The 121,048-nt window shown below is 45.2% G+C and overlaps 3 protein-coding genes across 8 annotated transcripts; 1 reads left to right on the forward strand and 2 right to left on the reverse strand.

Annotated features, from left to right (window-relative positions):
* The first annotated feature begins 6,632 nt into the window (after positions 1 to 6,632).
* Positions 6,633 to 30,608, forward strand: LOC119376163 (ABC transporter G family member 20). Its single transcript, XM_037646083.2, has 7 exons — positions 6,633 to 7,877; positions 8,571 to 8,789; positions 19,471 to 19,541; positions 21,676 to 21,764; positions 22,882 to 23,058; positions 30,161 to 30,247; positions 30,403 to 30,608. The coding sequence occupies exons 1-7, from the start codon at positions 6,633 to 6,635 to the stop codon at positions 30,606 to 30,608; spliced, it is 2,094 nt and encodes a 697-aa protein (XP_037502011.2).
* Positions 30,609 to 37,877: 7,269 nt separating this feature from the next.
* Positions 37,878 to 96,605, reverse strand: LOC119376164 (putative Polycomb group protein ASXL2). Of its 6 annotated transcripts, none has more exons than XM_037646085.2 (15): positions 96,398 to 96,605; positions 95,782 to 95,864; positions 91,430 to 91,535; positions 83,175 to 83,283; positions 77,958 to 78,094; positions 75,657 to 75,747; positions 70,699 to 70,805; positions 70,485 to 70,518; positions 67,823 to 67,902; positions 66,495 to 66,778; positions 62,063 to 62,192; positions 60,358 to 60,478; positions 56,044 to 56,270; positions 49,045 to 49,647; positions 37,878 to 39,561 (listed from the first exon to the last, which is right to left on the reverse strand). In XM_037646085.2, exons 1-15 carry the CDS (start codon positions 96,470 to 96,472, stop codon positions 38,998 to 39,000), a joined length of 2,751 nt encoding a protein of 916 aa, XP_037502013.1. In that variant the 5' UTR covers positions 96,473 to 96,605; the 3' UTR covers positions 37,878 to 38,997. The 6 variants fall into 6 exon arrangements, with proteins under 6 accessions (XP_037502013.1, XP_037502012.1, XP_049267329.1 ...); XM_037646084.2 differs by having other exon boundaries at positions 91,430 to 91,538; XM_049411372.1 differs by lacking the exon at positions 96,398 to 96,605 and adding an exon at positions 78,709 to 78,775 and having other exon boundaries at positions 83,175 to 83,367.
* A 5,135-nt stretch (positions 96,606 to 101,740) lies between these two features.
* On the reverse strand, positions 101,741 to 119,575 carry LOC119376175 (digestive cysteine proteinase 2). Its single transcript, XM_037646103.2, has 10 exons — positions 119,433 to 119,575; positions 118,527 to 118,673; positions 113,377 to 113,573; positions 110,903 to 111,188; positions 109,236 to 109,428; positions 107,944 to 108,137; positions 106,736 to 106,827; positions 105,003 to 105,161; positions 102,921 to 103,107; positions 101,741 to 101,976 (listed from the first exon to the last, which is right to left on the reverse strand). Exons 1-10 carry the CDS (start codon positions 119,470 to 119,472, stop codon positions 101,792 to 101,794), a joined length of 1,680 nt encoding a protein of 559 aa, XP_037502031.1. The 5' UTR covers positions 119,473 to 119,575; the 3' UTR covers positions 101,741 to 101,791.
* Between the last annotated feature and the right edge of the window lie 1,473 nt (positions 119,576 to 121,048).

Here is a 121,048-nt window from a genome sequence, read left to right on the forward strand (position 1 = left end):
GGCTGTAGACTCTTAATGATGCCCCATACCGCACAAGACTGCCACTCTGCGCTGTGAAGTTATGTGTGTGCGTGTGTGTTGCCCTCTCTTTCTCTCTTTCTTTACTCTTATTTCAATCTCCCCCATCACTTCCCCCTGTGCAGGGTAGCATACCGGTTATGCCATACTCTCTCTCTCTCGTTTTTCTTCTTTGATTGTCTTCATTTACGGTCTATTATTTTGGTGACGAAGTTGCTGTCACAAAAATTCGTCTGGTCAAATAACATGATGACGATGTCGTGGTCAGGGACCGCCACTTCCTCATCGTTACCTGACCAGACGAACTTTCGTCGAACTCTTGACTACAAATTCTATTGTGTAATTGTCGTGTTATATATATATATATATATATATATATATATATATAATATATATATATATCTATATATAATATATAATATATATAACACGACAAAATGTGAAATCTACAGGGAAAATGCACCGGCCTCTTCTCCACGCCGATTGTCTTGAAACTCTAGCCAAGATCGTCCTCGAATTAAACAGCTTCGAATTTGACAACCAATATTTTCTTCAAATAAATGGAACGGCGATGGGAACAGAATGGCGCCGACTATGCCAATATTATTTATGCACGAGATCGAATCCAGTTTTCTGTCAACATATCCCACGAGCCCGCCTCTATAAGCGGTACCTCGATGACATCTTTCTTATTTGGACGGGCACTGAAGAACAACTAATTAAATTTATTGATGCATTTAACAACGTTCATAAAAACATTCTTTCACGCATACTTATTCCGAACTGAAATTAACTTCTTGATGTTACGTAAGGGTGGAAGGGGGTAAAACTGATAACTAGTCGTTACAGGAAGCTACAGACGCGCAACAATACCTCCACTTCAAGAGCTGTCATCCGCGGCATTGCAAAACCAGCATCCCATACTCCCAGGCACACCGATTTAGGAGAATGCTCTAAAACAAAGGACTTCAAAGAGAACACGGACCGTCTACGTAACGTCCTTATAAAGCAGCATTATCCACCTCCAATCATCGACGACGCATACAAAAAGCAGCGAATCTGAACCGCCACCAAATCCTACACAAATCAGAACAAAGAAAGTAAAGAGGAACGAAGCAACTAATTCTTACATTCACTAGTAATGCGCCGAATGTTAACAAAATTCTCAAAAGCATTTCAATATCATTGAACAGCGACCGCCTCAAAAAGATCTTCACTGTCCCGCCGCGGGTGGTATACAGACGCCCGAAAAATGTGGAGGACTACGTAGTACACTCTAAAACAAAAAGAACAGGACAAGTTGGCTGTCATCCCTGCGGGAAAAGTAGATGTCAGGTGTGCAAGCACATGCAAACAACGACGATCGCTGAAAGTACGCATGGTAATTTACACACACCATACATGGTGACCTTAACTGCGACTCCCCAAACGTTGTCTACCTGTTGGAGTGTGGAATCTGCGCTAAACAATTTGGACAAACTGATACACCTTTTCGAATCAGATTCAACAACCCCGCTCTCTGTGAACAACTACCGAACCTTCCCCTTTCCAAACATATTAAGTCAGAGGTCACAGTTTCGATTCCATTAAAGTAACACTACTCCAAGGAACTTTCCGCTCTCAGAGAGAACGTGAACAGCGTGAAGCATACTTAATACACAAATTCAACACCGTTGAACTGGAATAAATGAACATCCGGTGCTCTTCCTGTTTTACGTGCCTTAAAGCACAAATAGTTACTTTAAATGAAACTAACATCACCCAACAAATACGCAGCAAAGATGCATGTGTAAGCCAATGCCTTCGGTGATCGTACCTGCAGTGTTTTTCACCCTTTCATGTGTGCCGTCTTTTACCTTCCCCTGCTTTGTATTGTACAGCGCTTGGAAAGAGCAGCAATCGATCATCTAAGTGGAAGCCCCCTCCCTCTTCCTTCTGCCCCTACCTCTTTTTTTTTTTTTCCCTCTTAGATCCTTGACCGGAAGTCCCTAATGTCACTCAACGTGTTCGTTCTCGCTTTGGAAGCGGGCGTCGTTTACAGACAAACGAGCAGCTCGGCAACAGTCAGATGGTATACAAGACTCTTTCGGCATGCCCAAAAGTACAATACGCCGCGTCAACAGTGCTCACCGACACCCACTTAACCCCCCCCCCTTTTTTTTTTTTTCTCTCTGGTCAGCCTGTTTGAACCGCACACCGGCTGTTTTTAACTCGAGCCGGCTCTTCGTCCAGCCCTACGGGACAGAATAGAGCGACGATTTTAACGATGAGTAATAGCCGACGCATAAGTATAAACTCTGTCGCGAAGCACTCCGCTGTCGGCGGTGGCGTGTTACTCCTCGCCCTGATGGGCCCTAAGCAAACTTTTTTCCCTCCCGCTCCTTCTCTTTCTCTGTCACCTCCTTCCCTCTCATTTGATGTCCATATAAACACGGAAATATGCACGAAGATTTCGTCTTGAGAAGGTCAGGCTCTGACCGGAAACGTCGACGTAATAAATGAAGTTTTCTTGAAGTGCCACCTCTCATTACTTATACTTATACGGCAACCAAAGGCAACCACTCCTTAATATATATTTATATATATATATATATATATTATAATATAATATATATATATATATAATATATATATATATATATATATATATATATAGATATATATATATACTAGTAGACCTATGTAGACCTAGTCCACAGTACACCTAGTTCATATGAATATATATATATATAATATATATATATATATATATAATATATAATATATATATATAATATATATAATATATATTATATATATATGTATATGTATATATATACCTAGTAGACCTATGCAGACCTAGTCACAGTACACCTAGTCATATTATATATATATATATATATATATATATATATATAATATATATAATATTATATATATGTTAGTATATTATACCTAGTAGACCTATGCAGACCTAGTCCACGGACAATCCGTGGACTAGGTCTAAATAGGAAAGTCGTGTCTACAGGGATCATAACAGATTCTCTTTCGGCGTGTACAGCACTTACAGCTTCAGAACATTCACGAGCCCTATAATGACTTTGCGCACATTAGTGCCGCCACAGCTGAAACTCCTGAAATTATTGTGGGTATACCACGTCACTGCGGGATACAATTAAATGAATTGGTCGATTCTTCAATCCGGGCTTCCCTTGATGGACCAATAATTTCGGTACTCCCAGAAGTAGCATTTGTACAGATATGATGGAAACTATAACTAAATGGACAGAATATCAACACGTTAAATTTCCATGGAAACCTAAGTGGAGTCAATCTAGAAAGTTTGAAGTTATTATTTTCACATTTCGATGCCGTGTCCCCCCATTAAACTTATATTTACACAGAGCTGGTCTGGCGATATCACCCCTTTGCCCATTTTGCGAAGAAACAGAATCTATTGAACATTATTTTATATCATGTCGCAACTATTCAATAATCAGGAAAAGACTTCTGCTTATTCCGTTTTCGACGATTGGTTTAAGTTTAACTGCAGAAAATGTTCTAAATTTCGGTGCCTCTGTTTTGGGACATTGTCATAGAGAACTTTTAACACGAAAGTGTTTTATTGCCGGGGTCCACCAAGTGCATCCGTCACGGATATGACGTTAAAATGGACCAACGGGTGAGAAAGAAAAAAAAGAAAAAGATACCCCACTGGAAATCGAACCCACGACGTAGCGGCCGAGACGGCATGCGCGACGCCCTACCACTAAGCCATCTCGGGAGATGCCAGGCACGGCGCGAACGCGCCTTATCTTTCACACATTCTCTTTCGCGGCGGGCGGGCGGGGCGGTGCCGCGTCTGTGAGAGTGAAAAGAAGTAAATCTTCACGATCGACACTTACTAGCGCTTACTCCGAGATTGCACGCGATATCTGAGGTCATGGTTAAAGCGCCTCGATACCAGAGGTAGAGTGGCCGCGCGGACGTCGCCGAGGCACCCTTGACGCTGTTACGTTCTTTGCCTTTGGCTTCGTGTTAACGTGCGTCGGCTCATCGTAGTAGTGTAGCTTCCACGTGCACCAACGGGATCTCCGCCGCCGACTGCTCAATTGCGAGAGCACCGACTAACAAAACTGATGCAATATGCGTGCAGAAAGGACGCGATTCGACGGGCGAATGTCGTGCCCTGGGTGGAGCGAGAGCAGCACCTGCGAGACGAGGGCCAGCGGGACGCACGCATTGCGGCTCAGCTATGAACCTCTAACTCCCGTGTTGCTGAGCGAAGTGTGTGTTATGTATGCATGAGCACGGGCGTCGGATACCCATTACTAGAAAGCGCACCGTGCCGTTCTCTTAATTGACGACGCTTTGAGAAGTGCATACGGGTACCAGTGTTGATATGAACTTGTGATATCATCCTTACGCGGGATTCACGATTCGCTGTGTCCAAATATATGTTCACAGTCAGTACCACAACTGTTTAATCATGATCATGGGCGTTGTCGTCGCGATAGAGACATGCTGTCAACATGGGGGCATCCACGTCAAACGGTGCTATAGCGCCAAACACGAATAGACATTGTACAAGCTCATATATCATACACAATAAGCGCTACTTGTGAAGACACGTTTCACTTTCGTGTTATACCGATTCCTATGACGGAGGGATCAGCCAGGTTTTTATTCTAGCCACTAAACGATCCAAACATAATGTCTACTTTAAGAAATACTGGAAAAATACTCACGGCATAATTATAAAACGTCACAGTTTCACCGCAACGGCGAAGCAATGAATGCGATAGCAACAAATTGGAATGTAACGCGAAGAACGGAAACCAGCTCGAAATTTCCAGCGCGTCGCTCAAGCGCAAAGGACGCACGAAAAGAACGCGCACAGGACGAGCGCGAACTATCATGCGTCACAGCTCGACACTTGAAGCGCACTGCTCAAACATAAAGCAGGACGCACGAAACGAACAGGTACACTCAGGACGAGCGCGAGCTATCACAGTTGTTACGTATTTCTGTTTGAACAGCGCGCTCCTTTCGCAAACGCGGCCGCTGCAGCGAGCAACTGTGACTACAGCGCGGACATCGCGGGGAAAGCACAAGACATACAACCACGATCTCACCTAGAGTCATGTATATGATATAAAAGGTAGCATATACAGTAACTTTGCTCCATCCCCCCCCCCCCCCCCCCGCCCGCTCCTTCTTTCCTCGGATAAGCGCACGAATGCGACCACGCCCTGTAGGGCGAAGAGAAACGGCGTTCGCAGGAGCGGGGCGAGCTGGCCGACGCCTTTAAGTACGCCCGTTGCGCTCCTAGCGCCATCTCGCTGGTAATGAAGAAACGCTTATAAGCGCCTGCCGTCTCTGAGTACTGCGGGAGAGGGTGTGTATATAACGCTCGCCGTTAGCCACCTGGACGATCTGCGCTTCGTGGCATAGTGGTTAGAGCCACGCGCTGCGGATCGAAAAGTCGCTGTATGGTTCGATTCCACGCTTCGGAAGGTTTTTTCGGAATTATTTTTCTTTGGGACTTTTATATATATAACATATACATATACGCAGCATGACGACGGCGACGGCAAAAACCAGCCGAGACTGTCCACATAATTGAATAAAATGTGATTAAAGGTGAGATATAGAGTCGAATTTGGTCGGGTCAGGTAAACTCAGCTGTCTGGTCGGCTGAAAATTTCAAACTTCCGTTATTATAATAGCACTTATTTCCTTTTTTTGTAATTAATGTAATTATCATTCATGGGATATAATACCCTTTGTAATTTGATTGCTCTTTGTCTTCGTAATTTTTTTCTACTTTAGTGATAGGAAGGTAAACATTAATGTAATCATCATCCATAGGCTGCGTACGTACTGGCGTGTGGTATAGTGGTTATCGTACTCGACGGCTGATTCAATGGTCACGAGTTCGAATCCTGTGTGTTTGTTGTGAATTTTCTGTAGTTTACTTCTGAATTCATTTCTGTGTATTAATTGTATATGTCGTAAAATGCGTGTATCAACCTCCAAATTCTCGGTAATTCAACCAGAAACTGTAATACATAGATTTTTTATCGAGAAGGAGCAACTGTTAGTCCCATCAGGGGTAACAGTTCGTCCCTACGCAGCAACCATGCAAAAAGAGGTAACTTTTAGGGAGTTACCCCTTTTAGGGGTAACTCCCTAAAAGGGGTAACTTTTACACCCCCGACATTTCGTCCCTCAAAAAAACTGAGGACTAACAGTTCGTCCCCTGACAGTTACTCCCTAAAGGACGAATCGTTCATTCTTTATGGAGTAATGGTTGTGGCGGTGCAGTTACCCCCCAAAATGACGAACCACGGACCCATTTTCGTCCTTTGCGGCTTAAAGTGTACAATATTTCTTCTTGACCAATCCCCCAGAGTGGGTATGTGCCAAAATTGGTAGGCTACAAACAAACAAAGCGAGCGTTAAATCGAAATGCCACCATCGTAACACGGCAACGAGACATTTCGAATGTCTGCTGCAAGTGAGCCTACTGCGAAGACTGGCCCTTGATACTCGTCTGGTTTGAAACGACGCCGACCTAGCTTGCGCTACTCCTGGTACGCATAAGAGACCAACCTTAGTGAGCGAAAGCAACAATGAACGCGGACGCCCTCCCGCCTGCGGAAGATCCCAACGCCCCGACGGATGGCGCACCGCCAGGTTTAGGAGACGCGCCGCAGATGCCGTCTGATGCCGTGCCACCGACCACGAAAGCCAGCGGACGAACGCCGGCAGTGCGGATCGTTGACCTCGAACTGTGGTACGGCAGCGGCGACAAACGGGTCGACATCTTCGAGGGGGTCAACATGACGGTGCCCCGCGGCGACATCTACGCGCTCCTAGGTTCCTCCGGCTGCGGCAAGACGACGCTCCTGCGCTGCATCATGGGCCGTAAGCACTTCCAGAAGGGCGACATCCGGGTCTTCGGCATGGCGGCCGGCACCCCGGGCTCCAAGATACCTGGCTCGAACGTGGGTTACATGCCGCAGGAGCTGGCCTTGTACAACGCGTTCACCATTGAAGAGACGCTGCAGTTCTTCGCCCGTCTCTACCTCATGGACCCGCAGCAGTGCAAGGAGAGGGCCGACTTCCTCGTCGGCCTGCTCGACCTTCCCGACCCGAAGCGGCTCGTGTCGTACTTGAGCGGAGGTCAGAAGCGGCGCGTATCGCTCGCCGTGTCGCTGATACACAGCCCTCCGTTCCTCATCCTGGACGAGCCGACTGTGGGCATCGACCCCGTGCTGCGCAAGTCCATCTGGAGCCACCTGAAGACACTGTCCGAGCGCGACAACATGACCATTATGATCACCACGCACTACATTGACGAAGCTCGTCTGGCCGGAACTGTGGCCTTCCTGCGCGAGGGCACCATACTGGCCGAGGAGTCACCCGAAAAGCTCATGGAGCAGCACAACACGCGCAACCTGGAGGAGATCTTCCTGCGACTCGCCAAGCAGGACAAGTCGTCCCTACCGCCGGCGCCCGAAATGGTCACTGTCGAGGACTCGCATACTGACCGACCGGCAACGCCGTTGTCGTTCATGTCGTCCGCCCTAGAGCAGCGACCGAGGATGAACATGAAGGACTTCGGCCGGTCCATGAAGAGGGTGGGCGCCATGTTCAGTAAGAACGTGATTAAGTTCCGGCGCAGCTTCGGCCTACTCGTGTATAGCATGTTGCTCCCTGCCATCGAAGTGAGCATGTTCTGTGCTGTGCTGGGCAAGGTGCCCACCGGACTGAGGATAGCCGTCGTCAACGAGGAGGCTGCGTCGTCAGCTGACACCACTCCGCTCCTCGGCACTGCTTTCTTCGACGCCATGGACAGCACAATATTACCGCAAGTGAGCTGTCGGCAGCGGGGTCGCTCATATCGCTCTCCTGGCAATATTGGCAATGAGTGTATACATGCTAGCCTGCTGTCATGTGAATGAGAACTCGTCTAACGTCGTGCTAATAACAAACTAAGCTCTTGGTATGACCTTCCGTGAAACCACTGCGCGCTCTGCTTATCCGTTCAACAACTATCATCCGAAGCTAGAAAGAACGCCTAAATTTTATTTTTAAAAATCGAAATATAAAACGAGATAAGCACCATATGACCAACTCCGCAAGGAAAAAAAAGCCTCAGTTCGGCTCACTGCATTCCTCAGAGCATCTCACACACACAAAAAAACGTAGTTGATAGCCTCCATGAAATCGTTGAATTATTTGCTTCAGTTTTACAAGATGTCAAATTTACAAGTTAGTCGTATATATTTAGAGCAATGTGCATGTCAAGCATGTCCACTTCGGGCCTACTTCCAACAGGTCAGACTTTGTCCAACTTCCAATACAGGTCAGAGTATCGTAATACGTTTTCAAGGCGGGTTTACAGATTTATAGCTTCATTACTCTTTTTCTTTACGTTTCTACTTTTGTTACAAAACAGACGCGCGCACAGCATTTAAATAACACTTTAGTGCTGCTAACAATCGCTATCTTGTAACTCCATCCTTTAAACGCCACCTCATTAATATCTGTTCATTCTCCTGCAGATAAACTACGACACCCTGAGCAGTGGCATCGAATCTGTGAAATCGGGCATGACGTACGGAGTGGTGCACGCCAAGGTCAACTTTACGACCAGCCTCAAGGCGCGCTTCAGCCCCACTGCGCAGCTGAGCGCAGCATTTCTGGATTTCGCCTCTTTGCACGCCCACCTAGACATGTCCAGTGAGCACATTTGCGAGCTTATGAACTTGGTGGGCGAGCTGGTACCGCGACCTATGGACAACTTATTCTTTTTTAGAATAACAGAGAGCTGAGCTAGTTGGTCAGTATTCATTCCAAAGAGACAGGGGGTTTCACAGTTATTTTTCACGTAGACCCCCACGCGTGCCGGATTGATAGGTTTGCCTGTTGCACGAGCATGCGCAGATCACTTTCCTTGCCTTCTTTCTTTTCCGACGTTGTGCGTCTCTTCAGTTGTTAGTCGGTGTTTGTGGTGCCGTGACTTCTTTCTTGTGTCTGTGTTTGCACGCCCTGTCTTTTTAGAATTAATCTTTTTCTTTCTCCATTGACGTGTGCACAGAGAAAGGGGTGGGTGGGGCTTGGGCTGTGCTCCCTGAAATATTTTGTGCTTCTAGAATCTCGGATACCCCCACTATAAGCCATCTTCGAAGTGGATGCACATATTGATCATTATAGTCAAGCATCGACTTGGAGCAGCGTTATATGCTTAATGGGATGTAAAGTAAAGTAGACCGAACTATTTGGCTCGTTGTTCTTCACCTAAGAGCAGCGTGGTGCCCGTCTCGTGTTCTTTTACTAAGTTTTTTTCCTACGTATAAAGCAGTACGTCTGGCCAACTGGTTCAAGAAGTACAACTATACAGCATGAATCTGGACGTGCACCTTCCCAGGTAGCACACATGGTCTAGAAAACGTTTTTTTTTAGGGATAAATGGGATAAAACGGATTCTAAACCAATTTCGACGTTTTAAAAACGTCACAGAAAATCCGTATTATATCCGTTTTTGATAACGTCTTGAAAACGCATTTTTTAAGACCATTTTGGTCTGCAATGTATATTTCAAGACGTTTGTTCGATTCTAAACCAATTTCGACGTTTTAAAAACGTCACAGAAAATCTGTATTATATCCGTTTTTGATAACGTCTAGAAAAGGCATTTTTCGAGACCATTTTGGTATGGAACGTATATTTCAAGACGTTTGTTCGATTCCAAGCCAATTTCGACGTTTTAAAAACGTCTTGTTCGTGACGTCTAGAAGACGCACTTTATAAGACGTTTTGTCGCCCAGCAGCGGACTGCGCGCCACTTGGCCCATGCATGCATGGGCATGCATGAACCACCGCGAATTGAAATTTGAACTCGAGCCTGCGCACGCCATCTCTCATTGCGATAAAGAAAGTAACGCACAAAAGGATGAAGGCGTATGGTGTCTACATTGCATCAGCAATAATGAAGACTTCAAAGTTCGTTAACCAGTAAACTTTACGTAATTTACTGTAATTTACTCGCAGCGATAACCGTCTAACTTCCGCACGAAGGCCTTAGCGCTGACTGTATCCATCCGCGCGGCCGTTGCTTCTGCAATGTCAGTTAAACTCGCCGATTTTGCTATATTTCGTGCTTGTGTCGTGGTTCGTGGAGGCTGTAAACGCAGCTGTGAAGAAACATACTTCGCTGCGTGTTAAACTTGCGGACCCGAATGCAAGTATGTCTGTGTGGAGCGACTGTTACGCTGACTGACGGTTAGAGTTCCGTAACATTCTCTGCGGAAAACTTCACTCATCAGCTTGCGCGCGGGACGCTCTCGCAACTTCCTTCTCTTCTATGCTCGAGGGACGGGCGTGGTTACTTTGATGTGCGATTAGTTTTCTGTGGATTTGCGGATACTCTAAACCACGGGCTTCTGTCATTTTTGAAGGTAAGTTCATTTTTACTGCATATGTGCTCAGTATTTGAGAACTATGGCAAATGAAAAGCGTGTTCCATTGCATCACGGGCTGCATATGCGACATGTTTCAGCAGTACGTTACTGCGGAATTTATTCAGCATACATGATAAAGCTGTCTAAACGTAAATGCACGTCATGGTTTCCGTTCATGCTCGAACGAACATGAGCAAAAACCATATTTATATTTGTTAACCTAATTTCAGTAATATGACCGTCTTTTCTTGGCCGCTTGATGAGGTTGTTTCAAGATACACATTAGCTTAAGCTGCGTGTGCCACGTAAGAAGCAGTTTTAGAATAGGGTACGCAAAGATAGCGTTCGTTGGGCGCATATGCTATTTCCACCACTTAACGTGAGTACGCAAGAGGATGGCGTACGACGCATGCGGAGTAGCCAGTTTTACAATGGGATACGCAGATAGCGTTTGTTGCGTACGTAGCGTATAATGCACGCGCAATGGCGGTGAACGAACGCAAAGCTTCGCGCACCCAATTTTAAAACTGCATTGTTGGAAGTTACGGCATGTGTCATCTGTTTTATTGTGTCACTGAAGTTTGTGGATGAGAGAATCTTTGCAGCGATAGCGTACTGGTTCGTGGTTTCTTCCACAGTACTAGCTGCATGTAACGAGAGGCTGGTCACGCTTTTCCGTTAGTTGCGAATTTCTGAGGGCATGAGAGTCAGACGCGTTTCACGAGGAGGAGTTCGGCATTCCGCATTTTTTCTCAGTGCTGCCTTGACTATCTCGATGCGCTTTCGGACTTGTGATTTATGTTTCCCCTACTCTGTTAACCTCCTCCTTTCTCGGTAAAGTCTGCAGCTCTTAGCAGAACCAAGAGGTTCTCTAATTGCGCGTCTTTTGTGCCTGGTTAAATATAGCAGGCTCGCTTCTGTCGCCGTGCGGTGTTATCGAGTTTTCATCTTTTCACACCGCCCTATTTTAGGTATAATAGCAAATAATGAAATGATCTTTTCTCCTATTTATTGCACGTGGTACTTGCCCTAGATGTTTAGAAACAAAGGCTACACCAACTAAATTATTACTTTCTTCTTTTTGATGGGTGGCTGACAGGTTTTAGTATGAAAAAAGATGGATGTCAAGATATTGACGTTTTGCTCTTTTCCTTGGAAACTTTCAAAAACAAAAGGTCACACTTTGTAAAGCAGTTAACTTTTTTGAGCGTCTTTGTTTGTCGGCATCTTCAAGAAACCGCACTAGGGCTATTATGCTAAAATATATTTGACGTGGAACGCTGCCCCATGCTGCTAATGGCACAACAACTTTCGTGTGTATGCTATTTGTAGTGTTCTTTGCAGACTTCCGGATGTGCCTAGTGATTTCCATCAAGTACCTGTCATGAAGCCATGTGTTCAGACTGACTTGCCACACATTGTGATATTTTGACACTGAGCAATGTGATGTACTAAGTGCAATACCCTGATCTGCCTCTGACAATCCTGAGTTTACAGCTGTGTGCTTATTGAGTAAAAAATGGGGAAGAGTCCAAATTTCTTCAGCTGAACTCTCTTATAATAATATTAATTTGTTCTTTTAGCCTGACGTTTTCTAATACTGGGCATCATAAAAGAAATATGTTTTATTTTATCAGGCTGGTATTTTCATATTCCTAATTTTTATTTATTCATTTTAGTAAGTGGCTCATTCATTGTAATTTTTGTGGTCGTTTCGATTAGTTTTCTGTTCATACATTTTGTTTTCGCGCTACAGTTGGTTTAGTTGTACTTGTTGTTATATGTCACTGTAACTTACAGTGTTCATATCTTCTGCTAGCCATGGCACATTTAAGCTTAACTGTGTGCTCTCTAGGGATGTCAGACCATAATTTCTGTGATAAGTTTTGTACGCTGCATTTCGAAGCCTCAAACCGTTACTTCTTTAGTGGGTGCCGTTTGAAACACATATGCTGCATCCACAAATGTTTTTAGCCAACGTCTAAAATGGCGCCTTTTGTTTCCAACGTCTATCTTACTTCTGTAATGATGCCAGAGCTTTTCCAACATTTTTTTCAACGAGAATTGTTCCAACAGAGGCATGTTGTAAGAACGTTCCTAAAAGTTTCATTTTGTGAGCAATACACTTCAGCAACAGTGATTTTGCAAGCAATTTACGTTCTTTTTTCATTACGTATTCTTGGCTGGGTGGGCCAAATATTATTTTGTAGTTTTGTTTTGTTATTAGTGATTTCAACACATTGGAGTCGATTTCCACTAACTGTGGTCTTATGTAGCGCTACTGAACGATTGTTTTGAAACGAAGGGAGACAAACACCAGGTGCTTGGTGTATGCCTCCTTTCCTGCTTAGAATGCTGTGTTGGAGCAAGATGGCGAGTTGGGCCTGTTGGTTTACGTTCATGTTTGGAAAATTAGGTTGAAGCACACTGAAAAAAAAGCGTGGACAGTAGAAGTGGACAGGAGTAAGCGCTGTCCTGTCCACTTCTACTGTCCACGTCTTTTTGTTGTGATGCTGTGTTGGCTGTGGCTCGGTGTAGCGTCTTCTAACTCATTCACCTATCGGATTGGTAGGACACATTCATCAATGTGCGATAACTGCAACTGCATACAGACTATCGATCATCATTTGTGCCGCTGTATGCTATTTTAAACACATCGCCGGACACTCAGTGTGCCAGTGTGCCTTCAGGAGCCTTGACGGTCGGCCTTTTCCCGAAGGAAATATCTTGGGAGTCTGTCTTCATGCACATCAGCCCAGAAAACCACACGAGCCCTCCTGCAGTACTTCAAGGCAACAAAATTGAGTGACCACCTGTGATACACTCCTCTGTGTGTGTGTTGTGAAATGCGTCTCTTTCTCTCTATTTTTACTCCCTCATTCTCCTCCCATGAGTAGGGTAGCAAACTGGACGCTAGTTAACCTCCCTGCCTATCCTCTGTTCCTTCTCTCTCTCTCTCTCTCCTTACTACAAGAAAAAAGTTCAGCGGAAGATGAAGAGTTGAGGAAATGTTTCATCGTGAATGCTTGTCTTCGTCAGGGCCCTGACGGCAGGGGCGTAGCCTCCCAGGGGGGGGGGGGGGGGTTCAACCGCCCCCCCCAAAATTTTCAATTTTGCTCGCGTTTATATACACGCACACATACAAACGCACGCACGAACATACATAAAGTATGGTCGAACCCCCTCCCCCCCCCCCGAAAAAATTTCTGGCTACGCCCCTGCCTGACGGAAACTAGTCCCCTTGTCGAGTCGTTGGCTTCAGCGACATTCCCTTTTCGACAATTTCTCTTCTCTTCATCCTTGCGTTTGATTAAGTAAAGCTAATGAGTCGACGCTTACATATTGCAGAATGGCTGTGCCAGATCCTAAATTTTGTCATATTGCATTGTTAGTTGTTTGACAACAATTTTGCTAATGATGAATCGTGCAACAAGAAGTGTTCTTGAAGGTTGGGTACTATATAGCTGCATTTTAATTACAGCGATATTTTGCGCTCTTTTGACGCTTCTGAATAATTATATCTGGTCGCATGCTAAATCGCATTTCGTGGTTTTCGCGTTTCTATGCTGTACGGGAATCATTGCTGTTTCACATAATAAATTATGACATGACCACTTTTGTCTGTGAATCTACTGAGCTCTCACTCTGTAATAGTAATTACAGAATAAAGCAACTGTAATTACTATAACAGAGGGGGCTTCCTAAAAACGTGCACCATTATAACTGCATGCGCAAAAACAAAACAGCTAAAAGAAAAGAGATCCTGCATGACGTCTCAAAGACGTTTAGAAAACGTCTTTTCAAAGACGATGCAATGGGATATTTTTATTTTTAAAATGGGATTTTTTGCGACGTTTTTAAAACGTTTTCTAGATCGTCTTAAAAACGTTTACAAAACGTCTTTTCAAAGACGATGGAATGGGATATTTTTATTTGTTTTACAAATGGAATTTTTGCGACGTTTTAAAAACGTTTTTAAAACGTTTTCTAGAACGTCTTAAAAACGTTTTTTAGATCGTCTTAAAAACGTTTTCTAGATGGTCTTAAAAACGGATTCTAGCCGGACATTAGACGAGATATAAAACGTTTTCTAGACCTTTACCTTCTATTCCGTGACGTTTTCTAAACGTTTTTATCGTCTCGGATAAACGTTTATAAAACGTCAATTATCCGTTTTGTGCTACCTGGGTTGTGATGCTAAGTAACTTAACTTTGACTTAGTGTGTCTGTTTTGTTTGTTTGTTTTTTTCTTTGGGTGTATATATGATTTTACGTAAGACATTTGGGCGCCACCACCTTGGGCTGTTAAACGGATGTTTTCTTTTTATTTCACGACGTGAATTGATAAGGTCAGGAAACGTCGAATGCATCAATCGAACCATTATCAGGGGTATACGTCAACCGTAGCACTAAAGATACTAAACGGCAAGGTTAACAGCCCAATATAGCAGCACCTAAACCCATCCGTAAAACAGTCTATACCTTAACCAAAATTTCGCGCCGTCTCTCGTAGAAACCATCGTGATGACTTTGAGAAGTCGCGTCGTCACCACGTCATCACAGTTGTCCTCCTCTTGTGTATGCTTCTATCAGCCATCCGTACACATTTTATTAGGTTTATAAATGTCCAGCGACAGTCCATGTCATACGTCGGCAAAAATAAAAACGGAGCTCACTCAGACTCACCCAATAAACATATTTTGAGCATAGGGCTCACTCGGGCTCAACCAAAATATTACTTATCCGGACTCACACAGACTCACGGCTTGACCTGAGTTTGAGTGAGTCTGAGCGAGTCGACTCACGAGTTAGTTTGCTGACCTATGGTCCATGTACTGATGTGTGTGTGTCCGGTATAACGAAAGAGCACTAGCGACAAGACAATTACGTCCAGCACCACAGCGGAAATTTCATGTCTCTTCATGCCGTAGACCAGCAAGTGTCCATGACCATGGAGAAATACATGGTAAAAGCACTGGAAACGGCGTTGCCATCAGCGCAGATCGACATGCTCTACTTTCAAAGCGTTCTTGTGGTGAGTACCGAGAAGCTTTATTTTGCATTTACCTTAGCACAAGTGCGATAGTCATAAATTTTTTTGAAGGGACCCTGCAACACTTTTTCAGCGTGGTCAAAAAACGCTGCCTATCGGTATAATCGAGGGTCCCGAGAACACGCGAGCCAAACATTATAGCGCAGTACGCGGCCTGGAATTTACAATTTTCAAAGTCAGCTAGAAACCGTTCCCTCTTTTCTCTACAAATAATGTCATATACCCTAATCGCTGCGTCATATACCCAGTCCACGGCCGTTGGCTGGTTTCAGCATGGCGAGCTGCTTAGTTACCGTGGCCGCCGCGAGATGCCGCCACGTGCCCGCGCGCTCGCTCGCGATCGCACTGAAAGTAATCCGCGCCTTCGAAGAAAAAAATGAAAAGAAAGTGTTCAAGGCCATTACGCGCGCTGATGCAGGGACGCACCTTCTTGCCCCCTTGTCATCCCCCTCCCTGCGTAGCTTTTAGCGCGCTCGCTGACACGAAAGGAGGGAGAGAGAGAACGCTTTAACCGTGCTGCAAATCCCTGTAACCCCGCTCCTACTTGACGGATTCTAAAAATTTTTGCGGCAGTCGATTCGTCAGGCAATGAGATATTTTAATGAAGCCATTAGACGATTACTTGGAAAAGTGTTACAGAGTCTTTTAACGTAATTTTCATGTGTGATGCATGCGAGACAACGTACAGTGACCGCAAATATGCAAATGTACGCCACCTTTGTAGCAGATTAGTTGGGGTCGCTGCGGTGGCTTGGTGGTTACGGTGCTCGGCTGCTGGCCCGAAAGACGCGCGTTCGATCCCGGGGTGCTATGCAAGATGGCCCGAGCTTCTCGGGAACACGAGCTTGCTCCGAGTTCGCAGTACGGCGGTCATGATAGGAAGACAGTGCGTAGCGCGCGATAGCAGCGTCGATAAAAACGGCTACAAGAACGAGCACGGCGTCACAAACGCATGCGCGGCATTTGCGGCGATTTTCAAGGGAACACCGCGAGCGCACGCGTCAGCGCCACCGCTCGGTCAACATTTCAACAGCGCAGCGACGTCAGCGTGATTGTCACGCTATCTTTTTGCCCACTGAACATCGCGCCTCCCACAGGCGTGTTCGTGGGCGTTTTTCCTCTTTCAGGCAAGTTCTTTCGTTCCACCGGCAGCATGGAAATCTCCACTCTTGAAAGGCAACAAGGGCGCACACGCAGCACTCTCGTGCAGCTCGTTTCGCTTCTCTCGAACATTACAGATAAATAAATGGACAGGTTACTGCTACTTACATTACACGTCCGAAGATTTTCCTGCAGTAACGGATCGGTAGAAACGATGTCTCCACAGACAAGTAAATAGTAAGATTTCTTGCCGCACACGCCACCAGGGGCGCTTGCTTCACGATCGTAAAATAACAGCGCAAAAGACGACGTCCGAACACACAGAGACAAACGAGCGCTAGCCCGATTTAACGCCATTGATTCGCGGCTGTGAATGGTATACGTCGTGAGCGTGGTGAAATTGAATGCGAGACATTGTAGCCACGTGATGATATAACCCTCAGTTCTTCGTGCGTGTGTGCATAGTCCGTGCGATTACGCTCATAGATGAATCGTGCCGCTCGCTGGCGTTGCGGCGTGAGCAATGCTCCTCGGCAAGAGCAAACGCGGTGGGCGGACCCGATCTTCGCCGCGGTCGTCTGTCAAACAAACTGAGTGACGCGCGAGCTCGGGTACAAACTCGTTGATTCTGAAAAGGCCCCACTTCAACTCGTGACTGTCATAGTGCCGGTGTGACTTTCAAGCGTTTCATGCGGTGGACGCTAAGCAGCAGCTTCTTTGCATATAAAATAATTTGGTCAGCTTGCACTACTTGTGCAAGGCTGGAGCCATCGGAGGAGCTTGTGATCACCTAGCTTCTTCCAGCTTTTTACGTGGCTTGTCTACTCAGTCTGATCCATCTGCTTCGGAGTGAACACCACATCACTTCGGCCTCAATATTGATGGTGTTAATTACGTAGGTCTTAATTAACATGATATTGAATAGTCCTGTCTTAATTGGTAATGAATGAATCAACACGACATTAATTACTCAATCTAATTACCAAGGTGTTATTTAGCACGGAGCTAATTAGCATAACCCTAGTTATCAAGATCCAGATTAGCATGGCCTTAGTGAGTAGGCTCCTAATTAAATTCGTTTTAATTAGCACAACTAATTAGCGTCGTGTAAATTGGAATGATCTTAATTTGCTCAGTCTTATCTTTACACGGCTTCTTTGGCATGATCATCGTAAGATGTTGCTTAATTACCTTGGTCATAGGATGTCCTGGCTTAATTAGCTAGGTATACCAACCAAACAATTATCTAATCAGCGGGGCGCACGTGCTCGGGAGCGAGCAGACGATTAATAAGAGGACGAAGAGGGCGCGCGCCGGCCGAGGAACGCACTAGAATGTACTACAGGCCGTCCATGATGATTACACATGTGGCCTCGGCGATTAGCTCGGGCCGCAGTGTTGTAAGGCGCTCGACCGGAGCTAATCTCAGAGGCCGCGGTGCTTATTATTCTAAAGGATACTTAGTGCAGGCATTAAACACTTGAAAATGAATTTAAACAACCCGTACCTCTAAAAAATATCGTTAGTAAAAGTTTCTGAGACTTTTCTTGCATGGGTGCACTTCTGCACTATGTGGAACGACAAGCAAATGAAAGAAGATGCCTCTGGTTTCAAGACACCACCCAACTTTGTCGACCGCCCTTCACGTGACGCCGCGTTCCAACGTAACCGATGGAACGCAGCGCGCGCTGAGGGATGGATTTCACCTTTTCGTACTGTTAGCTCGTTCAAAAGGGGGTGTCACCAGAGCTCGGAAAGATTCCGAGTTTCGCCAAACTCGGGCCATCCTGCATAGCACCCCCGGTCGCATTTCGATGGGCTAAATACTAAATGTCCGTGTACTATCTAATGTCAAAGCACGTTAAAGAATCCCAGGTGACCGTAATTATCCGAAGCCCTTCACTATGTCTCATAGCCTGAGTCGCTTTGGGACGTTAAACGCCTTAAACCAACCAATCATCAAATGACTTCTTAAAGGGACACTAAAGACAAACAATGAATTGGTTTATATTGATATAGTGTGCTCGGAGAACTCTTGTGTAGTTTATTTCACCGCCATAGGTTTATTATTAGAGGAGAAAACCAAGTTCAAAGTTTCATTTTTAAATTTCGCGCCGAACTTTGTAATTCGTGACGTAAGAGATTTCAAAGAGCATTTAACGTATTTTGGCGCCACTGACTCGACCAAATTTCCGCAAACTCGTTATGTCAAGTCTCTGGCCTCCTCAGAGGACAATGTACTTCGATTTAACCGATTAGGAACTACGTAGGCCCAAGCAGGCGCCGTCAAAAATATGTGACGTCATGGCAAATGGTGCGGGAATTCCAAGGTGGCGTCGCCACCTGTATTTTCTTTTTGCGCGTTTTCTCGCTTATTAAGCGTCTTCCCGCAGCAAGCGTGGTGTTTTTGGTATCGTGGAAGACCACTTTACTAATGCGAGAAAAATCGTTTTGCTCTTTAGTGTCCCTTTAACCACATGCGAAACAATAAAAACACTTAACTTTTTCTTCATGCCGAGGGAAATGCTTTTCCAGAGTGAATATTAAAAATTTTGTTCGCTGTATATCATGCGCTGCGAAAATAGTATTTCGCTTATGTCAACTGCAAATGTCTTCAATCGCAAACGTATTTTCCGTATTTCGTGCACTCATCGATTCCAGCACATCCAAGGCTACCATAACGAGTCGTTTAAATTTTATGCCATAAATTTAGGCTGTTTAGTATTACATGCTCATTTACTGCCTACACTCCCAGTATTATAGTACACGAAACTTGGAAAGTAAACAAGTACGCATCCGCGACCGAACATGTTTAACACGTGACCTTTTGCGTTGTAATGGCGACAGAGAGAAGAGCCCGTCATCGGCAGCAGGGAACCAACCTTCACCGAATTTGTCGCTCCCGGACTTATCATCACGCAAGTAGCAATACTGATTTATTAAAGCGAAAGCCTTAGATGCTTCATCAAACGCGAAAATTGGCCGTCGGCGTCGGACACAGCACGAGTGTACTAGAATATTCTAGTACACTCTAGCACGAGTGATTCAAAAAACAGTCATGTAATGACGTCACCATAGGACGGCGTCATGACGTCAAAAATCGCCAAAATTTATGATGTTACAAATTTTGGTGCGACGTCACATGATGCTGTCATCATATAACATCGTAGCTTGGTAAAAGGTGGACCGATCACGGAAGCAGTACAAATCCAGGTGGCCTCGAGAGCCACCACAGGAGAGACTGGCGCTGCTATCGCTATGACGTGTTAAACGACATCACGTGACTCGCCTTTGCCGCCGAAAGCCACGCCAACGCTGCATTTCATCCCCGAGGTTGAAATTCTGTTTTTTTTTTTTTTTTTTTTTGCTTCAATGAGTGCCGAAGTGCCGAACTTATTCGACCTAGCCATGGTGTGAGTTTCCGGGCCCCAAAACCAAGAAGCAGCGAGATGCATGGTTGATAAAGCTGGGAATGGGGAAGCAACCCACCATTCATTATCGCGTATGTAGCAAGCGCTTTCGCGAAAATTTTGTGTGCTGCGTTGGAGATAAAATGTTCGTTGAGTAGGAATTAGTGGAACTTTACGGGACTGCACACATAGGAATTTAAGACGTTTATTAACGCCAGGTTGGAAGGCTTATTCCAGCTGTTTGAAGCACAAGGGCGGTCAGAGTGATTTTGTCCTGAAGCTATTCTTTTGCTAAGGCAGGTAGCGCAAAGAAACACGGACACAAGCGAAGAATAAGTACACGGGACAAGAGTCAACTTCAAACTTAATGAGTTCTTAACATGAGTTCCCACAAACTAGCCCAGTTATCCGTTCTCGTAAATGTTCTTTTGCGTTGAATATTCGAACGTGGTCGGCCTCATACAATGCCTCTCCTGTTAGCAGCCGTGATGTGCTGAGCTGCTGGTCCACGAATTAGTTGAGGCCAGAGACCGGCATATTCACTGAAAACGAGATACGGCAACTGTAATTAATAGTCGAACAAGCGATGCACACATATTAAAACGTGCTCGTGTGATATCGCATCAGTCAATACACCTCGCACAGAGAAGCACAGCGTAGCGTGGATTAAGGAGACAAAAATATACGCGGTTGAAGTTCCACTTAATTAAATATATCTGCTGTAAATCGTCGTCCGGCAATGGTGAAAGTGGCAAGCCGCACAACCCACGGTTGTTTTGAACCGTGAGTACTGTCATTGCGGCAAAGGAGCTCATGGCTAGCTTAATGAAAGATCACGCGAACTTAACCAATGTCAAAGCATCGTTTGCACTCGGCTATTTACGCGCTGAAAACTAGGGCGATGTGTTGCCGTCAACCGCACGCGGCAGTCCACGTAAAGTACACGTAAAGGGGCTTTAAGTACACGCGGATCGAAACGTTACCTCGCGCACCTTCCGCGCAAAAGCAAGAGACAGGTGCGCGCAGTCGCGCTTGCCTCTAAACATAAATGTACGCGAGATGCGGGAATACTTCGAGTTACAGATTACTATACTCGCCGACAACTTTTCTTGGCATTGAAGCGAAGGCTACAGAGCCACAATGCACGTATCCTACCGCTAATGAATGTAGTCCCACAATTGCGTGCGTATTTTCTGCGTGAGATATATAAAATGCTCCTTCATTTTCTACATGTAGCTTTTTGTGACGGAACGCAGCGCACACAAGCGAGGCGAGGTCACGTGATCCAACCCTGCACGTCACAGCGATTGCAGCGCCCGCGTCTCCAGTGGTGGGCCTCGCGGCCGTGACTCTGCCATCATATAACTAGAGCCTGCGCCTTCATGCACCGTAACAGGAGCTCACCAGCCGTATATACACTCAGCTTCTTGAATAGGCAATGCGTGGCTTACTTACGGTGAGACACTACGTGCCTGACGTCATACGCGAGGCATCTGTACGTGGTCGACAGAACAGCAGCACAAAAAAAAAAAGTTCGTTTTAATGTTTTCGCGGTACAAAACGTTTGACAAGCTGGATGAAGATCGCGATATATGCGTGCAAGTTTACTCCTCCTTTTGTTGTTGTTGTTTTTGTTTTGCAGGTTTATCTATTTCATATCGGCAACGCTGTGCATAAACACGCTGCTCGGCGAAAAAGGTGACGGTCTGCTCGAAAGGTGCATCGTCGCCGGTGAGTGGGCCATGCATGTACTCACCGGCGCTAGCTTTAGACAATAGACGGTGTTCAGAATGATTTCGCGCTCCGCTTGTGAACTCCACTCGCGATCGACTTATTTGACTGATATTGCGCGCCCCCCATAATTGCCTAAGGGAAGCGCGCCAAGTCAGCCCCGTCATTGTTTAAAGAGCAGTGTTATGGCCACGCACGATAATGGCGACCGAAGGCCCCTGATGTTTCATTACAAGAACTGTTTAATTCCCATCTTTACTCCTGGAAAGCCAGGAGGCGATTATGAGAAGCACATCACTGCTTTCTTTTTATTTTAGGGGCGAAGCTCCTTATAGCATCACCTGGTCGGTAGTCGCTCCGTCCGGCGTTCCCCCGCCGTCGCGTCTCCCGTATCATTCAATAGATGGCGCTGTCCCATAGAGATGCATGCAAACTGCAGTTGGGTGACGATATACTAGATGGCGCTGTCCCATAGAGATGTGTGCAGTATGGCGGTTGGGTGAATGCACGCTAGATGGCGTTATAGGTGCCGCTGCTCTCAGATCGGCTGCTGCGCCCGTTATCTCTCATTCTCCTTGATCGTCGCCGTACGTGGAGGAGTGCGCTTGCCGGATCGTGCTGCTTGGCGGACCATGGACGACGAGGAGCGCCGGGCGCGGCAGGCCGCTGCGTCTCGTGCTCGTCGGCAGGATCCTGAGGTGCGAGCTCGAGAGGCTGCCGCCAAGCGAGCGCAGCAGTAATCAAAGCGGCGTATCGCTTTGATTACTGCTGGGCGAAACCACTGAACATTTCCCGGTGTAACCATGATTGCTTCAGGAGCTTCGCCCAAGCTCTTCATCATTCACCCGTGGATATGCTGTAATTTTTTTTATTTCATCCATTGTGAAGCATGTCTTTTGGACTCGACCAACCGGGGGGGGGGGGGGTCGATGCTATGAAAATGTGCCTCCCTATAATGGGGAACCCTATGGTTGTAGTATAATGAGGCGGCGTATGACTTTCACGGCATTACGGGGAAAGCAGCGCAAGCGCTTCGCGAAGGTGCCGGACTGCTGCACGATGAATCGTAGGCACCGAACCATGCATCCAACGGTACCTGCTCATTCAAACTACGCAGGTGTGCGTCCTTACGAGATCGTGCTGGCGCACGTGTGCTCCCTATCTTTCGTGGTGGTCGCCCAGGACTTGCTCTTGCTCTTCGTCGGTTTCGTGGTGTTCGAGCTGCCCTCGAGGGGCCCGCTCTTTGGCGTAATCATCATAGCCATCATGCAGGGCATGTGCGGCATGGCGCTCGGTACGAGGTGCTCCTCTTATAGAGGCCAAATACGGACGATCATCTACAGATCAGGGGTCTCAAACAAGCAGCCCGAACCTCACATGACTGTCTTCGTCCCATATACATGTTTGTTTTTTTTTAATTTTCTCAACAAGTACGTTCATGAGCTCCACAGACATGACTGGTCTGAAGCACTTTTTCATGAGGCACCCCACGCGGTAACCATGAGCTGAAATATAACCGTGAGACAAAAACTATATATTTCAGAATCTGCGGCCAAATTTTAGTAATTCTGGAGATCGGTATCGATATGTTATTAGAATCCTAGCGCCAAATCCTCTTCAGACATGACACGTGTGAGACATGGGTAAGGCGCCTTCTTTCAAACGGCGCCGTTACTGACAATTCACCCCCCTCTCCGCCTGCTCCAACCTTCTACACTGTCCAAGCCTCTTGCCGGACTAAATTGCGTTTCCGCGGCCCGCTAGCTGAGGTGGGTTTGAGACCCCTGTTCTTCATTGTCTACGGACACCAAGTCTACCGTTTATATGCAGTCGTCAGTCGTGCTATCACGCAGGAAACATACGCGGCATGGCGGTCGACTGGAAGCCCACTTTGTGCTCTGAAACTATATAGACGGTTTCACTTGATCAGCATCGTGCACATAGGCGTATCTACCAGGGGGGCAAGGGGGGCGCTAGCCCCCCCACTGAGGTATGTTGGGGGGGGGGGGGGGGGGCGGAGCCCCCCCACTTTTGACAGTGGTTATTTTCGGCTGCAGACTGGGAAACTAACAAGTCAGGCAAAGTTTTACTTGAACGCAGCAATAATGTAATTCTGTAATAAAAATTGTCCTACGATTCTGCGGTGACGACTATCCTCCGTGTGTCATGACCACGCACTTTGGCTACCTGCCAGGGGCGTAGCCAAGGGGGGGGGGGGGGGGGGTTGGAGGGGGTTCAAACCCTCCCCGAAATTTTTCAGTTTTGCTTGCGTATATATACACGCACACATACAAACGCACGCACGAACATACATAAAGTATGGTTGAACCCCACCCCGAAAAAAATTTCTGGCTACGCCCCTGCTACCTGCGGTGCCGGCTGCCTATTCCACGTGTGTGCATCTTGCGCTCGAGCATTGCAGAGGACGCTATCGCTCAGCAGGGGCTCTATAACATTACTGCAATCTGTCATGATTTCAGTTTTCCTGCCTGGTCTGAAATTTATGTAATCCGCGATGCAAATATAAGCGGGAACCAGTAAACGTTTTATAGCCTGATCAAATGCTCTCCTTTTTCAGGAAATTCAGTTTCTTTGAAAACGAAAAGCATCGCGACTGCTCCATATTCAAGCTGCTGTGAGTTGATGAGTATGCAGAAGTGTCCAGTATTTTAGTTGTGCCTAGCCAGGACAGCTAAAATAGATTCCCACTTTAGTCTCCGATTAGCCAGCTTCACTCGGCTTATCATATGGTAGCCTGCAGCGATCGTGGCGGGTTGTAACAATTAAGGCAGTGGACTCGAGTACATTGAGAAGCCAAGCTTTCAAGTTTGAACCGTTACTTGATCTACCTCACCAGGGAGGTGATCAGCGCCCACGGTTTTCTGGACAAAGAAGGCTGCTTACCTGCAAAGGATTGTGTCTGTTCCTAATAACGTTTATTTCTCTCTCTACCTCTTTGACAGCAACGATGAGTTCACAGAGAGTCGTACACGCGCAAAAACAGCGCAACATCATTATACTAGTACTGAAAGTATCTCTAGTACACATATAAATCCATGTCGCCCGCTGCTATAAGTAGCCGCTGCAAATGTGATTGGCGGGCAGCCTTCTTAAATTACGTTCAGAAAGAGACACTGTCTGGCTATTCCGAAAAAAAAAATCAGTTATTGTTCAGCACAGTAATTGTGCTTATTGTGCACACTTCATTTTACCGCGAGTTTTCGCAGACTTGTGACGTCACGTAACGATTGCAGGCGATTTTATGGCACATTGAAAATGTTTGACGAATAGCGAAGAACCAATCACAAACAATGCGCCGCATTGAAAATAGTTCATTATTATTATTTTTTACGCAGTCATGCGTACGTGGTAATTACACGGTGGATCACTTACGCGTCATTTGTTGCGTCGTTTTACGAGCAGGCGCTGTGAGCATGACCAAGAAAATTTCAACCAATCATTAACAGCTAACGACCTATAAGGAAGGAAATAATGCGGGGTAGTTTAAGGTAGGTCACCATCTTCGAGAAAAAATTTTACAGTTGCAGTCGAAAAGTTATATTTATAATTTTGGCTTGTAGGGCTGATGTAAATTTAAACTTTAGAGTGATGAAACTGCAAAAATGTAAAAAACAAAATTTATAAAAATCAAAATGTGCCAAAATATGTATGTTGCGCCAACAGTCATAACTACAAAATGGTTGGTGCGATTAAAACGCAACCTGGCAGGTACGTAGTGAGGACACTATCCTGTGCATCTAACCTCCACGATCAACCCATCTCTAAGATAATGTTCGTTATCGTAAAAAGACTGAAAAAGTTTATATTTGACAGCTTTGTTTTGCGCAAAAGTGGCCATAGTACAAAAAGTTACTGCTCATTTTCAATAATTCTGCTTGAATGCACAGCTCAACCTATAAAGAAATAGTACGCAAAATTATATATGTAAAAATCTTTATCAGAAAGAAAGTTATCACTGTTTGCGTAAGTGTAGGATGCAAAATATTATGTTTTGAGAAAAATGGCTTTAAAGATTTGAATTTAATGTCCATATAATGAAGAAACATTCCATACGTCTGAAATTCTCTAGGTCAGGGACCTCTTCTGAAGCGGCGCATTCTCTTTTTGAGCGAGCTGATGCACATATACTTTTTCTAGCTCGTTTTGAGTCTCCAGCTGACTCTCATCTACGTTCGCCACAGCAGCTCCACGCTTGGTTTATGGACTTCATAACTTGCGTTGATGCTTCTTTTTCGTCCTATACTTTGACATATTTCATGGAGCACAATAACTTATTCCATGAAAGGCCAGAACTAAGTCCAAGAGCTCGAAGTGGTGTACGAAAAAGCACTGACAACCGTACGAAAATGCGCGCAACAACAGAGTGCCGAAGCCGTGTAGTGGAAATTTTCAGATAAATCTTAAACATCATGCCCCACAAGCTTTAGAATGTACTTAGACAACTTAGCATTACATAATATGTATAAGGAAAAACATTTATGACGACATTACAGGTGTTGCGGAATCAAAAACCTTCAGTTTCGGTTTCGAATGTGTGGTTGGAAAAATGGTCATAACTTTCGAACGGCTCAAGATAACTACATAAATCTCCTTGCTAAATATTCTTGCATAGACAAGGAGCTTGAATATGTCAAATCCAAAAAAAAATCATTTAAGAAATGCGTTTTTGAAGGTGGTGACCTACCTTAACGTTATAATCGCCCAATTTTTTTCAAAGAAAGTTTGAGCTTACACAGTTTTTGTAGGCTATTTAATTGGAGGAACCGGAGGGGAGGAGTAAAGGGCCACTTCGCCGCTTTTCCGTCCACCCCCGCCCAAGTTGGGAAAAGTAGGAGGGCAAGGAACGACACCAGTATATAAATTCGTAGTCATTTATAATGTTATAATTATACACAGCCAGCTCAATGTGGTTTGCTTAAGTATTAATCGACTGAACTTGGTCTTCTTCTTCAGAAAGACTTTATATTAGAGGGCTCTAACAGTAAAGAAATTGGCACTCGGCTTATCCTGAAGACTTCTGCGAAGTACCTTGCTTTATCAGCCACATGTTCTGTTTAATAAGTGAGAATTTAAAGTACTAGGGTCATAGCAGGTTCTTCATACTCATCGTATCTACAACGCCAAACTACACACACACACACACACACACACACACACACACACACACACACACACACACACACACACACACACACACACACACACACACACACACACACACACACACCACGCGCGCACGCACGCACACACACACACACACACACACACACACGCGCGCGCGCGCGCACACACACACCACCCACCACCACACACACACACACACACACCACACACACACACACACACACACACACACACACACACACACGGCGGACATAGTGAGCGACGCCAGCCCCCCCCCTCGCGAACGAGTTGGTACGCCACTGATCGTGCGTATATATGTGCGGCCTGTATGGTATGCAAACTTCAGGACAAATTCACACATTTTACGATGCATATGTTTTGTGTTTGCATTCAATACTTTCACGATATACGAGTGAATCAACTCACTCGACTGAACTGCACTACTACAAAAGTCTTCGGCTTTTAAAGCCCCGTGTCTGTCAACACTGAGGACCCAGGAACCGGTGCCCGCACCTCCCGCCAATCCTGCGACTTGCCGTCCCGGCGTCCGGCCTTCAGAAAGGAGGCAAAAAGGGCGAGAAGACCAATTGGGGAACACCAGTGCAACACAAAATTATGATCACGCATCACGCCCCGACGACTCCACAGCCGAAATGTCGGCGAGGAGGTTGAGTCCGAAGAAGGGATGAAAGGTCGACCGTACCTCTTATGCCGCTGCCGGGAACACTCGTAAGATGCGTTGATGGCTGCCTTCGGGTGGAAGGCCCCAAATGGTTCGATGAGAGCGGCTACAGCGGCGCAGTCTCACGCTAACAAATACCACACAAGAAAGGAGAGGTGTCGAATTCGGAGGACAGGGAGACAGTCCACTCCAGCATGTGCAAACTAGAGTTACTGTATATGCTACCTTTAGGTAGTAACTCTAGTGCAAACCTTTATGTCTGCGCTCGGGTAAAAGAATGCAACGGTTTGGTGAGAACCCCTCCAAAGGTGCCATCTCACGATGAAAACACCGAGCCAAAAAGGGGTCTCCGAATTCCAGCGTCGTTTTGCTGGGAATCCATCCACGCGACATGCCCGGCTCGCGAAGACGCGGCGTTCCGTGCCTCCGTCTAAGCGTCGATACAGGGGGGGAGACAGCATTCCGGCAGACAGGTGCACGCAAAATGGCGTCTGCCACGAAGACTTCCAGGGCCAAACGCAGGGCTTAAAGTCAGGGGGGGCCCGGCCCTCCCCCTCGGCATTTCATACGGCGGCACTGCGGCACCCATTTCACAAGTGCTGGAGTTGAATTTTTTGGCAGTATACCCACGAAACACGAAACCTCTATAAAACGTTTTTTGGAGGTTTATAGAGGTTTATAGAGGCCTTGTGTTTCGGGGAAATTATACTCTGCAATTTTCCGAACAATGATTTAATCGCGAACGTTTGGTTGACGGGGTGTCAGCACAACAGAAGAAAACAGGTATCGTCGTCTGCTGAATGCAGTTCACTGAGACACTGAACACACCGGGCAACGCCTCCTGAAACTACGGGTCACCACCCTATTCGACATAGCGTCTGCGTACTGATTCACGAAGCACCCGAGTGTGAAGCTACCTGCTCGTGAATCAGTAATGGTTCACCTTTGTCTGTTTAGTTTGCCACTCAATTTTCATTCTTCTAGTTGTGCATCACAAGTCTGCTGTAATTGCAAAGGCGCATGTATTTTGCCTACTTTATTAGGCAAGTGGTAGTGAAAATAAAATATAGCATTGCCGTGCCTGGGGTTCTGAATCCAGTGAGTCAACTAATATGTTACTTACTTTGAGCTCGCATATCTTTAAGCCTTTACATCCCGAGTTATTTTTGAAAAATCGTTCCCAAAATAATTTCATTTAATGCTTGATTGGATTGACACGTCGAATAAGTGCCCGAAATGCATTTGGAATAATATATGTATTTGTATAGCATTCATAAGCATTTGTTCAGTTCTAGAGACAGTTGGCTTCACTGCACTGTTATCATCGCAAACACCTCTCTTAACACTTAATCTATAGCATATATATATTGCCGCTTTATGAGGGCCCCCCTCCATTGAAGGGAGACTAAGCCCTGGCCAAACGTAACACCATGTGGGCTTGACAATATTATATTTTTCAGCGTCTCTCCAGAAGTTCACAGAAAATTCGCGCCTTACCTTCAAGGACCCCTGACACCGAATTTGGAAACTCGAGATGCTTGTGTTGTTTGATAGTCCTGCATGCGGGGGCACTTCTGACCGATTATGAGTGACGAGCGTTGCCTTTAAGATATTTTAATTTGGTTTTAAAGTAAGCCTGAGTGCTCATCTGAATTTTGAACTCTATCAACATAACCACTAGTATGACGTAGACGTAGGCCCCTTGTGACGTTGCGAGGTAAAGCAAGTGTTGTCGACGTCACAGACAGAAATATGCGCGGTGCATGCACTGTGGTATATTGCGAAGCGTGTTTGCTCTCCCACCTTCTCCTTCTTCGGTACGTGTCGGCAGGCAGCGTGAGCTCTCCGTGTGTGTGTTCTCCAACTGGCAGTTCAACAAGCGCGTGGCTGACGTCCCAATACTGAGCGCACATCATCACGCGTGCCCCGAGGCGCGACCGCCGCGGCGCGGCGCTAGTTTCTTATCCTCTTTCGGCGCGCGTTTTGAACCTACACTAAAAATGACCACAATTAACGCTGCTAGGATTATTTAGTTTCGATGGAGGCGAAAATGTCTGAGGCCCGTGTACTTAGATTTAGGTGCACGTTAAAGAACCCCAGGTGGTCGAAATTTCCGGAGCCCTCCACTACGGCGTCTCTCATAATCATATCGTGGTTTTGGGACGTTAAACCCCAGATATTATTATTATTAGGATTATTTAGACATCACGTTGGAGGATTTACGGTGTCATTCCGTGATTACAAGACATAGACATACTTATTACAACATAAATGTCACAAACAAGAAATCGGCTGTCAGGGGCCCTTTCAGCTTTTTTTAGCACACCCAGTGCTTAATGTCGGGGCATCCAGACACGGAAATATCCCCTGGATCCGCGCATGGTTTCGCCTGTTCCCTCTCTTCGGATATAGGACACAGCTGGTGCTTTGCAGTTGTTGCTTTTTTTTTTATTCTAGCTACTGGAGGCAGAGCGAATAATTTGCGGTATAATTGTGGGGTGATGTCTGGCTAGACGGATATACTTCAGGCTGAGCCCCCTCGGACCGTTCACGTCCCTTTTATCCACAGGTCTGATGTGCTCTGCAGTTCTGGAAACGGCTACAACAGCCGCCATGGTAGTGGACGGCATTAACTACCCAATCATGATGATCAGCGGTAAGCGACCTAAATTCAACCTCATAGTGGCACTTTAGCCTTGCAGCTGAATAGCTGCAAACTACGCCGGCATTTGCGGTGTGAACCTTTAGCAACGCTTTGCCTCTCCGTCGACTGTGTGTAACAGCGGGCTTTATTTTCTCCGCGTGCCGCAGGCATTCTCTGGCCTCTGGAAGGCATTCCGAAGTTCATACGCTACTTCAGCTACGCAATGCCTCTGACGCTTCCTGCTGATGCGTTGCGCAGCGTCATGTCCAAAGGGTGGGGGCTCACGCACCCCAACGTCCTCTCGGGCCTGCTCGTGAACACCGGGTGGACGATAATCTTCATCGTCAGCTGTATGCTGCTTTTCCGCCAGTAGAGGGGACGCATGGACTTTATGATAGCTTATCGACCTTACTGCAACGAATCATGACTGTTGTATAGAGCAGCGTATGACGCTGCCTGACAAAACGAATGCGCACAAAATAAATATGCACGTCGCCTCCTCTATCAGTTCAGTTATCATCAACTGCAGCGAAACTTTGGACCACGAAAAAAGCGTAGTATGGTCCGTGGCGCTCCGTGCAACATTTAATTTTGCACGCGAGTTAATGCATTCCAAAAATGTCAATGTAGCCACCTTCCTGAAATGAAACTGTAGACAATCGCCATAAATGAATGCATGGAGAATGCAGGCAGAATGATTGATAATGGCGAGTCGGTCATATAAGTGAGCGGACCCAAAGTTAAAGGGACCGACAAGTGATTTTTCTCGACCCAGTTTTTTACGGCGCGACGGGAAGCTCACCCTTCGTAGCATTTGTAGCTGCAGTGGTTTATCCGAAAAGCACATAGTTATTTTATAAGCAGTATTTTTCAATCTGAAAGGCTCCAAACACGCATGGAGGCTTGCTCCAGCAACGCTGAGAATTGATAGCGATGCCGCTAGCCCTTGTGAAAGCTGTCGTTCTGCTTTCGCGGGAGTTGCGGTAACTATGCTTAACCACCTTTATTTTGAGCTTTCCAACCATTTTTGAAAAAAAGCAAGCTGTTACAATGAGATGTGTGGCTTTATACACCTTCCTGGTATTTGTACAGCGTTGTGTGCGCCTGCGCCCAAGGTTGCCTGCGCCTGTGTCATGGATATGGCTTGTCCCGGCGTCGTTACTCTCTCGATACACGAGCAAAGCCAAGTAATCGAAAACGTAACTGTGCATATGCACGGACGCGCCGAGTAGCAGCGCACGTCATTTCTGAGACGAAGTGTAGGTAGCAAAACTATGTCGCTCCAAAATCTTAGCGACCTGGAAACTGCGTGCACGGTTGCATGAGCACGCTGAAAAGTTGCTCAAGACGCGCTGACGAGCACGGAATCATTACGTCACGCGAAGGCAGCGCCACTTTAATGCACGCTACTAACCATAGGCGTGCGCACAGGGGGGGCAGGGGGGGGGGGGCGGCCGCCCCCCCTAATCACCTCAGAGGGGGGCGCAAAATCTGCCCCGTACATTGACCCTTCTAGTCACTTAAGAGGAGGGGGGCGCAAAATCTGCCCCATACATTGACTTAGTAGGGTGGGGGGCCCGCTGCGACGAACCTTTGCCTCCCCCCCCCCCTAATGGGGAACCCTGCGCACGCCTATGCTACTAACGCAGGCCTATATGTACATTATTATGGAGTAATACCTTTTAATATAAAGAAACGAACAATATTTCAATATTAACAAAAAAATCGCCGACCGCGTACAGGAATCAACGATCACGTGGCCGTCTTCATCGGACCATTCATGTTTTTGTCGCCAGAGGCGCCGCATGTCATTTTTCGCGACTTGCAATTAAGAAATAAAAATATAAATCCATCTCTCACAAAAAAAACAGGGTTGGTTTGAGTCAGTGCAACAGACAATCTTTACATCAGTGGAGTCAACTCATTTCATATTCTGGGCAGTTGTCGGTCCCTTTAAAGGAGCACTGACATCAAATTTACGCATGCCAAGATTTTTGCATCCGCGAGTAGTTATCGACCCCCTAGTAACGATTCGCGACCCAAAATGCCACTGAGGGATGAATAACCACCTGTTTTATTGATTTAGATCACCGGTATCTAGCACGATTCAAAACGGCCGGCAAGTCCGCCATTTGTTAGCGCCGGCAGCGCCACCTCCAGACCGCGCCCTAGCTGAGCACTTGTCCACAGAAAGGAGTGACGTGAGGCTCAGCTGCCCAGCCAGCATTTCATCTGCGCAGGGCCGTACCCAGGAATTTTTTTCGGTGGGTGTTTGTGTGCAGAACGCCTAACTTCGACAACTGGTGGTCGCTGTGAAGGCGTGAAAGTAGGGTTGAGGGGGTTCTGACACCCCCCGAAATTTTTTCATGCTTTAACTTTGTGTGTCACCCGACAAGTTAAAGCATGAAAAAATTTCGGGGGGTGTCAGTGTCACCCGAAAAGTTAAAGCATGAAAAAATTACGGGGGGGTGTCAGAACCCCTTCAACCCCCCCTTAGTTACGGCTCCTGGCTAGGCGCACACGTTCAGTCACGCCTTGTCACCAGCATCGCCGTCAGAACTGTCGACTAGTGTTGAAGACGACATTCTGGGACTTGGAATCGCCGGGATTCGCGAATCATTTTCGCTTCGGCGATTTGCAAAACAGCGATTCAAAAATGGACGCCGTTTTAAGCAGCAACGAGGAGGTGCCAAGGGGACGCACGCTTGGGCCATGCTCGCTGGTGTGTCTCAATTAGCTATATTAGAGAATTTTAGCGTGCACGGTATTTCGGTATACGCAAAGGGGTCGAATGCACACCAGCGGAGAAATAGAATACGTTATGTTCCTACAATAACGATTCTATGCTTGCAAAGTCCTTCTTTGCGCCGCCAGATGGCCCCACCTATCCGGCCTCTCACGGTTACGGCTGAGTCTACGGACGAACTAAAATTCACTATTAACGCTACCTGCGTGTTACTTGTTAGCGATGATATTTATCTATACGCTACTCCAATTTGATAGCTTGTCGTCGTGTCGGCGTGTACCTCACGTGTAATGAAACGACACACTCATTCCACTTTTTCCGCGCTTTCAACAACACAATTTCCCGACATGCGGACTGACGGACACACGTCGAATCATGCTCTTTCCTTTCGCCTGTCTTTTCTTGGTGGTTTGCGTCTTGTAATTTCATGAAATCATTCAAAGCGGCGCGACGAAGATCAGGCATGAAGAGTGAGCGTTTCCAGGCGTCGGCGCCACGATAAAAACACTCGAATCGGCGACGTCATCGCTACTAGTGCATCGTCACTCAGCAGAATGGTATGCGCCCATATGCGCCACACCGAAACACGTCACAGTAGTTTCGATCGTTTCGATATCGCAGGATGATGAAAGCCCCTTTGAGCCTTCGTACGTTCTTCGCTCTCGAAATAAAATAACTTCCAGGTGACGGACGTCATTCAAACTTGGTCAAAAATACTTACTCATGCCGAACAGTCAAATGAAGGACACATCTCGAGCTTGAAATTTTTATGTCAGTGTCTGTTTCTTACCGTGAAGTCGTCGCACCGTAGTGGCGAAGGCAGCCTGCAGTAACGAAGTCGTGAAGCATGACTTGGCATGACAGCAAACATCCTGACCGTAATCTACAAGACAATCTAAAGCATTGTTTTGAGTCGCGGAGGATGGGCGCGCCACACCAATAAACGGCTACTCATCGAAAACAGTCAAAATCCAAGGCGAGCCGACGTTTGTTTCAGTTTCGGTTTGCGTTTTGGCCGCAACGTGGTTACACAAACGTTAGTAAAATTGGCGATTATTCTTGCACAAGAAAAAACGTAGGAATACGGCTAACATCACCAGCTGTCGTGCTCTGCAATGACTGCGATGATCCAAGATTATCTTCCATTGATTCTGTTAATTGCTTATCACATGTGTAACGTAGACACGTCGCAGCAAGTAGCGACAGCGAAGTGCCAATGACAAAGTGCAAAAATAATTGAAAGCTCATTGAAAGTTAGATTCTTGCAGCGAAGAACTTTATGTAAGCCCTCGCAAACTATATGCCCACGAGTCGTCGACTGCTGGTGACCAGCTACAGCGTATTTTAACGCCAGCGAGATCTGTCCGCCGAGGAGGAGCGAAAAACGGTCAAGGTCGTACACATTACATACTGTATGTGTTCGTTGTCTTAGTCACCGTAAGATTCGGAGTTACCTACGCTCAACGACAATCTCATCGCCGTGTAGCAGTTACCAAATTCTGGTTGGCATAACGAGAAAAAGAAATTCCGGCAGATCCCACGCATTGTGGGAACCGATTTCATACGAAGCAGGCGGCGCATTTTTTTGCTTGCGCCTAATTACAACGTTTATTAGTAGTTCCAATACAACGAAGGCCTCGGTCCAGGCCCCTTCTTTAGGCTCAGACCTTGAATTCAGCCAATACCTGTCGAACCCGCCTGCTGGGAAGGTGCAATACGTTGACTCGCTAAGGAAACTGCTGTTGATAATCTTAAACACTTTCTTAAATACTTTCATAATCTTAAATTCGCCACAATTCTGCTGTTGATACACAACACACTTCTTGATTAAGCAAAGAACTATCCGGGTGATCAGTGGTCTCTAATATATGCTGGCATAGCAGAATGCATCAAAAGTCTAGGAGGTCAAGCTCTGCTGCCACAAGCTTAGGGGGCATCACAAGGTGTTGAGACTCGCATATAGTGATGAATAGCTGTGCAAAGCTGTAGCATCGGTGGAGAACCTTCTGTTCAGATAGTTGGTGAAACACAGCAGTTGGAAAATGAGCACCAACTGACACACATTCACAGACAAATTATGCTTGTCTTGTCTATCTTATGTGCATGGAGCATGCTTCTGTGGATCAATTGGTGCCTATCTTTTAAAAGCTACGTCGCATCTGTAGTCTAGGGGGTCAAGTGGTCAAGCTCTGCTGCCACAAGCTTAGGGGGCATCACAAGGTGTTGCCCTCTAAATGCCCCCTAACATAGAGTTTCATACGATAACCTAGAGAGAAAAGTGGCGCTGCGATCGTTCAACCACCATGGGAATGATGGGAAGTACAGGCTTCGGATTGAATTTCGTTAGCTAGCGAACTGTACGGATCTTTTTCTATAGTTTCAGTTTTGTTCTTTGCGAGGCGTGGGCAGTGGGGTGCGTTGCAAAGCACTCAAGCAGTGCCTTTGTTGTCCAAACAGGCTGAAGACCGCTAGATTTCTTGCTTTGCTGCCACGTTGCAGCTTTACAGGCTGTATATGACAGTTTTGGCAAAGCGTCGTGCACTCACCGCTGCGCATAGATGTAGCCAGAGTTCTTGATGTAGCGTCCCATACTAGTGCAGGAAATTGCATGGAGTTCCCCTTTTGTGATAAGGGCTACTTGTCAAAACTCGTTCAAGTCGGCTGCAAAACGACGGCGAAGCTAAGCAGACGCAATGTCACACTCCTCTGACTCGACTTCACAACAAAACGAGAGATGCGTTGGGGGCAGGCCACTTGGACAGACGCATCTGGCATCGCAGCAGATGATACGTTAAGTGTTCCTCACTCAATACGGTACTGTTATTTCCATAAATAAATAATGTGTACTTTCGAGGGAAAGACAGGCGCGTTTGTTTTATGTGTTGTAAAGAAAATAATTCATCATACTGTGATGCCAAATCTGGAACAATGAACAATTGCAGAGCAATGCATACCCTGGTGGTTGACCTTGTCCAGGTTTCAGTTCTATTTCACGGTCACGCAAACTTTTTGCAATAAGTTTTGCATACAAAAGAATGAAGTAAGTTTTAATCGGAAATAACTTCATATCGCTTTGCTTTAGACTCGGCAAACAAGCGTCGCGAATCTCAAGAATCTAATCCATACGAAGCAAATCCGAAGCCTGTACTTCCCATCATTCCCATGGTGGTTGAAATGCCGCTCAAGGAGGCCGCGTAGACACTAGCGCCAGATTCCCCTCTAGGTATTATTGCACATTCCCATGGTGGTTGAAATGCCGCTCAAGGAGACCGCGTAGACACTAGCGCCAGATTCCCCTCTAGGTATTATTGTAAGAAACTCCGTGCACCTAAGGTGTCACAAATCTCGTTTCTTAAATCAGCAGAAGTGGCAGACAAGGGCGACATACTAAAGTGCATCAACACTAGGGCGTCCGCAGTATTTGGGAGGTGAGCCAACCGTGTTACACTGGCAGTGTGTGTGTGTGTGCGTGTGTGTGTGTGGGGGGGGGGGTCTAGTCTGCACTTCGTTGCTGACGCCCATGTCTGGATGCTAATAGTACCTTCAAACCCCAGACTCTGGCGCAGTTTGGCACAGTTCACGTCAATTTTATCAGGATGGCACAGTAAATACAATTTGGCGCAGTTGGCACAGGAGTGGAAGCACTGAATTAATGCATGTTACCTAGTACGCGCCATTTCGATAGAAGTTAGTCATACCTTCAGCTCTCATCATAGGTCGGCAAAAAATGTGGAGCTCGTTCAGACTTACTCAAATAATGTATTTTCCGCTTAGGGCTCATTCGGACTCAGACTCGCCAAAATTTTCCTCAACCGGACTCACTCGGACTCAGACTCTCCAAAATAGTACTCAGACGGTCTCACTCAGACTCACGGCTGGATCAGAGTCTGTGAGTCGACTCATGAGTCCGTTAGCATAAAATGAGCTTTTTCTATCATGGAGTCAACGCTTTTTAACACCGATTTCTCACATAATTGGTGCTCTATGATATGCCTTTTGACCTTGTTCCTTCTAGTACGAGTTATCAGTGGTTTCAATCCAGTAAGGGCATTTTTATGAAATACGTGACTCACACGAGATATTTTTGTCAAGAACTTTCCATGAAAGAGCTTGCGGGGGAAGACCATGGCACCCCCCACTCCCTCACCTTAAACACCTCTGATCAATATTTAGGTGGCACATGAATGCTAGTGCGTTGTGTGTGAATAGACTCGAGTATAAACGTAAGCCGATATAAGGCTGACAGTAATGCTGAAGATGAGCAGATAGGACGATAAGTCGGCAATAAAAGGCAGAGCTCATTAAGACTCGCTCAACAAATATATTTTGTGCTTAGGGATCACTCGGACTCACTCGTCAAAGTTTTCCTCCACTGGACTCACTCGGACTCAGACCCATGGCTCGATCTGAGTCTGAGTGAGTCTGAGTAAGTTGACTCATGAGTGAGTTTGCCGACCCATGGCTCTCATATACTGCCAGAGTATAGGCTGAAGACTGGGCGTGGTGGTATAACATAACTGTAGTTTGTATAGCACAACGAATCAACGGGGCACACAAGAAAAGATTCACACACAACAGAGCGCCCTGTTGTGTGTGAATCTTTTCTTGTGGTGGCGGTTACAACTTTATTGAGGACTCCGGTGCAATCATGGCCTGCTGGCCTAGGCCACCCCCGAGGAGCTTCAGAAAGTAGAAATACCATGGCCACTAGCGCTCTCTGTCATTTGATACACAGTTTTCCTGCTCACTGAAGACTTATTCTAAGTGGCACATCCCATACTACTACAGCAGCAACTTATCAATACCATTTGACTTGCCTTTACTTAATTGAAGAAACTTGCTTGAGCATTCAGCTGAGCATGGCAACCACGGAAGCGTAGAATAAAGAGAGTCTGCTTTAGCGAACTGGAAATATTTATTTACAATGAGAAAAAAAGCCTGTGTATCAGAAGTAGCCAAACTGAAGACCCAGCATAGCTGGACTATGTATAATATATATATATGTATATATATATTTATATACTAGAGGTAACTTTATGCAACAAGCATTTCACGCAACATTTCACTCTAGTGAGTCTTGAACACGCACACTTGAGAACCTTCCTCAAGCAACTGCCTACACTTGAGTCAGTTCCATCCCTGAATACCTTAAGCCCCAATTTACACTTCAGGAACCAAGACAAATAAATATTCTTTCTCACAACATCCATCCCAGCTACTTTCGAAACATGTACAGATGAGCCACCCAAAGTTGAAAGGAAATGAAAATAAACGTGGTCCATGCATCCATCGCATCATTTCTTGCTTCCAAACATGCCAGCAATGGTTTGAAGGAAAGACTACGCACAAAATGTAGACAATCCCTAACTACTAGGCGCATGATCTCACAAACTGCTCTTACAAGCTCGCTTTTTTTTCTGATACCACACCAGCATGGTGACAGACATGCTGGAAAACAACATTTAAAAACTTTGGCAACCACAGGGGTCCTCGAAAACTGAGCAGCCCGCACGTCCCAGGAAGGGAACCTGGCACTCTTCTCGACCACCTCACACAGAAAGAGGGAAGCAGCTAATGCTTCGCCCAACACAATTTGCATCTCTTTGCATCCGTTATCAGCTTCGTAGAGACAGCAACAATGCTGTTTATGGAAGCTGCAAGTCATCATTTGTTGCGCTTGGACAGTGCAAACAAAATTCAGCTTGAATAAATACTAGGCGTCAGGCATCCTGCACCAGAAGGAAAAAAATAAGAATTGACAGGTGAAAAGTCAACGCAGCGAGTTACGTGGTAAGACAAACAATGCAACCCATGATGGGTCAAGTACAAAGGACGTCCTAACTGTTATTCACAGGCAGGGTCGGGAGACCTGCGGTGGGACATGATCACTAGCACTGGTGTTGCACATTTAGTCACAATCAGTGTGTGCACCGCCACCATAGCCAGTCTTGCTGTTCATCCTTTGGGCACAATTTACCAGTCTCTCCTTGACAAAAACAACGCATAACGCATTCTGTCACCGTATGAGGCAGGTAACGCACAGGTGGGAAGGACCTATGCATCCGTCGTGACAAAATGCACCACACTTGCGACACACTGCCATGGGCCTCAGACTGCAAGCACAAGCACCGGCTTCGCTGCTGCCGCCACACCTAGTACCGTCTCCACCGTGGCCCCCTCGCCGGCGGCCATTTCCAGATACCATGATAGGAACGAGCGCCACGCCACCGCCCGCCTGCTCGATCGACACACACACTTGTGACGCTATGCCCGTTTGCGAAGCTGCCGATGACGACACCTGCTGCTGAAGGGCCAACAGGTCTCGGCAGCTCAGCGACTTTCGCGCTGCAGTTTTCAGGAGAGCACTCTCGGGCACGGTGACAGGCGCGCTCGATGGGCGAGTGACGACGACCAGTGGCTGTGCGCTGTGGAGGAGCATTGCTGGTTCGGGCGTGGCACTCCGGGAGCTCGGCCTGACCAGAGCCTGGAACACTAGAGGTGGTGAAGGTTCTACCATGTCTAGCTCAAGTGGGACTTCCTCAACTTCAACCACTTCAGCCACAGCTTCTAGGGCAGGCTCCTGCAAAGGATAAAGTGTTATCTTGTTTTTTCCTTCTTTCTTTTTGTGCAGACACACAAAGACCAGTATAATTTGCGTGTAAGACTCCAAAAGCCTATCGGGAAGCTGGGTATTGTATCCTCATGCTTCTGTTCACTTAGATATACAGTAAAAGCTCGTTAACTTGGATTTCACAGGACCAGAAAAAATGTCCAAATTAACCGAATGCCAAATTATCAAAAGTATCAAGGAAACAACAAACATGTGTCTGTTACACGAATGCATTTTCATTTTCTCGATGAATACGTAAATCTAGTACAGTAATACCTCGTTAACTCAAAGCAGTGAAAACCAGAAAAAATTTCGAGATAAGCAAAGTTGCGCAATTTCCATTGAGAAGTCCAGTTCTATCTAAAAATGTTATCACTAATGACCAGTTTCTTAACAGGAGCGCCGAACTCGCTCTTTGTAAAGGTTTTAAAGAAAAATAATGACATACCAGAGCTATCAACCAGCTGTGTTTTTCGGCACTGCCTTCTTATTTAGTGCAGTTAAGACCAACTAAGGCTGGTCTGCCTCTCAGTGACACTTGCACCTAGCAAAGCTATCTCGCGTTGCTTAACACATCGCATGTGGCGATCGTCCGCACCGCTGCACTCAACTTTATTACGCATCAAGCGAAGTATGCTTCTTGTTTCGTCTGATGTCGTCACCCCTTGAGTAGCTGCGTCAACGCTGCCGCGATACCATGCGTGGTGCCATGTTGTTTCGCTTAAGAAAATGGTCAAACCAGCCGATGTTGCAGGTGAGATCTGTGAAGCCCGCTCCTAACTCCAGAGAATCGGCCTTCTCTGTCAATGTTGCGACTGGAAGGGCTTCCTCCCGCACAATGCAACCACATAATCAGCGCCGTTCTGACGTCCAGAAACTGCAAGCCTCGAATCCACTTCTTTGATTAGGGCTACTTCTCTTTGCAGCATCAGTGACTTGCTTTGCTTTGGCGGCGTTACGCTCGCCACATCACACGGCCGACGAAAAAATCCATGCGACGTGCCTTGCGTAAATAAAATACTGTAATCGCATCTATGACGGTAAACAAAATGACGTGTACGAACCGTGCTATTTTGCAGGGCCTGCCTCTGTGCACATCTACATGACACAGGGCTGCTCGACAAAGTTATGCCGCTGAGTTCCGACTTCACATTGGGGAACAGTGTCAGCATTGTCGTAAGCGCGGCAGCCTCACGCAAACTTTGTGAAACGTATGACATTTTACCGCTAATATTTTGTGAAACGGTTCGGCGGCGAAGTTCGTGTTCCACTCCCAGTCAAGATTTCGAGATAACCGAAAGTGGGCACGGAAATACTTCGAGATAAAGGGCAATGAATACTACACTGCACCTATGGAAAATTGTTCGGTACCGCGGAAAATTTCGACTTGGCCGATTTTTCGAGATATGCGAGTTTGATTTAACGAGGTATTACTGAACTTATTTTGCATAAGACCAGTGTAAAAGCCAAAATTTTCGTCACTCGCGACTTCATTCACAATGTGACCGCGGCTCAAGACCGCCATGTATTAAGCTGGAACATGCTCTGAACCCATCCTTTATTAGGTACTGCCACCACCGACACCACCAGGCACACGTGATGGTCATTTTTTTCACCGGAAAAAATGGTCGGCAACTGATCGTCCATCACAATGTACTAAGCGAGTTTTATGCCAGCATGCAGACCAAGACTGAAGCTCTTCATCTTCAACAGCTTCCACCATGTTTGAGTTTTGCGATGTTAAGTGCACAGTGCCGGGAGGCAAGACGAAGCTACTGAGTGCCGCATCTGATGTGGAAAAAACTGTGGTCGCTAAAGATGGCCTATACACCCCGAGTCGAAGCAAAACTGCTGAGCACTGCATCTGCTGCTCAATAAACCTGGCTTGCTAATGCACAATCATGGATGGCTACTACACAGCTCTGAAGGCACGCGGCGAAAACGAAACTGCTGCTTGTGGTAGCTTTGACCCCATCGCTATCGACGCGATAGATAGCACCCACGCAGTTCGCATGCGCCGAGTAAAAGTGAAAACAGAACAAGTCTGCCGCAGCCGGAGAAGCCTTGGTCACCAACAACGCGATTGTGGTAAGATTGTGGATGGTGACCACATCTTCCAGAAGGCCCGCGGCCTTTTCGGTTGCTCACGAACACCTCTTTTTCGCTCCTTTGCGCTGCACATTTGGGGAGCTTCGTGCTTGGCGCGCGCTGAGGATCGTCAGAGTTAAACGGGTTGGGGCCAAATATGGCCGAATTAATGAGTCTGATGCCATTAGACAATACATATGCTTGCCGGGACTGGAGAGCGTGTCCGAATTATCTGATTTTCCTATTTAATTATGGGGGTTAAATTAACGAGCTTTTACTGTACACATAAGAGTCAGCCAAATTCATAAACACACTGTGAAATCAATTGTTTGTCAGATTTCATCATCACAATCACAACCAATTTCATTCCAGGATAGAGGCATCAAGGATTTCCAAATATTACATGTGATATCAATGAGTGATAGATTTCCTATACTTGTCACAGCATCCAAATCGCAATTGGTTGCTCAAAACACTTCCCCTCTTTTGGCATCCATTTCGTCATTCAATGGTCTGCTATTTACCTCTTCAATGTGATACATTATACCTAATGCTCTATCTTCCTCTCCTCGTAAGGTCAACTGTACAATCGCAAAGTTTATTACACACAAAATGAGCTAATTCAAGCATGTGTTAGGTCTATAATTGTTTTTAACTGACTGTGATCAAGAACCTTTTTCAGTAAAGATGGAAATGTAAAACAAGTGACCAAGTTCCTGCTTTCACAGTGGTAACATGCTGCAACAATATGTCTAGGAGGACATTAGGACAAGCCAGCAACTGATCACGAGAGACATGAACTTGCCACAGCAGAATACATGTACCACTACACTGTGGTTCACAAACCACACGAACTCCACGTGAAAAAGAACCATGTGACTAGCGCATTCGCACGTAGCGAACCTGCTGCCCTAAGTAGTGGTTCGAGCAAATGAAATCAGCTGTGGCCGCAACTTACTGGCTCCGTTGCAGTGGCAGGCCTATAAGTTAACGGTGGTTTCTTGGCCTGTGCTCGCTACAACTTGCACCGTCCCGCACGCCAACTGGCTGACGCAGGCCAACAAACCACCACCAACTTATCGGCCTACTATTGCAACAGAGCCGGCAAGTCGTGTGGTTTTTTTTTTGTATTTCGCGGGCTTTTGCAGCTTTCTTTGTGGCAAATAATGCAATGGGGGTTTCTGATGACACTCTCAAACTTTGGAAGTTGCATTTCTTGCCTAAAGTCAATATTTAGCAATTTAAATAATCTTAATTAACAAATTAATTACAAAAAAAAAGTCTGTAGTGCGCAAGGTGGCTGTCAGCAATATGCAACTGATTTCACTCGCCTGCCTCTAATACTGTATTCTTTAATCCTTGGCTAATGATAGCTGGGACACCCGGTATAAACGACATAGTAAAAGACATCTCTGTAAAAATAAAACTGTACACGAATGACCGTGTTCTCCATACGGAGGTTAATGATCAATCGGATCAGGCACTGTTAAGCAATGATTTTCAGCATGTTGTTTCATGGTGTAAGCAGTGGCAGATGTGTATAAACTTTGAAAAGACTGTTTTTATGCGGATAACTCGAAAGAAAGGTCTCTTATTGTTTACGTGTAATTTTAACAACGTGCTTTTGTCTGAGGTGTCGGAATTCAAATATCTTGGGCTATGAATATCAAACAATCTTAGGTGGAATAAACGTATTAGTTACGTTACAGCTAATGCTTACAGGAAATTATTCTTTTTAAGGAGAACGCTAACTCTGGCTACCCTGCTGTAAAAAGATTAGCTTACAAATCCGTTGTCTTAACAGTCTTAGATTATGCTGCTATAATACGGGACCCCTACACAAAAGGTAACATTCTCAAACTAGAAAATGTCCAAAAAAGAGCCATACAATTCATTTACAACGGTTTTCAACGCAGCTCAGTGTCTGAACTACAAGCTCGCGCTAATTTAACCTCCTTATCCGAAAGATACCGTTCATCACGTCTAAAAATTTTATATCAATTAGTTAAGGGGCACTACAGTCGAACCCACTTATAACGATCCCGGATATATCAATCTATCGGTTATAACGACCTTATTTCGGTGCACTTACGATTTTCCTATGCTACCCATTGAAATTGCATCCACATAGAGTGGACATTGTTCAAGGCCTCCTACTTTTACAATGAACACTTCAGACACGGTCACAGTAAAAATATGGTGCATACGAAGTGAAAAAAAGTTAAAGCAGGCTTTCTAAAGCATGAGAAGTGCGCGCTCGCGCGTGCCACGCTCCAGTTTACTCGTGACGAAGATGCCCGAGATCGATGAGCACCGCACACTGATTTTGGACGCTGCGAGCGAGGTCGCTCACTTTCCTGGCATTGCTTCAGTGGCAGAATGGCAGTGACGAATAAAAGAAAAAAGGAAAGAAATAGGAGGCAGCATGAAGCCTTGTGGTCAGCTTTCACACGGAAACCTTTTCTGGCGCCGTTCTCTGCAGCTACGACCGCCTACGATGAACCTAGGCCTTGGAACGCAAGAAGCCATAAAATGCAATAAGCAATGACCGCGATAACTTTTCGGCGCTTAAAAGTTCACCGCGTCGCCGCAACAATCTGCCGCAAAATGTCTTTCATCTTTTTGGTAACGGCAGAGACCGGCCGATCAATGATTACGACTTCCATGCGATTGCGGCGATGCCTTCACGGGTAAGCATCAGAAGAGAGCGAAGGTGATGTGGCGGCCGGCAGTGGATGTGCCATTGACTTATCGCCGACAGCCTTATCACAGTCATCTGTAGCTATCGGCTCAGCTGCACGTGTGGCGTACACTGTTCTGATTGATCAGGTACAAGCAGTCAGTGCTGGGCAGTATCGAAGATACGACAGCCTTATCACAGTCGTCTGTAGCTATCGGCTCAGCTGCACGTGTGGCGTACACTGTTCTGATTGATCAGGTACAAGCAGTCAGTGCTGGGCAGTATCGAAGATACATGTATCTTAGATACTATCTTAGATACTCTTTGGATATCTTGTATCTGTATCGCGATACGTCCCGCAATACGTGTATCAGTATCTGTATTTCCAATACATTGAAGAATGTATCGTGTATCTGAAGATACAAGATACTGCGATCGCACCATCACCGTGCGAAACAATAAATGTTGGCTGAACGCCACTTCTCAAGCTGATACCGCTGCCACTAAGTCACCAGAATAAAATTAAAGGCCATGACATTATCTTTCCACATAATTTTCCAGCGAGGATAGGCGTTGAGCTATGAGCGTACCCCTTGGTGGAGCAGAGTCGTGTGGTGGCGCTCGCGTCGTCTCGAGAGACAAGGGCGCGAATGTACGCCCAGCCGACCTTTCGTTTTATCGCTTTTTTGTTGTAGTTGTGTCTGTGCCAAGACACTTGGCACTTAGCAACTGTCCTGTGCCGCGTACTCCAATGCGCACGACGTCTTTCGCACACATTCTCATGCTGCTGTAGTGTCATTATCGAAGTTTCTCTTGCGTGGTCTTTCGTTACGAAGTCTGAAGAATGCAAGCTTGGGGGATTGCTTTGCGTCTAGTGGCTTTCACACATCGGCGATTTGAAGGATCTTGTGCGCGTAAGATTGACTTACAAGCACAAAGATTAACTTGTATGCAAATAATATTCCAACAGCTACAGCACCACGGGTGCCGATGCTGGATCTAACAGAACAAACATTCACATAAACCGCTATCTCGGCGTCTTTTTCATTTATTCAAAGAGTTTTTAAAATCACAATTTGATTGTTAGCAGAAGTTCTTTCTTAGCTGTCCTTCTTTTCCATCCCATACATTACATACGATTCTATATTGTATTTTTTCTGGTTTGCTTACTGCAATATGCCTTTGACGTACTGCCAAGGTAAGCTCTCTGATTTAGTCTTGCTTTTAACTGCCTGCGTCATTTCTGCTACTGCTTACATACTTATATTCCACTTGAATTTACTGTTATGTAAAAGCGATGTTGAGCGCAAATATATAATAAACCTGGCGCGCCTGGCGTATACAGTAACAAAAATTCTGCTTACTACTAAGTAAAATCGCAAAATCGAGTTTCCGTTATAATCAAATTATTAGGAGTCATTTTATATATGTTAGCAAAAGTATTCAAGAAACACTGTTATACCAAGTGCTCCGTTTTTCTCATGAGCATCCCAACAAGCCGTTTTACGCTATTTTTTTATAGGCACTGAATTTAATTTGCATAGCTATTAGGGGTTACTCGCAGTGGTGGTCCAGTGGTTATGGTGTTTGACTGCTGACCCGAAGGTTGCGGCGGCAGCATTCCGATAGAGGGAAAATGCTAGAGGCCCGTGTGCTTATATTTAGGTTTTAGAACCCCAGGTGGTCAAAATTTTTCGGAGCCCTCCATTACGGCGCCTTTCATAATCATATCGTGGCTTTGGGACGTCAAACGCAAGAATTATTATTAGCTCTTTGGGGTGCTGCCTGTATCGTGTTTCTATGCTTAATCGCTGTGCTTGACAGGCAACCGCTTTTCTATTTCACTTAGATATATTTGTTTTCCTTATTTAGGCTTCCCTAAATTCTATTACTGTTACTAATCACCAAGTAATCGGAGCTATAAGTGGCATTAGTCTGAATAGCGGCAGTGTCCTGTGGCGCTTTGTGTCACTGTACAATACGTGTGAATTGTTTCTGGGCGGTACATGTTCTTAGTGACGTACACCTGTTACGGTTTTGCGAAAACCGTAATACGTTGTGGTGTCGTCGCTCAAACACCACCGCGGGTTCGAGCACTGGGAGCTTCATGCAGGCTGCCGCGTCCTCGTTCGTCCCGCGCCCGTGTACCATTCGAACTGCTGCGCGCGAGAACTCGGCCCATCACCGCGAAGGGACGGCGAGCCGTCGCGCGCAGCGAGGGAGACCCTAGGCAACACTCCCCAAATCAGTGATTTATTACGGGGGATTTTAATACAAGAGATCAATAATTCGCTGCAGCCAATCGTACGTAACATAATTACACAGCTAGGACACCAATTGGCTAATACAAGTTACCAAATGTGGCCGCGAATGGCACACCTATAAAACAAGCAAACACAGAACCAGGTTTGGAGAGCCGACCTACCCTTCGGCCAGCGCTCCCGCGATCGCGCACCCCAGAGCGGAAGGAACAGAACAGACAAAGTAACACTTGAAAGAAACATACAGTGCACGATCGCGAGGCGCTGCCTCGGGACTTCGAGACCGCGGAGGGTAGCGCGCGCCCGCTGAGGCCGGAGCCCCGACAAAACGACGTAACCGCCGGCCGGCGGCGAAGAACAAAGAACAAAGGATCGCCGCCGGCCGGAGCGGCCAAAACGCGTACGCACCCTTCGAGGTCCCCAAGTGGTCTCTCCCGAACCTGGTCGCGCGCCCGCCGCTTCTAGGCGAGCGCGAGCCAGGTCCAAATCCCGCCAAAATTGGGCCAATCGGCCACCGTGTTTAACCTTCGAGGGCGGGGTGGCAGCAAAGTGACGGCAATTTATGACCAGCTGCCACCCGTCCGGTCGAAAGGAGAGGGACACGAGAACTCTCCAAGGGAAGATGGCGTCGAGCCACTGGCGCGGACGCCTGAATTCCCACAACGTTTACGGGCAAGGTAGAACTCCACAGTGGTATTTGCACTATCGTACAAAGGCTTCTTATTGAAGTTCTTATGATTACATGGCAACCCGCTAGCTGGTTGGCAAGCAGAGCAGCGACTCCCATCCCAGCCAATAAGTTGTTTCGGAATGGAACAAATATACCTTGAGCAAGAAGTACAAAACTTTTGAGATACTAACACACATTCATTCAAATGAGACAAAATTGTTCACAGTTAATACATTTTCAAGCTAACATTTTCGTGCATAGACATTTAGTGCTACATTATATAGATATATAGTAACAAATTTGCGAACGCATCGAAGTATCTTAATATACAGTTGGAATGTATCGTATCGGATACAATCAGTGTTGTAGTATCTTGTATCTGTATCTCAAATACTTCTAGACTGAGTATCTTGTATCGTATCACGATACAATTTCAAAGTATCTTTGCCTAGCCCTGCAAGCACTACAAACGCGCGATGATGCTGTTCGCAAGTTCGCCGACGCCGCGCCGCTTCGTAGAAACGAAAGTTCGCCGAAGTGCGCGTCGCTTCGTAGAAACGAAAGTAGCTCGCTGGTTTTGAGCTACTGTTAGGCACGGGCACCGAGAAACGTCGATGCACTTACAGCAAGCGTATACCGCACCCGTACACGGTCCAAGTGAAGTGGGCACAAAGAGCGCACAACTGTGCGTAATACAGCAAGCGACCCGGCAGTGATGGCGTGAGCCAAGTAGGCGACGCGCCGCACGCAACTAGCCAGGGATGATCGGCTCCACATGACGGTACTGCGGTTTAGTGAAATGGTGTCGGTTCACTGCAAAGGTGGTTTAATATGCTCGTGCACACAGCGGGCATCGCTTCACAACGCGAAAAGGCCTAACTTCTCACCTGAGGGGTTGTTAGCACTTTTCAATAAAAATTCGCAGAAAAAAAAAAAGCGGCTTCGTCACTAAGTGCATGCTTATGAGGGTGAGTCCATTTACAACAAACTACTGATATAACAACCAATTTTCGTGGCACTTTCGAGGTCGTTATAAATGGGTTCGACTATACAACGTCGACGTTAGTGAATGGATTTCACCCCCTTATCCGAAAGAAACCGTTCATCACGTCTAAAATTTTTATATCAATTAGTTAAGGGGCACTATAACGTCGACGTTAGCGAATGGATTTCATTTTCTTCCGGTTATTCAACGAGCCAAAGGCATGAACTAACAATAACACTTTTTTGTTCTCACAATGACTCTTTCAAGTATTCTTTCTTTTCCATAAAGAGTCAGAGACTGGAATAACCTTAGCAGCTTCACTGTTCAAGCAGATTCCTTGTCAGCATTTTAATCCCTTCTTGATGGCTGAAACGTATTTGGGTTTTTTTCCGCAGTAACTGTTTGTACGATATCTGCATTGCCTCTTCCTCTGTTTCATTTGCACATTTGATCAATGCTTTAATAACAACCTGCATATGTTGTTTCTTTAGCATTTTTTTACTGTAACATCTGCATGTACATATATATTGAGAGCCATTATGTTGTATTTTCTTTCATGCACAGTATCCCACCCTGCTAAAAGCCTGGTAGAGGTTGCAGTACCAATAAATGAAAATTTTAAAAATTAAGTTAAAAAACTGCTAGTGTAAAACACAAACCTAAAACAGAACGTCCTTGATTTCATCACAATTCACAGTGCACACTCATAGCATAAAACTACCTCTGCACATGCCAAACAGATCAGTGCACGAGAGAAGTGCATGCTCACCTCTTGTGCCATAACCTCCAGAGCCACCTGGTCAGGGACGTTGTTGTGCTCTACCATGTTGTTCAGGAGAGCGTGATCGTCTCGCCTTTCCTCCCGCAACAGCAGCATATTGTTGGCTGCCATCAGGTCCCTGTCCATTGGTTCGTCTTCTTCCGTGGTCACAACCACAGTACTGTGATCCACTGGTGAGGACAGGAAGACCACTTCTTCCTCGGCACCCACCACTGGTGGTACCTCAGTCGTCAGGATGACCTCGGTTGTTGCCTCGGGTGCCTGTGTTATGGGGCCGAGCGGCTGGGACACGACCTCGTGCGAAGCATCTTCAACTTCCACCTCGGTTTCGACCATGGTGTCCTCTTCTACCGCGGCTTCCTCGACAAGGTTGGCACAACCTTCAGATGCTGGAGCTGGAGATGCCTCCTCAGACTTGTCATCATACACCCTAAGCAAGAGCTGCTCTGCTGAAAGTGGTTCGCCACCTTCATCCTCACAAGGTACAGTACATTCACCAGCCGCTGCAATAACGCACTCTGGTGCCTCCAGTGGCTGTGCCAATGTGCTTGAAACAATATCTGGGACAGCAAGTTGCTCCTCTCTGCAAGGCTGCAATACATACAAGACCTATGCTTGAAACTGCAACTGCGGACTGATGCTAAAGTTGCAGGTGTAAGTTGTAAGTGTACGTGATGTACAAAGAAAATATGCTCAGTACAGTGATGTGATTGGCTGAAGCCATTTTGGAGCAGGTTTTCGGAGCAGTCAAAAGCTCATTTCGGAGCAGCAAAAAAGGCTTTTGGAGTGGCCAAAAGTGCATTTTAGAGCAGGGAAAAAGGCTTTTGGAGCAGCCAAAAGCATATTTTAGAGCTAGCGAAACTTTGGTTTGGGCGAGCTGGTTCATCGTCGGACTTGTTTGGGGCAGCGCTAAAGAACACACGGACAAAGACACATAGTAGACGCCACGGGCGCTGTGGCGTCTACTATGTGTCTTTGTCCGTGTGTTCTTTAGCGCTGCCCCAAACAAGTCCGACATATTTTAGAGCAGGGAGAAAGGCCCTTGGCTCATTGCAGTGGAAAAATTGAATTTGTGATGACTAAAACAGCTCAATAAAGCAGAACTAAGCAGCATTCCATAACATTCCATGCACGTACAGCTCGGACTACATATAGCATAACTGTTTATAGTGCAGCACCGGCTATAATGCAGTCTTTACTTACTCCCATTTATCATCCCATAGAACTTAGTGTATACGCATGCCACTTACTGCACAGCCCCCGAGATAATGCGGCTCAGATAAGCGAGGCAACAACCGCGCTTCTCAACAGAGGTACACCTGCCAAGGAGAGTGACGAAGGCATTATGAAGGAGGAGGGGACGTGGAGTGAACTAACGAGGAGCAGAGCGGGGGAAGCAAAAAAAAGAATGCGTCTCGGGCACGCAGTGTGAAGAAGGGTCATCTACAGACACAACTAATTAACGCAAATAAACAACAGACAAGGTGAAGACAACCGACAGGATGCGGCGCGAAGGGTTGGCTAGGCGCTGGAGAAGCCTTTGCTGCAGGCGCACACTCGGCACCAAACGGGCACCCACATCAAGTGCACGGTACCGCTTTTTGGCTTTTTGTCCAAAAATAGCTACGTCGTCGTAGAGTGCAGATATCACGCACGCTACCTCAGTTCCACCATAAGTGTTCCACAAATGTAAAGGCTTTGTGATGCGGTCTTTCACTTTTGTCACCAGCAGGCGGACTTATGCATGATAGTTGTCATGGCTCTTCTCACGACCGCGAACCCAAACTTGGTTTTATGCGTGCTGCCCTTGGCTGGGCTAGTAAGTGCAATCTCTTTTTGCACCCGATATCACGTTGTTCTTCCTGGGGCAGCATGCCAAGTTGCAAACCAAGAGGCTAGGCCTAACGTGCGCTAACCATGTAACCGCCATCGGTAGCGGCTGCAGATTTGCGGTTTGGTGTCCAGTCAACGAAAAGCTTTGCAGTGGTTACATTCTGAAAGGGGTGGATGTATGGAAACAACTTTTGTAGCGTTAGCTACATTGGCCGAGCCGGAGTGGTTTCGCGTGCGCGTACAAGAGCCGTGCTGTGCATGCGCGAGGAGCAGTGATGTCACACAGCTGGCGCTCCAGAGCTGCCGCCGCCACACGTCGCTGGTCTGAGCATGCACATTTGAGCGCACTCGGCGTCCCTTCTTCACGAACAGACACAGATGCAGTGTAGTCTGGGTAACGTCGGCGCGGAATGCAGCCTTGAAATGCCAAAAAACACAAAAAACTTGATTTCTGAAAAAGTGCACTATCACGAAGTTCGAACATTTAATAATCTCCCTGCGAACTCTGAAAGCTGAATTCAATCGAGAAATATAAAAAAACGGCGTTATAGATGCGTAGGTGGATGCGAAATGACCGAAAATCGGCTAAATATGTTAGAAGTTCGCGCGCTCGTAGTTTGTGAACGTGGCGACCGGGCCCCGCCATCTTGGAGTTATTTTGAAGATGCTTCCTTTGTGCGTCTTTTGCCTCTTTTCAAAATGGCGCCGGTGCAGAGAGTGACACTACCACTCCTTTTTCCAAAGGTCGCTTGCGCACACGTGATTGGTCAAAGAGCGCGCTCCCTCGTGCGCTTGCCTCCTATTGGCCCGCCGTGTTTGTTTTGCTTTTTTCTTTCTGTTCGCATAGCTGCGGCCGCCTGCTTGCACGTTTCTAGGCCTGCTCGATCCGTGTCGGCTGCTCCGCGACATTCTTCAGAGTCACAACCACGTTTGACCTGGTGTGGTTACTGAGCTGCTCCAATGTCCGAAGACATTCCTCTGAAGAAGACTACATGCCGCGCATTCGGCAAGAAACGTCAGCGACCGTGGAATGCATGACAAAATTCAGTGAGGCATGTTTTGAAATCGCCGCTTGCCGGGTTGAACACGGAGCCGCATCCTAGCACATGCAGCGTGGACGCCTCGAGTGCCAGCATAGAACGCATCATACTCGCGGAATTGCCAGTTGACGCATCGAATACGGAGCCACAACCTACTGCATTGAGCGTGTACACCTCGTCGACCCATGCCTTGAGTGCTGGCGCGGAAAGCATCAGGGGATCATCGGTCAGCTGTTCGAGTACAAAAACGACACTTGGCACGTCCAGCGTGGATACTTCGTCGGCCCATGTCTCGAGTGCTATCATGGAATGCGTCGATACCATTTTCTTATCGGCTGAAGAAAATAGCCAGCGCACAACAAGCGCTGCCAACGTGAAAAAGCACTTGGCGTCAAAGTCGGCAACGAAATGAAAATTTGAACTCCTCGGCGTCAACATGGAACAGGAGAACCCCAGTGACAGTGGAATGGAATTCTTGATCGTGGATTCGAGCGTGTTTAATCATTTTCTAGGAATGATGACTTGCCCTGACTGCCGCGACAAACTGGCAACAGTGTCTTAAGGACCCAAGAAAAGAGTATGGGCTTTGCGTGAAGCTCGTGATGACGTGCTCAACATGCGGCAAGCAAAAAGAACAATTTTCTTCGCTGAGTGTGACTGGAGACGCATTAAGAACTCCATTCGAAATCAACGTCCGTGTGATGAAGGCCATCCAAGGTATTGGAAAGGGAGCAACAGCCCTTTCGGACCTTTTCGCAACAATGAACATTTCAAGCCGTGGCTTGCATCACAAGACCTATCAGGGCCATATGGACATGATGGTGCAAGCATGCAATGATACGGCAACAGAATGTGAGGCTGCAAGCGTAGTGCAGATTAAGAAGTTATGCGAGGACTTTGGCAACCCGCCAGGAAACATTGACGTGATTTTCGACGGAACCTGGCTGACACGCGGCCACAGTTCGCATGTCGCTGCTGGCTGCATCATCGAGATGTACACCGGGCTTGTGGTGGACCACGTAGTGCTCTTGAACTTTTGCTTAGGCTGTTCACGCGGTCCTAAACCCAGTGAGCAGGGGTATGCAGCTTGCACTATGCACTAGATTGCCAAATAAACAGACTGTAATGCAGGGCAAATGAAAGTGCAAGCTGCACTGTGTATGTTTCAGCGATCCCTTCAGAAGCACAGGCTGCAATATACAACAATGCTGTCAGATGGGGACAGCAGAACTTTTCACACTCTGACAGAAGAATCTGTGTACTGATTTGTGAAAGTGGAAAAGAAGGGCGGCATAAATCATGTCCACAAGCGCATCGGGCAGCCTTGCACACGCTTGTTGACAAAAAGAAAGCCCAAGGCCAGCCACTTGGTGGAAAAGGGCGTCTCACACAGGACAAGATAAAAAAAATAACCAACTATACTATGGTTATGCCCTCCGAAGCCACAAGAATGATGTGCCAGGCATGAAGAGGGCAGTTGAGGCTACACTGTGGCAGATGTCCTCAACTGATGATGCCCCAAAGCATGACCTTTGCCCCGAAGGGGCATAGTCTTGGTGTAGCTACATTCGTGCTGTGGCAAAAGGAGAGAAACTTCCACTGCACAAGAATAGCCTGCCTGATTTTGTCTGCGACGCACTAGAGCCAGTCTTCAAGTGGCTAAGTGAAAAAGCCCTCTTGGACCGGTGCAGTGATGGCAGGACCCAAAATGCCAGTGATAGCTTGCACTCTGTCATCTGGGATCAGGCACCCAAGAACAAGCATGCCTCACTGCACAGTGTTCAGAGGGCGGTTGCTGAAGCTATCAGCAGATTCAATCAAGGGATTGCAAAGACAAGCACTGCAGTTGCTGAGAAGCTGGGCTATTCTCCAGGAAGCTGTCTGGTACGTCGATGCACTGAAAAGGACCGCCGAAGGCTTTACATGGGCAACAAAGACCATGCAGACAGAAATGCCATGAAAAACAAGCTCATGAAGAGGCACAAGTCAACAAAGGATACTGCCTACAGTCCCAACCAGCTGTAAAGTGTGCCTTCAAGCCCATGTGACTGCGAGAATTCAAAGAATGTTTTTTTTTCCCCCTGTTTTGTGTGTGTGTGACCTTGAACTTGGTGCAAATTGTGAAAGTGCAGGTCATAAAGGCATAAGGCATGTCATTTCCATGTACAGTGTACACCTACAAGCTCAAAAATAAATGTGAAGCGATGAGTAGCGCATTTCTCACACTATTTTTGAAGACTATGCATGATGATGTGGCAAATTTTTCATGGTTCCTCTTTTATTTTTGTAACATATATGGCATCACATTGTTCCTGAAGGGCCAAGATACATAGTGATGCTATTTATACAAATATAGTGCAATACCACCTAAATTTATGGGAAACTAAAACTTCATATGCATTTTTCTCAGTTTCATGTTTTTAGACATAACACTTAGCCTTACGGGGCATTTTGATATGTTCTTCTTGACTCACAATAACAAGTTAGATACCAATGTGTTCATACTGAATAGATCTGGCCGATGATGCTATTTATTTTCTTCTATACCTTGATCACCAAATTGTAATTTATGATGACTGTAAACAATATATGGCAAAACTTTTTCACTGTTTGTATCCATTTATTTCACATTTGAAGTTTGTTGCAAACAATGAAATTAGCATCATCGGCTAGACCAGCTCTCTGGCAATCTGGATACATACTTTGTTTTTGTGTTTGACATAGTGAAATTGCCAAGAAGCCCCGTAAGAAATGTGCAAATTGTGTATTATATAAATATAACATTTTCTGTTCTAATGCAGCTATCGAAAATCTACTTAAATATTTGGAATCTGCAGAAAAACTGAATAAGTGTATTAAGTTTCATTCAATTCAGACAATTAATAAAAAAAATTTTTCAGGACCCACATCTCCCCTTAAGTCGTACTGACGCGTTTGCCGACTGCCGCCGTATGCCTCTGCGCATTTTCAGTGCTTATCCGTAGAGATCGCCACACTGCACCATGATAGTGGCCCCCTTTAAATTTTCAGTCTGCTTCACCCCATACCATTTATGCATTGCGGCAAAGCTGACTTTCGGATTCTGCTGCGGCCGCAAACAGCTCAACTCACGAAAGCGCTGGTTTGAACCTACGAGATGAAGACGCGGCAGAGGTGGGGGCTTCAATTATTGCTGTTTCGGACTTTCGATTTGAGCAGAAAGTCCAAAAAATCGGACACCGAAGAGTTTCAGCTTCCAAAATTTCAGACGTTCTTAACAGTGACGTCTATGGAGGTTGTGACGGTGCCGCGAAAACATCCGAAAAATCGGCAGTTGACTGCACTGTCAATTCTGTCGCTATGTCAGTTTCTGCGTATTCCGGACCTTATAATAGTTTCAAAATTCTCCTTGGTGTCGCCACCACGCACTATCGGACAGTCATGCAAGAGTTCCAGAATCTTTTCTGCACTTTGGCAAACAGAAAGAAAGGGCTTTGAGGTGGATACTTTAGGGGAATATTTGCTGTGGCCACTGTATTTCATTCCTTTGTTAGCGGTGGTGGCGCACGTCAGGAATGCAAATTTGTATTTGGTGGTTAATGCGTACTACTGTTTGGTGCATAGCTATGCCGCGTTCCCGGCAGGTACGTATTGAGGTTTCACACTCAAAACAGTTATATCCTTTGCGGGTGTCTTTTTGTCCCCCAACAAAAAATTATCATCTACAGTAGACTCCTGTTAAACGAAAGCTGAATGGACCATGAAAATATGTTTCATTTAACAGGAGTTTCGTTTACTGAGAGATGAAAAGGGGTGCAGAATTCAAGCACAAAACCAATCATGTTAGAGGCAGTTGTTCCATTTAAGCAGCAATTTCATTTAAGAGATTTTCGTTTATTGAGAGTCTACTTATATCTTGCATGCCTTTCCTTGCTTCAACATTGTTCACCCGGTCACAAACAGCATGTACACTGTGAGCGTCGTGACAGCTCACTTTCGATAGGCAAGTGGTCAGCGCTGAGTTTTCGAGAAAGGAAATGCAAGCACGGCAAATGAGGATTATTGTTGGGGGACAAAAATACTCCCCAGACGGGACAGACCATCTGCAGAGTGTAGGGAGCAGAAGTGCTGTTACCTGGAGTGACGATTCATCAGATTCGGGAAACAGTGAGGGAGTTTCTTCTTGCACCACTTCTTCCATTGTTGACAGGCCAAGAGGGCAAGGATCCTCAATGACATCAACAGTCAACACTGCCTCTTGGTCGCCCTTCTCGGCTTCAGCATGCGATATCTGCTGTAACGTCAGCTGGGTGGCATCCGCAGGCTCGTCCTCTAACCTCTCTTGTGGCATCGTGCTGAGAGCTGTTCACAAAGTAGTGAGAAAGAGATTGAAGTCCCATTAGGGTCTTCAGGAAGCATTGTCCCTCTAGCCTGTATCACCATCTGCCCAGCTGCCATTTAATCTTGTTCATGCACGATTATCCAGATAAACTTGATTATCTAGAAATCTTCACAGCACTGCCATCATTCACTCAAAAGATGCAATGTAAATAATGACAACTGAAACTTGGGAAGTTTTACAGTAAGTACACATTGCTTTGTTAGATTTTTCTGTTTTCCCAGCTGCACAAAGTGGCCACCTATTAAGGGGGGACGTGGCAATGAAAACTAGCTTGGTTATTTATAGAGATAAAGCGATGAAATTTGGCATGCAGATGTGATACGTTGTGCTGATGTCATAACTGAAATTGGTTTTGAGCTATCTGTTGTAGTTTTTCAGTTACAACACTTGAAAGACTCTCATTGCCATCCCAAAATCGCTTAATGAAGTAGACATAAGTTCATCAAGATTTTGGTTTCTAAAGCTATTGGTTTCTTTTTTAATATCCAAATAAGCACACAAGCAATTTTTTGAAATTTCCTGTACATAGTGTTTGACTAAAAACTTTTGCAAAAAGCCAGTTATATAAATCTGTATGATGTGCAGACAAACAAGGACGGCTTTACAGCACTCACCAATGTCTCAGGATCTAAGCGCAGAAAACGAAATGGCGATATCTTTATTTGCTGTGAAATGGCACAGGGATGACTGACAGCAGCTGTTCAAAAAAATGAAAGCTGAGAAAATGGAGCTCGAAGGAAATGGAGCTGAAAACTAAGAAAATGGAACTCGGAAGGAAGGTGGTTTTATTTTTCATTGGAGAAATGCAGCTTTGTGGCTATCTTGAGCCCTATCTGTCTTCTTTATGACGACGCCAATATGGTGGCACTGTGTCAAGGGAAAACTGCAGATTTGCATTTTCTAAAGCCCAATTTTCTCATAGTTTCTGATGACAGCACAGTAGTAAAATGCTTTTTTTTTCTACTTCTACTGCTTATTTTGGTCTAATATTTCACCATGACTTAAAACATGGTCTCAGGTTTGCAGAAAAAAAAATAAATTGAAAAATTGAAGGCCCTGCAACACTTTTCCACGTAACCATCGAATGACTTCATTAAAGGAGTTAATTGCCTCAGAAATCATCTGCCACAAAAATTTTCAGAATCCGTCAAGTACAAGCGGAGTTACAGGCATTTGCCGCACGCTTTAAGCACTTTCTCTCACTTTTCGTACCAGTGAGCGCACTGAAACCTACGCAGGGGGAGGGACAACAATGGGGCAAGAAGCTACGTCTGTTTGTCAGCGCGCATCATGACCTTGAACACTTTTTTGTTTTCTTTGAATGCACAGCTTACTTTCAGTCTGATCGAGAGCGTGGGCACGTGGCAGCATCCCGTGGTGGCCATGGTAACAATGCAGCTCACGATGCTCAAATCAGCCAATGGCCGTGGGCTTTATGTTTCTGGCACGGTCATTTCGGTTTGTGGCATCATTTGTCGAGAGAAGAGCGAGCGATTTCTAGTCGACTTTGAGAATTAATTGTAAATTCCAGGCCGCATGCTGCGCTATAATGTTTGGCTCACATGTTCCCAGAAGCCTCGATTACCAATAGACCGCGTTTTCTGACCATGCTGAAACAGTATTGCAGAATGTGCATTCTTTTTTTTTCTCCTTTTTTGCATTTATTGCTAGTGCCTTCTTAATTAACAACAAAAGTACTACAAGGATGTACTGGCCAGAGAAAGACTGTTTTCTTGATCTAATCAACAGGGCATATTTGAAACACATCGTGAACTCGCAATGCCAGATGCATCTGCCATCTTCTCCGAGGTGTAGTTGCAAATCACCTGTATGTTGTGCGGATCAGCTATCATTGATATGTGGCTTTTCTAGACTAATGCAGCAGTTACCTTCACCATGCAGCAATTAATACAGTGCCCCCCACAAACCAATAAAGCCATGCCAGCTCATTTTTTTGCACTTGGATACCAATTGGGGCAGCATTCTCGAGATACTGCTTTTAAACCTAAACCTTCACTAAGCCTCTTCTCCCAGAGATGTTCACTGCAACACTAACCTAAATGCTCCAAACGATTGCTCATAAGCTCTCAAGTTTTCTACCGAAGCCTGTAAAATAACCTTGGACAACCTGTAAAACAAACAACCTACAGGGGTGGAAACAGGCTTCAGTCTTTTGGAGCAGCTCACGGAGCAGGAATAATGCTGTTTTGAAGCAGCTTTGTAGCATCAAAAGGCGAGTTTTGGAGCACTGAAATCCCAGCTTAACCCCTTGAGGGTTTTCGCCGTACATGTAAGGCATAGTATTTATTTTTAAAACACGCGCCTTTTTCTGCTGCCACGCTTCAGGAATACGTGGAATTTTTTTCATGCGCCAATGTATCTCCACTTTTTTTTTTTTTGCTTTCCAAAGCGGCGTGGTGGCTTTCAGTTGCATATCAGAACGCGCGCACGCGGTCCGGCTGGTTTCAGTTTTGTCCTTCGGGTGGTTTTCTCTTCTTGCACCCGCAAAGCTGATGGCTGTTTGGTTTTTAATCTCTCAGAGGGTGATCGCTTGTTACTCAGTGGTATATTTCTCCCCGGGACGCGATTACATCTGCTTCCGTGCGGCACCAAATTACACAAATGAAGCCACCGTGAATGCGTTTCCTGTTTTGGGGTCTCGGAAAAACTAACTACGTCTTGTTGGCGATAAGACGAAGGATTACTGTAGCTTTTTCACTCATTTTGCTTTCCGGAAGGGCGCACAACCATAGTTTTCTTCTGTGCGCTCATTGATGCAGTTCGCATACACTATGGAAGTGTGCACTGGGTGCTCTGCTGCCGGTGAGTCGAGCAGCAATTCTTCTGATGCGGACTATTCCCCAAGTGCCCAATCAGAATGTGATTCATTAGATTTCAGTTTGTCAGATGAGGATTTCTGACGAGTTCAGACGCGCTACATGTGTGTGGAGTGCAACAAATCACTCTGTGTGGAGCCATGCTTCAAGGACTATCACACGCTGAAAAGTTTTTAGTGTTAGAGCACGAACATTTTCAACCGTAAAAGTACTCTGGTGCACTTATTTTTGTATGTCTGTGAGCTATGTTTAATACAATGCATAATTTTTATTTATAAAAAAATTTTGAAGTTCTTTTTTTTTTTTGGATTCTGCTTGATTTTACTACGAATAAACCATGTGTATGTAACAAAATGACTTTTTGTCACTTTACGGTCACTAAAAAAAATTTTAGACAATCTTTTCTGAAATAGATCGTCTGAAGAATTTATTTCAGCAATAAAAAAATTACACATTTTTCTACTAGATTTCGAGAAAAAATTCGACCCTCAAAGGGTTATTGCAGACTCACTCATGAATGTTCAATATACCAGAAATTTTGTTCGAATGGGTTTAGAACATCCACTCTTGTTTTCTTGCATACGGTTCTCATTGCAGATTATTCCGACGTGCTAATTTACTTTGTAAATCTCTCAGTTTAGGGAAACTTTTGCTCCCAAAAAGGACATGTAATTGATGATATTTTAATAACTACACATTGTACTAGAAAAATAATTGCACATTTGAAATCTGCACACAAATATACATAAAATTGGCAAGCTTCATCTCAATCTGTAAAGAATTCAATGAGTACAACTTTTCATTTGATGAGATAATCCTCAACAAAAATGTCAACATGTCCTGAAGAGCATCCTACTGCATTACCAGCACAAAATTTCCACATAACATGGAGGGAAAAAAAGAAAAAGAAAACAGCAAGGAGTGTGGTACAATAAAAAAAAAAACGGCAGTGAAAGGGGCCACATACTGAAGAATAAATTCTTCCAAGGTCAAGCGGTGTGCAATGCATCCATTTTTTTATTTAGTAGCATTTTTTTCCAATTCTAGACTGCATGTTTGTGCTATACGTTTTCTGGCTGCTGCATTTGTTTTTTGTTGTTGGTGCTGTTTTCAAACTCCAGTGAAAAACTTGTTAGGGGGGTTCTACTGTACATCCAACGAAGTCAGAATCCCATAAAAAGCTCTTGCTGTGTACAAGGCGCTTTCTTACCAGCGTCAGCAGGGAGCTCTTTGAACCGCTTAGCCAAGGACTCGTCCTTCACACGAGCTGCATTCGTGGGCCGCTTGAGAGAATTGCCTCGAACTGGATGGCCACACCGATTCCTCGATACCTGAGGTGTGATGTCCAAAATACCTAATGCAGTTGGTGGCACAACATTCTCCTGACAGTTACAAGACTGCACCGCTCAAGCCAGTTACTACAAGCATTTGAACATACCGCCCTCTTTGTAATCTAATGCTTCATACAAGCGGTCCTTCAGCTCAGTCCAGTTTATTATTATAAGTTCAACATAAAAGAATTACTTACAGACAGTACGCTGACAACATTCAAATGTAATAATGAAATATAGCCACGAAATAAACTGTACAGCTGGAAATTTCCTGCACGCTGCCAACATCATGACCGCATTATTTTCACATATTTTTTCAGGAACTGTGACACTGACACAGCCGTGGGTTGAGTAAAGAAGCTCCAATGGAGTAAGCATTCATTGCGCACTCTTTTGACAAGGAACTTTCGCAGGATATTAGGAAAATAAAGAGTTGCTTTTGTTCAAATGGAAAGCCATCCTGAAAGACAGGTTTCAAGGCTGGTCCATATCTAAAGACAGTTTTCAAGTTTTCCAAGTATTGCTGCAAGCAAACTGCACGGTATTACGATATCAAGCTTTGTGGGCAAGGAGGTCATGGGTGCATTACCAGATATTCGTGGTTCCACATCAGAAATGAGCGAATAAATGCTTTCAATACAAAAATTTAAGAGCCCCTAACACAATTTTCTGAAGATGGCACACGAAATGTGTGGAGTGTAGCGCACATGTTCACAATTTCAACATGCACAACTGTCACAGTGATCTACGCATCGCGGAGAAACTCACACGTTGCCACCAACGATTGCACATGTCTCCCAGTACCAGAGCCCCCTTCTTCCTCTTCTGAAAATGATGGCTTCATTTGCCCAGGTGATGTAGATTGACTGGAGGAAGCATTGCCAGAGGCTGATTGCTGGTACGTAGGTGGCACCCTGAGGTGCCCATTGCTGCCAGTCCCAGCGAGGCATCGAAGAGAGAGCGGCAGCGAACGGAAGCGAAGTTGAGCCCTCTTCAACTCAACAAAACATCGGTGAACCTTCTTTCTAGGAACATCCTCGCAAGACTATGCTCGTGTGATCGACTGTCAAATTTAGATACAGCGGTTTAGCTCTTACTACTGCTGACAAAATCAGTCATCACTAAAATGTACATCCATATAGTTCTGCTCAGCAATGCAGACAGTCTACGTCGACAACTAAAACAGCTTCGAGTCTGTGTGATCTGCTATTCGACACCACCTCACCTCAATAAGAAAATGCTAAAAGGATGCATTACAACATTTTAGTGACTTAAGTGTAAACATGAAAAAGGAAGGCATAAACCTACTAGAGTTTTGTATCGCACAATCTTTCATGCAAAACATATCAGAATGGCAAGTGCAGCATTATGGCAAAATTTGATGTGTTACACAGTCCTAGGGTGCTATTGCAGAGCGATGCTTTGTGCCTTATTCTATGCCATTCTAATCATCCATCACTCGCGGCTGGCTAATCGCGTTGATAACGCGGATGGACCGATGCTCTGACCACTGGCAAACCTTGAAAAGCATGAAAAGCATTGGCATCGGAAAAGGCATCGTTCCGCGATTGTCCCCCTACTTACAGGGCTAGTACTGTTTCCGGGTCTGTGAGGCCTGCGTAGCGGTCGCCCTGCTCTGCGGTTGGCCAGGGGTGCCGCCAAGGGTATGCCAGTGGCCAAGTTCAGGGAAGCCACACGCTCTTCAGAGGGTAACCTGTGACCAACCAAAATGCTTTTCTCTGGATACCAAGTGCTTATTAAACTCGCAAAAACACAAGGTTGTTCCCACAAAGTTGTCAGTGGTGTCTGCTTATGTTTGCGCCTAATGCAGGTGTTGTTAAAGGACTTGCATTGCTTTAGTGTACGCACACAATCCACTAGGGCCGGCTTCGAGTAAACTTGCTGATTGCGCCGAAATGGCCATAAACTCCTGCAAAACAGCTCCAACCCCACCAAAAATGAAAATAACAACAAAGGACTGGTTATAAAATTTTCTGGCCTTCATCTATCGCAAGCGGAGCGCTTCAGTCACTTTTGCCGCAGTACTCCAGCGTCATGCAGAAAAGCGTACAAAGATTAGGAAGGGGCTACTAGCTGTCATGAGTCACCGCACATTTGGTCCCTTAACCTTTTGAGGGCTCACGCTGTACATGTACGGCACCACCTAACAGCCACCAAAACGTCCGTACGTGTATGTAATTGCCAGTATGTTTAAACGTGTGCCTTTTTCGATTATTTCTCTTGCTTTGCATGCGCTTTTTCTAGCACAAATGCCTCTCTGTTTCTTTTTTATGCTCTACTACAACGGTGTGCTGGCTAGTTTCGGTTTCGTCCTTCGGCCAGTTCCCGCTTATTGCGCCCGCAAAACTGATGGCTTTCTGGTTTAGAATGTTTCAAAAAATGACGGATTTGTTACTATGTTGTTTATTGCTCCCCGGTAAGCGACTACACCTTTCGCTGACTAACACAAACGATGCCGCTGTGGTTGAGTTTCCAGTTTTGGACACTCGCAAAAACCACTCCCGTTTCGTTGCCAATAAGATGTATGATTATTGTAGGTTTGGGACTTGGTTTTGCTTTCCGAGTGCACTCACAACTACACAACTTTTCTTCAGTGCACTCACCCTAGAGCACTGCACGGGCTCCGGCCTACCCGGAAACCTGGGCCGTGCCGGATAAAGTAGTTTTCACGGTGGGCCAGGGCCGGGCTCGGGCCTGAAGCTCCGAGCTTAGAGCCGGGCCCGAGTTCGAGGTGGCGGGCTTGGGTCGGGCCGGGCTTGGACATTGTTCGGTTCTTAAATGGACACTATAGTGAAGCACTGAATCGTTTTAAACTGATAAAGTGTACTCTAAGAATTCGAATGTCAATCATTTTGCCATCATAAGCTTATTATCAGACGAGAAAATGAAGGTAAAAATTCCATTTCTTAAATTTCATTCCAAAACTCCGAGCGTGACGTCACTGATTTCAAACTGTATTTGTTGTCGACATTGGGGACATTGGCTCTACAAAATTTCCTGACACTCGGTATGTTAAGTCTATGGCCCCCGCAGATGTCAATGTACTTCATTTTTAGAGATTAGGAACTACGTAGGCCTCATTAGACGCCGTCAGAATCTAAGATGTCACGGCAACTGCTGTGCGAATTTCAAGGGGGCGTCGCCACCCGCATTTTATCTTTTTGCGCGTTTTCTCACTTACCAAGAGTCTTGGCCCGGCAAGTGTGGTGATTTAGGAATTGCAAAATAGTAATTTAGTGATAATAGAAAAATTGTTTTTCTTTCTAGTGCCCCTTCCAGTGTGTTAGTTAGTTTCCAGTTAGTTCGAGTTTGTTATTTTATGACTAGCGCCAGCCCAAACGCGTACCCTACTAAAGTTTGACAGTACTACCCATAATACAAAATCAACCGCATGAACTCATTGCAGCATAAACTTGGTTCCCCAAGTGTGCGGAACAGGAGAAGCAGGCTGAAGGTCAAGAAAGTTGACATGCTTGCACTCCTTCACCAGAATTCTTGGCTGTCACGACATTAAATTGAATTGTTCAGCTGTACAGGAAACGAGATTGTTACATTTGACAGTACTGTGTGGCTTCAAATTTGTATTGCATTTTGTGATTTCAAAATAAAAATATCAAGAACTAGGTTTGTTAATTGTAAGGTGTTAGTGGTTGCTTTTGAATTTGAATTTATTGATGGATATATTCCTGCATTTTCACTGCTGAAATCATTTTTATTTCGCGAAAAAATTGCTCACAAAGTAAGTAAACCAAGTATTGCTGATAGGAGGCTATCGCAACTGCTTTTTGGCAATATCGCCGGCCAGCAACAGCATAATTGTTCACAGTATAGTGATTATAGTAATGTTGGTAATAATACTACCGACTGTACTGTCGATTGCACTATCGATAGTTTCTTTACACTATCAATAGTTCAAACAAAACTGTCGATGCTATCGATAGTCGACTTGCCAATAGTTTCGCATCACTACTTTACTGACAATCATTCATGCCTGTCTATGAAGCTGTTACAATCCTGAAAAACAACATACATGAAAACGTACGCCCCCTCTCGTTTGTTGCATACCAGTTTACCATGTTTTCTGGTGACATGAATTTCAGGTGATACGAATACAGTCGAACACGGATATATCGAACTCGAAGGGGATCGCTAATTAGTTCGATATATGAAAAATTCCATATAAAAAAATACAGGTCCCGAGACCTTACCAGTGGCAGACGATCACCTACAATCGGCGTATTCAAGAATGACAACTAATTCTGCACACACGATGCAACAGAATGTTTTATTTGCGTGAAAGAAAATCGCTTATCTTGGCCTGCTTCTTTGTCTTCGAAATGAAGTTGAAGACGCTGGCCTCGATCTTATCGAGGCTGTCCAGGTGCGACAGCCCGGTTCCCTCCTTGTCGCCGCAACAACGGCGAATCAAGCCGAACGCTGCCGCCACTTCAGCGGCGGAGTACGCTCGTGTAGCCGCCGCCTCATCCGGACAATCTTCGTCGCCACTAGAGCTATCGGCCTGGGCATCCTGGGTCCCTGCGACCGCAGCTACAATGTTCTCGTCAGCGAGGCTCGCAACAGCCTGAACATTGCAGTCCGCTTCCACTTCGGGTGGTACGGCAGCCATGATGAGGGACGACAACTCGCGAAAGGCGTCATCTGTGCGCTCGTCGTCAAAGTCTTCACTAGTTTCCGCAAGTTCCGCCGTCACGAAGCCTGCCTTCCGGAAGCGGTTGGCCACAGTGTCCGTCTTCACGTCTTGCCAGGCGCCCGTCATCATTTGAATGGCACCAAGCAAGTCAACCTTCAGCTCGGTGCCCATGCATAGAGTACCTGTTCTACTTTCCCGTGGGCAGGAGCGCGCACATGACAGGCTCCCGACGTTCGCTGCTCTGCCGCCTTTGCCTTGATATCTGCCTTGTTCTTCAACAAGGTGTTCAGCGTGCTCTGTGGTATCCCGATGTTGTCCGCCACCGCCGAACTTTCTTCGCCCGCCTCAACACGCTGTATGGCTTTCAAATTCATCGCAAGGTCAAGGTTCTTGCACGTCTTGACGCTGGCCATTGCTACACGAGAAGTCGAAAATTCAAGTAGTCCGCAGCGCCTTTGCACAGCTCACACAGCACGCACGCAAAAGAGGAACGCGGTGGTATGCGACAACTACGGAAGTGGACTCCGCCAACAAAGCGCTCGTGATCTGTCGCGATGGTGGCGATGGCTACCCGGGCGCCGGGGCTACCTGCGAGGGCAGCAGCGATGTACGGAAGGCGCGAGCTGTGGTTGGCTGAGCAAATACGAAAGGCACGGGCTGTGGTTGGCTGTTCAAAACTCACAAAACAGCAACAACAAAAAAACAAACAAAGAAAAGGCGAAAGGAGGAGGCCGCCTGCTCCTTCGTTCCTGCTCTCAGAGCCGACGGTAACGCGGAGAGCGTAGGAGAAAGAGAAAGAAAAAAAGAAAAAAAAAGAGCCGTTCCACAAGTTAGAGAATGCGCCCAGCAGGAGTACAGTCCGAGCCCTCTCGCCCTCACGTTTTTCGAGCGTTTTGGGTGTCGGCGGAGGCACGGTGCCGCGAAGGTCGCAGGGCGCAGCGAGTGCCGACATGCGCCTTCAGCTCGCGCGGTGTTCGATATATCCGATGGCGGGTAAAAATACAGTTCGATATAAACATGCGAATTTCTATATTTTTTACAGGGGATTTTCAAGGGGATAATGTAAGAGTTCGATATAGCCGATAATTCTATATATGTGGGTTCGATATATCCGTGTTCCGACTGTATTTCTCGTGGCCCCGCAAGATTCGTATCCCAGAGGTCTTACTGTATACAGGGCCCACTGATCACAATCTACAGCCCTACTCTATAGTACCTGTCATAACTCCAGTGTTTTCCAGACCCACTAAATGAATCAATGCAGGACAATAGCCCAAGGGTGGCCTGCATCTCATGACAGACATCAATGCACCAGATGTCTGATGCCAGCAGCCAAGCACTGACCTGTGTCCCCAGACGTGCTCAAAGTGGCGCCCTTTCCAGGGATCAAGGCTGGCCCGGTCCTGTTCGGCTCGCAGCCGCACCTGGCTCTCGTGGGTAAGCTCGCCATCGGCCAGCCGCTCCCGCCATTCCTGGCAGGCACGGGCAAAGAACTCATTGCTCAGAGCACTGCTGCTCAGGCGCACTGTGCCCGCGTCCTGCCAACAATCTACCGCTGGAAGCAGGCTGGCCAGGCGGCACTGGTACGATGTCGGCAGAGACGCCATAGTATGTCGAGTCAGTAGGTCCTGCAAGTACGAGTGCAGCCGCTTCAGGGACAAGTTGCTGCAACATTTATTTCTCCTCTTATTTTCTGCCCAAATGGCTCAGTCAGGTTCAAAAAGATGAAGCCAAATGAAAAGTCTACTTCATTAGGCTCTATCCAAAAAAGGTAGTGCTGCCATATGGGCATCATTGTAAATAGGAGAGATCCGAGCTCAATGCAGCCACAATGCTGCATTTCTTCTACAAAAAATAAAACCAGCTTTCATCAGCAGTTTTCTTAGCTTTGAGGTCCATTTTCTTTGAGCTCTATTTTCTCAGCTTTCATATTTTTGTGCAGTTGCTGTCAGTCATCCCTGTGCCATTTCACAACAAATAAAATATAACCATTTCGTTTTATGCACTTAAATCCTGAAACAATGATGAGTGCCAAAGCTGTCCTCATTTGCCTGCACATCATACAGATCTTTATTAATCGGTTTTTTGTAAAAGCTGTTAATGAGACAATATGTACAGGAGACTTCTAAATTTTGTTGTGTGCTTATTTGAACATTAAAAAATTCAAACAATACATTTACGGCACAGAACAGGCCCCAGTGAATACAATTATGCAAAAATCTTGAGGAACTTATTGTTAATTAAGTAATTAATTTTGGGATGACAGTGAGAGTCTATCAAGTGTTGTAACTCATAAACTACAACAGATAGCTCAAAACCGATTTCAGTTATGATATAAGCATAACAAATTGGCACCTCATGCCCCAGCTAGCACATTGTGGTGCTGGCCCCAAGTCAGTTCAATTTTCAGGAGGTGCCGGTCAGCGGTAACATAGAGACACAGGTAACGCGCCAAACATAATTTCCCGTGTAAACTGTGCTTTACTGTGTTTCTCCATGCAAACGTCGCATCACAGCGCTAGCATACGTCATCGGGATGCACCCTACCTCCTTGGTCACGTCCTTCCCCAAGTGTGCTCATAGAGCAAGCCTTGTGCCAACCCGTCTCCACACACTACAAGGTTGCAAGGGGGCCAACACACCTAGCTTTCAAATTAGAAGCATTCACTCACCTTGATGTTAGTGTTGACCAATATGGAATCGGGTGTTTCTAGGTCCACTAAGCCTCTCCGGGTCTCCGCAATCTGAGCAGCTGCATAAGTGGAACAAACTTTCACCAACACTGATCTACCCAGCAGATGACAACGATGTACAGTCAAACCCGGGTATATCGAACTCGCCAAAAAACGTTTATTAGTTCGATATATGGCATAATTCGATATAGGCCCGCTATAAGATTTGATGACACAAAGGCACATACCAATAAGAAAAGTACTTTATCAATATGGTGGCTTACTTGAGTGCCCTACTTTGGAACAAAATAGTCCTGGATTTTCTTCTGTTTCAACAACTTCGCTGCCTGCGACAGCACGCACGCCTCCACGTTGTCCAACAGTCGGAGCAGCTGAGGCTGCAACCTTCCATATTCACGCAATAGCGCCGGACCAACACAAGTGCACTAATCACTTCGCAGGATGTACGTAGGCAACGGGCCATCGTCAATTTCCTTATTGCTGTCGCTTTGGCTCGTGGTCGGCACGACGTCTGCAACGTAGTCCTCATCTTGTAGCTGGCCCACGATGGCGACATCATCGTCCGCACTGACGAACTCATCGAATGTCGATCCGTCGCTAGCACCCGGGAACTCTGCCAGCTTGCTCCAAACTTCAGCGGAAACACCTGCGGTGTCTTCAGTGCTGTCATCGGAGCCAGCCGGAATTGCCTTGGAAATCGTTCCTGCCAAGCAAGAAAGCAAAGTCCTTGGCTTTCTGCTCGATCATAGGGCCGGACACCGGGATGCTTCGCGACCGAACGTCCACAAACCATTTGTAAACGGCCACTTCAACATCTTCGTACACAGCAGTGCGCACACGTCGGGCGCCGCGGGCACCTGGCCTTTTCTCCGACTTGGCCCTGATGTCTGCCTTGTTCTTCAGGATAGTACTCAAGGTGCTCCTTGGAATCTGGTATGCGGCGGCGATGTCTGACTTCTCACCGCGCTCGACCAGATTTATGTTTTCGAGTTTCGCGGCAAATGGCAAATTCTGCCTCTTTGCACAAGCCATGACGACAGCGTGCCAAGAAAGTTCACAGAGCGCCAACAGGCAACACCACCAGCACGGACCACGCTGAATGAGGACTCGAGGAAAAGAGGCAGCAGCAGGCACGCAAGCATAAAGAAAGAAAAAATGGTGCTCACTTGTACCACCACCGCGCTATCTGCGCCTCGGAGAAAGCACGACGGCCTCTGATTGGCTGTAAGCGCTGCGAGCAGGCCAGGATCATTCTTTGCAGGGGGGTGTTCGCCCGTGCACAGCTGGGTCTAAACCACTTTTTCTAGGGTGGCGCCGGCAGTTTTCCCGCCACCGCAAGGGAAAGCCAACTTGCTGGGGCACTTTTGAGGCACATGGAGTTTGATATATCGGTTGTCATTGCTATTTTCGTTCGATGTAACAGTAACTTTTGCTATATATTCAATGTAAATTTACAGTGTTTAGAAATTGTTCGATATACGGGATAATTTGATATAAACGGGTTCAATATAGTCGGGCTCGCCTGTACAGTAGACTCACGTTAAATGGAACCTGACGGGACCAGGAAAATGTGTTCCATTTAACAGGAGCTCCGTTTACTGAGAGATAAACAGGCACACTAAATCCAAGTACGAAACCAATTATATTAGGTGCAGTTGTTCCATTTAAGCAGCAGTTCTGTTTAGCCATTTATCGAGAGTCTACTGTGTTGGTACAAACATAAGGTGTTGTTAAAGGGACACTTAGCCCACTTGAACAAAATTTGCGGTACGTGGAACATTTGCGAGCGAGTACGTATCAAGTTGAGATTTCACTCACGAAAGTTCAGCATACCACAACTTTTGTTCAAATCGGGTTAGAAGATGCATTCTCATTTCACTTTACACAGTTATCGTTCGAGGTTACAGCGATATGTCATTTTGCTTTCTAATTCTCAATGTCTAGAAGCAAATTTTGCTCCTAACAAGGCACACGAAATGTTTGATACCTTAGAAACTGCATATTGTACTACAAGAATAATTACATATTTGAAATTGGCACATAGATTTACATAAGCTGTGAAAGTTTCATAAAAAATCCGCTCAAGAATAAAGAAATATGTTTCTAAAGCAGGATCCCCCCTTAAACTTTACCGTAAAATCCCGAGCAAGCCCCGCCCCCCGCATGGTGAAAGATAATTGGACAAGATTTGGAGAGGGGGCCCTTGTTCGTTTGCGAACCAAAATTCAAGATGGTGACAGATGATCCTCAAAGAAGAATGCACACCAGTGCTTCTAATGAGATGCTTTATTGAATATGCATGCATTTACTGTATTGACTGAACCGGAGGGAATCCTCGTGTGAAATTATGTGTTATGACAAGGAGGAAAAGACATTCTTCAAATGTTCCAACAATTTGGGACAACTCAGAATGCGACCCCGAGGCACCGCACTGTAAAAGTACTAAGAAATCGTGCATACACCTAAAGATTCTCAGAACTTCGACTCCTAGAAACCACTGCTGCAGGATTCTGTAGCGAATAACAGGTTGAAAAAAAAAAAGAAAATGCGGAAAGGGAGGGGGGGGGGAATTGCTCGGGATATTACGGTAATCAAAACTGATCACCAGCAAGGCAATGCCAACAGATGAAGCCATACTCACTCATGCTGAGCTTCCGTGACGAACGTTTGTGAGGCTGCACAGAGCAACACATAAGACATGTTACTGAACACATTTAGGACAGATGCAGCTACAAAGTGCTAGTAGATTAGACAACAAAAATGTGGTACAGGGCAGAGTATTGACAGCTCACGAAGGCCATCTAAATGCACTGACAAGTAGATCTTGGACAATTAACAACAGGTATGGTACCTACCTTGACACCAGGTAAGGACGCAAGAATTTCGCGTGTCGTCTGGGGACGGTCGTTAGCCACCAATTGCGCATTGCACTTTGCAGCAACGCGAGCTGAGCTTCGAGATGCTGAAACGCCCAGGATGAAAAAGAAAAGAAAAAAGTGGTTTCTCATTTAACTGCTTTTTGAGTAGTAATAAAAATCCCACCACCATGCAAAAATTAGTTTCTTCTTTACCACTAAAATCTACATGCTGAAAACAATGTTTTTCAATACTGTTACGCATATATTTGTCCTCTCCCCATCATGGCCGTGTGTCAGTGGCTGAAACTACAAGCGCTATGGCGTGGGCCACGTTAGAATGTAGAGAACCTTCATGATTGTTTTCGAAATTTAACAAAAGATTGCACGCACAATGCAAGTAGTGGAGATTATTCTGAAACTAACACGAGCAACAGTGATAACGCTATAATGTTCAGGCATGCATGTCTAAATGCCAACATTTTTCACCACCGAACAGATAATCAATGACTGACGGTCATGATCACCACTATCACTGTACTGCAAGTGTTACTTGCTTGTACATTCCTTTTGCCGGGCACAAGTTCAGCCAATAAACAATTCAATCTTTTCTGTTTGGTTTTTCACCGTCACAACCACGTGACAATATGTAGAGAAAAGGTCGACCTGTCTTTGTCGAGGATGCCTTGTCATCCTTGGTGTTTAGCTTTTAAAAGATTCAGTCATCGACATCACACCAACCCTTTTAAAACTAAAATGCAAAGGATGACAAGTTGACTCTGACAAAGATTGGTCCACCTATCGAAGCATCAGCCTGCCTGTCTGAGGCACCTTATTCCTGTTCATACAACCTCTACAGTACAAGGCTGTCATACGAAAAGAAGCTGCAAAAATTTTTTTTAATGTTTGCACTAAGTCGCACATACTCCCCGTTGACCGACATGTCTATACCTGGCGACAACTTTCTGTGGCAGCACAGCCAAGGCTACGGAACTGAAGCACGCACTTTTTTACTACACTTCTGCATGTAGTCCATGAACACTAACTTTTGTAGACTGAATAACATAAAAGAATACATAAAAAGAAATCAGTACTATGTTCAAGATTGTTTGCATTGCAAGTAAAAAAAGCTTAGCCACGAACAAAATAGCTTTAATGCCTCCCAGTACACTTATCAGGCATTTTGGTGTGCACCCAGGCTCTCGCAAATACATTCGGTACCTGCCGCAAACCCCACTATACTACGTGCAAACTGCCACTTGCAAATTTGCACCTCGTGATAAGCGTCGCTGATACCAGCAAAGCACGGAATAGATTACGGCTCTCTCGCATGGAGCATTTGGAAATGATGACACGGAACACAAAGACTGTGGCGGAAGAGTGGACGACTCGTCTGCCTTTCCCCAATACGTGTGTGAACGATTGAAGAAAGACAAAACTCAAATTTGGTTAGAATTGAAAAAAACTTATATTCTTAGAGATAAAACAAAGAAAGAGTAAGAAACATCTTAGCGTTTGGACACACGTCCGCTCTCTACAAGATCTTATGAGCGTCTCTCTCGTGCACGCAGGCACGTAGTCCGTCCCCCCCCGCCGACGTAACCGCACACCCCCCTCACAAGCACAACACACGCGGAGCGACGCACTGCACTTCTTCCATCAACACCGCGGTCAAAGGTTGCCCCGCCGAGGCTATATGTTGGCGGAGGTGGGGCGCGGTCTCACGGTTCGATGCCGGCAGACGAGGAGTTCCAGACGCCTTTCCGGGAAAGCGTCCGGACCGCGCACGTGACGTTCAACAAGAATAAATGAAACAAAAAGAGAAATACAACAGCGTGTGTGCACGTAAACGATGCGCACACACATCGCCGAATCTCCGCCGATACGCAGGATTTGCTGCCGTGTGAAGCCGATCGTTTCTAGCTGTGTGCAGCACATCGCCAACTAAGCCGACAAGGTCACTGTACTGTTGCTGAATCGTACGCACGCATTTGTCATGAAAGGGTTCGAGCACTTAGCGGTGTCCCACAAAGCGGTAGCACAAATGGCGGTGCGGCGCGTTTATGTTCTCGTGTGTGCAGTACGCATGCAACTGCACTAGGCCACATGCACTACCGAGCAGTTAACTGAAGATGCTTATCGTAAGGGTTGTCAGCAATTAAGCTGTACTTAGCTAGACGACGCGATGGTTGCTCCCTCTTTCTATCTTCTTTTTCTCTCTCTCTACTTCTTTCTCTCTCTTTCGTTGATGTTCCCTGTCATTTTTTTCTTTCTGCATTTCTTTCTCTCATTCTTTCTGTGCTATGCTTTACTATCTCTCCCCTCCTCCTTTCCCTCCTCCCCGTGACATCTCTCCTCCTCATGCTCACTTCCCTTTCATACCCTTGCTACACTATACTATACAAGGCTATACTATGCTCTGCTAGCATGCCTGGATAGCCATATGGTTAGGACGCTCGCCTTCAGATCGAAGGTACGCGGGTTTCAATCCTGCCTCAAGAATTTTTTCTCGGCAAGAAATTTTCTCTTTCTTTGTATCTTTCTCTCTGTCTCTCTCTCTCTCTCTAGAGCTCTCTGGACTCATTCTCTCAACAATCAGGGTTATTACAGACCACGCTGTAGCGGTGAGTAGTGGGATTCGCCCAAATTCTGTGGCACGTACCCGTTCATGATGATGATAGTTTTGCGGCAGGGTCGACATTTAACGGCCAGCTTTAACAGCCTTGCTGTTAAAGGGACACTAAAGGCAAATATTAAGTCAACGTTGATTGTTGAAATAGAGGTCCAGAAATCTCGTAGTGCTACTTTTGTGCCAAGGAAGTGCTTATTTTGAAATAAAATCACGTTTTAGTGGTCCGCATCGCGTTAGCGCACTTCAAATCACCCGCCTGAAAGCAATATTTCCCACGTCACTGTTGCCATGCCCAACGTTGCCCACCTTTACTGTGCGGCAGCGTGTACTGGCAGCGTGCACCATTCGGGCATCCAGCAACATCACATGCCTGCAGCATTTTGTCGAACTTTCTGTCATAGCGACATTCACGAGTGTGCAAAACACACGCGGCAGTACGCATTACTGAAACTACTACTGAGACGCGACCGCGTGAGCGAAGCAGGGCGCCGGGCGAAGCGCAGTTCGGCGAAAACGGAACCTTTGAACCGCGTGCGCCGTTCCCCATAGCAATGTCAATTACCGTCGTTCCCCATAGCAATGTCCGTTCCCCATAGCAATGTCATTCCCTACCGTTCCCCATAGCAATGTCATTACCGTCGGCTCTCCGAGCCGACGGTAATGAGGAGAAAGCATGAGAAAGAGAGAAAGAGAAAAAAAAAAGAAAGAAAAAAGCCGTTCCACGAGTTGGAGAATGCGCCAAACAGGAGTACAGTCTGAGCCCTCTCGCCCTCACGTTTTTCGAGCGTATCGGGTGTCAGTGGAGGCGCAGTGCCGCAAAGATCGCGAGGCGCAGCGAGTGCCGAAGCACGCCTTCCAGCTCGCGCGGTGTTCGATACATCCGATGGCGGGTAAAAATACCGTTCGATATACAGTCAACATCCGATTTTTCGGACTACCTAGGGACCGCGAAATCGTCCGAAAAATCGGGCAGTCCGAAAAAACGAATTCATGCGCTTTTATTCCGCTCAAGCGGTCAAATCGCCACAGCCACGTCCGAAATAGCTTTAATGCCTCCCAGTACAATTATCAGGCATTTAGGTGCGCGCCCAGGCTCTCGCAAATACATTCGATCGGTACCTGCCGCGAACGCCGCTTACTGCATCTCGTGATGAGCGCCGCTGGTACCAGCAAAGCGCGGGATGGATTACGGCTCTCTTGCATGGAGCGTTTGGAAACGGTGACGCGGAAAACACTGTGGCTGAAGAGCGGACGACTCGTCCGGCTTTCTCCGATGCGCGTGTGCATGTATAAACGATGCGTACACACATCACCGAATCTCCGCCGATACGCAGTATTTGCTGCCGTGTGAAGCCGATCGTTTCTAGTTGTGTGCAGCACATCGCCAACTAAGCTGACGCCGTCACTGTACTGTTGCTGTATCGTACGCACGCATTTATCATGAAAAGGTTCGTGATGCACACTTTGTTCCTGACCGCACACGGGCGCGGCAATGGCGAGCTGGTTTCGTCCGCGAAGGCAATGCGTCTGTGTGGCGCACTTAGCGGTCTTGCACAAAGAGGCAGGACGAATGGCGGCATGGTGCGTTGGGGTTCTCGCCTATGAAATGCGTGCGGTATGCCTGCAACTGCGCTTGGCCACATGCGCTACCGAGCAGTTAGCTGAAGATGCTTATCGTAAGGGTTGTCGGCGATTAAGCCATACTGGCGCGTTTGCCAGCTGCCGCCATCACCTCCGCGCATTTCCGCTGCTTATCCGTGAAGACATCGCCGCACGGCGCCGTGATAGCGGCCCCTTTGAATTTCTGGTCTGCTTCACCCCATAACGCTTGGGCATTGCGGCAAAGCTGACTTTCGGACTGTGCTGTCGCAAATAGATCGACTCGCGAAAGCGCTGGTTCGAACCTGCGAGATGATAGACACGACAGAGGTGGGCGCTTCAAATAATGCAATTCGGACCTGCAATTTGGGCAAAAGTCCGAAAAATCGGACGCGAAAGAGTTTCAGTGTCCGAAATCTCGGACGTTCTAATACATTGACGTCTCTGGGGCTGGTGACGGTGCCACGAAAGCGTCCGAATTTTCGAGCATGTCCGGAAAATCGGGCATCCGAAAAATCGGCAGTTGACTGTAAACGTGCGAATTTCTATACTTTTACAGAGGATTTTCAAGGGGATAATTTACGAGTTCGATAGAGCCGAAAATTCTATATATGTGGGTTCGATATATCCATGTTCGACTGTACCATTACCATTGTCCTTTTTAGCATAAGCCCTATAGTAATACCCTTAGAGCTGTCGCCTAGCTGGGGAAAACGAAGAAGCTCACCCTGCACAGCAGACGCCAATGTGCGACGTTCAATCGAGTCATCTGTGTAGCAGACTGGACGCCTCTGCTGCCGCACAGAGTGACGAAGTGGCTGCAAGACATCAAAAGCAACACAGCATTTGATGTCACAAAGGGTAAAAGATTAAATCCATTGCTCTGCTGCAGTTCAAAAAGTGACATCACATTTATTATCATTTTACACTCATGCCATAAAAGCAAGGAATTCTTAAGCTGTAAAGCTCACTGAGCAAGAACAGTGATGGACCAAGCAGCCTTTTTTTTTTTAATGTGTGAAAAGCTTCATAGAGCCACCACTTCTGAACTGTAGAAGCTTGCGTCAAATTCATGTAACGAAAAACAGCCATCCACTAGACAATAGCACCCACTCTAGTACATACATACAATTAACTAGTCCTTAACAACATGCTTTCGCTAAAAAGAACACCATACATTTTGTAACTCAGCAATTTGTGGCATGCAGATAAATAAGACGAACTCTACACAGAATGATGCTGCGCCGTAAAGATCAGTTCTGCATACTCACAAAGGACCCCGAAGTGTTTTGACAAATTAGTAATAATAAAAAAATGCTGAACCAGTGCAAACTTCTAGCTGCTGGCACAGCTAGAAGTTTGATAATTAAGTCTTCGCATGACCTCTTACTTGAGTGGAAACATTATATGTACTTGAATTTCTTCAACCGACCCTCGCCTGTAACAGCTTATGTAGCGAGGTTAACTTAAAAGTTGGTAATTCATAGCTTAACGTAAGATGTTACTTTTATACTGTGGGGTGCTATTATCCCTGTAAAGTCGCTTGTGCCTCACGGCGCACGCGCGTCTCGCGTATTAGCCGCGGTTAAGTTTAAAAGCCACCGAGCAAGATGTGGTGCTGTGCTCGCGCAATGTAGGTTTAGCGCGGTGGCGCCGGCAGCGCCGCCTGGGAGGTTAGGCCGGCCTGCAGGAAACAGCAGCGAGCCTTTCCTTGGGGTTTGGTAGCATGCGTGGATGGACGTCTCCTGCGGTGGGTCCATAGGGGACCATACCGCGGCTTGTTTCCCGCGGGCCCCTCGTGGTGAGTCGAACGTCGGCGACGCCGCATTCGCGGTGCATTGTATGTCTCATGTTGTCCGGGGTCTGTGTTATGTTTTCCGGGTATTGTTTTGGCATTGTATAAGGTTACTTAGTGGGTTACTAGTTGTGCATTAGATTCAGCAGGCGAGCTCACCGTATGTACAAAGCAAGTCAATAAATGTACACGTGTTGTTGCACGACTGTGTGAACTGTCTCCGTGTGTTCCGAGAACGGCTCATCTCGAGACCCCACAATACCCAGCCATTGCAATACAAAATACCATTACAGTCAAACCCAGATATATCAGATCTGAAGGGGGATCACACCATCCAGAATTGCATCTTTAGCTTTTTAAGTTTCATCAGCAGCGGCTACAGTAAACAGTTGTTTTGTTTGGACTCTATGCGCACAGTTTGCACATGTACCTTCAAAACCGCATGGGCCATATCTGTGATCGTGTTGCTAGAAGCACAATTTCTTTGCAGCAGATGTGGTGCTTAGCAGTGCCATTTTCAATCGGAGCAACGAACACGCAATGTCACAAACATGAAGGAAGTTATTGAGGATGGAAAGCGACTGTTCTACAGTATGCATGCTGGCATCAAACTTGCCACTACATTGTGATGGACAGCTGATCTTTCATTGGCCAGCTCACTCCCTAAAAAGATACATGCACTGGGTGGTCATGGCAGACGGCAGAGCAGGGGACGTGTGAAAAGCACGTCCCAGATGAACGTATGGGGTCTTGCACTGCAGCAGCATTGTGAAGCAAGTTGCGAGCATACTTGGAAAATCAGCGCGAACATGATGAAAACACAAGACAAGAAGGACACAGTTCATAGTGTCTTGTGTTTCCGTCATGTTCGCGCTGATCTTCCAAGTATGCACCGTTTCCAACTCGCCCACCTCTCTACCATACTGGAAGTTGCGAGATGACGAGAATTGCAGCTTTTGCACTGTTTTTATGCAAAATAAGAGCCAGATTTGGCAATTCATTCAAATAAATAGAAGCAAGTTGATACAGAAGGCATTCTTTTTTTCTCAATACCTTCAATATTTCAACAATAGGACAATTCAGACATTTTTTCGTGTCCCATGAAATTCGCGTGAATGAGGTTCTACAGTACAACAAAGGCATCCTCGTGTCAGATATGAGTTTGTTACGACTAGATTGAACTGTAGTTAGGACAATCAAGCTCGGTACCGCCCACCCGCGCAAGGTCCTAACCTCTCGGTCCAGTGGCACAGAGGAACATATGCCATTTGGAATGGGCTGTTGGTTGGGCAGGCTCTCGCCATTGGCCATGATGTCCATGCTCAGACCCTTTGGTGTACGAAAGCCTGCAGGCAGCTTCACATACAAAACTGCAAAGACAAAGAAATGTACACCAGATGGTTTAATACATTACAGTGTATTCTTTGCTCTGTAATTGCCTAGACAGCCCCCCATCCATCACTTGCTAACGAGAGAAAGCTAACCCTCCTACATGCTGCCTAAGCAATACTGCTTTGAACATTAGGCTTTTCTTTAAAACATGCACTGCATCACTACTCCATTGTGATAATGTATCCAAGTGCACAGACCAGGCTTCACTTCTATTTAGCAGCAATCTTTTTTTTTAATGCCGTTAATCACTGAAAGAGATTCGCACAAAAAAAAATTCAATTTTTGTGGTCTCGCGTGACACGCTCACAAGTCCAAGAGGAAGAGACCCAATCCTCATGGCGCTCGTCAGATGGCACCACCACAGGAACAGTGGCACCATCTTTCACACGGTGGCAACTACATCGACTCTGGCCTGGCTAGTGTTCCATGGTGAAGCCGGCCTACAGGACACGCAGGAGCCATGCAGTGAAAACAACTCAATAATGTGTATGTCCCCACAAGTTGCAACTAGAGCACAGTGGAAATAATGCCTTTTGGATGGAATGCAGCTATTCGCATACTTGAGGTAGCAAAGAAACAGACATTTGCTAACCCTAATTTCCAGTGCAGCAGGTCCACGCTGCAACCCAGCTGGCTTGCGCACATCGTCAGCACGCACACTAAGACAACAGAGAACTTCAGCCAGACAGAAACACGAAAAGACATCTGGCAATACTGTGTCAGACTTAAAAGTGCTTGGAAGCGAGCTCATTGCTGGGAAGCCATATAAAAACAGCGCTAATTTACACACAGACAAGGAAATACCACAGGGAAGGACAGCGCCTGTCCTCGTGTGTTCTTCCTTTGTCCGTGCATAAATTAGCGCTGTTTGTTAGATGAGTCAAACTAGATTAGGCTTGGTGCAAACACTTCGCAGTGTCTTGTTTTGAAGCAACGTCAAAGTGAACAGCACCGGTGAATGATAAAACAGAAACACCAGTTTCAAAAGTTCAAGCATTCACATAAAACCTCCACAGAATAGCAAAAAGTCAAAGATCTAACAAATAAGGTTGTTTATGTGCAACATCCAGAGATGCATTTGTATGTGCCTTTACTTGGCTATGAGCTGTTTTTTTTTTGTTATTATTTAGATGTGAAGACATGGGCTATGAAAATACAAGTAAACTTGCTCATCAAAGCTAAATTTTAGCTTTCATAAAGTAAATTTGTTCATTCAAATTCAAACTAAGCTAAAATTAAGTAGCATAATATTCAACTGAATATTCCAAAATTCCATACAATTGCACAAGCCTAAAAAAGAATGTGTTGGAACGTTCTTCTGTAGTGTGATAATTTGTAGCAATATGTACAGTAATAGGTAGACCTTGATATCACGAAGTCTCCAAGATCACCAATTTACTCTGTCATATAGAAACATTCTTATACTGAAATATGACCATTTTTGCAAAGTATATAGTCCAAAGAATTGAGCAAGAACAGTACGGCACCGCAAATTTCAATCACAGCTGTACATTGGTATTGCAAGTCGGTTTTATCCCAAAAAACCCCATTTTTATAGAGTTTGTAGCGGTGCAGTGGGTAGCTACCCTATGAATGATTAAAAAGAAGGGACAGTCAGCTGCTTAGAACTTGCTGCAATGGTGCACTCACGAAAAAAACTTCCATTTGCAGCAAAAGCACACTCAGATTCAACTGTTTCTGTTGGAAATTTATCCTCTTATCTGGAGTTCAGAATAGCTTCTTGATTTCAGAATCACAGCTCTCTCAGAACAAGCAGCGGCATCCTTTTTCTCACCGATCGAGATCGTTTAAAAGAGAGCCTTGTTGGCAACATCTAGATCTTGAACGATCAAGATCGTTTACAAGGTAAGGAATAGCTGATTGCATTTCGTCCAGCAACCTCTATGACTACTCACCGACATGACACACACCAACAACAACACCAAATTGGGTGTTGACACAATGCGTGCAAGGCAAGAGATACGAAACTACATCGGATATAGAGCGCGCAATACGATGTGCTAGGGTACTCGCATGCATGCTCTCAATCTTTCCTGTTCTCGAGGAAAGGAGGACAGCACTGAGTCACCAACGCCTGATTCAGGCCCGACAAGGACTGCCTTGAAGCCTGAATAATTGCCAGTCTGAAATACAGTCGAACCCACTGATCATGATCCCAGATATAACGATCTATCAGTTATAATGACCATATTTAGTTATAATTTTCCTGTGCTACCCATTGAAACTGTGTCGAACATTTTTCAAAGCCTCCTACTTTTACAATGAACATTTCAGACACGGTCGCAGTAAAAATACAGCACATACGAAGCGAAAAAGAAAAAGTTAGAACAGGCCTTTAAAAGCGTGAGAGAGGTGCGCGCTCACGCATGCCCCGCTCCAGTTTACTTGGGACTAAGATATCCCAGATCGGCGAGCACTGCAAGCAGATTTCGGACGCTGCGAGCGAGGTCACTCACTTTTCAAATGTTTTTTCAGTGGCAGAATGGCAGCGAGGAAAACTTTCATGCGGCAACCTTTTCTGACGTCGTTCTCGGCAGCGACGAGTGCCTACGATGAACCAAACAATGACTTGGAACGCATGAAGCCATAAACGCGAGAAGCGATAACCACGATAACTTTTTGTCGCACAAAAAGTTCACTGCGCCCCTCAACTCGCCGACGCCACAATGTGCCGCGAAGGGTATTCCGTCTTTTTGGTATCAGAAGAGACCGGTCAATCAATGATTACGGCTTCCGCGCGATTGTGCCGATGCCTTCACGGATAAGCATGAGAAAAGCGCGAAGGCGAGGTGGCGGCCATCGATGGATGAGCCATTATGACTTATTGCCAACAACCTTATCATAGTCACCTGCAGCTATCTGTTCGGATGTGCGTGTGGCGTAAACTGTGCAAATTGACGGCGGTACAAGCGCACCATGGTGCCGTTTGCAAGTTCACCGCCGTCGCGTCGTGCGAGACCGCTTCAGTGCACGTCACTTTGTAGAAATGATAGTAGCTCCCTGGTGTTGAGCGGCGTGGGCACCGAGAAACGTCGATGCATTGACAGCGAGCGTATACTGCACGTTTTATTAGGCAATAGCCCAAGTGTGCCGCACCTCATTGTGCAGGACCGTGCGAAGACATAGGGTGCGCATTGCTTGCAAAATGCTTGTCTTCGCCGCGTTGAATGAATGAATAAAATCACGTTTATTCCACATTGAAATTCACTGAGGTCACTATGGTGGAATCACCACGTTGGATGAACAGGCTCCTCGCCGCACCCGTGCACAGTCCTATTGAAGCAGGCACGAAGAATGCACAAACGTGCGCATAAAGCAGCCCGCCTGTGACGGCGTGAGTGGAGTAGGCCACAAGCTGCATGCAACTAGCCAGGGACTTGGTGGTACCACGCTTCAGTGAAACGTAGGGATGGGCGAATATTCGGACGTTTCGAATATTCGAACGAATATTAAAGTATTTGAATTCGCTTCGATACAAATTTAGATTATTCAAAATGAACGAATTGTCTGTTTGCTGTGCCGTGAAACCACCCATCCACGGGAAATCTGCACTGGTTTAAAAGCATGTTATATGGGCTTATATGCGCTAAGTCTAGTAATTTTTAAATTGTAATGCATTGTACCGCTTGTAACTTGCACCCTACTGCTATTCAAATTTTTATACTATTCAAGGTCTCTTTCACTTCATTTCAAACCAAAAAAGTGACATTCACTCATACCTAGTTCCAATTCTTAAGAATACTGTGCAAGGGTCGTGACGAAAATGCTCATCTTTCTTAATATGGGGTGAGTACTATTCGAACTATTTGATTCGAAATCATTCGACCAAATCACTATTCGCTTCGGATTCGCTTCGAACTTCAAAGTTACTATTCGCCCATCCCTAGTGAAACGGTGTTAATTAATTGCAAAGGTGGTTTAATTCACTCGTGAGCACGCAAGGGGCATTGCTTCATGACGCGAAAAGGCTTAACTTGTCACCGGAGGGGTTGTTACAACATTTTAATAAAAATGCACAGAAAAAAAAAATGCCTCGGTCGCTAAGTGCCTGTTTTTAAGGGTGAGTTCTTATACAATAAACTACTGATATACAACCACTTCTTGCGGCACTTTCGAATTCGTTATAAACGGGTTTGACTGTATCAGATTCTAGAAATTTTATTTCACAAGGCCGAGAAAGCTGCACTCACATATGCTCGCCTGTATTGTTAGTCCACAGTCTACTGTTTCGCCCTTGTATTTAACATCTGAAAATTTTTTTCATGGAAGTCATTCATTATCTACGTTATCTGAAACAAGCCTTTCTTTTATGAGGGGCAAAATTTTCTTCAAGGTGATCATTAGAAAGTATGTCGAGAAAGGCTTTTCAGATAAAGAGCACACGGGTGAAAAACAATGTGAGGCTCTATGCATTTTGAAATCTAAGGACATGAGACTCCCATTTCTCCTTTTCCAGCTCTTGCATTGCAGTGCTGAGGTTGGCATAGCTGCACAGTAGTGCAAAAAATGGCACCAGTGCTCCTGTAGTGTCGCCACCCGACGGCACAGTGATTTGGGTGCAAGGAGAACTAAGTTTCTCTTCTTTGGTTCGGGAATGACTTGGCACACTCAACAAGGCACACCACAGGACTGCCCCATGGATGCCTTCCCATTCCCTCGAATGCACCTTTATTCACAATATCCCGCCCCCAAAAGACGTAGGTGTGGGTTTCTGGCAATGCAAACATCACACACTCAATATCCTCACAGAGAGAGCTAAACTTGATTGATTCGCCTACCTGTTCCATCAGCATGCTACATTGGTAAATTGGCTAGCTAGCTTAATGAAAAGAAGGCACAATAAATGCCCTTCTTGCGCGTTTACACTGCCAGGTAGAGTGTCCTTTGTTCCTTGACCACTTGAGACCCTCAGATTAACAAGGTGACATATGATATTGCAATCAGTGCCACGGCTTTCAGCTCCGTGCCAGAATTACGTTAATGCACTAAAGCTAGGCACTATTCTGCCAGTATCAGCCACATCAAGAGGACTAGTACCTTTGGCTTTCTTGTGGTCACGCACGCAGTTGACTACACTGGCGTCTTCTGTCTCTGGTCCGGAATCCTCGTCCGCCTCCAAGCTGACCGCGCTTCCCGGAATGTCAGTCTGTCAGCACAGCCACAACAGAGAGGGTGTGCAACAACGAAAAGAAAGAAGCAAGGGCACCGCACAGTGGTCAAAGCTCATCACCTGCGTGCAAAGATTTGAAACAAAAGAGGGGGCATGTAACTAATAGTGCAGAGCCACCAGCAGTAACGCTGCTTTACCCTGCAGTGAGGAGAGAATAAAAAACAAAGTGCCTGCCTTTAATATTGATGATAACAACACAGCGTCCTCCCATTGAATGTTCCCACATTCAAAAGATACTGAGATAGCATGGTTTGCTGCAGCTCCTAAGATTCTTGAAAATTTACCGGTACACGCATGTTACTATAACAGCACTAAGATGCTCACTGGTTTCACAATAAACATAGCTTAAGAATACGCACATTTTCGGACTTATATGCCGCTCTGTTAACAATACGGTATAACCCATTGTATTTCCTAACAACAAAGCTTCAAAATGAATTAATGAGTACATTTATTGCTAGCAATGTGGAAGAATCTACTCCCTTTTCACACAAAGGAGCTTAGAATTGAAAGTATCATTGTATTTGTACATTTCTCATGGCAGGAGATACCTAGCTTGAAACTTCATAGTGGTCAGCAGGCATGTGTTTCGCACCAATGTACAGAATACAGAAACTACAACATTGTGGGAATGCCACACTTGCAAATTATAGCTGAAATTACCAAAGACTTCTCGTGAATAAAATCTGCAAAGTACCCCAGGTATTTTAACAGGAACCGAGCGTCACTGAGTCAGGGATGCAACAGCCGAAACAGGATTTGGAGCAACTTTTGGAGCAGCAAAATGTTGCTTTTGGAGCAGGTTACGAAAAAAAAAAAACCTGAATTTTTTAGCCTGAAATCCCAAATTTGGAGCAGTATAACAAAAAAGGCTTATTTTTAAAAAAGAAAACAAAAATATGTAAAAATCATTCAACATCAGCTAATTCGTGCACAGTGCACGTGAACACTGCTATTTCAATAAAAGCACTGTGTTGAGCCACCCCACAGTGAGAACAATGACTAAGTCCACATTAGCATTTGCAGAATATGTCAAATAATTCGACAGGCAGTGGAAATGCTAATGTGGACCCACGAACCTGGCAGCCTGGAAATTTGGGAGATTCGTAAAGCAGGAGCAAGTGGGGGTAGCGAAAAAAGAAAACTGGCATACGCTTTTGTCTATTGTTTCTCAAGGCCGCAGAAACGCCATACACAGCAGCTCCAAATGATTGCCAATAATTTTTTAGACGTCAGCAATCGTACTAGTACTCGTAATTACACGGCGCGTGCACGAATGAGTGATCAAGGAACGAAACGTGCTGTGTCCCTGACAGCTAGTACTAATAGCCCCTTCTAAATCTCAGTATGCTTTTCCACAGGACACCAGTGTACTGCAGCAAAAGTGGCTTAAAAAGCGTTCTGCATGCAATAAAACAAGCATCAGGAAATTTGAGAACTACTGTCCTTTTCTATTGCAATAACAACTATATGGACACTCTCGACAAGTTTTTGCCGTCATCTCCCGTATAAAGTCCAAATTGATAACATATCCCTGTGCATAGTATGTTCTACCTGATGTTATCTTTCTGTTGCTTCGACGTGTGCCTACAAAAAGGCCCTGCGTTCGAAGTAATAAATCAGTTGCGAGTGCAGCGCTATGTGTGTGTGTCCTTCCTAAATGTCCGGTCTTTTTTGCGCTGGTAAATCTATCTTAATCATGAACCAACTCGCCCAAGCAGCCATTTTAGCTATGTGCTACCGCGGGTAAAAGCACGCGAATGCGGTCGACGAATGCGACCGAAGCAGATATCAAACGAGCCAGCCCATCTCCGTCACTCGGAGGGCACATGCGATAACACTGCTCCGCTCGGGAAGCCTGCCATCGAAGCATAGAGGAAACGCCCCGCCCGTCTTGAACGAGCATGAAAAGACGCGAGAGGGGGGCGGGGCTGTCGCTCGAGTAGCAACTTTGAACTTTGATTCTAAGGTCGCGATCACTGGCGCGCGCGCTATCTCAGCAGCCATCAGCGGGCGGCTCGTATATCCTGCTAGGTGCAGCACTCTCAATGCGAAGACACTGTGCAGAAAGAGCATCTTTCCCTGGAGCGGCCATATTCTCTTACACCGTTTTGTAGAGTTACGCGAGATTGAATACAAAAGAGTTCGCTGCCAGCCTCACTTCGTATAACATTAGAATTTGTTGCTATCGCATTCATTGCTTCGTCCTTACGGTGGAAGTGACTTTTTTTTCACAAGGTGTTAGGGTTAGGGTCTGCACGTCTGTATTGGATGACGATGCCCAAGCTGCAGATGACCAACGCGGCCTCCATTCCTTGCTCAAATTTGCGCAACTGAGAAAATTTTAAGCTGATCGGGCATTTTGGCGCAGTGTGGCGCAATTTTAACCAATTTCACGGTTTTGGCTCAGCTTGGCACAAAAATAAGGAATTGTATCAAATTGGCACAATTGGCGCAGCTGTTGCATCCCTGCTGAGTCAATATTGTCACGTGGTCGTGACGTCGACGAAGGCAGCAGCCAGCACGTCGAGATGAAACTCTTTATTAGGCCGAACTTGTGGCCGAGAAACTGAAAGCTACAGCAATACACCGATAGCGGCGAACAGAGCGTTGACCGTCCATCAACTGACAAGCGGTGAAGCACGTCAGTATTTATACATGTGCCGTCGAATATTCCAGCGTTATCGCTGGTTGTCGCGCAAGTTCTAGAATAAGCTCGAGTGTTCGCGTCTTGCGCGCAATCTTAACAAAATGATCTACAATAATCGCGAAGCATCTCGAACAATGAGGTGCGGTTTGCGCTGAGCGTTGCTGACAGTCTTTGAGGGCGAAAAACGAATAAAGCAAAAGTGATAATAAGAAATGCCCGTGGCAATATTTAATGAAATTAAGATGCAATATACACAGACTTAACCTAAAATAGCACCGTAAACAAAGTTCACAACCTTTTGAAGGATACCACAAGTAAATCTCAAAACTTAAAGGTACACTGAAGCAGTTTTCAATTCTCGAGTTTATTAGTAATTCGGAATCTTATGTAGACCTTTTTTGCGATATTTAATTAAACGACGACGTTAGAAATGGGTGAACATTGGCCATGGGAACACCCTTGGCGTACTCGGAGCATAGGAGGGGATGGCAGAGAGAGAAACGTGGAGAAGTAACATCATCGAGAGACGCGCAAGGTCGCATTGGTTTGCGCCTTTACCTGCTGCCAAGGAAAGCGTCAGCAGAGGCGTTTGCAAAGACTTGCTTACGGCTGCACCATCCTATTCTCTCAATTCGAAATTCTTGCGATGCCGAACTTCACCAGTAGCGCTTCTACGGGCTTTGCAACAGCCTACGCGCCGTGTTAAGCGGGCTCACCATGTTGAGTTCTGCGCGGCATCTGGCTGCAATAGCACGTACGGTCACGATGAGGTCGCATTTCGCAAACTTTCTCAAGATCAGAAGATGGCTGTAAAGTTGGTCACTGCTATTCAGAGCAAAATTTTCATACCAAAAGCAAGTGTGCTATGCCTGTCTCAAGTGCAGTCACTACGCTTGACTATTAATCTGCACAACTGAACCGCGACGCACTCCCTTCTGTATTTTCGCACAACAGGAGGATCTTGCTGCCACTCATACTTGCCTTCATGAAAAGAAAAACTGAGGAAATGCCTTCGTTCAGCAGTTTTGCATGGGGGTGCGTAGAGAGTTTCAGCGGGGCCCGCGACAGTGTAGCTCACAGGGCCGCCTCACTTCTGAGAACACTGTTCATTACGTCCAGGCATTACGATGAACAGTTACTGATACTGTACGCGTATTATTCGCAATGCTCACTTGTCTCTATTTGCCAGTGTCCGTAATTTCCTCCGTGTCACTGGAGAGCCAGTAATATTGCTGCTTCGCGGTGGGCCTTCAGCGCTCTCACTATTTTGCTCCTGTCACTTGGCAGCACCCAGGGTGATGTCACGAAGCTTTGACCAATCGTAGCAGCGGAGAGAGTCGCGTTTTTGCCAAAATGCAATTGTCCACGCTAGTTTATCCAAATTTTTGACGTCATTTTCGAGCTTGCCGCACAATATTCTACAACCTGACACCAAAACCTCATTTTTTTCAGAAAAGTGCTTCGGTGTCCCTTTAAGCGGAGACGTAGCAATGAAAACTATTTTTGTTATTTATGGGGATAAAGTGATGAATTTTGGCATGCAGATGTGATTTGTTATGCTGATATCATAATTGAAATCAATTTAGAAATACCTTTTGTAGTTTTTGAGTTACAACATTTGATAAGCCCTCATTGTAATCCAAAAATTAATTAATGGATTAGACATAAGTTCGTCAAGATTTTTGCATAAGAATATTCACAAAGGCCCATTCTGTGCCGTAAAGCTTTTCGTTTATTTTTTTAATATTCAAATAAGCACACAAAATACTTTTGAAACGGCCTGTACATATTGTCTTACTAACAACTCTTACAAAAAGCCAATTAAAGCCAATTATAAAAATCTGTGTGATGTGCAGATAAATATGGACAGCTTTACAGTACAATGCAGTTTAATTTATACTTGCAATAAGTTAACTAGGTCTCAGCCGACATTGTCAAAATCCCAGTCATGGTATGTCGGCATGGCAATCTCAAGGTGATGCCACCATCTGCTTTTGCATTTTTTCCATTATTTCTGGCATGTCAAGTATCTTGTCACAGTAAGAGTGGCTTCTCTGGTGCTGTAACTATTTATGTATAAAGTGTTAAGTTTGGCCTTGAAGTTCGCCATGACAGACGCCACTGTGCATTGAGCTGACGGCTGGAAAGCTTTTCCAGCGGGATTGGCACTTGGATGGCGGCACTGAGCCCCACATTTTCCTGGAACGTGTTTGTACACCTGTGGTCAAGTGAGCGAGACAGCCTGTCGTCTTGGCGTTAAACAGAAGCCCAACGGACACCCCTTCCTGCACAGCGTCGTTGGACGTGAGACGGAGCCGCTGGAAAGGTTCCCATCGCTTCAGGGCCTGTCTTCACCTGAACACAAACGTAAGCGTTTTCAGCTCTTCGAGACAGTGGCCATCATGAAAGGTCTCCTTCGAAGTCAACGATCGACCCGACTCGAACCCCCACTCAATCTCGTCACCAGGAGTTCTCTGAATCAAGTCGCTGAAGCGTGGGGGTTGTACGTCGTCAGTGTGTGGAGCATTACTGGCCTCCATGGGACATCTTGACTATGCTCCCCATCGGATGTATCAAGTGGCCCACTTCACCCTTTCCGGTGGGTGGAGCACTGAGACGGCAAAACACCGGATTGGCGGGAACTGCTGTCACTTCTTCCCAAGTGTTTCAGTGCTAGCGGACACAGGGCTATAATAGCTGAAGACTGTACAAAAATACGGAGTAAAATGATTCCTCTTGTAAACAAGCCTATGGCCTTTTAAGACCGCATTCTCCTCACTGGAAAACGTCTGCTATGTGGACGACAGTGGGGGCCAGCTACCGATCATGTCCTTACAACAGGTAGCCCCAAATGTGATGTGGTCCCCTGGCTCTACTATGGGAGGAGACAAGGACAATTGCAAATGCTAGTTGAGGCAAAGGTAGGGAATGTCTCTCTCGGCAGTGACGCTTGCCTCCTGGCCGCATGGCAACAAGATGGTTCAATTTTTTTCAACTTCTCCAATGAAGAACCAATTTGAAAAATTCTTTAGGTAAAACACTATCTACAACTTCCAGTGGTCATTGGTCAAGAAAATGTTTTTAAAAGCATCCATAGTGAAGCCTAGCTCGTCACCCCATGCTGTTACTATATCTGGATTCTATTACAGTGAAACCTCGTTAATACGTACCTGCCGGGAACGCGGCATAACTACGCACTAAACGGTAGTACGCATTAAACACCAAGTACAAATTTGCATCTCCTAGCGTACGCCTTCGCCGCCAGCAAACAAATAGAGTGCCACAGCAAATATTGCCGAAAATACCCACCGCAAAGCCTATTCTTTCTTTGCGCCAAAGTGGAGAAAAGATCCTGGCACACTCGCACGACCGCCCGATAGCGCGTAGTGGCGACGCCGAAGAGCATTTCGAAACTATTGCAGGGTCTGGGATACGCGGTCAACGCAGTGACCGACATAGCGACAGAACGGACAGGTCTGCTTTCCGCGGTATATGTGCATGCGTCTAACCGCGATCTGCTACTAAAACGAAAACTGACACAGTTCTAGTGAAACGCGGTACGGCCGCGTGGAGCCGATCGTCTCCCGGCTAGTTGCGTGCAGCGCGCCGCTACTCGGCTCACGCCGTCACTACCGGGCCGCTGCTGTGCCGCACGCGCGCATTTATCGTGGGAATGCTGTTCGTACCCACGTCGCTCCAGATCGTGCAAAGATGCTGCGAGAGCTGTGGTTAACGCAGCGATGAGACGGTTCATGCAAGCGATGCGCACTCCGCGATGCTCTAGCGGTCCTGGCAGCGGACGGAGGCGGTTGGGTGGTCGCCTGTAAAAGGTGCCGTATGGTTACACCCGCGTACGCTTGCTGTACGTACACGTGCGTTTAGTGTGATAGCGTCAATGCAGAGAGGTTTACGAGGAGACACAGCGACCGCAACGTTAATCGCAACAGCGATGTGCTTCGCTTCTACAAAGCGGTGCGCGCTGAGACGGCCTTAGTAGCGGTGTGAGTCGAGCTAGTTGGTACATGGCTGAAGTTCTTCGTCCCTGCTCGAGCATTTGTGCCATTAATTCAACTTCAGCCTTGAAGACGGCCGCGCACAACGAAGCGGCAGCGATCGGCGGCCCAGCGTGTTCACGTTGTCGCCTAATAAAAGCGTGCAGTAGGCTTAAAAAGTAGCGCTGCGCCGCACGCGTGCCCGAGCAGATAGCTGAAGATACTTATTGTGATAAGGCTGTCGGCGATAAGTCATGTCGGCGCGTTCGTCGGTGGCCGCCACCTCGCCTTCGTTCTTTCCCGATGCTTACCCGCAAAGGCGTCGCCGCAGTTGCGCGGAAGTCGGAATCGGGGATCGACTGATCTGCGCACTTCTCGAAAAGGCGGAAGACCTTTGGCGGCACATTCTGGCGTCGGGAAGTTTAGCGGCGCAGTAAAATTTTATGGCACAAAAAAAATTATCGCGGTACGCAGGGTACGCACTAACCGGTAGGCATAGGGCGAACCACTACGGCTTAAGCGGTCAGCGAATGCATTGGGCTCTATGGGACTCGGTCGGGGATTCGTCGCAACTACGTTTTAACCGTTAGTACGTTTAAAGCGGGTACGTATTAACGAGGTTCGACTGTACTGAGGTGCACCTTGTTGTTTTAAAGAAACAAACTGTCACCAAAGGGGGCAGCATTTAGCCAGATGGCTGACAGTCGGTGGTCTGCAAGAGAGTGGATAAGCACAAAAAGCTGAATAGAATGAGGGTGAAACAAAAATGATGAGTGATCAGTTGGAAGTCCATGCTTGTGTTCACTTTGTCTCTTTCCTTGTGTGCCTTTTCTGCTGTCCACTCGCTAGGGGAGAGCACCAAAAGTGATGCTTTCTTGATCAACAATACTAAAGCACTAACGAGATACTTTTCTGCACAATGTGCAAGTTCACCTGAACATCATACACTTGTAAGCTACAAAAGAGTTTCCCGTTTTAGTACGCACTACAGAGGTAAACCGTACTTGGAAACATTTTTGCCTTATTTTGACCAGTTTGACCTCGATTAGAAACTCATTAGATACCTTGCAGATGTTAGTGCAGTTAGGCCTAATCGACCATTGTTAAACAGAACAATGGAAGCTGCAGTGACCACCCAATTATAGGATGTGAAATATAAGGGAGCGGCAAGGCAAATAACGATGACTGCCATCACTCACACTGCCACCCAGAGTGACCTTTCAACAAAAGCTGTGAAGTGCCAGTGTTTCGTACGCTCTCAAGTATTCGACTGCTTTTCCTCGAAGTTCCAGTAGTGTACTGATTGGATTAACAGTAAGCCACACCCCTAAACAGCTTAAGCCATTCTCCCAGGTTTCCAATCCAAGTGAGAAGGCTAAGCTAAATAACCAGCATGGAATAGTTGACTCATTTAACTGGTTCTGTGTATATTGGATTGGAGGAAGTCACACATCATGACCAAGGAAAGGAGTGCACCAACCTTGAGACCAAAGACACTTGCTGCTCCAAACACGCGGTAGAAGAGAGCCTCTGGTCCCCTGGAGTGAGCATGCAGCATCGCATTCAGGCAGGCCAAGGCGGCTGGGCTGCTGAGTAAGCACACAAACACTATCAAAGGCTGTTCTTTATGACCATAGCCTCATGTACCTAGCAGGCAACAATCAATTGTTCCTTGAAACTACAGCACTAACCCGTTCAACATCAACAAAAACATGCAGCAACAGAACTGAATTAGAATCCTGCATATTAGACAAAGTTTGATTGTGTACACAAATGTGGATTATTAAAGGGAGACTAAAGGCAAACATTAAGTCGGCATGGATTGTTGAACTAGCATGCCAGAAACCTTGTAGTACTTGTTTTGTGCCAAGGAAATGCTTAGTTTTTAAAGAAAATAATGTTTTAGTGGTCCGTGTATTGTTAGCGAAATTCAAACCACCCGCCTCTGAGAACGGCCGTGTGATTTCATTTGAAAGAAGGCCTCTCCCATATCACATATACGGGTCATTTCTGAAGGGGATTTGGCGTCAAGGTTCGAGAAACATATCAATACTGGCTCCAGAATGACTAAAATCAGGACACCGATTCTGAAGCAGAGCTTTTGTTCCACGGTTACTTATATTTTAAACGCATGATGACCGCATGAGATGCCTCACGAAAGAAATGCTTGATACCATTCATGTCTGTGTAGCCCATGAAAATAAAGTATGGGACGAAGTCAATCATGTGCGGGCCAAGTCGCTAGCAAAAGGTACGAGGGCCGCATGTTTGAGACCCCTGGTCTAAAACAAGAAGAGATGATGCTATATGACAACACAATAATGTCACAGCGAACACACATATCTTGTAACTCTTTCACCAACACATTTGGTGTGTACTGACAAATTTTTTAGATCAGAGTTCTTATAACAAATGCCTTAAAGTGATTGTAACACACTAAAAAGATAAGTATTTTTAGTGTTTTCTATCATGAGTTTCTTTTAGCATGTACAACAGATGGTCTAAAAACACAACCCTCACAACAGCTCCCTCAAGGTAGTGCAAGTGGATCTCAAAGATCATGCTTAGCTGGGGAAACAGAGCGCAAGAGAGGACTAGGACAAAGGAACACAGTACACTGGTCAGCGCTCGTCCAGTGTACTGTGTTCCTTCGTCCTCTTTTGCGCTGTGTTTCCCCATGTAAGTATGTACCAACTTGCCCAAATCAAAGTCTTGCTCAAAGATCATGCTTTTGTGTACTGATGGTACCATAAATGCATCATAATCGCAACGTTTTGGACATTATTGATTATAGCTGTGCCTGAAGGGTTCGTACAATGCCTGCCCAGTTCCAATAAAATGCACTGGAACCAGTGCTTCGTTCAGGCAATGCTACCTCCTCAGGAGGCGTACACTTGTCATTGCTAGAACACTGGTGACACTTCTGCATTCACCTCTATGCGCAGTGGTGATGTGTGCCAAAAGTTCAAGTCACCTCATTGTCTGTAGATATGAAAAATAGATGCCTTCCACTCATGGCACTGTAGGGTAAGCGTTATAGAAGTACTCAACACACATGAGGAATTTCTACTTTTCTGAATTAGGCCTTGTTCCACCATTCTGTGGGAAAATTTCCCACGTGCAGGCAGCTATATCTAAGCACACCGAAGCAACAGTAAAAACAAGCTCTAAATTGGTTTAAACTAGTAGTCCAAAAAATAAAATTATTAAGACTGGAATTTTGCATTCTGCAAGCAAAATGCAACATCAATGATGTTGGCTAACACGAACAAGTTACACATACACAAACACCCAAGTAAGTAAGTGGGAAAGCGACTGCTGCCATAGCTTGGTTGTCAGAGCATCTGATGCATAACGCAAGGTATGTAGGTTCGCTACCTTCCACTGGCAAGTGGTTTTTGTCCACATTAATTTCTCTTTACTTTGTAGTTACTACACATTCATCAAATACTACAAATAATGCTCCTTATGCTTCCCTTGGCTCCATTATCTGTTTGCCGGCTTCATATGGTGCTGTCTAACAAAAAGCGGGCCCCTTGAGCCATTTCCCTTTTTTCATCCATTGAAGGGACTGAAAACCAGTTCTTGTGGTACCTGTTCTCTTTAGTGCAACAGACAGCTTACCGGTCAGAGTGTCTAATCATCGAGTGGGAACACAGAAAATGTCGAGAAACATCTTTTATCAGAATTTTTTTTTAATCTGCAGTGCTGAGTCATACACACAACACATGCTCGAGCCTAAGTTAACATGACATTCCATGACACAGTGGTGCTGTTACACACCAGAAGCATGTCTCCTCACAGAGAGCCCCAGATGGATTCTGTGGATTCCTCATTATGACTTCCATCTAAAGTTCCTCATTTGTAGATTTCCTTGGCCCCAAAGTGAGCTTTCATCTGACTGTGTCCGCACATTCACACTTCTGACTATGGATTATAAAAGGCCTTCCCCTTGCTAATGAGTCAACTAGTTTGTGAAAGTAAAACACTGGAGCTGTTATTTTCTATGGGATGACTGCATATGACATCGTGGAGGTAAATTTTGTGTACAACTTGCTGTTTTCATAGGGCTACACACAAAGCCAAACGGGTGTCTTTCTGCCACACAATAATAATTGTCGTCTGGCTTGCTTGTGTTTCCTTTCTCGAAAGCTGTGCGCTCACTATGTTTTTGAGGAGCGCTATGTCATGCTGATAGCGTGCACACCATTAGTGACCAGGAAGTACCGGGCGTGTGGCAATAATGCAAGGAAAGCTTGCACGATAGATAATGATTATTGTTGCATAGCGAAAGATGCCCCAAATACGCCCTCTGCGGCTTAGAGTGTACCTTTGCCTCACTAAAATGATGCCATGCCATGATCCTTTTCCCAACAGCAGAGTGCAAGAGGTTTGTCGGGTCTTTGGGTGCAGGCGATAGTAGCGTCTGCTGGAGCAGTAATCAGACTACTCTGCCTTCTGTGCCGCAGTAGTTCATTTCCTTTCTCCCGAGTTCTGTTTTGCACCTAAGACAGCACTTCTAGTCACATTATTCATTACTGCACACCCCTTCGCATCATGAGCTGGCCTATACAACCCCATACCTACCAAGCTTTGTTATTTGTGGGTGCAGTGTGTGACCATAGTAGATTATTGTTTATGGGGTTTTACGTGCCAAAACCACAATATGATTATGCAGAACACCATAGTGGGGGAGACTACGGATTAATTTTGACCACCTGGGGTTCCTCAAAATGCACCTAAATCTAAGTACACGGGTGTTTTTGTGTTATGACTCCACTCAAAATGCCATGGTCAGGAATAGAACCCGTGTCCATAAGCTTGGCTGCACGACACCTTACCTACTGAGCTACCACAACGGGTGACCATAGCATTCTCCTCCCCGGTAGACCACTTGCAACCTCCTCTACGTGCCCGTTTCCTCAGAGCTACTTTCCAGACATGCATGGGGACAGCAACGCAGTGCCCAGGAAACTTTCATGCAAACTTTCGTGAGAGTTTTGAATTCCTTACCTGTTGCTGACTGAAGCTTGAGAAATACAGAACTGGGTTAGCCTATGAAGAGGCTAGCAATTCAGCAAATATGCATCTTGCTCCCAAGCGGTCTAATGCAACAGGTTGGTATAGTATCACAGAACAACATCTAAGAGCCGTGACGGGAAACAAACACTGTGCAAGCACGTTTATTTATGCAAGTGTGCCAGCTCACACACCTAGTTTTCATGATGACTTAGTATAACATTCAAACAAGTAAAAGAAAAAGAAGTTATCTAAAATGAGCACACTTAGATACTTTTGCTTCTATTAAGAACATACTGATACTTCTTTTCGGCACTCTAGAACTCATCCTGTGATACAAGAATATGCAAGCTGCTTCCAGAAATTGATACATTAAAAGCACTTATCGTATCCGTTCCTCCTTATGGCAGGCGACCGTTTGGTACTGACCCTACATGATTAGCACTCTTTTCTTTTTTAAACTAATTTAGGTATGCTTTTTTTTTTTCTGCCTTTATTTAAGTAGGCAAAATGGAGCTTAGCACATCACCCAAGCCAACAAGAACTCAAAAAGCTAGCGGCAATAAAGCTTGGGAGGATTCGCAAGCTTCATGCTTCGAGTGTGGGCCAAATCGGAATGCCCAACACGTGCGCAAATGACAACACACAATACCAAAACAGTCATCCGAGGTCGGTTTCTTACGTGTTTTTATTTCTTTATTGGTTCACGTTGGTTACTATTATGCTTTCAGCCGACAAGCCCGACGAGATTTTAAGCTCATGCACGGCTTTTTTTTTTTCTTTATTTCGATGGAATCAGCAGATCACTCTCACCTCGCATCCTTTAGCCCTCGGGTGCAGATTTCAGAGAAGATCTCCTTGTGAGACATCGGAGTCTGGGGGTGTAGCTCCAACACCTACGCAAATATGAGCCGACGTTGCGGTCTTTTAGCAGCATGTGAGAGTGATATTTCGCTGGTGTTATCCCCTCAGGGACATGTCAACTGCTCTAGCATTCGACTGACTCTTCCACGCGTGTCACATTTTAGCCTTCTGGCGCCCCGGAGGACCGTCGAGTTGTCCGGTTGTGACAGATTACACAACTCGCCGGTGAAACACTTTGAGAAGTGACAGCAATAGCAAGCCATGCGCCACCCATGCCCCCGGAACAGATCTCAGCTGTCGTGCAATTTTGCGGAAGCCCCAGACTGGCTTCATAAGGTTATCAGCCTCTGTGGTCGTCCGAACATGCACAGCCGATCCGCGCCGTGGCACTGCCCGAGATAGCACAGTAGCTGTACCGATGCACTTTGGTGAAGTTTGGAAAGTCAGAGAAAACAGCGATGCGGGAACGCGCCGAGAGCGACTGACGTGATTAGATTCGCAAGACCAGTTGAAACGAGCCCTGACAACTCGAGCAGCCGACTAGGCCTAACGGGAAATCACTCACAATTCGTGCCGCTTCGGTCCATGCCCGGATTTTTTTCTTCTTGACTGGTCTGTCTCTCACGGGCTCTTGCTGCATAGCGCTCCAGCACTACGGCCACACGCGAGAATTGGACGCTACTGCTTCCGCACGGCTTGATTAGTGCGATAACGTAAACATCGCCATGTTCAGATGTGGACAACAAAGTCACGTGACATCCGCTTTGCCGCAGACCCTCTCCTAGCCGAAGAGCCTGTGTCGTCAGGTTCGAATCGATGAAACGGGAGTTGCATCCAAATGCCGTGTGCGGAGTTGTTTGAGCACTGCTACCAAACCAACCAAACACTCACCAAAAAAATTGCGTATAGGTCTACCATTTTTGTTCCAAAGCTTCGAGGTAAAATTGCTCATTGATCGCAGGAGCGAAGCTACGCGGTGAAAGCGTATCTTCCTCGTGCGCTGGCGTGTTGATGCCACCGCTCAGCTGCACATTGCAACTGGCAGAGCGGGACCACGGCCTCCGTGACTTCGCGCGCGTTAGGTATCTCGGAAGACACGGCGGAATGCGGACATCGCCGCAGTAGGCAGCGGTGCCTCGGAACATTTGACGTCATGCTGTACCACGTGATCGCGCTTTCGAGTAGCGGCGGTTAAAGGTGAATTTGTTGTTTAGTTGGTTGAACACCTTGCAGCAGAATGTCACGCTCAGGCGCTTCCTCTGCTTCGTCTTCGTTTTTACCGCGCTGTTTCCTAATTCAACTCTTATAGGCCTCGTGAGCTGGTATGGTGGCGCTACTGCTCTCGCCCTCTATCGGGCTAGCGGCGCATTGTTAGGATTGTCGCCTACGGGCCCGACTGCATGTTTCAAGGCGGCGGCTGCGGTTGCGGCGGCTGCTGTTCTCCAAGAACGGCCGCCGTAGTTCTTTTTTTTTTTTCTGTCTGCGTGTGTAAATACGCTGTGCTAACTTATCTTTATTTATGTTTTTCTTCCTGTCTGAAAAACCTCTCAAACTACAGCCGTTTAAAGCTGCCGAAAAACCAGCATGCAGCGACTCTTGTTAACGTAAGCATTCAAAAAAACTTCGTCCCCTATTCGCCTCAAGCCATTCGATGAAGACAAGCCCCTCTCAGTCATTCTTTTCGCTGAAAACCGAACTGCGAGCCCTACCAACAAAAAAAAAAAGAAAAAGCCGACAAAAGACAGCTGTTTGCGCCGGAAACAAGTTCTTTTCCGTCTCTTGGACACCGTCTCTTGGGAACAGTAGACCCCCCACGCCCCCCACCCACACACAACACCACACACACACACACACACACACACACACACACACACACACACACACACACACACACACACCACACACACACAAACAAACACGCTCACAACGCACGCACACACACAAGAGAGCGAGGCACACACTTCACAGTGAGAGCTGCAAGCGAGCGCCCATCAGTTCGTCTGTTGGTCGTCTGCTAGGAAAGCGCATCGCCAGCCACGGCCGCGCAGCCCGGCGTGAACGTGAGGACAAGACGCGACGATCGTCTGTTGTCCGGTTTCCGTAGGATTGAAATTGTAATAACGTGTGTTTCAAAGGAGTTCTTGGTCGTTGGTACGAAGTTGCACGCGAGTGGTCAGTGTGTGGTCTGAAAGAAGTATGATGTGCGCGATGGAATCTTCCGACATTATGGGAAATGCAGAGTGCAATCGAAAACCGAGGACTCGACGCGAACGAGTGGAGGTGAGATTAGATTTTCAGTGCTCCTACGTGTGCTGAGCCATACCGAACTGTTTTCGTTCTCAGCGAAGAGGACGCGGCAAACTTGTGCTGATTCCGCAACCGGCGTACACCCTGCTGCGTCCGCTCTGGATGTCAAGAAATCACGCGTGAGAGCAGGAGACGCAGACAGGCCATTGACCGCTAGGTGGCCGTTGTCAGCCTGCTATCTACCTATTTCTTTGTGACCTTGTAAGATGTGTATACATTTAAAATAAATATAAAAGGCGAAAAAAAACGCACGAAAAGGGTGACACTTATGTACGGAATTCGAGGCGTTGCTTACGCAGACCCGCACAGCGGCGGTAGAGTTGTCTTTCATTTCGTCGACTTCTGGAGGTAACCCGAAGAATTTAAAAGCTAGTTGCTTCCGAACGGTGTTCCTACAGCTCTTGTGCCAGCCATGCACGCAGAAGTACGAAAAAGTACCGGACTACTGCGACGTTTTTACGTCCTTTCGGCGAGGAGCCCTGCGTTTCTACCGTGACTGCGCGCCCGGGAGCAACAAACGACAATCCTAACTTTTCAGCCGCGGGCGTCAGGTGGCGCTGCCTGTTCGGTTCAAAGCTGCAGCGCACTAGGCCTATACCTCTCTGCAGTCACAAACATCCCCACTACATAATCATTTCAGTTGAAATATGTGCAGCAATTTTTTACTACATTTGGCAAAAATGGCACTTTAAGATGAACGTTTGTTCAGGCCATTGAGTTTCAGGAAACTTTTTGATTTTGGCAGGCTCACTGAAACTGCACGTCTCCAACGCCTTTTTCAGCAAGTTTTTGTTGTCGAACACAACAGGAAGCAGAGAGAAGAATAATAATGTATCGTTCTCAGATGGTGATCAATGTGGCTTTTTTTCTAGAGAAAGCCACCTTATGCCGGTGTTCTCAAGGCCATGGGACATGCCACTCCTTAAATGCACTACTTGGGGGGCATGAAGTTTCCTACAATTATTACAGAAAACTCTCGGCATGGTGTGGGATCTGACCGAGAATTTTAATATTTGACCCAGGTCGCACGGTTGTGGCACAAGCTGAAAGCTGAAAATAGCATGACATAATAATGCAATGTAAAGGTAACAGTTATTTCTATTCACCAAAGGCACTTTGACCTTGATGGAAAACGACGTGATAACCTGGCCCGAGCTGCTTGTCCTGGGCAGTGCTACATGCATACGCAGTTGCAAATGAATGGGTATACAGCTGTTCCAGTGCCTATCAATTATATAACATATATATCACGCAAATGGGCGCATTTACAGCATATTTAAACAGACTGTCATTTGCAATACATTTTGTAAGATCACTATAATCAAACAAAAAAAAACCACATTTAGTTTGCCAATAAATTATTCAAAAGAAAGACGATGCACAAAAAAATTACAGCATATCCACGGGTGAATGATGAAAAGCTTGGGCGAAGCTCCTGAAGCAATCATGGTCTCGGGATTCACTTCTCGTTGAGCCCGTTTCGCAGCGGCGTCCTTGGCGCGTATACCCATTCATTTGCATACGCAGTTGCAAATGAATGGGTATACAGCTGTTCCAGTGCCTATCAATTATATAACATATATATCACGCAAATGGGCGCATTTACAGCATATTTAAACAGACTGTCATTTGCAATACATTTTGTAAGATCACTATAATCAAACAAAAAAAAACCACACTTAGTTTGCCAATAAATTATTCAAAAGAAAGACGATGCACAAAAAAATTACAGCATATCCACGGGTGAATGATGAAGAGCTTGGGCGAAGCTCCTGAAGCAATCATGGTCTCGGGATTCACTTCTCGTTGAGCCCGTTTCGCAGCGGCGTCCTTGGTGCGCACCGTCACGGGATCCGCCTGGCTGCCGCCAAGCGAGCGCCCGTCGCTGCGCATCGTCCATGCTCCGCCAACGATCCGACAGGTACGGCGACGATCCAGGAGAATGAGAGAGGCGCTCGCTCCCCGCGCAGCAGCCAATCGGAGAGCAGCGGCACTTCCAGCGCCATCTAGTGTCGATTCACACAAGCACCATATTGCACACAATTCTATTGGACCAACGCCATCTAGGAAATGAGACGAGAAATGGTGATGACGACACAGACTGTGTACAGCGCCATCTAGAATATCGTCCCTGAACTGCAGTTTGTATGTACTTCTATGAGACAGCGCCATCTATTGCATCATACGGGAGATCCGTTTACGCCGGACAACGGAGACGTGACAAGGTTAGACTAAGAGGAGCTACGCCCCTAAAAATGTCGCCCGCATCTTCCCATGGGGGGGAACTCGAGTAAATGCGTCGCAGAGTGGTGGGGGTATCGCGTGAATGTTGCGTAATTGGATTTCACAGAAGCATCATGCTGCCCGAGGAATGGATCCACTGCTCGACGTTCACGAACGGTTGCTGCTTCTCGAGCACAACGTTCAGGATCCACAGCCCATCGTTGCCGTTTCGCAGCTGCTTCTCGTTCCCCGAGTGAAGGATCCGCAGCCCGTCGTTGCCGTCTCGCAGCAGCTTCTCGTGCACGAAGTTCCGGGTCCGCAGCTCGCTTCAAACGCTTGCGTTCAGCGTCGTATGCTCGTCTCTTCGCAGCCTTGTTTTCTGCGTTGCTTGCTGTTGTTGACGCCGACGACGGTGAGGGTGGGGTAACGTTGCCTTCAACGAGTGGTGGGACGATGTTTGAAGGTGACTGTTGCTTCCATCGCATCTATTTGAGTCAAGCAAAGCGTCAAGTCATGCGAAAGCCAAGTAAAGACGCCCTTGACTGAATTCCGAATGCGCGCTTCGCCGCTTATATACACACCGCCCGGCGTTCGATCGAGAGGAGGGAGGGAGGGAGAGGAGAGGCCTGCTGCCGGCATGAGACGAGCCGAGCATGCGAGGGAGGTAGAGGAGAGGCTTGCTGCCGGCACGAGACGAGCCGAGCATGCGCAGTGGGGGTGTGGACGGCGGCCGACGCCGCAGGTGCGACTAAGAAATGCTCCGCATTTAAAATGGCATTGCATGAGGGAGACGGATGAGACATGCCCTAATATGCTCTCCCATGTGATGTCCTTCTTGCGCATCGTCTTACTTTGAAACAATGCACCAGCTAGCCCCCAGAGCATATTATTAGACAATAAATTATTGCATCTGTCATATACAGACAGTCGGTGAAATAATACTGCCTGGCCATTTAAACTTGCTAGCCAGTCAGTTCGGATATTGCTTGCTTGACTGACAGCTCCCTTGATCTGACTTCACCCTCACTCGATGTCTGTTCCCAGCAGCTTTGCTTAATTGCACAAAATTTCAAAATCTACAACATTTCAGCATTTTTTCAACAGATCCTACTTGACAAAAGTGCGTGAGTAGGACTGACACTCTCACTGCCACTTTGCAATTAACCATACGAGCCTTTATGCGAGCGTACAACACACATGCCGACACTACACTTCAATCTAGATCTCCCCCTTTCCCAAAGATAACTGCCATGTGCTAAACAGAAAACAACAAAAAGAAACTGATTGTAGAATGTTCCCAGGAACAACATTTTTACACGTGCAGGTCAGCCACTATGAAAATTCGTCATTGCATCTGCAATAAGCAGACATCAATGTGCCTCATTACTGTTTATTGACAGAAACCGAGGATTGTTTTCACTGGCGACTTTCAAAGCTCCACATAGGTTCCCTGTGTAGCCACACCACAGTTGTTGTCCTTTTGACTGATGAGTACGTAGCCATCATTTCCCCAGTAGGTAGACCAGGAGTTCTTTACCAGCCAATAGGGCTCCCCTTGCAAAGTTCCATAGCCGACTGCCAGAACAGCATGGTCAAGGCTGTCCGTGTCATTGCCTGTGCATAAAAAAACAAAATTTGGGCATCAGAAACAAAGCATACACAAGACGCATAACCACCATAGAAGGAAGAAAAGAAAGAAAAGAAGGGCATCACTGGATTTTTCACCTTCCGAAACTCTCCTTCAAAAATTGATCCTGTCATACCAAGAAAAACTGGCCAGTTATGCCTTGCATATTTGCTGAGAACACTGGAAACACCCTCGAACCTGTGCATTCCCAAATGTGGTCAATACCTTATAGTCAAACATCAATACATATAAAAATGTCTCATCCGACACCAAAACACATTCCGTGTAGCTCTCAGCTACAAATGGGTGGTTGTCAATTTTCCCTTTCTAACCCTTCTGCCACTTTGCGCACTGTGTGGGATTCCGCAGAGCTGATTTGTCATATTCAGTGTCCATGTGCTTCGAGTTGCAAATGGATTCGCCCTTGCACTGCCAATTGCCAGCTAATTGCAGAGCCAATTAGCTGAATTGGTAGACCGACCACCAAGGATAATCGTTGGTCCCAGGTTTGATCCCTGGACCAGAGCAGCTCTACTTTCTGAGAAATCCTTAGGGATTTCTGTGTTGCTTCGTGCTGCAGATGGATGGTTGCCAATTTTCTCTTTTTGAAATACATCCATTAGACCCAATATTTGTCATGAGCATGTATTCATTACACACTATTGGCAAAACAATTCTTAGGTTTACTTTCTTATACAGGTCTGATAATTTGTTATATTCATATTCGCCAATATTAAGGTTTAAATACGTCATTAGCCTAGTGCACTCGCTTCCTTTAGCACTCAATCAAATTCATGCCATTGACAGGAAGACAGTCACTGCCCTGATGAAGACAAGTCCACTTGTCGAAACGTTGGCTCCAGCAACGTTCCCTGTTAAACGATTTCTCGTCACTTCACGCAGTGTACAAGTTATATGATTGATGGCTTACGGCAGTTGGGATCGTAGAAGACACCGTTGGAGTAGAAGGAGAAGGAGCGAAGCGCTGCGTCAATGCTGACAGACACTGGCCCCACGTTAGCGAGTGCCGTAAGAAGATCATCGCGGTTGGTTATGTTGACATAGCTCTTGATTGAAGCAATAGTGGCGTTCACCTTGGTATCATGACAGACACCATCCTGCAAGTTAGTTAAAATTTTTTAGTCAACATCTACACAATCAAGCAACAAGGCGGCGAGATGGGCTAGTTGGTGAACATTCAGGTCTAAGGCAAAAGCTTTTTAAGCGCACATAAAACGAGGACAGAAGAACTAAGATTTTGACAGGACAGCGCTTAACTCACAACTGAATTTTTATTGAAGAAAATCACATTTAAAAGCACAAGAGTAGGCTTGTGCGAACAGTAAATTTTAGGTTCGAAGCGAATAGTGATTTTGGTCGAATAATTTCGAATCGAATTCGAATAGTATATATCACATATTATAAAGAAAGATGAGCATATTTGTCATGACCCAACCAACCTGCACAACGTTTTTTTTTTTTTAATTATAACAAGGCATGTGCAAATGTCGTTCTTTTTGGTTCAAAGGAAGTAGAAGCAACTTTTAATAGAAGCAGGATTTGGCTTTCGGTAGAATGCAAATAATAACCTATAAAATATGTTACATTTTAAATTTTACTATACTTGAAGCTTATAAGCCGGTATAACAAGTTTTTAAACTTAAAAAATGATGAATCGATGTGAGGGTAATATGTATGTTCATTTAGCCTTGAAGTGGGGCTTCGCAGCAGTACGGACTTTTCTTGAAAAGATGTATTCACAGTATAGCACGCCTCTACTGCAGTGAAACCACCTTTACAGGAGGTTACAAGTGGACATTGCAAATTTTTCTTGGAAAGGTGTATTCACGGTATAGCACCCCTCCACCGCAGTGAAACCACCTTTGCAGGGGGGGGGGGGTTATAAGCAGACTAACATACACCTATTCGTTCCTTTCGAATACTTCGAAATTTTCAATAATTTAAATTCAAATACTGTATTATTCGTTCGAATAATCGAAGTGCTCGAATATTCGCACAAGCCTACGCAAGAGAACCAATGGCACATGCGTAGTTGAAAAGAGGCCTAACTGCCTTCAGAACCAGGACAATGATAACAGCATAGTGACACTAACAATCTTCACATATCAAGAAAGTCAAAATCTTTATCCTGTAAAGTGATGGATGGATGGCTAACACAGTCACGGCCCCTTTTTCTAATATGAAACGCCTCCACTATTTCACGTGTTGCCCGATCCTTATGATTCTCTTGTGCTTTTAAATGTGATTTTCTTCAATAAAAATTCAATTGTGAGTTAACTATCAAAATTTTAGTTCTTCTGTCCTCGTCTTATGTGCACATTAAAAGCTTTTGCTTTAAACATGGACAATCAAGCAGTGGTTTAATTCCACCGACAAAAGCTGAAAAGCTACCTGTAAAGCATGGAAACTAAAACAAGCAAGTTTATGAATGATTAGGGTACTAAAAGCTTTGTTAATAGCAATGTTCATTTGATATCTTATTTGAAAAACCAGCTTACTGCCAATGGGGACAGAAACCACAACTTTTGAAATTGAAGGTTGCGGGTTCGGTCTCCACCAGTGGCAAGTTTTTTTTTTCTTGTTTTTTTTTTTCGTCCACTTTCATTTCCCTTTATGTGACAATTACTATGCTTCAATAAAAACTGCAAGTAATACCCTGATGCTTTCCTTGGCTTTATTATCACCTGTAAGAGGTATTTGACATTTTCAAGCATATATGTGAAAAATTATATGGATGTAATCAATACTATATTATAGCTGTCATTATGTACGACAACATCAAACACAAAAAAAGACATGTGAAAGGAAAAACGCGGGAATGACTTGAATAGGCCTAGCACATACCTGCTCAGTGGAGAGAAAGGATGAAATGAGTACAGAGATGAGAAGAGAAAAGTCAAACTAAAGGACTCCACAATAAACACTGAATGCCATAAAGTATGTATGACATTCGGGCAGTCATAAATGAAAGGGACACACTGCAGGGCACTACCTGTCCAAGGTATGCTCCATAATCCTCATCCGAGGCCAATCCATGGTCGCGTATATACTCGTAGGCACGAAAGTCCTCGCCTCCATCACAGCCGTTGTTGCCGTTGTTCCAACTGCAATCAACCAGCTGCTGCTCGGACAGGCGAATGAGTTTACCAGTCTGGGAAGAGATTCAGGAACCACTGCTGTGATTCTTCAAGCAAAATTTGTAGGCAACACGCTCTGTTTGAATGCACTGCCTTCAGTATAGGGCCATATTTTTGATCAGAAGTCATCAAACCCTATTACATAGAATGTTATCCAAGGAAGAGTCTGTCTTCAAAACCCTTCCTTATATGCAGCATATGGAGTAACTGCCCTCCAGCAAAGTTGACCAGACTGCAGCAATAAGTGGGTTCATTTGGCAACTAAAAATGCCTGCAAGTGACAGCCTGAATGTCTATGATGCAAGTGCATGAAATACATGTTTCAGGTGTAAAAGTGGGTATCACCCAGTGTCATTGTACATGTACTTTTGTGAAACTATATTGACTTACTAGATAGTCAGTTCATGATTACATGCAACAGCATTTACAGATGGGGCAAAACAAAGACTCAACAGAAAACAGTATCATGCCTGTGCTGTGCTCCTTTCATCCTACTTTTTTTTTTCTTCCACAAACCTATGCTGTTCTTGTTCATAACAGCACATCAGAACAGGCATGAACGAAAGCAAGAAGACAGATGTAACACGGGCAATAACGAGTAACTTTATTGCTTCAAGCATGAAGGTCATACTCACTCCTTGGATTTTACAGATTCCAAATAGTAGATATCCACATAAGCATTAAGTAAGCTACAACCAAGCCAATTATCCCCAAAAAATGTAGCCTCCCTCTTTGCGATAACATATGTGGCCTGTAACATCCAAAAAGCAAAGCCACTGCTCAAGATATAGTTCACTTACAACAACAGAAGGCACATTGACACACTTATTAGAAGACCTGGTTCTCTAAATCTGCCCCAAAGTCATTTTCCTAGATCAACTCGGAGCAGTGTTCATTTCAAGCATGCAAAATCGCCCACAATACCAACAAAAGGAACATGCTAAGAAAATGTTAAAGGAGAAAACGGCACGCTAAAGTGTGCAGTACAATTATAGCACGAAGAGTGGCATTTATTTGAGGACAAGAAGAGGGCTTTTAAGGGCTCGTTTGTCTTTGTTAGACACAATATTATTGAGAACTAGCAGAAAATAATACCAAAGAAAGTATAGGAGTTGTTATTTGTAATAATTGGGATATAAATGTGAAGAAAGTAAAGTGGACGAAAAGATAACTTGCTGTCGGCAGGAACCGAACCTGCGGCCTTCGAATAACGCGTCCGATGCTCTACCACTGAGCTACAGCGGCGGTCATCCCCCCATCCACTTTATAGGGTATATGTGTGTATTTAAACCTAGGAGTGTTAGTCAGCGCCGATTGCAGCCATGGCGGCGAGTGTGGAACACTCTTTTTCTGCCTTTTGGCGTCACGGAGCACGTGATCTTTTTTTACGAGCTGGCAGCTGACCATTATTTGAAGAGTAAATTTAACGTTTAAACGATCTGTTTTGTGGTCTAAGCCCACTCCAGTCATCTCTGACATACAGAAATGGGAAGCATTGAAATGAGCTTGCTATAAAAGGTAATAAAGTTATGAACAGTCCTTTAAAATAAGCACAGAATGCCTGGAAAGAATACCTGTGGCGCCTCACCTTTCTGAAGTATGCACCTTCCAGTTCTCCGACAGTTCCAAAGCTCCAACAAGATCCACAGACAGCCTGATCCTTGACCGGTGTCACTGCTCCTGCAAGTGCACAGCATATGAATCGCATATCAGCCACAACTTTTATTTAATGATCTTCTCACTTACAGACACTCAGCACTGGCAGGCTTATTATCATAGGTATGTTTGACAACAGCGACGTTTAGGAGATGATCAGCGATTGATTGGTACTTAATGGGCTCTAACATGCTCAAACGACACATGGGATAGACAAGAAGTCAAACATAGCTCTAGTAATTATGTAGCTTAAACTTGTAAAGAAGAAATTTTGCTGCAAGTAAGCCTAGCTGTTTCCATTTGTGAGTGAAAACAGCCATGTAAAGGCTGCCAAACATGAACAAGCTTTCATTTGATTTCAACCACCCAAATAATGCCCTGCTAGGTGCACCACCGGTGGCAAAGTGTTAAATAAAATACTAATCTAAATTGTGGCATAACGTCCCTAAACTGCACAGTAAATTATGATGGAAAAAGCAATGGAGGGTTCCAGATTAAATGTTGACCACCTGGCATTCTTCAACGCACATAAGCACTTAGATGAACCCACATCATCCTTGGCAACAGCAGAATGGCATAACTGTGGAACTAGTGTGCTTCATTGCAAGCATGTGAAAAATGGACATGGTGTGGATTCCTGCACTTTTCACACTATTTAAAGCAAGCTGTACAAGAAACAACATGCAAAGGGACATAAGTTTCAACAAATATGTGAGAACATACCGCAGTATGCCCCTTGCGATATGTGAAAGGGGAGTAATGGTGTCCTGGCTTACTGTATTCAGTCATATATACGACCAGCACCAATTAGCACTGGCTACCGTTCGCTAAAGGTGGCTAAATTAGGGCTAATGTTGTTTAATGCTGGCTAATGGCAGCTAAATACTAGTGCTAAGTGAATGCTAATGTTGGCTTACTGTCGGCAAACGTCGACTAGCATTCCCATATGTTGGCAAAATGATCGTAAGTGTTGGCTAATGTAGGCTTAGCAGGCTATTCGCTGTTATAACAGCAACAGCTGAATCTGTCAGAATCTTTTTCTCATTGCAAAGATACAGCAGCTACTATACAAAATTGCCAAAACAGAGATAATAAGCATTGTTGTCTCGTCTTCACTAAATCTTTTTTTTTCCAACTAACCGTAAAGCCTCCAGTCTACTTGGTCGGGCAACTTGGCGGTGAACCTGTGCCTGGGAAATGGCTCAGCCTTGGAAGAGCCGTCTTTCGACTGAAGACGTCCACGAAGCACGCTGATTTCTTGTGGCGTACGGTCGGCTAGGTGGTTCACGGCAAGGTTGTAGCCCAGATTGGCACGGTTCTTTGAGTCAATGAACCTGCAAAGGGTGAAAGGCAAACCATTACATTCAAGAAGATGACTCTCCAGCCAAGTTTAGTTTTAAAAAAAATTGACCCGACAATTTGAAGCCTATTCTTCTGAACCATTGGGTCATTAAAGCTAAACTTGGACGGAGAATGATCTTGCATTGTTTTTACCCAGCCAGACAGAAGTCTGTTGAAGATGTTTGCCTTTAAACCCATGGAGGCTGTGCTGGAGAACGTTTATCACACACACAAGTTCAGACCTGAAAGCACTTGACAAGTTCCTACGAATGTAGAATTTACTTATTCACAATGTGGCCAACTAGCAAGTAACTTGGCAGTCGTCAGAGATGTCTTACGGGGCTAAAACTAAACAAGAATATTTTGTAGAATTCTCGCCAGCGAGGTAAAGTTTAATGAGCGATTACGATAATTCTATCTATACAATGAAACGAAAGAGCCATAATTAAAGAACTTTCTGTAAAGCTAACTGTGAGTCTCATTGTTTCGTTTTTTGTTCAGACCACAAAATCTGAGGTTGCTGAGAATTGAATAAAATGAGCAGAAAAGATGCCTTAACAGTGTTTTTATTTCAGCTACATGACTCTGCAATGCGTGTGAGAGCTTAAACAAAAACTAATGAGCTTAGCATCAAATTCACACCACACCTGGACTGTGTGCAAGCAGTGTATCACACCAGAAGAAAGAGAAGCGAGCTGTCATGTTCGTTTTCTAAGATTCTCAGTATCACTTAAGTTACGGCAAGCATGCCGTAACTTAGGCGATGATCAAACATCTTCTCACGATGAACGTACACACGACTGTCCTCTTCATCGCCAGTGAGGCTGATAGCAATGCTGCCACAGTGTTTCACTTTTGGCACGCTGGGGGGCACACAAAGTATATAAAAACATCAATATCTAACAATAATTTCTTGCAGCCCTAAATGCAGTGACCAAGATTGCTAAAACATCTCAGGAACATATGCCTGTAACCTAAAATTCAAGCAATAATAGTACTATATCATCTTCCTAGGCTTAGCAATGGTCACAGGAAAACATATCTCAACGATTACAAATTGTAAATGAAAAGACACCAAAGACAAAACAAACCTGAGGTTCTGGCGAAAGATATCGCGACGCTTGTCATGCTCCACGTCATGCTCGTAAGTGCGCTTGTGCGTCTCCTTGAAGTCTTCAAACGAGTGCTTCGTGTGACCATCATGGTTGCCAAGGAACTCAGCCATCGGATTGTGCAGAGCCAGTCGCTCTGCACCTGGGCCCGGAAAACTGCGGCATGTGCCGTCTGCGCAGGCAAACATAGACACTTATTCTTTGACAACTTTAGTGCACTTGTGGGCATACTTTGAGTGAGCAAGTTTGCGGAGACACTAAAGGTAAGTAAATCAGACAGGTTAGCAGTAATAATTAGCGGGACAACTATTATTATTTCTAATGGTATTGCCTTGGAAGCAGCAAATAATAATCTAACTTGGGTGAAATAAATCTGTGTTACAGCTATAAACTAGCGCTTGCTTTTTTGTAAAGATACCTGTGCTTATGACAGTAAAACGCCACTATCCTGTTAAAGTTCTCAGCCTAGGAGTGGGGGGAGCGCACCCTGCCTCCTCTCTCTGTAAATGACACCCTAGCCAGCTCAAGATGCTGAGCAAGAAGCAACCATATCACAACATATGCACATAAGCAGTTTATAGGAATCTCAAGCTACATCATTACTATGTGAACTCACACAACAGAGCGCTTGTCAACCAGACCGTTCTTATGCCTTTTTTTCAATAATCACAAAGCCTTATACTAATCTGTTTGACCTCACTAGCTCCAAACTTCCAGTGCTCTTACAATGCTCAACAACCAAAGCTAGGAAGGTTATATTGTATTAGTATTCCAAAGTGGCTGAATAACTACTGCACCAAAGTATGCATGAGTCATTCAATGTAAGAGCCAAGAAAAGAAGTAACCAAATAGCCTATAGCATACCTGTCAACCTAGGGATCTTGAAAATCAGGAGTTTTTCGGGGGAAGGGGGGAAGGAACGTGACAACAATACACATGCGCACACTCCTTTTTTTCTTCCTTCTCGTAGCCACGGTAACTTCATACACAGCTCTGAATGATTGCAGCAACGCTTTTAGACACTAGTGATCATGCAGGCGCTCATAATTACAGCGCATGTGTGTAATTATTAGACACGTGCGCAGGGCAAAATGTGCAATGAATGGAATCCCCAAGACTTGCGTAGCCTGTTCCAACACTTACCACGCTTCACCGCATAACATTCTATGATGGTGAAGCTAACTGCATGCACTGCAGTATTGTGTTGTCGCAAGTTTGTCATCAGATAAAGGTAACATGCCCAACCGTGAATAACCAAGGCCACACACAAATGCTGCGGCCTCCCCTCCCTTTGCATCAATGGGTAGAGGGGAGGGTTGCGCGGCAAGCTGTAGGGGTTCCTCAATGCGAGAAAACATTTATAACAGCTGTCCTTTGTTACGTTCATTTCAGATGGGGTTAGGGCTCTTTATCGAGGGATTTATGGACATGCCCGTACAATCGGGAGTATTGGTCAGAAATCACGAGTATCCCAAGTAAATCGGGAGAATTGGCAGGTATGCTATAGTCTCATGAGATTTGCAAATTCAATTGAGCAAATTCAATGTTGTGGCCAGGAATAAGCAAATGAAAACCTATCAATAAAGTCCCCCCATTGCCTTTGCATACAATTTTACTCTGCACACACTGAGCTGCTGTGTACTTACTGAAAAGGGTAGTGACGTCGAATACACTGGGTGGCACTGGGTCCCGGGAGTAACCATAGTAGAGAATCTCGTACTTGTCGAAGTGGGAGCCAAGCAAGGTGTTGTAGCAGCGCATGAGGTAGCGCCTCGGCACGGCACGTCCCTGGGAGTCTCGCGACACCCAGAGTGTGTACTTGCTTACACGGTCCCTGGTGGGCACAGTGAGCTGGAATCGCTCGCAGTGCCTCTTGCCTTGGTGAGCGAGCAGCTCATCATTACCAAACCAGCACGACTCCTTGCGCACAAACTGCAAAAATGTCGAAGCGCATTTGAAAATAAAGTACTTACTGCTAACAATCAGAGCGGACACTAACTATCAACGTTAGGGCAGAACTACAGCGATACAGGCTCAGCCGAATTTTCTAAAAGCATATGGCAGCGCACACCGGTTAAAAGGACGACACGAAACAAAAGAAGATACATAGGGCTGTGCGAATAGTGAATTTCGGAACCGAATCGAATACGATCAAATAGTGATGACACCGAATCGAAACGAATACTAATCGAATCTTCAATAGTTTCCAATAGTAAGAAACCATTCTCAAAACGGTACTAGAACTACACAACATTTTTTTTTTGAAAGAAATATTCACAAACTTCACCAAAGAGCATTACGCTTACTTTTAACAGACTCAAAATACCACAGTTATGACAACTGAGGTAAGCTCGTACGCAGCAGCGACCCGAGCCTTCGAAATATTTTGTAACTGCAGGTTGAAATATAGCAGTGACGGCAGATACTTTGTCGCCTGCTTTTAAATAAAACTGAGACATAATATCTAAACAATTTTGAACCGAAGACTACGCATACAGCTAAGGCGGTAATGAAACACATAAACCTGCCATCGCAACATGGTCCTCGGCACTGAAGGCATGTAGACATCGGTATTGAAAGCTGTATCTGCAAGAACAAATTACTCAAACACAACACTTGCATCTATTGCTATTCATGAAGCTGAATGCAGGTGCACCTTCAGTTATTACAAGATTAGGTCAAGAACTGATTAATACGATGCAGAGGCAGCATAGTAAAAACTGAGCGAGTATGGAGCTTTCATAGAAAAAAAAACGCCTTCATCCGGTAATCAATATAGAGTCGGTAGTTTCGTAAAAGCTTGGGCTGCTGCATACATACTGGTAATTTAGTGATTAAAAGAAGAAAAATGGCCTTTAACTATTCCAAAGTATCATTGTTTTGGGGTTCTCCCATCGGCGCTAATTATTCGAAAACTATTCGAAAAATATTCGGTATTTCGAGTATGTACTATTCGATTCGAGTACCGAATCGAATAGTATGCTATTCGATTCGTTATTCGAAATTTTCGAATATTCGCACACCCCTAAAGATACACAAACGCTGAACTTCAACTGGTGTTTATTGTGGGAAAAAAGTCAATTAAATAGGCAATATTTCTGACGGATGCATTTTTTAAGCGTGACAAGAGCCTAGTACAAAGATGAAAACAATACCAAGAGCACCACCTCAATCAGCAGAAAATAATTCGAATATGACTAAGCATCACACAGCAAAAATGAACAGGAACTAGCCCACCGGTACATTTTAAGCAAGTGAAATTTTGAATACGCCTAACACTGGATGTACAAGCACAGGGTTGATTTCTCATAGACTTAATGTAAAAAAGATCTGCTGAACACTAATTGCCGCTTCGTTTATGGCAAACTTCTACGACTTTCACCACTGGTGTTTGAACATGATGCAAAGTAATGCCATGAATACATTGGCCTTTTATACAGCAGCTTGACACAAAGAATTTTCCAGCCAGTTAGATGAAGAGTGAACAATTGTGATAGGACAGCACCGGCAAGCGTAAACTGACGAACACGTAGCTTATGTAAGGAAGCCAAAGCAATGTTTTTAATTACGCAAGTGCAGTAAATGTTTTTATGTATGTGCCTTGTTTTTAGTATCTCGGCTCCCCTATAATAGTGATTTTCCTTTCAATAGAACACTCCTGCTAAGAACTTCTGATAGGGCAAGCACATTTTCATAGCCCCTTTTGAGTTCACTTTAATAATAGCCTGCTGCACATTGACAAATTACAAAGAGATAGGAAGACAGCAGAGTGGGTAACGTGGCTATAATTTCTGACATGGTTCAAATCGTCTCAAGTGGAGGCCTTCTTTAGCTAGGCACATTACACAGCCCAGTTGCATAACCAAGGTAAGCTGGACACATTTTGGGAGCATAAACGAAAGTATTGTGCAACATTTTTTGGATTTTTTGGGGTACTATGCTTTTAATTCTGTAAGAACATTAAACCTCTAGTCGAATTTTCATGAGGCGGCAGCCAACATTTAAACCAGACTAAAAATGCAGCATTGTTTTCAATCTATATCAACCCAATCATTGAGGTGACTACCAGTTTTTTTAAAACTTTCCTTAGGGTGACTTCAATGGAAAATTTGGGACTCACTGTGAAGCCTTCAACATTTGGCAGCACGTCTTGCAGGGGAACAGTGGCGTTCTCGGTTCCATTAACTTGGAAGCAGGTGCGGACTGACTCCCATGTCTTCGGGTCTGGCATATATGCGATCTTATAGTTGATGCCATAGGGGTATCCCTCTCCCTCTGAGTGGGCACTTGGTGAAAGCTGCACCGTTTGCACTAGGCCTACGATGAAAATAAGTAAAATAAATAACATCACTTCTGTGTTTATAACACTGCATATAGTGTACCAGATTCTCATATTCGTTCTAGAAAAGGTCAGGCATGTGGACAAGGGCACAGCAGAAGGAAAACAACCGGCAACACAAACGCAAACCTGAGTTTGTGCAGTCAATCTGTCTACAATGAATCCGTACTAACCACCTCAACTTTTCATTGTTCCAAGATTTATGTCTTCGTATTAGCTTATTTTTCTTTATTTTAGCCGGCTACATATGCCCATAACAAATCATGATTGATGTTAATGGAGAATTTTAAGAATATGTTTGTTTTAATACAGTAATTTACAGTATCATCTAATTATTTACTTTTTTGTAGTCCTTAAGAATTGTGCTAAAAATATAAGATTGGAGACTGTACTAACCATTAAAGAAGTTTCTTTTTTTCTTTTGATAAAGCTAAGAAAACAAACAAGCACAGCACAGAAAACTTAACTAGAATAACATTTAATTAATTTTGTTCCAGCTTCAATTTTCTGTACAAGTGAATCAATTGTTTTTCATTTATTATTGTGTGAAATATGCTGCAATTTTGCCTTGTAATTTACCCTTCCTCTTTGCAATGTGCAAACCCACAGGTTAAATTAAGTAAATAATTTATGCACATTTTTGCAGCTAAGAATAAATACAATTCATTGAACAACTTATGGCACGATATTAAGTGCATTTGCTGTGTCTTGTGGTCTTACTTTCCTGGTCTACAAAAGCTTTTGAGTAACGCAAATTAGCAATAACCAGCTAGTCGCAAATGATTTGTTTGTTCCTATTTGTACTGTTCGCAGCTACAGCACCATCACCTGAGCAGCAGTCACATCATAACATTTTAACTATGCATTGCTTTACACCTAGATACATGCACTTCTACATTATCAGTGTTCTTTTGGAAATCGTACCATCACATTTGTTATCTTACAAAATGTTTCACTAAAAAGGATTAGGAGAGAGAATAAATAGAACAAAACAAAATAAGGTGTCATTAGGTATACAGCGATGTGATTAACTGAAGCCATTTCGGCACAGCTTCTGGAACGACTGAAACCTCACTTTGGAGCAGCAAATATGCCTCTTGGAGCGGTTACCAGTCCCACATTTTCGAACACAAACATTTACGTCTCTAAGCTGGAGCAGTTGTACCATGTCTAACGAAATCGATTTATGCACACCTGCATGCATGTTTATTTAGAATGCCCCAAAAGATGAAATTAGGTTATTACTCTTCGTTTTCCTGCAAACAGCGCTAAGTTTCTCTAGTCCCATGACCAAAGGCCACCTAACATTTTCCCGTAATACACTTCATATTTGTAATTGCACTTTCCCTGAGGTCTTAGCTACTGCATTGGAAGTGCAAGCTGTGTAAACTTTCCATGCATTCTGTTTATTAGTGAACAGAACTACTGTGATGTCGTATGCGCTTTCAGTACAACATAGTCCTTCGTGGTGTGGTAAAGCGTCTACTGCCATGCTTCATGGACTGAATAGTTAGGATCCGAGTTTATGTGTGGTTAATAAAATAGAGTGTTGAATAACTAATTTATCCTTCGTGCCAGAGATCTACTCTGTACTTCATGAAATCTGTAATAATAATAACAACTGGCGTTTAACGTCCCAAAACCACGATATGATTATGAGAGACGCCGTACTGGAGGGCTCCGGAAATTTCGGCCACCTGGGTTTCTTTAACGTGCACCTAAATCTAAGTACACGGGCCTCAACATTTTCACCTCCATCGAAAATGCAGCCGCCACAGCTGGGATTTGATCCCACAACCTTCGGGTCAGCAGTCGAGTGCCACAACCACTAGACCACCGTGGTGGGGATTCTGTGGTAATGGGCGTTGTCAAGCCTACTCGGATTATGGGAGCTGCTTTATTGTGCACCGAACGTTTACTTATTAGCCCATGCCAAATTAATTTTCTTATTTGAGTCCTTCTTTCTGAGGACACTGCAGAAAGACTGAGATAATTAGGAACACTCGCACCATACAGTTTTGCAGACAAAAGACACACAGCACTTGTTTAGAGAACAAAGCAAGAGCTGATAGTACAGAAAATTAAGGACCGGGTTCAATGCCTATAGCAGGAGCTATCATGTTGCAAGCATCACGCGACTGTCTGGTCTGAAGAGCTATAGCAACTGATAACCAAAGCCAAGTCGACAAAGACAACAGGTGAAACAAAAAGGTTTTATCAGTCGCCCCCAGTACCACATATGTCCAAGCCACAAAAGATAAGACGTGACAGTATCACTTGGAACTTTCTCTATCAAGCAGCAAATGCTGAACAGGCGAGCCGCCTAAAGGTGCTAGAGGAGACTTCAATGTTCTCATGCAGCAAAGCATTCCACAAAGCGTTCTCACAAACATTCAAATGAAAGAGATTTAATGTTGGATAGAATGTTGTGTGATCTGGGCATACTTTGTTTGAGAATAACTTTCAAAGTCCCTCCAAATGAATTGAACAGACAATTAATCCAGGGAAAGTACAGATGACGTCAATTGTTGTCTTTAACTGTAGTGTACTAATTGTCACATAAATTGAAATGAACTGAAATAGACGAAAAATCACTCTTTCCATCGGTGGGATCTGAACCCACAACCTTCAAATTGTGAATGCGAGGGATGTGCATGTGAGGGTTTGTGCATGCAAGGGTTTGTGCTCTGACAGAAAGGGTGATTTTTCGTCAACTTTAATTCATCGAAATTTATGTCACAATTAGTGCACAACAGTTTAAGACAACAATTAACGTCCTCTATGCTTTCCCTAGCCTAAATGTCTGTTCATTTGGTTGTGTCTAACGTATATACAAGCCCCTTGGAAAAAATTCCCCTTCTTTCGTTCTCGGTCCATGAATGACGACATCAAAGTATAGCAAAACCATATCTCGCGCTATGGGGAAATCGTTATCTACACATGCTCTCCTAAGTGGATTGAGTCAATAGATAGCAAGTCACGGGGGTGTCTGAAGGCGTTGCTTCTGCAAGGTAAGCAGCCACGACAGCTCCAAGATAGCGTGAACTTGCCACACAAAGACAACCAGAAAAAGAGTGAATAAAAACAACAGTTAAGAAAATGAACGTCGTCCTCTTTTTTTTATTAATATAACTTAAACAGATACTCTACCACACCTGTGCATGGCTACATTGATTTTGAGATATTGGTATGAGAACTATGATGTCACTCAGCAATTCTAGGATAACATGCCATTATGTACTTATGGAGACTAAGCATCATAAGCAGTAAAATATATACATCCTCAAGATATGAACACCGAACAAGTCAAATCACTTGTGTTGTTTGTTTACACACAAGTACTGTCAGACAAAGTACAGTGTCTGTGCAGCAATGCCTTAGATCGAGGATCCAATTAAATCAGCTGAAAGTTTGAATGCAAACATGTGCAGGCAATATAAAAAAAAAGTTGGAAGCTTGAAACAAGCTTATTTGAGGGAAACTCACGGTCACACATACATCTAAGAATGCTTTAGCTCAGTACCAACTTGTACCTGAGAGTTCCTTATCCGAATTTTACATGTCAAATGCCAAAATGAGACAACTGCCAGATGAGGCTAAACAAAATCCACTGCATCTGAGGGAGCCAGTTAAATTCTAGTGTTCCTAGGAAGCAGAATTTTCATTTAGGGCTTGAAATTTTTTAAATAAAATTTCCCAAAGTTTGGTAAGCTCTAAAAAATTTACCCATGAACTTTTACAAATTCACAACTCTGCATCAAAAGTAGACAGTACTGTAGTTCGGTAAACAGCCTCTGTTTGAGTGTCTAAAGCAGGTAAATTTGGAATATTTTTTAGGATTATATTCACAATATTTTCTTTCAGAATGGCGTGTAACCCATAGCTTTTGTCTGCTCGAGATGTATCCGGAGATGCAGTTTACAGAACTTCGACACAATTTATCAAATTGCTATAAAAAGAAAAGCTCATGTGTCATGTTTAAATCTTTGTAGAACAAAATTAGTTGCCACTGATGGTGCAAAAGCTATGGCAAGATGTTACATGGGACGTTATATAACCCTTATTTACCGGGAATAAGGTTCACCCTTAAATTTTAAAAAATGTCAGAATGTCTTGTTGCTTCACTTGACACAAAAAGTTTGCTCAGAACATTAACTTGAAGTTCAAAAGAGTGGTAAGTTGGGCTAGTTGGTAATGATCCATACTTAATGTAACTGCGCAAAAAACGGACGGAAACACGAAGGGCGAGAAAACACGAAGGGCGCCCTTCGTGTTTCCGTCCGTTTTTCGCGCAGTTACATTAAGTATGCATTAACTTGAGCAGCACACAATGTCGGATATAGACAATAATTTTGTTGTAATATCCACAATGCTCCACTGAGCCATTTTTGATAATAACTTAAAAGCACTTATGAAGTTTATAATAAATATCGATACACGTGTAGAATAACATGTACTTTTCCCAACAGCATGTCCCTATTGCAAATAAAAAAGGGCTCAAATAGTTCAAACATTTTTCTTATTTGAGGGTACGATTTTGACTGCGTTTGAACTTTGGTGACCTTTCAAAGTTTTAATTTATGAATGAAAATGCATCATATTTTTTGTTTCTATTTCTTGTTTTCGATGTAATGGTGCTGTATATAACGCTTCAATATGCTGTGTTTCTGTAAACAGTGTTTTTATTGTACTGCCTTCTTTCTTCCCCTCATTAGTTGCCGTTCCGCCAATTGCCGCCACATACCGTGTAATTGTTTAAAAGTATGTATACACATACAAATAGCACATCCCCCTACTATAATGCTCTTAGAGCGAATGCAGAATTCGTAATAAACTCTCATGAAACAAGTACAAGAAATTATTCTTTGGTCAGTTTGTGAAGACTGGCCCCAAGCTACGTGCTATAAATGCTGAAGGGTGAAAATCCATACCATCGTAGTAGTCAATGCGGCTGGTGTTCTGCGTAACATCGTAGTATCCCGCGAATGGCTCACGAATTTCCGCGTATGGCAAATACAAAACGCCCTTCACTTCGTAGAAACTGCCCCAGTCAGGCAAATCTTGAGCCAGACATCCTGCTGCAAGACATGAGAACAACTCTAAACACAAGATCCGTAGCACTTGCAAAATGCAAACAGCAAAAGCGTACCTAACAAAATAAGAAATGATGGGGAAGTGGCATTTATGATAAGGCTTGGGAAGCAAACTGCACAGCAAAATGTAGGTAGCTAAAAATCTCTATAACACACATGGTTAAAAAGCACATTCAGTGTAACCAATGCTTGTTATAAGCACACACGTTGATATTAAGAATTCCCTATTTAACGTGTGTGAAGCGAATGGAAATTTCATGTGTCTAGCTAGTAAGCAAACAGTTTCCTGATAATTTTGATGGCCCACTACTTTCTTCATTACATTAGAGGGGTAAGTTATAACCATTTTCGGTAAATCAAGGTTGAGCTCTTCTGGGTCACCTATTTTTAATGGAAACAGGCTTATGAACTGGTAGATGTCAAAGTTCTGTCATGTCAGCTGGATTACTCAAAGAAATGAACACCACTGGCAGGAAAATTACACACTGACAAGATTTTGCTAACTTTAGATCAAGCACATTAAAGCATGACCCCAATTACAGAAGTGAAGCTGTCTGATAAAAAAAGTAATATCATTTAGTAACTGCATCAACCAGTGTTCGTTAAACACAGCTACGTTAATCAGAGCAACTTCCTGCGTTAGAGCCTGTCACCGCTCCTATGGTAATTAGTGCAAACGAAACAGTCCACAAGTGCAGTTAGGCTAAACAAGCACTGCAAAATGTGTGCAGATACACAACTTACCAATGCTCAACAGCAGCACAATACAGGCGTGCCGCATCATTCTACAGCCGTTCCCGAAGACGGTCCTTACCACCTCTGCGCTTGGCACCAGCCCGTTCCCGCTTATTGAAGAAGCTCTCGAGAGATAACCGAGTTATCTCCTTTCACGTCTGACACTCGGACAAACGAGATAGAAGCGCTCCCAGATGAATGCACCAGAAGTCAAAGCTCAGGCACAAACAGTTTCAAGTTACACAGATTGCCATCAGCAACTACGAAAAGTGTGATTTTTTTTCCGTAATCAAAACCGGGAAGGATAAGACTTGGAATGCACAATGAACACACCCTATTTCCTTTCTTCTCTGTGTCCCTACCAACCATTACTGCCTTCAATATGAGAGAACAGAGCCAACTCTTTTTGTCATTACAAAAGGTCAAATGGTGAATGTACTAATATGCATATTTTTTTTCTTTCAGTGCAAAATATTTTTGTTTTACATTGTTTATTTATCATTTTAAATGACAAGAAATACAGCTATCATCACACCAGGCTGTGCCACAAGGACATATTCAATTCTAGCATAGTGCAAATAACCTATTGTATGTCAAAATAGAGTTACAACCTAGCTTTTCGGTATATCTCGCATCCCGACACCATGCGGAGAGTGTTTAACCCAGCGCTAGCCCTTTACCATTACTCCTGAATACTCTGGTCACAAAATAGCTTTATATGTGCTTTCAAGCGCACTGCAGTTAGGCAGTGCATGCAAAGTTGGCAGGCCGCCAAAACAATAGTAAAGCTAAAGCTGCAGCACTATGTCAAACCTGTCATCTGAGAGACCCTGCATTTGATTTGAATACCCTGCGAAATTCTGGAGCCCAACATTACTTTATATCTACATTAAAGAGATTATTACATACTAAACTCTGTTTCAACATGAAGGCACCCAGCACACGTGGAAAAATCACGAATGCAGTAATTGGTGCTGCACAGTTACGTTACTTGTGTATTTAATCTATATTAATGGCATTTCTGGCATTTTCACTTTCTAAGTGCTAAGCACATCAACTGATATCACAGCTACTATCATTCCACACCTGACATCAACAATGCAGGGAAAAAAAAGAGGTGTATTTGCGTACCTTCCAAATAAGGATTCACCATTGAGAACTCGCACACCTAAAATGAGGCCCCACTTTGTTGGGAAAACGGCATTTTGCTTGTGAAAATCTTACAATGCAAAGATTTGTTTGCAAGCTTTTGAAGTATTTAAAAGGCCTTCATTTGAAACAGGGATTTGCAGGACAGCCAACTTGCTAAAATTGCATAGCAGCCACTCTGCCTCACAGCAAAAGGTTAGAGTGGCCTGTTATGAAGCTGATCAGAGCACGTCATCAGAGTTCTTGAGTAATGCATGTGAGTTATGCATAGCATTTTTGTTAACTCCTGCTTACCTTCTTAACTATGTCCTTCAATGTCCAAAAGCAAAAATAGAAGAAAAAGACAAATAATAGCGCAAGAACGTTTATTCCTCCAAACATGTACGTGTTGACTCAATGACCTTAAATAGCACATGTTCAATATGTAGCAAGCAATCGTAATTTAAATGAACCGCAATAATTTGCGAAGAAAAGTT

This window comes from Rhipicephalus sanguineus, unplaced genomic scaffold (assembly GCF_013339695.2).
Source record: "Rhipicephalus sanguineus isolate Rsan-2018 unplaced genomic scaffold, BIME_Rsan_1.4 Seq1108, whole genome shotgun sequence".
Taxonomy (NCBI): domain Eukaryota; kingdom Metazoa; phylum Arthropoda; class Arachnida; order Ixodida; family Ixodidae; genus Rhipicephalus; species Rhipicephalus sanguineus.

Bases quoted from the DNA above. Each gene is read 5' to 3' on its own strand.
- LOC119376163 (XM_037646083.2), top strand. From the start codon at position 6,633: ATGAACGCGGACGCCCTCCCGCCTGCGGAAGATCCCAACGCCCCGACG. The intron at 19,542-21,675 runs GCAAGTAGCAAT...TTTGTTTTGCAG, and splicing joins GCTCCCGGACTTATCATCAC to GTTTATCTATTTCATATCGG. The intron at 23,059-30,160 runs GTACGAGGTGCT...TTTTATCCACAG, and splicing joins CATGTGCGGCATGGCGCTCG to GTCTGATGTGCTCTGCAGTT.
- LOC119376164 (XM_037646084.2), bottom strand. From the start codon at position 96,472: ATGCAGCAAGAGCCCGTGAGAGACAGACCAGTCAAGAAGAAAAAAATC. The intron at 78,095-83,174 runs GTACTAGTCCTC...TTGTCTTTGCAG, and splicing joins TGACCACAAGAAAGCCAAAG to TTTTGTATGTGAAGCTGCCT. The intron at 66,779-67,822 runs GTGAGTGAATGC...TCGTACTTGCAG, and splicing joins TGGTCAACACTAACATCAAG to GACCTACTGACTCGACATAC.
- LOC119376175 (XM_037646103.2), bottom strand. From the start codon at position 119,472: ATGATGCGGCACGCCTGTATTGTGCTGCTGTTGAGCATTG. The intron at 105,162-106,735 runs GTGAGGCGCCAC...ATCTCTTCCCAG, and splicing joins AAGGTGCATACTTCAGAAAG to ACTGGTAAACTCATTCGCCT. The intron at 101,977-102,920 runs GTAAGCCATCAA...TTTTATGCACAG, and splicing joins CTTCTACGATCCCAACTGCC to GCAATGACACGGACAGCCTT.